Source organism: Zea mays, chromosome 4, assembly GCF_902167145.1.
Source record: "Zea mays cultivar B73 chromosome 4, Zm-B73-REFERENCE-NAM-5.0, whole genome shotgun sequence".
NCBI lineage: Eukaryota > Viridiplantae > Streptophyta > Magnoliopsida > Poales > Poaceae > Zea > Zea mays.
Window position 1 is genome coordinate 224,042,630 of NC_050099.1, and position 144,179 is coordinate 224,186,808.

The 144,179-nt window shown below is 44.8% G+C and overlaps 3 protein-coding genes across 8 annotated transcripts; all 3 read right to left on the reverse strand.

Annotated features, from left to right (window-relative positions):
* Positions 1-4,328: 4,328 nt before the first annotated feature.
* LOC100282792 (26S proteasome non-ATPase regulatory subunit 3) lies at positions 4,329-11,183 on the reverse strand. The gene is made up of 8 exons (NM_001155698.3): positions 10,878-11,183; positions 10,587-10,777; positions 6,241-6,378; positions 6,025-6,161; positions 5,855-5,909; positions 5,655-5,765; positions 5,222-5,461; positions 4,329-5,142 (listed from the first exon to the last, which is right to left on the reverse strand). The coding sequence occupies exons 1-8, from the start codon at positions 10,966-10,968 to the stop codon at positions 4,630-4,632; spliced, it is 1,476 nt and encodes a 491-aa protein (NP_001149170.2). The 5' UTR covers positions 10,969-11,183; the 3' UTR covers positions 4,329-4,629.
* A 37,617-nt stretch (positions 11,184-48,800) lies between these two features.
* LOC100502149 (uncharacterized) lies at positions 48,801-78,088 on the reverse strand. 6 transcript variants are annotated; one of them, XM_008679513.3, is made up of 7 exons: positions 77,456-78,088; positions 77,076-77,158; positions 76,875-76,975; positions 76,645-76,740; positions 69,696-69,795; positions 49,287-49,352; positions 48,801-49,108 (listed from the first exon to the last, which is right to left on the reverse strand). In XM_008679513.3, exons 2-7 carry the CDS (start codon positions 77,146-77,148, stop codon positions 49,062-49,064), a joined length of 483 nt encoding a protein of 160 aa, XP_008677735.1. In that variant the 5' UTR covers positions 77,149-77,158; positions 77,456-78,088; the 3' UTR covers positions 48,801-49,061. The 6 variants fall into 6 exon arrangements, 4 of the variants coding, with proteins under 4 accessions (XP_008677735.1, XP_008677736.1, NP_001183556.1 ...); NM_001196627.1 differs by having other exon boundaries at positions 48,866-49,111; positions 77,456-78,001; XR_004857621.1 differs by lacking the exons at positions 48,801-49,108; positions 49,287-49,352; positions 69,696-69,795 and adding exons at positions 66,516-66,849; positions 66,965-67,239; positions 67,898-68,246.
* A 148-nt stretch (positions 78,089-78,236) lies between these two features.
* LOC100501847 (putative MATE efflux family protein) lies at positions 78,237-80,559 on the reverse strand. The gene is made up of 5 exons (NM_001196495.1): positions 80,167-80,559; positions 79,397-79,938; positions 79,188-79,274; positions 79,001-79,057; positions 78,237-78,893 (listed from the first exon to the last, which is right to left on the reverse strand). Exons 1-5 carry the CDS (start codon positions 80,485-80,487, stop codon positions 78,380-78,382), a joined length of 1,521 nt encoding a protein of 506 aa, NP_001183424.1. The 5' UTR covers positions 80,488-80,559; the 3' UTR covers positions 78,237-78,379.
* Between the last annotated feature and the right edge of the window lie 63,620 nt (positions 80,560-144,179).

The following is a 144,179-nucleotide window of genomic DNA, read 5'->3' on the forward strand; positions in this document are numbered from 1 at the left end:
CCAAGAGCTATTCGGTAGCTCTCATCTTCTGCTTCCTTCTGGGCCTTTAGAGCCTTGCTTAGGATTAAGCCCTAGAAAACGAAGAGTGAGCACATAACGATAGCAAGAAAAACCATAAAAATAATTTACTTTACACAAGTCAAAGTATACACACCTTCAGACTATTGTAAGCAAGACTGTCTGCAAGCTGATCTTTTGACATTGCAGATAGGCCAAGTTCAAGCTTCGAATATCCTATATTGTCCATCATTTCCCGCCATACATGTATCTCTTTGTTGTCTGGTAGATAGTAAAGTAAGTCATTTTCGTCACTGCCACCATATACCAAGGACCCTCGAGGGTACTTCAGATCCCTGGCATAGTGTTGCACTTCGGCAACCTGCTCTTCTGATTGCTGCTTTCTCGAAGCATGTCGAACAATGAATTCCAACTCTTTAATGGGTGCATCAGGAGCAGGAGATTTGGATTTCTCAGGAACACTCTCTTTCTCCAGAGTTATCGGTTTGGTTTCCGAAGGTTTAGCTTCAGCAGGAGCTTCTAAAGGTCCAACTTCAGAAAGAGTGTGGGTCGTGATGGCGTCGCCAGTTTTCCTTGAATCTTTAGCCTGCGTGCTAAGAGATTCGGCAGAGGCAGGAGCTGATGTTTTTACGGACTCCAGAACAGCATCTAGCACGCTAGCCATTCTCTTTTTCCTTGGAGTCGCTGCGGGAATGCTTTATGGCTTCGATAGTCCCATTGCACACGATGGACTCAGCGCCTTAAATTGTTCTACCGTCTTCTCTAGTTTCGGCTCTTCGATCGGATTTGTACTAGCCTCGACTGGCATAGCATGACCTGGTTCTATGGTAGGAACAACCCCTTCACTTAGCTTCGGCACATCGGTCGTCTCAATGCGCCTGGGTCGGCGCATCAAAACTTTAACCTTCTTTGACCTCGACACACTAGAAGATGTCGAGGTAGCAGCTTTCCTTTTTCCCTTGCTTTCGTATGGGATAGCGGTAATCAGGGTAGACGAACCCGATAACATCAAAAACCCTATTCAGCCTCTTTTTTCCTCGGCGCCAAAGGTAACTGTCATAGCTTCGTCTTCAGCCCTCGAATAGGTTCCAAGCAGCTCATCACTTGTTGCCTCTATAGCATCCAACCAATCATCATTCGGCTCGTCAAACCGATCTCTAAACCGAAATATGTACTTCAGATAAACCAGACCACCCTGGCTGGAGACAGCGGCAGCCTCCTTCGGCATTTCCCATCCACTTGCAAGGGGCATATTCTGTCGGAAATATGCTCTTGGATCAAATCCATCGTGCCAATGTAGGTGCATATAGTATTGAAAGTCGTTTGGCACGCTTGCACGTCATTTCCGAGTGCGGCTGAAAGTTTTCTAATGTCGAAGCATGACCATATAGGACGTTGAATGATGCCCCTTATATCCTCCCTCTGGTTCAGATCGTTCTTCACATATAACCACTCTTGCATCCAAGAACCAGGCCACTTTTTCCGAAATGTAGGCACAGGATAACTGGCCTTTGAACGGGGCACGAAGCTGTAGCAGCCAAAATTGTTGTGGTATTGTTCTTTCCCAGTCGCCTTCGTCTAATATGATAATTCATGAATATTGCATAAACACCTGGCGTCTGGCTCTAACCCTTGGCTCCTCATGGCCCATATAAAAACCCCTACTTTGATAAAAGCTTCGGGGATAAGTTGATGAAGATAAATTTCAAAAGTTTTTAGAACTTCGACCAACATCTTGTCTAGGGGGAACCGAAGTACAGCTTTCATGAAGCTTCTGAAAATCACCACTTCATCAGCTTCGGGAAGAGAAACGGTACTCTCCCCTCTAGCCCTCACAATGGAAATATCACAAAAGTATCTCCCTTTCATCGCTTCGATTTGCCCTTTCTTAATAGTCGACTTTCCAAAAACAACATGGCTCGGCCTCCATGGCCGGTCTTCGGCATCTTCATTTCCACTTTCTACATCAAAACTCTCGCTATCACTGGAGTTTTCAGATAACCCAGCCAGCATTTCATTGGTGATTTTCTCCGTGTTGGTTTTCTCCATAGCATCGTAAAACCCGGCCAGTGCGGGGTCAATGATCTTCTTCTCCTCAGTCATTCAGACGATGGTTGCTAAAATGCCAAAGCTCAAAATTTAATCAAACTCAACGAAGCAAGGAAGGTTAAAATGGCAAACACAGTGCAAGCAGCCAGATAGCACGAAAAATACTCACGACACAGGTCTCTATATATACACCCAGAACCCCGCAGCATGGTGGGTCCCACGAGTCAGAATGATTCGCTATTCTAGCGAAGGGAATGTGTTTTTTCGGACCTTCGACAAAAGGTTTTCGTTCACATCGCAGTCTAAATTTGTTACAAAGAAACAAATCAATACTGCGAGGGGCTACTGTTGGGGGCCTTCCTCTCCCGAAGGTCCTCAAAAACATGACTGACCATATGTTTTCAGTATGACATAGATTATTACAGGGGGGCTTCGGCTTCGGGATAAAGGTCTTTTCTCGTGACAGGGTGAAGATATAACCCGAAGATGATAAGAATGGATGACAGAGCTATAGCCGAAGAGCGTCGGCTTGACGTGTGAGGACCGAAAAGGGACAAAGACTATCCGATCTTTAATGATTCGTGTTATGATTATAGATGAATGTCAAGGATATAAAAGTACTTTTACTCGGGCTGCGTCATGTGCCTATAAATAGATGAACAGTAGCACCGTACTGTTCACGTTGTATTGGTAATCATTGTTTCACATCTTCACCTTCAAGCAAGCCGAATGTATCATTGTAATGTTAATATGTTAATAGTCATACATGTTTTATGAAATACAAATATGTATGAATTAATGAGATGCAATCACTGTCTTTAATCCTTTCGCATTCCGATTCACATATAAAATAATGAAGGTATTTCCTTCTTGACCTTCGTCTGATGAACATTATACCCGTGTAGAGATAATGCTTCGGAAAACGAAGGTCCGTAATAATTAATAATTATGTTACCTTGTTCTTAATCTATAACATTTGAGAACAAGTAGACAACATCTATATTTCATACCAACCATATCTATCAAAAACAAACACAACCATATCTATCAAAAACAAACGCGTACAATATATAAGCAAAACAAAATATGCACATGCTAAGATTTGAAAGTCATAGCGTATTGACACTTAAAAAAAGATACATATTCACGTTTGTAAAATAATATATATTCACGTTTCTCTATTTCTCTTCTCTACTGTACTAAATAAAACACTAATTTTCACGATGTCACAGTCGTCGTATGTAACCCTTTCCCTTCATATTTTATGCAAAAATATTGGTTGTTGACTCTCTCCTCACGCTCATCTAACCAACAAAACAAATATATTTGTATGTTTTATTAAAATAAAGTACACTCATGTGATATATGAAATCCATAGCAATAGACACGGATCTTACTAATATATATATATATATATATATATATATATATATATATATATATATATATATATATATATATATTCAAAACGGTGTTTTTTCTATACAGGTAAAAACACAATGTTTTGAAACATATACAACATTAAGGGCTTCTTTGGATTACAGGAATTTTGAAGGAATAATGCTGGAATAGGAAAGTTTCCTATCCTATAGTTTGGATGGCATGATGCACCAATTATATTCCATAGGATTTTATCTCTTTATGTGTTGATTCCATAGGATTTCTAACATTCACTCAGAGCTCTTGGAAAAATTCCTACACGCGAAGCACGAGAAGTGGAATGCTAATGCTAGCAACTAATGGTCCATTATGGCTTGTCCTACCCAAATTTAAATAGAGAAAAACACATACAAAGCACCCATTTGATATTGTTTTTATCCAAGCTTGACATTCATGCAAAATGAACCCTTCGTTTTTTCCTTGCCCCAACCAAACAACCTTCTACTCAATATTACTACGTTTTTCAATCCTCTGATTTGCACATACAATCCTACGTTTTTCCTATTCCTATATTTTTCAATTCCTGTAATCCAAAGAAGCCTTAATTATTTTAGAGTCAAACTTCAATTAATTCTATAATTTACTTTCTATAATTTACTACTGACGCCTTAATTTTTTTAAAAAAAATAACCACTCGTTTTATTGAAAAAATCATGAGTTATCATTTAGTTTTATTATGGTTTGTTTAATCACATTAATTTTTGTTATGATTTGTTTTATCACTTTAGATTATTTGAGGTTGACTTAAAATTTTACATTTTTAAATAAGACGAGGGGTCAAAATTTAAAAAAAACAACAGCATCATATATTTGTGAGGGGGTATTAAATTAAGACACAGAAATAATAAACACAGAATACAGAATTTCAAAAGAGGCCGAACTGGGATTAAAGAAATAAACAAAGCCGTTTAATGGTGAGTAAATTCCCTGGTTCAACAATTCAGGGGGACTAAAAATCAAGTATAGAATTAATACAAAATCCTGATCGACACAACATTACAGTGGATGAACTTCAGTGTTTGCATGACTGGAGTAACTAGAGGTAGGGGAATTGCTTTGAACCAGGCGTTCACAAATCGAACAAACTCCACATTGCAAGTAGTTGCTCAAAAGGCAGCTAACTTAGAAGTCGTCGTCATCATCCTCAGCCATGTGCTTAGCCAGTTCTTCCTCCTGCTGAAGCCTCTCTCGGCGCTTCTCAGCACTCTCCTTTTCCTTGTGAGAATTAGGGGGGAATCTCATCGCCTTGACCGCCTCATTGTGCATGTTGAGGCAGAACGCAATCCTGGAGTTGAATGCAATTTGTGGCTCATTTGTTGAGTAGACATCACCAGTTTCCTTGGATACCATCCAGCCATTTGCATGATCTATGGTGGCGTCAATGGCGCCATCTCTTATGGCCTTGGCTACAATGCTCTCCGCATCAGCAATAGGGTTCTCAGAGTCTAGTCTTAGCTTCTTAGCAATGTCAGCAAGGGAGATCCTTGAGTAAGAAATGCTGATGTTGCGCAGTCCAGTTCGAATGACATTATGGCGCAGCCTCACAATCAAATTACGAGTCCTGTCTGCGCTGAATGTGCTTGCAAATTTGTCTGCAACAGCCCTGAACAGTTCAAGGTCCCCAACCCTGACAGCCTGGAGGACACAAACGTATAATTCAAGTTCAAAGTATTTCACCTATTATACCGGAGTTTCTGCATGACAAGTCACTTACATTTGTGAGCTCAAAATAAGGTATCAGAGCTTTCTTCATTCCTTTCTGCATGAAAACAGTCCTCTCAGGAATCTCTCCAAGCAGCAGCCTCACTATGATAGCCCATTTGTTGCACTGAATCCGAAAACCACAGGCTGTTATTGGTGCCTTACGAGCAGCTTGCAGGAGGCTTTCTTTAGCATCGGTGTACTCCAACTGGATTGTCCTGATTTTACCCAAGTAGAACAAGTATCGGCAGAACTACAACAAAAGGAATTTGTAGCATTTGTTTAGGAAGTTTTCCTACAAAACCAATTTTCTGAAGATATACCAACAGGCAATCACTAAAAGTTTCTTAACAGAAATGTTGCATGCATGGTTTGCATGTGCTAAATATAAAACATAGTAAATCCAAAAGCTGCATCACAACAAATGGAATAAGCAAATGAATTACTTGTTGATTGGAGTGTGCTTCAAAACGAGGTGCCTTTGATCTAAGCTTTTCTGCCTGATCATACAAATTGTAGTGGAGGTAATTGCGAAGGAGGAGATTGAGCAGTGTTTCCTGCAATCAAGAACCAAATAAATACAATCAGGTATGCAGAATTCCACAACATAAAAATAGATCAGTGGCAACCAGGAAATCAGCATTACCTGGCCAAGCTCGTCACGATGCAAAGTTGCCATTCTGTGTAGAGCAAGCAAATTCCTGAAAGAAAACAACAAAAGCAAATGTAGGAGAGATTTGAGTAAACCGAAGTGAAAACAGAAGATGCTAGGGTTGGTCCTGGGAGTGAACAGTTAGCAAGAAACATTTGACTTACCCACGGATTTCAGCAAGGCTGTTGGTAAGCTCATACACATAAGAGTAATAGAAGTACAGTCGTGATGCCAAAACATCAACAGTTCTCCGGTTTAGATTCTTCAGGCGAGCAATGCTCACACTTGCGCATGCCTTAGCCTTAATATATAAAAGCAGAATTTCGAATTATTATGTTTCACACATCAAATATAAGGAAAATCAGTGGTTCCATACGTACCTCATCATATTTCTTATGATCAATAAGGAAAATCAGTACGAGCAAGTAGCAATATATTTCAATCTCAGGGAGACCATGTTTGATTGAAATCTGAGTTGCTGGAGCTGCAGCATCAACATCCATCTCAGTATCATCTTCCTGAAAGAAATTACATGTGAATATTAGGAGTTATGAATGTGGTAAATTTTATTAAAAAAAACTCACTCGTTTATCTCATACAAAACAGAGTGATAGCACTGTAGGTTTAGATAAACTAGAACAAGAAGCAGGCGTAGCAAAATCTGCTTAACAGGGCATGAGCTTCTTCAGTTCTTCACATACAGAAGATTCAGACCAACTAAGTCTACCAGATGTGAAAATTCACAATACCATTTTCCAAAGTTTTAGTGTAGTTATCTATTACACAAACAAGGAAAACTAAGCTCTGAAGATTCAACTGTAGTAATGACTTTTTAATTCATCCTCAGCTAGCATCGCCCATCTAATTTCATTTCTCAAACCCCTAAATGTCATCTGCTAGGCCTAGTATCAAGCCATAAAAATTGTCAGATGAAAATTGGCCCACCTGGAATGTACCTCTGCAAGTATTCAATGTCTGCTGTAAAAATATTAAGATTGCTATAAAAAACATTTCACAGGCTCCAGTTTGTGATCTTTACAACAGATGTCGCAAGAAAGTAAACCGGTGGTCAAGGCATTTGGGCTGCGCGGATCTGCACGCATGTACACACAGCTCTGTTGTCAAGGGCGTCGGGACCTAGGGTAGCTGGCCCTTGGCTACAGAGTTCGTAGCCACGGTCCGTCGTCGCCGGCGAGGTTTTGCCTCTCAGCCGTCGGCATGTTGGGAGAGAGAAACAGGAGATTAGGGATAGTGATCTTGCTTAAAATTCTCAATGTCTGGTTACAGGAATATATGGCCAAGGGCCCAACTAATCTTAGGAATAAGAATAGAAACTAATCTCTCCTAGACTTAGGGAATAATAATAGAAACTAATCTCTCCTAGACTTAAGGAATAGAAACTAATCTCTTTGTTGGGAATAGTCTCACATTGTGTGGTGAGGGTAAGAAAGCATGGTTTATATGGTTGAGGGTGCAACCCCCTGATAGGCTAGCTTTTTGGGGGGAGTGTTGGCCCAAGAGACCTAAAGCCCGCTGCTATACGTGCGGGCGCGTGTGTCGCGGCCCGACAGCCTGGGTGGACGCGCCGTGTGTGCGGGCGGCCCCGACGGACACGCCATGTGTCGGCGGTCCGGTTCCAACAATTGGTATCAAAGCCAGGTTGGCCCAGTGCATTCTCAGACAAATCTCGGCACACAATGTGTGAGGGGGAGATTGTTGAGAATAGTCCCACATTGTGTGGTGAGGGTAAGAAAGCATGGTTTATATGGTTGAGGGTGCAACCCCCTGATAGGCTACCTTTTTGGGGGGAGTGTTGGCCCAAGAGACCTAAAGCCCGCTGCTATACGTGCGGGCGTGTGTGTCGCGGCCCGACAGCCTGGGTGGGCGCGCCGTGTGTGCGGGCGGCCTCGACGGACATGCCATGTGTCGGCGGTCCGGTTCCAACACTCTTTAGCCACTCGCGGTGGTTTCCTCCTGTGCGCGCGCAGCACGCTCTGTGGCGCGGCGCACGTCACGGCAGCGCTTATACGTGCGCCCCCACATGACATCTGTTGTGGTTCGAGATTCAAGCGGGGTCAGAGTCAACCCTCTGGCTATCCTTTTTGAGAATATAACTAAATTATGAACACATGTTACTGAGATGGTAGTGCTTTTGAAAGTTGAAAGAATCACAGACCAACTAAGAGTCTACCAGATGTGAAAATCCATTGTACCATTTTCAAAGTTGTAGGTGTAGTTAACTAGTTGCACAGATAAGGAAAAGCAAGCTCTGAAGATTCAACTGTAATAATGACTTTTTAATTCGTCCTCAGCTAAGTGGAATCTAGGTATATAAAGACAATGGACAAAATTATGAACACATGTAACTGAGAAGGTAGTGCTTTTGAAAGTTGAAGCCTTGAAGCACAAGAGGTTGAAAATACAAATGATTGTAGGATCTACTTACTGCATAGTAACGGAAGATCTAAGAAACTAGCAGTGCCAAACAATTACCATATTCAGGAGAAAAACTAAAGCATGAAAAAAGCACTATGGGCTAGGCCGAGAGCACATCCTGCAGCCGGTTGCCACTCAACAGGCCAAGCATCGTATCTCCTTCTATGCTGATGATGTTGTTCTGTTCTACGGCCTTCCAACCAAGATATCTCAGCATTTGTCAGCATTTTGGACATTTTTGGTCATGCTGCAGGTCTACAAACCAATATTTCCAAGAGTTCAGTTACCCGAATACAATGGGGAGGATGAGCTGGCCATCATCGCTGATCTGCTGCCTTGTGAAATAAAAAATTTTCCTTGCACTTACTTGGGAATCCCTCTATCAATCCGGAAGGTCTCTAACACTGACCTACTGCCCCTGATTGATAAAGTTGCTGACGAGCTTCCTGGATGGAAAGCAATCTCTTGAGCCAGGCTGATCATCTTGTTTTGGTTAAAGCAGTACTATCTTTTGTCCCTGACTATCTCATGCTTGCGCTGGAACTCCCTAAATGGCCCTTCAAGGCGATTGATAAGAGAAGAAGAGGTTTCTAATGGAAAGGGCAAGGTAATGCAAAAGGAGGTAACTGCCTTGTATCTTGGGAAACTGTCTAGCGGTCTTTACGGTATGGTGGTCTTGGTATTCTCAACCAGGAGTTATTTGGCTGGGACTTACGTATCCGATAGCTATGGCTGCAAAAAATCAATTCCTCGAGACCATGGTCTAGACTCCATGCCCAAGTTAACCGCAATGCAAAGGCCCTTTTTGATGTGGCTGTTGTATCCGTGGTAGGCAATGGTGAAACTGTAAAGGTCTGAACCAACTGTTGGCTTCTAGGTAACACTGTTGCTGAATGCTGACCAACTTTGATCAAATTGATATCGAAAAGGGCTTTAAAACAGAGAACAGTAGCACAAGGACTCACAGACCGCAAATGGGTTTCAGATATAAGAGGAGCTCTGTCTGTGCAGGTGCTAGTGGAATATCTGCATCTTTGGAATATGGTCGATGGGGTGGAACTTCAGCCTGACACCGCCGATCAACACATCTGGCGCCTCTCCGGCCAAGGTATTTATTCCAGCAAGTCGGCATATGATGCATTCTTTACTGGATATATCATTTTTGCTCCCTGGCGGTGTGTCTGGAAGACCTGGGCTCCCTTAAGATGCAAATCCTTTGTATGGTTGGCAATCAAAAACAGGGTATGGACAGTTGATAGATTGGCCAAAAGAGGACTGCCCCATCCAGCTGCATGCCCTCTTTGTGACCAGTCTGAGGAGAGCATTCAACATTCAACATACTCTTGTCTCATGTATTTTTGCCCGGCAAGTCTAGTCGATGATCCTCAATAAGCTAGGCCTGCTCGCCATTGCCCCTCAGCCAGGATGCAAACGGTTTTCGAACTGCTGGGGTCAAAGTATCAAAAGTGTTGAGAAGAGATTAAGGAAAGGACTTAACTCCCTAATCATTTTGGTAGCTTGGGAGATCTGGAAGCACCGAAATTCTTGTGTTTTTGAGGGTGCTACACCCTGTGTCCAACGTGTAATGTTAGATGCGGTTGAGGGTGGTGCTTGGCTTGAGCATCAGCTCTACAGGACCTCCTCCTGTGCCAGTTCCCCATAGGAAACTAGCAGGTATTTCGGCGGTAGTTTTTTGTAGTTTTGTTCCTTTGTATGTTTGGAACGCCATTCCCTAGTCTGGGTATTTGGCCTCATGGGCCTTGTAACGTGGGTTGACAAGTCTTGTCTCTCCTATCTTACTTTTCTCCTTAATGAAATGACACGCAGCACTCTTGCGTTTGTTTAAAAAAAGAAAATCCAACCGCACATGTGCAAATCATACATAATCCATAGGAATAATGCAAGTTGTCCAATTGTGACAACGGAATATACACATGATGGTAAGACTTCTTGTCTTAAAAGTTTAGGCTACATAACAAATGCACAAATAAGGATGCTAGAAGTGAAGCATGAGTGAATGACTAGCTTATTTCAGATGAGAAGTAACAGACTAACAGCAGGGGACAAACATGTATGTCAACTATAATGGACATGGAAAAATGAAATTGTGCAGTAGCAAATCAATATCCATAATAGTGAGATTAATATACAAGGCACTGTACAAGTATGTTCGATCTAGGATACAGCGAGGTCCAGACATAACAAATCTGGCGAGTACCAAAGCCTAGCTTCTCTAAACCAGTCTCCTAGTGGCAATAGCTAGCAGCAGAGGCGGGAAAGTGAATTTTACCTTGGGCACCAGGGCAGTGAGGCGTCCGTAGGCTTCGGAGGACGCGGGTAGCGCGAAGGCGAGGAAGGCGGAGACGTCCCGCGCGGCGAGGCGGCGACGGAGCGCGACGGTGAGGCGGAAGGCGCGGGAGATCCGGCGGACCTCCTTGGACAGAGAACCGGCCTCGATCACGGACGCGATCTCCTTCAGATCTGACATAAGCGCCGCTTCAGCCACACCGAATCTTCGTGGAGATGTTACATAAGAACTCTAGGGTTTTGGGGAGGGGAAGAATGGATTGAGGGAGCATACGGTGTAGTGTGGAGAGCGCCGGCGCCCCGACGGCGGGAGCTGAGGCCGCAGGCTGGGGCTCCGAGTCGTTCATCTGCACGTCTTCCGTCATCGTGGAGGCGGCGGCGAGCAGAACTGCCGGAGTAGGAGAGGATTTTGTGGCGTGGTGGCGGATCGATGAGCAGTGCCTTTTGCTTCGGGCTCAAGAAGGTCGCTTCCGGGTTCGATTACCTTGGTTCTCCTTCACCGCTTTGTGGTGTCCTCGTGTCCCGCTCCACTTGGCATCAGAAACCCAGCAGCCCTGCAGCAGACATTTCTGGGCTGCCTGATATTCGTCGTTGTTGGGCATGGAAAATATTAGGATGGCTAAATGGACAGGCCCGAAGCGTTTTAGCCCGTAGTCCGTGGGCTTTTTATCTCCTCCAAATAATCATACTTATCTTTTCTTGTGTTCCGTTTAGATATCGAGAAAACATGAAATTGAATTAAGTTTAACACCAAATCAACCCTGGCTTAAAATAAGATGTAATTTTATTTCTATTGTTTGGATGTTATTAAATTAGAGTTTAGAATTATGTGATCTAATTCCACACAATACAGAGGAGTGATACTTTTTATTGAGAGGAGTTTCTAGTTATAGTCCAATTCTATAGAATTAGGTCTCAGATTCCAAATCTTAATTCTATATGCAATCAAACAATAGAATTCTAGAAAGCTTATTCCAATTCCAATTTCTATGCTGCAATATCTACATCCTTTTGGATATTGCAGTTATTTAATATAGAGTAAATTTTATTGGCAGTTCTCGAATTGGTATCGAGTTCTCATCCAAGTTTTGATAATTTTAAATTATACAATGAGCTATATGAACTTATTTTAAGTTTTTATCTAGGTCTTGGTACTTTCAAATTACATATTTAGCTCCCTATACTTATCTAAAGTTCTCGTATAGGTTTTGAATTACGTATGTAGCTTCCCAATCTTGATAGTTTAAAAATACACTCTCAATGCACTAAAATTATATTATTGTACCATTCCCACACACTACGTTGGGTGTGCAAACATAACTTCCTAGGACTTGCTTTGACGCACCAATCTTATTGTGCTTCCACACGTCCCAGCCGAGCATTCTCTATCGTGACATCGACCCTCACCTCATGATAATCGCATTCGAGCATCATTTATCGTGACACCAACCTTCACCTCATGATAATCGCATTCAACACCACCATGGTACCCCTTTTGCTCCCTTGTCGAGTAGGAGCTCATGTTCACATTGTCACAATCGCTCTGCGCTTAGTTTCCCACACTCCCAACCCCAATCACCTCCAACCCCAATCACCTCCCTCGACAACAATTGTAGTGCAATAGAGTGAGTGGAGCACGCAACATGGTGGTGCAGCGGGCATGACATGCACAAGAATTTCTTATAGGCCAACTAAATATGTGTGGGCTTTTAAGCCAACCCAAAAAAAATGGACCAATTTTTTGTTCCATGTGGCCTAGCCAGCGGAAAATTACTAACTTCCGTAGGCTAGAACAAGGTGCCAACTAAAATTAGTGATCTTTTTGGCTCTATGCATGCTTATAGCTGACAAAAAAATACTAATTTCCATCAACTTCTCTCTTGGCCAGCAGAAGTTAGCTACTTCAACATGTCGTCCTCATGTGTGCCTATGATGGTCTCTTATCACCATCCTCACTACTCCGTAGAGATCGCAATGGAGACCGAACCTTGATTCTCCGTCGAAATTCCCCTATTACAAAATGGGCATGAAGATAATTTAGTCCTTGTGGGGATCGAAACCAGAAAAAATAGTCCCATTTCAAGAGGATGGAGATGAGGAGCCATTCACTGTCCCCATTCCTTTGTACCCACTCTCCAAACTTCTCCTGATCTAAATTAGTCCATTGACTTGTTAAAAATATAATAAAAACTCAATACATAGCCTATTATAAAATGACAAACTAAACTCTAAAGTATATGTCTTTTATAATTCAAATATTTTTGCCCAATTTATATTGATTTGATATAATCAAATTAAATTCTCTACTCTATAAATGAAAGGGAAATATGCCCTTGAGCCATTTCTATATTGTTTTGGTGATTAGATACACAACACATTATGTTTAACTAACATGATATATGAGCAAAAGTGTATGAAGCAAATTGAGCTCCGAAGAGGACATAATGAAAATCTATATGGATCAAGCAAAAAGGTATGCTCGAGACACTTAGTCAATTGTTTTGTGTGCTAATTATGTTTGTCTAAGTGCCAGGGATTCAGCTAAGTCAAGTCCAAAAGGAGAAAAAGAAGACAAAGGAAGAAACAGAGAAAAGGTGCTGGACTGTGTAGCCCCAGACAGTCTGGTGCCAACCACCTGTAACACCCAAAATCCATCACCTAAAAGCAATTTAGTCTAAGTTATTGGTTTCCAATAGAAAGGAAAATATTTATGTTTTCAAATAATGAATGGTGATATAATTAAAAAAACAATTTCTTGAATAGATAGAATTTTACCAAGTGGTTGATGCATTTATGCCGAACCATAAATTTTATTTGATTTTATTTGCAAATCCATTTTTTATTTTGTGATAAAAATCTCATTTTATAAATTAATGATGGATGATTACAATATTAATTTTGGAAGGTACGAATTTGTGAGATTTTTTGTTTCTGAAAATATATATTTATTTATATCATTAGTTAGATTTATTTGTTGGAGTGAAGTCTTTTCCTAAAATGAAATGAGTTGCTAAATAATATTTTTCTAAAAGCATGTATATTCTTTTGTATATAATATATTTGGATTTATCTATTTTTTAATATTAATATATATATACATACTTATTTTAAGTAAAAGACAAGGAAAACAAATAGTAAAAAGAAAAAAAAAACACGCACGTGGCCATCCCGTACGCTTTCCTTTTATCTCCTCTCACTCAATGCCACGTGGGCCCTCCATGTAAGAACGATCTTCTTTCTCTAGTTATATCTCTGTGTCTAGGGCTGGACGAAAAACTCGTGGCTCGTTGGCTCACTCGACTCGGATCGGATTTAAATTTTTACACGAGCTGAGCCAGCGTCCCAGCTCGGTTTCTTAATGAGCCAGCTCGAGTTGATCTCGAGCCAGCTCGCGAGCTAATCGAGCTGCCACATTGCAGCATATCGTTTCGGGCCGGCCTTTCACAGTTTCACTTAATCGCTTCTTTGGCCCATCAGCCGTAAGCCCAAGCGGCTAGGCCCAACGCTCACCGCTCAACAGGCACACCGCACACGGGCAAACGGCCACGGGCCACCGCTCAAGGCTCGGCCAACGACGTCCACGGTCCACTCATTCACTCCAGACACCAGACTCCACGTCAGCCGCTCCTGCTGAGGCCTCAGCCGCGCGCAAACCCTAGTGGCCTAGTCGGTGTCTCGGCGTCGGCGACGGCCGACAGCGACTCGGCAGACGGCGGCTCGACGCTCCACTCGTCTCCACCGACCACTGGCCAGGCGGGGCAGCAGTCCAGGCAGCGCCGCGGCGCAGCGCCAGCGGGCAGCGACCAACCGGGCACCGGCATCTTCGCGGTCGCGCGCCCAAACGGCCACCGCTCGAGGCTCCAACAGTCCACTCCAGCGTCACTGGCTCACTGCGTCTCAGCGTCTACGTCAGGCACAGCGTCGATATCCAGGCATCCAACCCTATGCCCCTATGGAGGAGGAGAACACTCCATTGCCAGCAAGTTTGGGGTCTCGATCTCGAACTCGAACCAAGCAACTCACAAAGAAGCCACCCATTTCGATGCAGAAGATGCCTGCAGCGACAACATCATCGGCGTCCGGCAATCGGTCTAATGTTTCTATATCTGTGGTGAGTATCCAAAACTTCAAATGCTAAGCTTTTGTTGTCTTCACATTCTTTGGTGTATGCTAGATTGTAATGTTGGATTGAAATGCAGGAACCAACAACTAATTCTAGAGAGGAGGAAGACAAGGAGGAGGATAATAGCCTTGACATGGAGGATGATTTCTCTCTAAGCCTATCTTCAGAGGATGGTGGGAGCCAAGGTGAAGATGAGGTTCAGGTGGCACAAGTTCATAATGCAAAGAGAGGAGTCAAAAGGGCAAAGGGTGATGTTCCATTATCTCCTTCAAAGTGTAAGGTCAATAGGGCGAAGCGAGCCGATTGCTGGAAGTATTTTAAGGTGGTCGAAGTTCAATCAAAGAAGTTTGGGGAAATGGTGACGAAGGCCAAGTGCAAGTTTTGTTACAAACTGTATGTGTATCAACGTGGGGGTCCAACATCACAGCTGAATCGACATCTGGATAAGTGCACCGCCTACCAGAACAAGTTGCCCAATGCAAAATCAAAGGTTGCTCAAGGTACTATCAGCTTCGCTCTTGATGATGGTTCTCTTGTTGTTAATCCCACTGAATATGATCATGATCACACTAGAAATTTGATTGCTAAGATGATTATTGTTCATGAGTATTCACTTCGAATGGTAGAGCACAGATGGTTTAATATCTTGATGAAATGGATGAATAACAGCTATGAAAGTATTGGTAGAAAGACTAAAAAATGAGTGCATGAAAGTGTATGAATCTGAAAAGGACCTTCTAAAGAAAACTCTTAGAGAGGCTGAATCCATAAGTTTGACTACCGATCTGTGGACATCTAACCAAAATGTCCAATACATTAGTTTGGTTGCACACTACATAGATGTAAATTGGGAATTGCAATGTCGTGTACTGAACTTTGTGGAGTTGGATCCTTCCCACACTGGTGTAGTGATAGCTCAAGCTATTTTTGAGTGCCTGGTTGAATGGAAAATTGAAGATAAAGTTATTACAATCACACTTGACAATGCTATAAATAATGATGTTGCAATCACCAATTTGACATCCAAGCTTCTTGCTAGAAGGAATACACAATTTGATCCCTTGTATTTTCATGTTCGTTGTGCTTCACACATAGTCAATTTGGCTGTAAATGATGGCTTGCAACCAATAGATGATCTCATAAGTAACCTTAGGGAAACAGTAAAATATTTCAAGAGATCACCTAGTAGAATGTACAAGTTCATGGATGTTTGCAAGGAGTATGTTGTAAAAGTTGGAAAAGGGCTCTCTCTTGATGTTAAAACAAGGTGGAGTTCAACATATAGAATGTTGGATACTTGCATTGACTATAGGGCTGCTTTTGGTTACTATGTTGAAAAAGATCATAACAATATGTGGGAGCCTTCGCAGTCACAATGGGACATGTATGAAAAGATTAGACCAATCTTAGGAACAATGGCTGGAGCAACCACTGCATTTTCAGGATCAGTTTATCCCACAGCCAATGTCTTCTACCCTTATATAGTGAAAGTAAAGATTGCATTAATTGGAGCAAAGAATTCTGGTGATCCATATCTATGGAGTATGGCTGCTGCCATGTTAGAAAAATTTGATAAATATTGGGAGAAGAGGAACAATATCATGGTTATTGCTACGATCCTTGATCCTAGGTTTAAAATGAGGTATATTAAATGGTGCTTTGGTCAGATTTATGACTCCATTAGGTGTGAAAAGGAGTTTGATGAGATCAACAAAGAGTTGGAAGGGTTGTTTAAGAAATATGAGTTGTTGTATCGCCAAAAAATGGGTGATAGTAACCAAAACACTCAAACAACCTCTTCATCAATGGGTACAAATAGTTCACTAGCAGCTGTAGTTCCAGATGAATTTCAGAATTATTTGGAGTCTAGTGCTACAGAAGGTTCAAAATCAGAGTTGCTTATCTATTTAGATGAACCAAATGTGCCTACTAGTGATAAGAATTTTAGCTTGCTCCCCTATTGGCAACAACATGCTCATAGGTTTCCAGTAGTCTCTAGTATGGCAAAGAGATTTTTGGCTGTCCCAACAAGTAGTGTATCATCAGAGTCCACTTTTAGTACTGGAGGAAGAGTGGTTGATGATTATCGGAGTTCTTTGAAGCTTTCAACAGTTCAAGCACTAGTTTGTGCATCTAGTTGGATAAGGGGCTCTCAACATGAGAAAACTGCACCTATTCTTGTGGTATGTAATCTTATTATAGGTTGTAACATAGAAACTACATCTAATGTTTCTTTTTAACTTTTGTTCTATGTAATGCTGATGTGTCATGTGTGGACTGCTCAGGAGGGGGATGATGGTGATATCGAGTTTGTGGAGTTCCCTAAGGGTGTGGTGGCAAGCAATTAGTAAGTATAATAGCTACTAACATCAATAGCGTTGTATTTATTTATAAACTATGCTGATTTATAAAGTTTTGTACAGGCCGAAGGAAGATGTGCTAATGGTGGATGTGATGAGGACATCACTTCTATACATACAATGAATGGACCAATAACACGATCACGTGCACGACAGCTAAATCTCCAGGTATGTTCTACCCTAGTCAATTGTGTTTCAGAGCTTACGCTTGGGGCCATGGATGTTTTGATGATTAGGAACCTTGGAGAGGACCAGCAAGGACTTGGGAAAGGCCTAGGTGTTGAGGAGGAGCAGCAAGGGCGCCCACAACAGGAAGGAGATCAAGTTCGACTCGGCTGCGGCTCCATCTCGGGTTCCTGGACCAGTCTGCACTAAAATGTACGCCCAAGATGCATCCAGACTCCGATTGCGACAGACTTGATATGGTTGGAAAGATAAGGAGATTATCTAACCAACCCAACTGGTTCCACCCTAAAATTCGTCTGGAGTCAACAGGAATCGTCGAAACAAGTCAGCGTTCAGATTCTATTTTGGTGCTGCGACACTGTCTGTTGGGCCGTTGGGCCGTGTATCGCGTCGGAGCCCATTAGGGGCGAGTCCAGGGGTCATGCACACCCTAATACTCTATTTATTCAGCAGCCGCCGCCATGTTAGGTTTGGGTTTTGCTTAGATACCAATTGATAGTAGACGTGGCCCGATCTTCCGTGAGATACGATAATTTGATTGAGTGGAGATCTCGACGTTGATGATCCAAGGCTCCGAGCGAATGGTTCCTCGCAATCACTACACCACGACTCTGTTGGTTATCACTCGTGACACACGAATGACCTCGCCACGAAGGCTTATCCCTGCAAGCGCAATCAAGAACACAAGCAAGAACAGGAACACATCCTCGGTCTTCTTAACACCAAAATGTCCCATCAAGCCACCTCCATGTGCTTCCTGCAAGAGTAGAAGACGAACGGAGCTAGCTAGAACACACAACTTGTTAGCACGGTAGATAAGGCCTTCACGCAGCATAAATTTTTGCCATGTTCTTCCCTCTCTGCAATTTTCAAAAGCATCTTTGAAGTCCAAATCAGCAGCATATAATTCCTTTATAGTCTCCAAACCAAATATTTTATGATTAAGTTGGGACAGCATAGTATAACGTCTAGATAAAGCATCAGCAATTACATTATCCTTTCCTTTTTTGTGCTTAATAATGTAAGGAAATGATTCTATGAATTCAATCCATTTAGCATGTCATTTGTTTAGATTAGATTGTCCCTTAAGATACTTCAAAGATTCATGATCCGAATGTATGACAAATTCTTTAGACCATAGATAATGTTTCCAAGTTTGTAAAACTCGTACTAAAGCATATAATTCTTTGTCATATGTAGAATAATTCAGAGTTGGACCATGCAATTTTTCACTAAAGAAAGCAACAGATTTACCTCCTTGAATGAGCACTCCTCCAATCCCAATGTCGCTCGCATCACACTCGAGCTCGAATGTCTTGTCAAAATCAGGAAGTTGCAGCAGTGGTGCTTGTGTGAGCTTCAACTTGAGGGCATCAAAAGCTTGTTGTTGTGATGGTCCCCAACAAAATGACACTCCATTCTTTGTCAACTCGTTGAGAGGTGCTGCAATGGTGCTGAAATCCCGCACAAATCGCCTGTAGAATCCTGCATGACCAAGAAAACTTCGAACCTGCGTGACCGTGGTTGGAAGTGGCCGACTCGTGATGGCAACAATTTTTGCCTCATCCATCTCAATGCCCTGCGATGTCACAACATATCCAAGAAAAGACACACGATCGGTGTTGAAGGTGCACTTCTCAAGGTTACCAAATAAATGTGCATCACGCAAAACATCAAAAACAACACGTAAATGTTCAATATGGTCATCATGAGACTTACTATAGATAAGAATATCATCAAAATATACCACCACAAATTTACCAATGAAAGCACGTAAAACCTCGTTCATCAATCTCATGAAAGTGTTAGGCGCATTAGTTAACCCAAAAGGCATGACTAACCACTCATAAAGACCAAACTTAGTTTTAAATGCAGTTTTCCATTCATCACCTAAAGACATACGAATCTGGTGGTATCCACTACGCAAGTCAATTTTAAAGAAAACAATAGAACCACTTAATTCATCAAGCATGTCATCCAATTTAGGAATAGGATATCTGTACCGAATTGTGATGTTATTAATGGCTCTACAATCAACACACATGCGCCAAGTGCCATCTTTCTTAGGAACCAAAAGAACAGGAACAGAACAAGGACTAAGGCTCTCACGAATGTACCTGTGGTCCAGAAGGTCCTGGACCTGGCGCTGAATCTCCTTAGTCTCCTCGGGGTTGGTCCTGTAGGCAGCACGGTTGGGCAAGCTCGCCCCTGGAATTAAATCAATCTTGTGCTCAATGCCTCGCACAAGTGGCAATCCAGGGGGTTTCTCAGAGGGAAACACGTCCATATACTCTTGCAAAAGGTTAGCAATAGCAGGCGGCAAGACAATAGATGTATCATCAATGGAATAGAAAGCATTTTTGCACACTAAGGCATAGCAAAGTCCAAGAGAGGCATGTAACTCATCAAGATCAGATTTAGTGGCTAGCAAAGTAGGAGTTTTTAACTTAATAGGTTGCTGATTTTCAAAGTTCAAAACACATTTTTGCTTAGCATTAGTCTTTTTCTCATGTTCAAAGTGGACAATCTCAGAGGGAGTCATAGGAAGCAACACAATTTTCTTTCCCTTATGCATGAAAGCATATTTATTAGATCTACCATGGTGAATAGCATCAGTATCAAACTCCCAAGGACGTCCCAGTAAAAGAGAGCAAGCATCCATAGTCACCACATCGAAATCAGCAAAGTCATGGTAAGTGCCAATAGAAAAATGCACCCTTGCTGTTTTTGTTACCTTGAACTTACCGCTGTTGTTAAACCATTGAATGTGATAAGGGTGGGGATGCTCTCATGTGGTCAAGCCAAGCTTCTTGACCACCTCAACGTTCACCAAGTTGTTGCAGCTACCACCGTCAATGATGGTATGTACACGGCAGTCCTTGACGATGAGGAACATGTTGAAAAGGTTGTAGCGCTGTCTGTTGTCGTCGTCACTAGCCATGGTACTCAAAACTCGTTGCACAATCAAGGCCTTATAGGTCTCGGACGCTGTTGTACCAAGAACCTCTTCATCACCATCATAAGTCTCTGCAATGTTAGCTCCAACAGTATCTTCATCTTCAACATCAGAAGCACTAACATACCCACCATCACCAGTAGCAATGTATGCCCGTTTGCTGGGGCAATCTCGCTGAATATGACCAAGTCCCTGGCAGCGGTGGCACTTGTGTCGGAGGAGCGACCTGTGGAAGAGGTGGTCGTAGCAGGTTTTGCTGCAACACCCGAAGGTACAACAGAAGATGTGGACATCCGTACGCCCGAAGATGATGACGCCTTGGCTGGCGTCGGTGGCTGGCGTGGAGCGAAAGTGCTGCTCCTCCGTTGTTGACGACCCTGCAATTCTTTTTTTGCCAATATAGAAAGATGGAACAAGCGTTGTATAGAATGATATTCTTTATAATCAACAATATCCTGAATCTTCCGCCTCAATCCCCCATAAAATCTAACCATTTGATCCTCCGGATCCTCAACTACCCCACATCGTAGCATACCTTTCTGAAGCTCTTGGTAGTATTCCTGTACCGACATGTCTCCCTGATCTAAGCGTTGCAATTTTTTCGAAGATCACGTCTATAAGAAGGGGGAACAAAGCGAGCTCGCATCTCCTCTTTTAACGCATTCCATGTTTGTGGTGCAGCACGTGTGTTAACAAGTTCATTCCACCAAATGATAGCAAAATCTCTAAATTCACTAGTGGCTTGTCTAACCCTATGCTGCTCAGGAACAAGATGGGAATTAAATTTTTGTTCTACCGTCATCTCCCAGTCTAAGTAAGCTTCAGCATCATAAGAACCCATGAACGGTGGAATAGAAAACTTAATCTTAGCAAATGGATCATGGTCTGGTTCAGGATTATGATGACGACGTCTACCATTACCTCCCATACCTTGTCGATTACGTGCGAGGCATTGTCGCAGCGGTGCATAAACATCGTCGTCATCATCGTCGTCGTCCACAGGAGAGTGAGCTGGGGCTGGAGTTGGTGGTGGGGGACGAGCCTCCACTACGTCCATGCGTGTAACAAGTTCAGCAACTCGTCGATCAAGCTGCTCATAGGATGTCGAGGCAGAGTCCTGGTATTTTTTAAAAGCTTCAGTCATCGCGCGCATCATCTCCTTCAATTCCATTTGAGAGACACACTCATCGTCGTTAAGTTTAGGCCCCTTGTCCTTGTCCATTTGATTCCTTGGTCCTGTCATTGTTAGCACAAAACAGAGACAAAAAGGCAAAAAACAATGTGAACCCTACAACTATCTCTCAGGGGTGGTGGTGGAGGTGGTGGAATACAAATTATGAAGCGTCTTACCCCGCTCTTACAACGTTCTTACCAGCACTGCAGGTGGCAAACGGTGACCGGTGTGACTATCCAACGAGCGTGGGTGTGATTGCAAAGGAGTACCTGTTCTGCTCGCGAGAAAATTGGAGCTATGGGAAGGCTGACTAAATATATATATGTGGCACACAAGTTAGTAACAGATAGCAATGCTGAATAAGTGTTCCTAGTACTCGTCCTAGTTGCTGGCCTAGAAAATGTAATAGAACAGTTGGACCAAAGCACAAGAAAGGAGGTACAAGTATCTAGTGGGAATGGCAGTTCTGTAAATAGGGCAGATTTTTCAGCACTAGTAGAAATCAAAGGCGCGTTTCAAAAGTAGTACCATCAAAAGAGCTCGAAACATTCTGAATTTTTTACCACTGATCCAAAAACACAAAGGATGGAAGCACACAAAATTTCACTTGAAACATAGTTGTATTGTGGCCTAGAGAAATTCACAAAGGATCTCTAAAATTCCTGAAAACACTTAAACAATTTTTTTGAATTATCACCCCAGAATGGAGTCAGGAATCTGCTGTAAAAATTTGAGCTCAAACGGAGCACCGAGCGAAAAGTTATGCCCGTTTTATGGAAGGTACCTCAAGTTATTGTTTTCAAAGGCACAAATCGGCAGGAACCGAAGCGGCGGCTATGGAGCACAGGGTCAGTTTTAGAGATAGGATTTGTTTTCTGGATATGGTCGGTTTAGATATAGGATCTGTTTTGTGGATATGGTCGGTTTTAGAGATAGGATCTGTTTTGTGGATAGGGTCGGTTGTACAGATAGGATCTATTTTGTGGATAGGATCGGTTGTAGAGATAGGATATGTTTTGTGGATAGGGTCGGTTGTAGAGATAGGATCTGTTTTGTAGATAGGGTCGGTTTTGTAGGATGGAAACGGATGGATACAATCAAACTGAACCAAAACAAATCTAATCCAGCAACCAAACTCAACTAGAACACGAACTCAGAACTGTGGACTCTAAAATTGAATTGTGCAAAGGCTAAGACGATGGTTTTAGGTCGGAATAAACTGATCGTAATTTTTTTTGGCTTTTGTGGACTATGGGACGAAACAAAACTAATCTAAAGGTAGAATTATACCTCATGGGCAACCTGGAAATCTGATACCAATTGATTTGCTACCTTTACCACCTTCTGAAATAGTGAACTTGGATGCTACACAACGTTCTGAATTCATTCTTAAGTTACATGAAACAACTAAGTTGCAAATTGAAAAGATGAATGAAAAGTATCGTATTGCTGCTAATAAAGGCAGGAAGGAAATGAAATTGGAACCTGGTGACTTGGTGTGGGTTCATTTGAGAAAGGATAGGTTTCCTAATTTGAGAAAGTCTAAACTTATGCCACGAGCTGCAGGTCCTTATAAAGTTCTTGCGAAAATCAATGATAATGCATATACACTTGAGTTGCCGCTAGATTTTGGGGTTAGTCCCACCTTTAACATTTCAGATTTGAAGCAATATATGGGTGACGAAGATGAGACCAAGTCGAGGACGACTCCAATTCAAGAGGAGGAGGATGATGAGGACATCACTTCTATACATACAATGAATGGACCGATAACACGATCACGTGCACGACAGCTAAATCTCCAGGTACGTTCTACCCTAGTCAATTGTGTTTCAGAGCTTACGCTTGGGGCCATGGATGTCTTGATGATTAGGAACCTTGGAGAGGACCAGCAAGGACTTGGGAAAGGCCTAGGTGTTGAGGAGGAGGAGCAAGGGCGCCCACAACAGGAAGGAGATCAAGTCCGACTCGGCTGCGGCTCCATCTCGGGTTCCTGGACCAGTCTGCACTAAAATGGACGCCCAAGATGCATCCGGACTCCGATTGCGATGGACTTGATATGGTTGGAAAGATAAGGAGATTATCTAACCAACCCAACTGGTTCCACCCTAAATTCGTCTGGAGTCAATGGGAATCGTCGAAACAAGTCAGCATTCAAATTCTGTTTTGGTGCTGCGACACCGTCTGTTGGGCCGTTGGGCCGTGTATCGCGTCGGAGCCCATTAGGGGCGAGTCCAGGGGTTACGCACACCCTAATACTCTATTTATTCAGCAGCCGCCGCCATGTTAGGTTTGGGTTTTGCTTAGATCAATTATGTCATCGAACAGTGTCGCCGTCATCGGCTTGTGAGACCCCATCCCGTAATCAATACAATTTTGGTTGCGTTTCTTTCCTGTTCTTGCTTGTGTTCTTGATTGCGCTTGTAGGGATAAGCCTTCATGGCGAGGTCATTCATGTGTCACGGGTGATAACCAACGGAGCCGTGGTGTAGTGATTGCGAGGAACCGTTCGCTCGGAGCCTTGGATCTTCAACATCAAGATCTCCACTCAATCAAATTATCGTATCTCACGGAAGATCAGGCCACGTCTACTATCATGATGCTAGCCTTTTGGTTTTGGTGACATGTTGCTGTCTAGTCTAGCTAACTTGCTATTGCTGTGCACTTTGTGCTGTGCATGTCCTGCACTCCTGCTAAGCTGCTAGAGTGCTAGTGCAGTAGACAGTAGTGCACTAGTGTCATCCTTTTGGTGGTTAACTGGTTAGTGGTTAGTTGGTTGTAAATTCTGGTGTGGTGGCTACTTTTGTAAATTAAGCCATGAATTGATGTTGTGATCATGTGATGCATGAAAAGCCATGGACTGATCACAATTCACAGATGCATGGTTAGTGGTTTCCTGGTTGGTTGTAAATTCTGATGCTGTGAATTGTGATGCTTGAAGTCATGAACTGATGAATGTTGTGAACTGATGAATCATGAATGTTGCAGGCTGAATGACTGATTATGAAATGTGATTTGTGTTGTCACTTTTGAACTATTTTCTGGTGTTAAATTGTTTTTGTATTTGTGCACATCAGTATATATATATGTGTGTGTGCAACAGTTTTTTTTGTTGTGGCTCGTGAGCCAAACGAGCTAGCTCGAGCTCGTTAATGAGCCGAGCCGAGCTGCTCTTCTGGCTCGATTGTTTAACGAGCCGAGCCAAGCTGGCTCGTTAGCTTAACGAGCCAGCTCAAACTCGACCGAGCCGAGCTGGCTCGATATCCAGCCCTACCTGTGTCCGTTCGCTGCCACCTGCGCCTGCTCGCATTGCACGCACTTTCTGCCTCCTGGCCACCCTGCGGACGTCGCTGGCCCACCCCGCACCCACTCCCCTTCACTCTCGTAGTCGCTGTCATGTGGGGCCCTGCTTTTAAGAGTAGGAATGGCAATGAGTATGGATATGAATAAATAACCGCGGATAATTATCCATTGAATATGGGTACGGTGGAATTTGGTATTCGCGAGTACGGTTATGGATATAATAAGGTAACCGCGGATATTTTTTCGTGGGTATGGATATCCATACTCGTTATCTAATGGATATCTAACATGTGGGCCATCCAGATTTATATATTATCATAAATTCTTATTTTTCAATTTTTATTCATAACATGTTGTTTGGTGCTGAAATTATCATTTGATGCTACTGGAATGATAATTATTTCGAAATGTGAAAAAAATTGTTGGTTTGTGTTGAATGTTAAAATTGTAGTGGACAAGCGGGTAACGGGTATCCACTGGATAGCGGGTACAAGTATGGATACTGAAAGGGAAATGGGCTTAAAACATTTCCTATAATCAATTTTGGTGTTTGACGTCCATCACAAACCACGTAGACTAATTAGTTTGCTTAGATGACATTTATCTCAGGTGCATAAGATTCAACATAAACCAAAAAACAAATTAAGTTGGGGTCTCAACCAAGTTTAGAGCAAAGACTAGAAGTGACGCACTGTAATACCCAAAAGTGTAAACAATGATAATAGAGTTGATCTTCTTGAAAGTTTTGTTCCTTATATATTAGAACATGTGAACAAACACATTCAAAGTGAGTAAGTATCTAATTACACCTCACTAACCTATGCATCATGCTGGAGTTTAGTTGATTGTGCATTTATAAATAATGATAACAACAATATCAATAAAATATATTGATGCCTAAATTTGAAATTAAGACTTGATTTACAACTTAGAGTGGGAGAAAAGGAGAAAAATACTACACCAAAATAAAGAGAATAAAATATATAATTAAATAAAAACCTCCCATACTGGAGTACTCAATTGGTATGTTTAAAATGAGTATAAATTTATAGTTAGATTCGAATACAAATTTGGATTTTAAATAAAGAGAAAAAGAAAAGAAAAAGGAAAAGAATAAAAAAAGAAACTACCTGCACTTGGCCGATTCTGGCGTGGCCGGCCCAACAAACCTTACCCTCCCCGCAGCCCGCACTGACACCGGGACCCCCACTTGTCATCCTCGCGCGTCTGGTTTTCACTTGTGTCGCTGCTCCGCGGGGCCCACCGGACAGTCCCTTAGCACCCACGCGCTACCGTCTTCCCCGCGCGACACCCACCTCCACGCATGCCGCCTACCCAACTTCAAGCTTCGGAGTCCGTTGCAGCCGCCCCGTACCCCACCTCGCCTACAAATATCGGACCCCACAACCTCGCCCGCTCGTGCTCCCATTTTCTCGCCACCGCTTCACCGCGCCATCCACTGCGTCGCCGCATTCCGTGCGGAGGTATAACATCGCTGCCATCAATCCGCATACCCCCACCGCCATTGGGACCGGAGTGATTGGCTTGGGTGCCTCACCACCGTTCGTGGAGATCTTCCCATGCAGCCTCGCGTGGGATCTTCGTCGACTGTGCCCGTAATTGCTCGCCGGACCTCATCACCGTCGCAAAATCCGCCTAACCTCGGGGAGAGAAGAAGTGGTCGCGTGACTCTCGGTAATAAGTCCCTCCATACTTTCATCTTAGCCCTAGCTTCATGCTGCAAGCATTGGATTCGTGTTCTAGGCAGGAATTGGGGAATAGGCTAGTGGTCGGCGATGGCACCGCCGTGGGGGAGCTGAACTCCGGTGACTGGTCGGGGGGGGGGGGGACGCGACCGGGAATCGCGTGTCGTAGGATTTCACGCGGGCGATGGAGATTTATGCACGTGTATCTCTTCGCCAGTAGGCCCTAGGGCGTTGGATCGTGATCTCGCGGTCCAGAACGGATCTGGGACACTTTAAATCATCACATAGATCTATTCATTAGCGGGTAGGATTGGTGTAGAGTTAAATGAATGTCGACCGTTAGATCTGGATCCAGGGGCCAACGCCGTGTTCCGTTATAATAGCGCGACGATCTAATCGTGGACATCGAATTTTGATCGGACGACGCTGGTTGTTTGATACCCCTTCGGCCGACCGGTTTTACATAAGAGACCCTAATCTTTCTGGAATCCAACCCACGGTCCAGCCTCGAGTTAGTCTGAGTCTTGGTATATTTTGCACCAAAGACCATGTCCTTTCTGGTAATTGACGCGCAGTCTAGAGAACAGGGGAATGAACTAAAGGAATATAGAAATTGATTTTTAGTGTAAGAATAATTGCTAAGAATTGTTTAATCCCTAGAAATTTCATATTAAGTCCAAATTGATCCATTCCAGTTCCTATAATTTTGTTTTAATATTGTTTATCACTCAGTAATAATGTTTTAGCATGAAACCTATATTAAATTTGACCACTTAATTAATCTTGTACCAAACACATAAAACCTTTAGAAATTCATAACTCGAAATCTGTAACTCTGAATTTAGTGATTCTTTTTCCTATGATATCATTTTAATGTGTAGATTATTAATATGCATTTTGTATACATGTTTGGCGTGATGTTAATTTTTCCCTTGTACTATGCTTGTTTGTATTGTGGCGAGTAGAAGAGCCAGTGGCAGAGGAGTCTGGTGTTCAACAGGTAGAAGTTGCTGAGCAGGAGCTCATTGAAGGTAAGTTGTGCCCTTGACCACTTTTATTACCCAATAATGTTCTTTATAACCATTTATTCATGTATAGGTTTAATTTTAATGGGACACAATAGGTCACCCTAGTCTGGTTATCTTTTTACCTTGTTCACCCCTAAATTATTTGGGTAGTTTTTGTTATTGCTCTATATGGTTTTGGGTTTAATATTACATCATGTTCATGTTCCAATTATACTATTATTTTATTTATTATTCATGTCAAGATCATTATTTTTAATTGGAACATAGAGCTTAACTTGAGAAACACGTGCCACCACAAGGGTGGAATGGGACGCCCTTCCCTGACTAACTAGGAAAGCTAGTGGAGGACTATCTTACCCGATAGGGGCAAGGGCAGTAGGGGAGTAGGCATGTAGGGAGATTCACGGGTTGATTTTGCTGTGATGGCGGTCAGACGGGGGATTCCTGCATTGCTCTTTCTAGAAACTTAGTGGGTTTTCTGAAGCTAGTGGAACTTTGTAAATGCCTCGTACTGTTACACTGCCTCGCTTCCTTGGTAGAGGTGTATGGGATTCATGACCCCTTGGCAGATGGGTAACATGACTTGTGGGTACAGGGTACAACCGCTGCATAGTGTAAAACTGGTATACTAGTCGTGCTCGCGGTCATGAGCAACTCAAGACTCTCTCATGATTAAATTATGGAACTAAATTCAGTTTGTCATTTGCATTGCATGGGATTTATTATTAATTTTGTTCTATTATTATTAAGGTTTGGTATTTACTTACATCTAGTAATTGCTAATAAAATTTGACCAACTTATTAAAAGCAATGCTCAGCTTTAACCTCTATTGTTGATCAGCCTTACACATCATATGAACTCCCACCTTTGGTGAGTTCATGCACATTATTCCCTTCAACTTGTTGAGCTATGATATTTTGTGAGCTCACACTTGCGATATATAAATCCCCCATAAGAGAAGAACAGGTTGTCCAGGAGGAGCCGTACAACGAGGAGTACGATTTGATCTAGGTGGTGTCTCCCAGTCAGCTTTATGGCACCATGGATGAACTCTTAGTTCATTTTATATTTATCATTTATTTTTGTAAGACTTCCGCTATGTAATAAATACTTTCATGATATTGCGACATTTATCTCTATACACTATGTTATTATATGTGTTGTTCTTCCTTGGCACACATATGAGACGCACCCAGCTTTATCCTTTAAATCCGGGTGTGACAGAAGTGGTATCAGAGGAAATGTTGACTGTAGGACGAAACCTAGATAGAAATGGACAAAACCCTTACCCACTTATCTTACTCTGATTCTTACTATACTTATCTTGATCCTGTCTGTCACACCCGGTTTTAGAAGGTAAACCGAATGCGAACCATGTACGTGCCAGGATCAGAACTCACGTACATAGTGATTACATAATTGGACATCATCACACAATGCTCGAAATAAATAGAGGAAAGGTACTTTATTACAACAAGGTGTCCAAGACATTCACAGAGTCTATTACATAACCATTGTCTTTAACATAACTACCAAAGTGCGAAAATACGGAACGTAGAAGCTAAGCCTACACAGGCAGCTGACTGGGGGTTTGCCACTAAGTAAACTAGAACTCGTCGTAATCCTGGAACTCCTCGAAGTCCTCCATGTTGCCAGCATCACCTCCTGAGTATTGGGTACACTGGGGACAACCTGGGGTGGGGGTGGTGTGTAAAGCAAGGGTGAGTACACATCAACGTACTCAACAAATGTCTCATTTGGCTAAAGTGGACTAGCTGTATATGGAGTTGAGGTTAAATAGTTGCTTTTAGTTGGTTAAGTATTTATTATTATTAGTAGAGCCAAGTTTTAGTAATAAACCCAGTTATTACCCAGAAGTACCTCCTCAAAAGAGGAAATACCAGAGATCAGATTTATAACATCATTATTAACCATCGTCATAAAAGTATCCAAAGTTCTTCTAATCAAAGAGGATCCCAAGGCTCCTCTTAACCGTGAGCTCAACTGATATACCAGTTTCTAACACTCTGCAGAGGTTGTACACTTTACCCACAAGTCGTGATCCTTTTCCAGCCTGGGTTGTACAGACCCGATATTCACTACCAAGGTGAATGGTCAGGGATACACTACATAGCCTTTACAAAGACCCCCCTGGTGCATAGCTGCTCGTTAGGTTTTGCCAGTCGTACAAACGCAGTACACCTCACCAAGGTGGGTGACTAACAAAACCAAATCGAAAGAACCTCTGCACCCCAACCTTGGCAGAGCGAGCACTACGCCCCAACCCCCATTGATGGCCCTCCGACAAAGCCAACTACACCCCTAGGTTCATCTAATTAATCAGCTAAGGGCGTCCCATTCCACCCTCATGGTTGTACTGTTATCCCGGGTGGTCACTCCATGAACAGGTCCTTACGGAGAGGTACTCAGGAAAAAGGCCTGAGCCCCCTAAGGTATCACAAGATCATCCACATAATCAGGATAACAATATCGTATCATAAATGTTTACATCTTGTTCGTTGATTAAGTTAAAGCAGTAGCAACATACTAACCATGATAACCCCAAAAGGTAAACAAGGATAAAGTAGATAGAAAGCTAGTCAATCCTTAGGTTTAAGTAATGTAATGCGGGACAGTGAATCATAAAGTATGTAGGACATAATGGGTCCGAGGACACTTGCCTTCACCAGGTTGCTGCTCAGGGAGGTCTCCAACAACACACTCAGGAACCTCGGACTGCTCGTTGTCTAAACAAAGCGAGCATGCATTCAATACATTTGGAAAGTACAAATGAACATCACACCACACATGTACAAACATTGGAACACATCTTAAAAGGACACAATACCTCATAAGGGATAATGAATTCAAGGTATATCATGAACTATAACATACATTTACTTTATTTGATAGATTGTTATTTCACTAAGTGTTATTTACAAGTACATAATCATAGATCAACTTATTTTATTGTGACCTAAAATTTAGAACAGAGGTAAACTTATGTAATACACATTATTAATCTCACAAGCTTACACATGTTTAAATCTCTAAGGTTCTCCTTTTATTTATTTTATTAAATAAATAAAAATACATCTACATTAGTTCATATTCAATCCAAAAAATTAGAGTGTGCAGATAGTAAGTGAAACCATTTTATGTAAACAGAGAATAATTCTATGAACATTTTGCAATTAGAATCACTAAATTTGGAGTTCATATGCAAAAGTTATGGAATAAACAAGTTTGGGAATTCAAAATATGAAATTAGGGCTAATTCTGTGAATATTTAAAAGTCCAGGGCTAAATCTGCAAGATTACAGGGGCCTGCGCGTGAAAACTAGGGACGGCGGGTTGATTTCTAATAAACCGAGGGTCTTTTTAAGAAAACTACCGCGCGAAGGGGTATCGGGTGAATCTAACCGTCAGATCTAAAATCAACGGCTGAGATTAGATCTGCGGCCGAGGGCGCGCGCGAGCGGGTAAGCACTGACAGGCGGGCCAGGGAGTGTCAGCGATAGAGGGGGAGAGTGTGCTGACCGAGCGGGCCCAGCGCCAGAGGGTTTGGGCGCTGACAGGCGGGCCAGGGAGTGTCAGCGATAGAGGGGGAGAGTGCGCTAACCGAGCGGGCCCAGCGCCAGAGGGTTTGGGCGCTGACAGGCGGGCCAGGGCGTTAGGTGCGCGTGCGCGAAGCGTTATCCGTGATCTGAGCCATGCGATCTGAATCGGACGGAGGGGATCAGACCGAGGGGGTTGAATGGCTACGGGCGGCGCCGCTCCTCTCCACGGCGGTGAGGTCGCCGGAGTTGAGGCTGGCGCAGGCTAGGGTGGCTCTGGGGTCACCGGAGTTGGGCAGAGACGGAGAGGGCGCCACGGCGAACTCAATGGTGGGGAAGAGGCCATGAATCCACGGGCGGAGAGGGGAGAACGACGGTGAGAAGGTCTCGGGCGGGTCGAAGTAACTCCGGTGAGCCATTCTGGCCACGGGGAGGGAACTTAAGGCGCGCTAAGGCCTGAGCTAGCTTCAGCAGAGGCAGTGGTGACACAGGGACCTACTCTGGTGAACTAGACCGGGCTAAATCGGTCGGCCACCGCGCGAGCACGGCGGTCCGCCGCAGCCGAGCACCGGCGAAGGTGAAATTGGCCGAACACAGGGCACAATAAAGGGAAATTGGGCACGAGGACGAGTGTCTCACCTCGAGGCGGAGCTCAAGGAGGCTTGTAGCGGTCTCCGGTGAGCTGGATGGCTGGGAACGCGGGCGCGGGTCTCCGACGGCGGCTGGCGGCGTGGGCAGAGCGCGAGAGAGGGTGAAGCTGAGCGAAATGAGGCAAGGGGTGTGCGCGGGGCACTGGCGGGGCTCTAACAAGGGAGCTGGGCGGGCGTCGTGGCCGAGAAATCTGGCGACGTGCGCGAGTGCGCACGCACCGGTCCACGGCGAGCGCGGAGGGGGCGGAACTGACAGGGCAGGCCCACGGCGGAGAGAGAGAAGAAAGGGGCATGCGGGGCAACGGCTCAGCGACTGGTTGGCCCCACTAGGCAGCGAGCGAGGGAGGGACGGCGCGCGCGAGGGAGCACGGGCGCACGGGCTGGCTGGGCCGACTTGGGCCGGCTGGGCTGCTTTATCCTTTTCTTTTTCTCTGAATTTTCTAATTCCTTTTCCATTTCTTTTTCTATAGGGTTTTCAAATCCAAATTCAAACTAGGTTTCAAATTCAAATAAATTCAAACTTGTGCAACACTTCAAAGAATATTTTAAGCTCAGCATGATGCAACATGTCATGACTCATAAGGTTTTGGCAAAAATAAATAATTAACCTCCACTAGTTTAAGCTATTTCTAATAAAAAGGAAAAAGGGAGAAAGAATCTAGAGAGAGAGAAAGCCTAGAGTGAGAAAAAGAAGAGTAACACATGATTTTGAGTGATAATTAGAAAGAAATTTTATACCCCCAAAATCAGGGTGTTACACTGTCTCACCTTTTGCTGTTCTGCTCTGATTACCCTTATCTTTTCTACTCTAAGACAAGATAGATTTCACACTTTGGAATCCTACATTGACGACCCTTTTAAAGAGATAGGAGACCTAAGACAGAAATTAAAATTATTTTCTCTATTTAAAAATGTTGGTTGATTGTTCTGATGATAAATGCCTGATTTGCTTCTTTGATTGATTGAAATAGAATAGTCGAGCATCTTAGCATGTACCACCATAAGGTAATATATTAGCTTTAGTAGGTGACACACTAATCTACTTAGCTAATAAAACCCCCAAAGTAACATGTCTCGTAATTACTCGTCTTTTCTACAGTTCTTTCTTATCATGTGTTTCTAACCAGATGGTCAATACCAGGAAGGGAGGCAAAATTGATCTACCTGCCAACCCATTCAACCGGAGGGTGCTTAGACAACAGCAACCTAAGATGAATCCTCCGAATCCTCCACCAGCTGGGACTGATCTAGAGCAGCTCAGATGCAGATGCTGCAACAACTAGCGAACACGATGCAGGATATACAGGCGCAGATGCGATAGGAGCGTCAAGAGATGCGCCAAGAAGGGCAGGAGATGAGGGAGGAGATGTGCCAAGAGCGAATGGTGCGATAACAGCAAGCACCATTGCCTCCACCACCACCACAGTTCCACCCCTGGACAAGCACCGGGAGTTCATGAGCCACAAGCCACCGATGTTCGCTAGCTGAAAGTTGCCTAGAGGGGGGTGAATAGGCAAGTGGAAACTTTTTCAATAAAAACTAGAAACGAACTGGGTAAAACCGGTTCAGCACGAGCTCAACTAAAGAATGAGATATAAACTGAATTGATCTCGAAATTCACCCAGTTAACTTTGGAAATGAGATGTTCTAGTTGATCCACATGGTTCAAAGTAGTAGATCTGAGAAGGGCACTTCTCAAAATCCACACACCAAAAAGATATAAACAAATCTTCCACGCAATGGTGAGAGAACAAAGAACACGAACAAACACAATGAGCAAGAACACAAGAGACACAAGATTTATCCCGAGGTTCGGTCACATCACCAAGGTGCCCTACTTCCTCGTTGAGGCACCCACAAAGAGTCGGGTCTCTTTCAACCCCAATCCTCCCTTTGCTGACCACAAAGGTCAAGCACACACACTAAGCTTTGCTCAAACGAGCGGGTAATACAAACTTTCTTGTGGTCTTCCACAAGATTTGGAGACTCACAAGAGACACCTAGTCGTCTAGGAGCTAGAAGCTCCAAGAGTAATGAATCCACAAAGAACTCGATGTAGTACCAAAGCTCGAATGAAGAAGAGCAAGAGGGATTTAGAGATGAAGCACAAAAACTGCAGCTCTCAAGCTCACTCAAAGATTTCTCTCCAAAGATTTGAAATGGGAGAGGCAAGAGATGTGTGAGAGAGAGTGAGAGGTGTTTCTTAGGTTAGAAATGGAGTTCAAATCGTGCTCTGCTATGGGACAGAGATGTAGGAGTGAGTATATATAGGTGGGGCTCCAAAACTAGCCGTTTTTGACTTTTTGCACAAAAACCGGTTGAGCCCCGGTTTTCAAAAAGCTGAACACAGTTTTTTGGCTGACACAACAGAGTGGCAGAAAAAGTGAACAGTGTTCAGTGCTATGACGATTTTCTATACATCTTTTCTTATGTTGAAAGACTGCAGAGTCAGATCTGATATGTGTGTGATTTCTACAGATGTCTGAGAACAGGCGCAGAGGTGCAAGGCGTGCTCAGCCAGAACAGCAAGCACCCCAGGAAGATGCAGCTCAGTAGCAGTTGCCACCGCCACCACCGATGACCATTGAGCAGATGTTCCTATTGCAGACCCAGCAGTCCAAGCAATTGGTCAGACCTTAGCAGTGATGCAGCAGGTGCAGCAGCAGCGACCCCCACCTCAACATCAGGTGCAAGTCCAGATGCCACAGGTGCCAGAGACAAGCAGACATAATCCATGAGGGGTCATCCCCCTGTCTTTGCCCATTCTGCTGATCCCATGGATGCCGAAGATTGGCTGCGTACCGTGAAACATGAGTTGCACACTGCTCAGTGCAACGATCGTGAGAAAGTGTTGTATGGTCCTCGACAGCTAAGGGGAGCAGCACAGTCTTGGTGGGAGTCTTACCTCGCCACCCATGCCAACTCTGAAGCCATCACCTAGGAGGAATTTAGGGACAACTTCCGTCGCTAACATGTGCCCGAGGGACTGATGATAGTGAGGAAGGAGGAATTTCTCGCCTTGAAGCAAGGTCCCCTATCTGTTAGTGAGTACAAGGACAAGTTTCTGCAGCTGTCACGTTACGCCCCAGAAGATGTCAACATGGATGCCAAGAGGCAGTACCGCTTCCTGAGAGGATTGGTTGATCCCCTCCACTACCAGCTGATGAACCACACTTTCCCTACCATTCAGCATTTGATCGATAGAGCTATTATGACTGAGAGGAAGCGTCGGGAGATGGAGGACATGAAACGCAAGATTGGTGGATCTCAGGTCGGGAGTAGCAGCCGTCCCCGCTACTCAGACAACCCACCTCAGCAATTCAAGCGTCACCAGCACCAGCATCAGCGTCAGAACCTGCAGCAGCAGTACCAGAGGCAGTTTCCTCAGTAGCAGCAACAGTACCATCAGAACAACCAGTAGGGAGGAAATCAATATCAGCATCAGAGCAACCAGGCACCCCGCCTTCCTGCCCCAGCAACCAACCAGAGCAACCAAGCAGCGCCAGCGCAAGGAGGAAGTCGTGCATGTTTCCACTGTGGGGAACAAGGCCATTGGGTGAATCATTACCCAAAGAAAGCAGCTCAGCAGTAGCCAGCTCCCAATGCCCCAATCAAGCAGAATGCATTGCATCATGGAGGCAACAACCGTGGGTAGCCTCGAGTCCAGTACGGAAAGGTGAACCACCTGGAGGTCAACACAGTTCAGGAGACCCCAGGAGTGGCACTAGGTACGTTCTTAGTTGAGTACCATTCTACAAATGTGTTATTTGATACTGGAGCAACGCATTCTTTTGTGACTGTATCATGGGTAGAATCACACAATATACCAATAGCACCCATGTATCCACCTATGAGGGTTAGTTCAATTGGTGGGAGAACCCAAACAGATAGATTTTACCCTAGTGCAAGAGTTCAAATAAGGGGGATAGAGTTCCACGCTGATCTAATAGTTATGGGTAACCATGATGCGACTATAGATGTCATCCTAGGGATGAATTGGCTAACCAAGTATCAAGCCAGTCTTAGCTCTGACAAGAGAACGACGAAGTTAGTGTCCTTATCAGGAGAAGAAGTGTTAGTGGAGTTGGTCTTGTCTGGACCAAGGAAAGGAAGCTATCACCAAGTCACCGCCCATATTCAGGAGATTGAACCATCAGAGGCTATCAATGTAGTCTTAGAATTCCCAGATGTGTTTCCTAAGGAGTTACCAGGTATGCCACCTGAAAGGAAGATTGAATTTGCCATTGAACTTATACTAGGTACCGCCCCTATTTCCAAGAGAGCATATCGAGTGTCCGGACCAGAATTGGTGGAACTCAAGAAGCAGATTGATGAGTTGTTAGAGAAAGGCTACATCAGACCAAGTACCTCACCTTGGGCAGCCCCAGTGCTATTTGTGGAGAACAAGGATGGTACGAAGAGGATGTGCATTGATTATAGAGCTTTGAATTAAGTCATTGTCAAGAACAAGTACCCCCTACCTGGAATCGAGGACCTATTCGATCAGTTGAGAGGAGCCAGTGTGTTCTCGAAGATAGATCTGAGGTCAGGTTACCATCAGCTCAGAATCCGACCTTCTGATATACCAAAGACAACATTTATCACCAAGTATGGACTATATGAGTTCATAGTCATGTCATTCGGGTTGACGAATGCGCATGCTTATTTCATGTACTTGATGAACAGTGTGTTCATGGAAGAGCATGAAGAGCACTTGAGAAAAGTACTGCAGAGGTTACGACATTCCCAGTTGTATGCCAAGCTTAGCAAGTGCAAGTTCTAGATCAGTGAAGTCTTGTTCTTGGGTCACATCATAAACCAAGAGGGATTGTCTATAGATCCGAAGAAGGTAGCAGCGATTCTAGATTGGAAAGCACCAAAAGATGTCCGAGGAATCAAGAGTTTCATTGGAATGGCCGGTTACTATCGGCGTCTAATTGAAGGTTTCTCCAAGATTGCCAGGCCAATGACAACACTGTTGGCAAAGAAGGTTGAGTTCAAGTGGACCCCAGCATGCCAAAAGTCCTTTGAGACATTGAAGGAGAAATTGACAACAACGCCAGTATTAATTCTGCCAGATGTCCACAAGTCATTCTCATTATATTGTGATGGTTCGTACACCGGCATGGGATGAGTGTTAATGAAGGAAGGGAGAGTAGTGGCATACTCGTCCCGACAGTTTAAGGTTCATGAAAGGAATTACCCTACTCATGACCTGGAGCTAGCAGCAGTGGTTTATGCACTAAAGACCTGGAGGCATTATTTGTATGGGCAGAAGTGTGATATCTACACGGACCACAAGAGTCTCAAGTATATATTCACTCAGTTAGAGCTAAACATGAGGCAGCGAAGATGGCTAGAGTTGATCAAAGATTATGAGCTGGAGATTCATGATCACTCAGGCAAAGCAAATGTGGTTGCAAATGCTCTAATCAGAAAGAGTCAAGTTAATATGTTGGCCGCTCACCCCATGACGTATGAGCTAGCAAAGGAATTCGACAGATTGAGTCTCGGATTTCTGAACAACACTCAAGGAGTGACAAATGAATTGGAACCCACTTTAGAGCAAGACATTAGGAAGGGCCAGAAGGATGATGAGAAGATCAACGAGATCCGACAGCTGTTCGTATATGGAAAAGGCAAGGATTTCCTTGAAGACGCAGAAGGAGTGGTATGGTTCAAGGATAGACTGTGTGTTCCTGACATCAAATCGATCTGGGAACTGATTCCCAAGGAAGCTCATGAGACAACATATTCTTTACATCCTAGTAGCGAGATGATGTACCAAGACCTGAAGAAATGATTTTGGTGCTACGGTATGAAAAGGGAGATAGTAGAGTATGTGGTTGTATGTGACAGTTGTCATAGGATTAAAGCAGAATATCAAAGACCTGCAGGTTTGTTGCAGCCATTGTAGATCTCTCAGTGGAAGTGGGATGAGATTGGGATGGATTTTATAGTCGGTTTGCCTCACACTCGTACTGGTTATGACTCCATTTGGGTAGTAGTGGATCGTTTGACAAAGGCGGCCCATTTCATACTAGTCAAGACCACCTACAACAGTGCAGTGTTGGCCGAACTATACATGTGTCAGATTGTGTGCTTACATGGCGTTCTAAAGAAGATAGTATCAGATAGAGGCACTCAGTTCACCTCTCATTTTTGGCAGCAGTTACATGAAGCCTTGGGCACACACTTGAAGTTCAGCTTAGCTTATCACCCGCAGACAGATGGTCAAATAGAGAGAACCAACTAGATCCTTGAAGACATGTTGAGGGCTTGTGCTTTGCAAGACAAGATAGGTTGGGACAAAAGGCTACCGTATGCAGAATTCTCTTACAACAACAGCTATCAGGCCAGTCTGAAGATGTCACCATTCGAAGCACTTTATGGGAGGAATTGCAGAAATCCATTGCATTGGGACCAACCTGTCGAAAGGCAGGTGTTCGGTCCAGATATTTTGCTTGAAGCCGAAGAGAACATCAGAATGGTTCGAGATAATCTGAAGAGAGCGTAGTCCAGACAGCGAAGCTATGCTGACACCCGAAGAAGAGAACTGAGTTTTGAAGTAGGAGACTATGTCTACTTAAAGGTGTCACCGATCAGAGGAATCAAAAGATTCGGAGTCAAAGGCAAGCTAGCACCTCGATACATCGGACTGTACCAGATTCAAGCAAGGCGCGGAGAAGTGGCATATCAAATCAGTTTACCAGAGAGTCTGTTAGCCGTGCATGACGTATTCCATGTGTCTCAGCTGAAGAAATGCTTGAGAGTGCCAGAAGAGCAGTTGTCAACAGAGGACCTTGAAGTTCAAGAAGATCTGACATATATTGAGAAGCCAACTCAGATTTTGGAGACAGCAGATCGGGTCACTCGGAGAAGCACCATCAGGATGTGCAAAGTCAAATGGGGTCATCACTTAGAAGAAGAAGCAACGTGGGAAAAGAGAAGATGATTTGAAAGCCAAGTACCCTGAACTCTTTGCTAGCCAGCCTTGAATCTCGAGGGTGAGATTCTTTTTAAGGGGGATAGGTCTGTAACACCCTGAATTTGGGGTATTAAATTTCTTTCTTATTATCATCCAAATTTAGGTGTTACTCTTCTCTCTCTCTAGTTTCTATCTCTCTCTAGCTTCTCTCTCTCTTTTTCCTTTTGAGTAGATTTAGCTTAATTAGGGAGGGATTAATTATTTATTTTGTCAAAACATTATGAGCCATGAAATGTGGCATCATGCTGAGCTTAAATATTCTTTGAATTGTTGCACATGTTTGAATTAGTTTGAATTTGAATTGAAAACCCTAGAGAAAAAGAAATAGAAAAGCAATTAGAAATTCCAGGAAAATAGAAAAACCAAAAGCAGCCCAAACTGGCCCAGTCCAGCCCAGCGGGACCGCACGCGCGCGCCCACGCCGCCTGATAGGTGGGCTCCACCTGTCAGCGGCGTTTCCCCTTAGCCCGCGCCTTCTCCCCTCTCCCTCTGCCTAGTGGGGCCACTCTGTCGGCGCTAGTTGCCCTCGCCCATGCGCTCCTCTCCCTCTCTGCCTCTCGGGCCCGCCTTGTCAGCGCGCTGAACCGTTTCCCCCGTGCGCCCGTTCCCTCTCACTGTGCCGTGGGATCCCCCTATCAGCTCCGCCTTCTCCGCGTCCTACCGTGGACCAGCACTCGCGCACGCACGTCGAGATCCCCAGCCACGTCGCATGCCCACGCACCCCAACTCCTTTTTTAGCACCGCCCGCACCTGCACTCGCTCCCTCGTCCTATTTTGCACATTCTCGCTCTCTCTCTCGCTCTACCCACGCCGCTCGACCTCGCCGGAGACCCACGCCCGCCGTGTCGGTTACCTTGCTCACCAGAAGCTATGCCAAGCGACTCCGAGCTTCGCCCCGAGGTGAGCCACTCGTTCCCATGCTCAGTTTCCCCAATTATGCTTTGTCGTCGGCCAATTTCGGCTTCGCCGGAGTTCGGGCGTGGCAGTCCGCCGCGCCCGTGCGGTGACCGGCCAAATTGGTTTGGTCGAGTGCCCCCTCGTCGGTCCCTGGCATTCCCCTAGCTCTGCTGAAGTTAGTCCAGGCCCTAGCACGCCTCAGACCCCCTCCCTGCGGCCGGAATTCCTCACCGGAACAACCCCGACTCGCTCGGAGTTCTCCCTCCGCTATTCTCCCCTCTCTGACCCCGGTCTCGTAGTCAAATCCCCACCAGTGAGTTCGCCGCGTCTTCCTCTTCATTTTTAGCCAACCCCGGAACCGCCGTAGCACGCACCCGCCCCAACTCCGGTGACCTCACCGTCGCGAGAAGGAGCGGCGCCGCCCGCAGCCATCAGCCCTCCAGTGTTGATCTGCACCATCCGATCTCTATCGCACGACCCAGATCACGGGATACCGCTTCGCGCACGCGCGCCCTGCGTCCGGACCCACCTGTCGGTCGCCTGTGCCCCTAGCACTGGGCCTGGCCGGTCAATCCGCCCTCCCCGCCTCGGTCGCTGACTGCCCTGGCCCACTGGTCAGTGCGCGCCTGCAACCGCGCCCACGCACTTGCCTGTGGATCTAATCTCGACCGTTGATTTTAGATCTCACGGTTGAGCGAACCGATACCCCTTCGCGCGGTAGTTTTGTTAAAGAGACCCTTGGTTTGTTGGGAATCAACCTGCCATCCCTGGTTTTTGCGCGCAGGCCCCTGTAATCTTGCAGATTGAACCCTAGGCTTTTAAGTAATTACAAAATTAGACCTATTTTCATATTTTAAACTCCCAAACTTATTTATTTCATATCTTTTGCATACGAACTCCAAATTTAGTGATTCAAATTGCAAAAAGTTCATAGAAATATTCTCTATTTAAATAAATTAGTTCCATTCACAATCTACACACTCTAATTTTTATGTCTAACTATGAATTAGTATATGTATTGATTTATTCACTTAATAAAATAAATAAAAAGGGAAACCCTAGTGGTAAATAGATGTTTAATATTGGGAAGATAATAACATGTGATGTATGAATTTATCTCTGGTGTAACTCTTATGTCTCATTAAAAGAAATAGAATTAGATTATGTCATCATGGACAACACTTAAAGAATAATCAACTACTTAATGAGATTAGTTTCCCCTATAATTTAAACTCCCTTTTGAGTTTACACTTCTCTATTTGAGATGTGTTCCCATGTTTGTACATGATTGATGTGTTGTTTATTTGTCATTAACCAAATGTATTGAATGCATGATCGCTTTATTTAGACAACGAGCAATCCGTGGTTCCTTAGTGTGTTGCTGAAGATCTTCTTGAGCAACAACCTGGTGAAGGCAAGTGTCCTCTGACCCATTATGTCCCATTCATTTTTAATTCACTGTTCCGCATTATATTATTGAAACCTAAGGATTGACTAGTCTGTATTTACCTTATCCTTGTTTACCTTTTGGGTTTATCATGGTTAGCTTATGCTATTGCTTCAACTTAATCAATGAACATGATGTGAACATTTATGATACGACGATGTTATCCTGATGATGATATTGTGATAATTTAGGGGACTCAGGCCATTTTCCTGAGTACCTCTCCATAAGGGCCTGTTCATGGAGTGACCACCCGGGATAACAGGGCAACCATGAGGGTGGATTGGGATGCCCTGGATGATTAATTAGATGAACCTGGGGTGTAGTTGGCTTTGCCTGAGGGCCGTCAATGGGGGCTGGGGCGTGGTTCTCGCTCTGCCAAGGGGGGTGCAGAGGTTCATTCGATTTGGTTTTGTTAGTCACCCACCTTGGGGAGGTGTACTGCGTTTGTACGACTGGCAAAACCTAACGAGCAGCTATGCACCAGGGGAGCCTTTGTAAAGGCTACGTAGTGTATCCCTGGCCATTCACCTCGGTAGTGAAGATCGGGTCTGTACAACCCAGGCTGGGAAGGGATCACGACTCGTGGGTAAAGTGTGCAACCTCTGCAGAGTGTTAGAATCTGGTATATCAGTCGAGCTCATGGTTAAGAGCAGCCTTGGGATCCTCTTTGATTAGAAGAACTTTGATTACTTTATGATGATGGTTAATAATAATGTTGGTTATAATTCTGATCTCAGGTATTTCCTCTTGGAGGGAGTACTTTTGGGTAATAACTGGGTTTATTACTAAAACTTGGCTCTATTAATAGTAATAAATGTTTGACCAACTAAAAGCAACTGCTTAACCTCAACCCCACATACAGCTAGTCCACTTTAGTCAAACGGGATATTTGCTGAGTACGTTGATGTGTACTCACCCTTGCTTTACAAACCACCCCACCCCAGGTTGTCCCCACTGTATTCAGTGTTGAGGAGGAGATGCTGACAACATGGAGGACTTTGAGGAGTTCCAGGACTACGACGAGTTCTAGTTTTTCTTAGTGGCAAACCCCCAGTCAGCTGCCTGTGAAGGCCTCATCTTCTACGTTTCATATTCTGCACTTTGATATTAATGTTAATGATTATGTCTATGTATTAGACTTTGTGGATGTCTCAGACATCTTATTGTAATAAAGTACCTTTCCTCTATTTACTTTGAGCATTGTGTGATGACGTCCAATTATGTAATTGCTATGTACATGAGTTTCTGATCATGGCACGTAGATGGTTCGCATTCGGTTTGCCTTCAAAAACCAGGTGTGACAGATGGTTTTTGGACGACGGATTCCTATATTGCCCTTCTCAGAAACCGTAGCGGGTTTTCTGAAGCGAGTGGAACTTTGTAAAGGCCTTGTAGTGCTACCCTGCCTCGTCTCCTCAATAGAGATGTATTGGATTCATGACCAAGTGGCAAATGGGTAACACGAATTGTGGGTAAAGATGTGCAACCTCTGTAGAGTGTAAAACCGGTATATCAGTCATGCTCACGGTCATGAGTGGCTCAAACCCTCACATGAGTAATTTATGGAACTAAACTTAATTTGTCATATGCATTGCATTGTGGGTGTTATTTTTAATTTTCATCTCTTATTTATGTGGGTTGGTATCTACTAATACTTAGTAACTGCTAATAAAAATTTTACCAACTTTAAAAGCAATGCTCAGCTTTAACCATGTCCTTTGGTAAGCCTTACACTTCACATGAACCCCCATCGTAAGTGAGCTCATGCACATTATTCCCCATAACTAGTTGAGCGATGAACGTATGTGAGCTCACCCTTGTTGTACTCACATCCTCCTAAGTCCAGAACAGGTACCACAAGATAAGGAGCATGAAGGATGCCGCGATGAGTTCACGAGACGTCTAGGTCGTTGTCTCCCAGTCAACTATGGTTGTTGGATCGTTGTCTTCATATGATGTAACTATTTAACTATTTTGTTTAGAACTCCATTATATATTAAAGATATGACATTCGTTTCTGTAGCATGAGTCATCATATGTGTGAGACTTGATCCTAGCACACATTTGATTCACGCCTGGGTTTGCCCCCTAAATTATGGTGTGACAAATGCTCTACCTAGTTCTAGATTAATGCTACTTATGATTCACACTCATGTGCGATTATGATTTATTATTGTTGGCTTTATTATTATGCATGATAAGATCATATTGTTTAATTGTATATGGAGCGACCACCCGAGACAATAGTGCAACCACAAGGACTATATGGCTCTAGTCTTGGCCAATTAATTAGGAAAGCTAGTGTCGGATAATCCTTTCCCGAAAGCGACCAGCGAGGAAGGGTCGCAACAAAGTATAATGCTGGCTGTATTTACTGCAATGGAGTTACATATCGTGGAAAAAGGCATATGCTACCTTCGTCCTAAAACTGTAGCGGGTTTTCTCATGCTAGTGGAACTTTGCAAAGGCCTCATAGCGTCCCTATGCCACCACACCTCGGTAGTGTGGTATTGTACTTGACTAGCACATGGGTGGTTGGGTGCAAAGTTCTCTAAACTTTTACACGACTTGTGGGTAAAGATGTGCCACCTCTGCAGAGTGTAAAACTAATATATCAATTGTGCTCATGGTCAAGAGTGGCTCGGACCCTCACATGAGTAATCTATGGAATTAATCTTAACCTGTCATTTGCATTGCATTGTGGGATTTATTATTAATTGTGATCAATTATTTAAATGGGTTGGTATATACTCATACTTAGTAATTGCTAATAAAATTTTGACCAACACTAAAAGTAATGCTCAGCCTTAACCATTTTTCTTGCTAAGCCTCACACTACACATGAGCCCCCAGTGTATGTGAGCTCATGTACATTATTCACCACACTTGCTGAGCCATGAACGTATGTGAGCTCACTCTTGCTAAAATCACACTAGGTCAAGAATAGGTACTGCTAGAGGAACATGAAGGATGCTACAATGACTTCAGAGAGGTCTAGGTCGTCATGTCCTAGTCAACTATGGTTGCGGAGGATCGTTGTTATCATATGATTTATTTATTTAGCTATTTTGTATAGAAATCCTATTATGTAATAATTATTTGACATTATTTTCTATACCATGAGTCATCATATGTGTGAGACTTGATCCTAGCACATATTTGAGACGCACACAGGTTTGCCCTTAAATCTGGGTGTGACAAAGTTCAAGCGCTAGCGTTTAAGCTAATCATCACATCCCAACCCATAAGGTAAATAAGGACATGGTAAATAGAAAGCTAGTGTAACACCCTGAATTTAGGGGTATAAAATTTCTTCTCTAAATGCCTACCAAATTCAAGTGTTACCTCTTGTCTCTTTCTCTCTTTTTCTTTTGATTAGAATTAGGTTACACATGTGAGGGATTAATTATTTATTTTGTCAAAACTATGTGAGTCATGAAATGTTGCATCATGCTGAGCCTAAATTATTCTTTTGTTTGATGCACATGTTTGAATTGGTTTGAATTTGAAATTCGGTTTGAGTTTGATTTGAAATCCATAGAGAAAAGAAAAGAAAAGGGATTAGAAATTCAAGAAAAAAGGGAAAGCCGCCCCGTGGTCGTCATCGCGCCCTGCTCGCTCGCTCGCCTCCTCTCTCCCTGCCCAGTGGGACCGCCCCGTCAACTCTGTTGCGCGCTTGCGCGCAAACGCTCTCGCTGGCTCGCGGGCCCTTCCCGTTAGACCTGTCCCCTTCCTCTGCAACCGCCGTGCCCATGGCGTGTTCCCGCTCTCACGTCCCCATGACCCGCCCACATCACTCGAGCGCTAGGTGAAGACCCCACACACTCCCTCAGCTTGCCCCTGCCTCACATTCGCACTCTCCCTGTGGCACACCCGGTTTTGGAAGGCAAACCGAATGCGAACCATGTACGTGCCAGGATCAGAAACTCACATACACAACGATTACATAATTGGACATCATCACACAATGCTCAAAGTAAATAGCGGAAATGTACTTTAATTACAGCAAGATGTCCAAGACATCCACAAAGTCTAATACATAGCCATAGTCTTCAACATTAATATCAAAGTGCGGAAATACGAAACGTAGAGGATAAGCCTACACAGGCAGCTGACCGGGGGTTTGCCACTAAGATAAACTAGAACTCATCGTAGTCCTGAAACTCCTCGAAGTCCTCCATGTTGCCAACATCTCCTCCTGAGCACTGAGTACAGTGTGGACAACCTGGGGTGGGGTGGTTTGTAAAGCAAGGGTGAGTACACATCAACATACTCAGCAAATGTCCCGTTTGGCTAAAGTGGACTAGTTGTATGTGGAGTTAAGGTTAAGCTGTTGCTTTTATCTAGTCAAGTTTTATTACTATTGTTGGGGGCCTTCATCTTCCAAAGGTCCTCAAAAACATGATTAACAATGTTTCCCAAGCATAATATATGTGCAGGAACCTTCGGACTCGAGATGAAGCTATACACGATATGGATAGCAGGGTCAGAACGAAGGCTGAACCAGCGCCGAAGCTATGCATAAGGGAGCTTCGGCTCAGTAGCAGAAAAAGGAACGGACTTAAGGAGGAAAAGGCTATCTAGTCCCCGACAGATTGTTCTTAAGTCAATAGTAAACATGAAGGGCATAAATGTAATTTCACACAGGCTGCGTCCTGTGCCTATAAATAGATGAACAGTACCCACATACTGTTCACGCTGACTTGTATTCGCTCGTGCGTCACGCTTGTACCTTTGCCTTCTGTCAAGCCGAAGGTAGAAATGTAACTCAATATTGTTCTTATTCATTCATGATTATATAATAAAAGATATGTTAACGATATCATATGATTATTCATGTTATTTCTCATGTTTCATACGCTTCGTCTTTCATTAATATATGCTGTGATGATGAAGGTACGTTCTTCATGACCTTCGTCCGAAGATCGTTGTATCCTTAGGGAAATAATGCTTCGAAAGACGAAGGATGATGAGGACACCACTTCTATACATACAATGAATGGACCGATAACACAATCGCGTGCACGACAGCTAATTCTCCAGGTACGTTCTGCCCTAGTCAATTATGTTTTAGAGCTTACGCTTGGGGCCATGGATGTTTTGATGATTAGGAACCTTGGCGAGGACCAGCAAGGACTTGGGAACGGCCTAGGTGTTGAGGAGGAACAGCAAGGGCGCCCACAATAGGAAGGAGATCAAGTCTGACTCGGCTGCGACTCCATCTCGGGTTCCAGGACCAGTCTGCACTAAAATGGACGCCCACGATGCATCCGGACTCTGATTGTGACAGACTTGATATGGTTGGAAAGATAAGGCGATTATCTAACCAACCCAACTGGTTCCACCCTAAAATTCGTTCGGAGTCAACGGGAATCGTCGAAACAAGTCAGCGTTCAGATTCTGTTTTGGTGCTGCGACACCGTCTGTTGGGCCGTTGGGCCGTGTATCGCGTCGGAGCCCATTAGGGGCGAGTCCAGGGGTCACGCACACCCTAATACTCTATTTATTCAGCAGCCGCCACCACATTAGGGTTGGGTTTTGCTTAAGTTTAGATCTGTCAAGAACAGTCGCCGTAGATCGGTTTGTGAGACCCCAACTTGTGAGCTTAATCTTTCATCCGCAATATTCTAGATTGTGTTCTTTCTTGTTCTTGCTTGTGTCTTTGATTCTCAGACAGGAATTAGCCCTCGTGGCGAGGTCAATCGCGCAGTGCACAGTTGATAACCAGATGAGAAGTGGTGTTGCGATTGCGGGGTTCTAATCGTGTTGATTGGAAGTCGGATCGTCTGTGTGACATCTCCACCAAATCGATAGTTACCTTCACCTGACGGAAGATCGGGCACCCCCGTTCCTATCAAGTGGTATTCAAAGACTCAGGTATTACCATCAGGCTTACCCTAGTTTAGTTTAGGTTTTTTTCATCCTATAACTCCAGATAATTGCCATACAAAAAAATTTCCGCTGTCCTAGAACCCTTGTTTAGCCTTTGCAATTTCGTTTTCAGTTTGGCTTTGTTCAGTTCGTGTCCGTGGTCGAGTCGTGTTGCTGGTTTAGGGTGTATCTTCGTCGTAGTTCAACTGCCCTCGCTAGCCGCTATCCCATCCACAATTACCCAGATCACAAGTCGATCCATCCATTAATCGACTTGCCCTCGCTAGCCGCCGCCGCGCCAGCCCTAGATAGATTGCAGATGCGCCGCTATCCCATCCACCATTACCCAGATCACAAGTCGATCCACCCCATTAATCGCTGTGATTGCAGATAGGAAATTTTTCTTTAACCGTCGCCTTCTAGTCGTGCCTCCAAAAACATAACTTGAGGTACCTTCCTTAAACCGGGCATAACTTTTCGCTCGGGTGTCCAAAAAATCTGAAATTTTTATAGGAGCTTTTTGACACCATTCTGAGGCCAGCCAAACTCGCCTTCAGCCTGTTTGGTTTCGATAAAATTGTCAAAAATTCAGGAAAATAAAGAAAAAAATTGTCAAAGATCTTGCACGCTTTTCAGAGAACTTGCTCATTTTCTGTAGACCACATCTGATCTCTGTTTTAGGTGAAACTTGGTGTAGCTCCTATTTTTTTGCTTCTTGTGCTGAGAAAAATATCAAAAAAATCATACAAAAAAGAAAAACAAAATCACCGGTGAATCCTACTAGTGCCTTTTTGGCCTCGCGAGTACAATATTCACGGTACCGCCATTCTGCTATTTCCATTGTTCTTTGTTCCAACTTGTTGTGATACGACTCGGATACATCTCTTAGCCAGCAATTGTGACTTGTGCTTTGGATATTTATTGAACTTCGCTCACATCTGCACTCGATTTTGTTCCACATTCACATACATTATGTGCCTGTCCTACAGCTCCACATACTATATCTTCTGATCAATACAGATTTGACCTTGCAATCGTGGTTTCACTACCTCTTGGTAAGTATCACGAACCAGCCTCCGATTGTACCATCCTTTGCTTGTATTTCGTCAGACACTTGTAAGAGCTTGGTAAGATACATTAGAGCGTGTTCCTGTGTTTCACCTGAGAGGAGCGTGTAGTGAAATTATTAGGGATAACCATCACTGTTTGTTTCCTGTTTTTGTGTTTCGATGGCAGGTGACGAAAAAGAAGCAAGGATCCCTACAAACTTTGATGAATGTGTTAGCCACCAAGATCTTGAGGCAAACAACAAGCTTCTGAAGGAGCAAATGGAGGAGACGGTCCACAAGTCAGTGCATGATGCCTTCATTGACATGAACCTTGGCAAGACTTACGAGAGGCTGGATCGACATTGTCCCAGATCGTCGACAGACTTGCTGTGTTGGAGACGCAACAACAAGCACCGCCACCACCACCTCCTCGTCCACGACTTCCCGATGATGCGGTGTTTGATGAAGAAGGTAATTATGATGAAGCGGCCACCAGAGATTTGCGCCTACGTCGTCGTCTTCATCAAAACACAGAAGGTATGCCACACCAACACCGCCAGCAAGGTAATAACAACCGTGCTCCTGACGACCCTTATGCTAAGATTAAATTTTCTATACCATCTTTTTTGGGTCATTATGATGCTGAGGGATATCTTGATTGGGAGATGATGATAAAACAGAAATTTGCTGCCCACCTTGTACCTGAACCACATCAAGTTAGACAAGCCACTAGTGAATTTAAAGATTTTGTTATTGTCTCGTGGACTGGTCTAGTTGGGGATGGTAGAGCACCTACGACTTGGGAAGATCTTAAGGTAGCTATGCACGATAGATTTGTTCCCCCATCTTATCATAGAGAATTGCGTAAGAAATTGATGCGTTTAGAGCAAGGGGATAAATCTGTTCAAGCTTATTATGCTGAGCTTCAGAAGGGATTGCAACATTGTGGGATAGTAGAGGGACATGAGGACGCTCTTTGCCATTTTTATTCAGGTTTGCGGCGTGACATTCAGGACATTGTGGATTACAAAGAATTTAATACTGTCAACAAGTTGTTCCAGTTTGCTATGCTTGTAGAGAAGGAATTGCAGGGACGCCAACATCGACCTAGGACTACTTTTGGCGCCTCCTCTACATCACGGACGCACACACCTGCCTCGAGTCATACACCTTCGACCACTCCAGCGTCCACGCGACCTCCCTCGACACCTGCTGCACATGTTCGTTGATTAATGTAAAGCAATAGCGTAAAGCTAACCATGATAACCCAAAAAGGTAAACAAGGATAAGGTAAATACAGACTAGTCAATCCTTAAGTTTTAAATAATGTAATGCGGGATAGTGAATTATAAAGTAAATAGGACATGATAGGTCTGAGGACACTTGCCTTCACTAGGTTGTTGCTCAGGAAGATCTTCGGCAACACACTCAGGGACCACGGGCTGCTCGTTGTCTAAATAAAGCGATCATGCATTCAATACATTTGGTAAATCACAAATGAACAACACATCAATCATGTACAAACATTGGAACACATCTCAAAAGGTAAAGTATTAATTAAAAAAGGAGATCAAACTATAAGATGAGCCAATCTCATTTAGGAGTTGATTATTCTTTAATAGGCTGTTTGGTTTGAGGAATGAGCTAGTTCATCATCTTCTCACTCCTCATTTTTTTGTTTGGTTTGTGGAATGGAATGAGTTGATTCATCATCACCTCATTCCTCATAGTTAGTTAGTTAGTACTAATATGAGGAATGGGGTCATCCCACCAAATTTGAGGAATGGACCCATGATGCACCACCATATTTTGGATGAAGTGATTCCTCAAACCAAACACCCCCTAAGTGTTGTCCATAATTACATAGTCTAATTCTATTCATTTTATTGAGACTCAAAAGTTAAACTAGAGATTAATTCATATATTGCACATTATTAATCTCATAAGATTAAATATCCATTAACCCCTAGGGTTTCTTTTTATTTATTTTATTAAGTGAATAATTCAACACATACACTAACTTATAGTCTAGGTATAAAATTAAAGTGTACAGACTGTGTATGGACACAATTTATTTTAACAGATAATATTCCTATAAACATTTTGCAATTTGAATCACTAAATTTGGAGTTCATATGAAAAAGATATGAAATAAACAAGTTTTGAAGTTTTAAATATGAAAATAAGTATACTTCTGTAATTATTTAAAAGCACAGGGGCTGTTTAAAAGAACACAGCGGTCTGCGCACGAAAACTAGGGACGACGAGTTCTATTGCTCGAAAGCTCAGGGTCTCTTTAGTTAAAATTACATGCGAAGGGGTACGGGGTGTTCTCGGCCATCGGATCAGCGATCAACGGTCAAGATTAGATCTGACCGAATAGGCGCACGCGCGCGAATGCGGGCACGACTGACCAGCGGGCCAAGGGCATCAGCGGCTTGGGGAGAGACGGTCGGACCGGCTGGTCCCAGTCACAGGGTGCGGGTGAGGGGGAGAGTGGGGAACGGTTAGATCCAGATCGGGCGGTCGGGATTAGTTCTGGCTTAATTGAAATCGGACCGTCCGATTGGATTTGGGTGGTCTAGATGCGTGCCAGGGGGTTTTTGTCTCTGTCGAGAAGCCAGGGGTGGCGCTCCCTGTGGACGCGGCGGCGCCATCGCCGGAGGCGAGGCAGACTGGGCCCCCTAGGGCGCGAAGGGTCGGTTCAGGTAGCTGGAGAGTTTGGGAAGGGTTGTGTGAACTCTATGGCAGTGTCGGTTTTGTCTGAACGGGGGTGAGGCGGCCAGACGGCAGAGGGGAGTCCTCGGCGGGCCGGAAGATACTCCAGTGAGCAATCACGGGTAGATAAATGCGAGACAAGAGAAAATAGGGGCGGGGCTAGAACGGTTACCTTGAGGGGAGTCCCTGGAACGACGGAAGGAAGCTGGGGCGCGGCGAGGACGCGGGTCGATGGCGGCGGCTCTCCGGCTGCACAAGAAGTGCTCCAGTGAGCGCGGATCGGGCACACCAGAGGAGAAAAGGGTGAATCAAAGGGTGTCCCGAGCTGTGGGTGATGCGGCGGAGCTTACCAAGGGAATGGGCGCGACGCGGGAGTAATGGTGGTTGCGGAACGGTGATGATCCCTGGTGAGCGGCGGCGGAACCCGGCTGGTCGCGTGCGCAGGGCGAGAGAGGGGGCGAAAGAGCTCAGCTGAGGGCGCAAATGAGCGGGGGGAGTGGGCGAGCGATGTGCGGGCTTCTAAAGGGGCTAGGGCGTGAGGAAGTGGCGGAGAACGCACGGTCGTGGGCGCATCCACGACGGGGGAACGTGGGCGAGAGGTTAGGGACGTGGAAGGGGCTGACGGGCGGGGTCCGCGAGGCAGAGAGAGAGAGCGCGCGTGCGGAGAAGAAACGGCGCCGACAGATCGGCCCCACAGAGCAGCGAGAGAGAAAGGGTGCGCGGGCGCGGGGCTGGGCCTAATGGGCTGACTTGGGCTGAAATTGTTTTTTTATTTTCCAGGAAATTTCAAATTGTTTTTCTATTTATTTTCTCTAGGGTTTTCAATTCAAATTCAAATCAAGTTTCAAATTCAAACCAAATCAAACATGTGCAACAATTCAAAGAATATTTGGAGTTCAACATGATGCAACATTTCATGACTCATATGTTTTGGACAAAATAAAATAAATAATCCTTCCCTTAATTAAACTAATTCTACAAAAAAGAAAAGGAGAGAGTGAAACTAGAGAGAGAGAGAGAAGTGTAACACCTGAATTTGGTTGGTAATTAGCAAGAAATTTTATACCCCCAAATTCAGGGTGTTACACCCTGCCCTCGCACTCACCGAGCCGTAGCGCCCCCGTTGTTGCTTCGCCATTCTACCGTCGCCGCTGGACTTCTGTCGGCGCTTTGGCCACGGTGAGCTTCACCTGAGCTTGGCGCACCGGGAACCCGCAGTGGTTTCCCCTTTCCTCAACTCCACTGCCAGGTCCGCGCTCAACCTCTCCCCTGCGCAGGTCGGAGCTCGCCGCCGCTGCGATTCTTCGACGTCCGGCCAACCAGAGCCCCCTCACGCCATGCCAAGGTGCCCCAAGCGCCGTCTCTGGGTAAGTGACCTTTCCCTATCTCTCTTGTGTGCCAATTCCGCTTAACCGTGGGAAATTTCGGCTCGCTAGAGTCGCCCCTCGTCGGCGCCGCGTCTTCATGGTGTCCGGCCACTTCAACCCCTCCCCGATCCTGAACTCAGGCCTAAAGCACCCCCACCCTCTCCCCGGAGCCTACGTCGGCCGAAGAGCGTCAGATTAACTCCCACCACGACGGGTATTGCTCGCCGGAGTAGCCTTGGGTTTGCCCGAGGGTCCCCCTCCGCCGTCTACCCATCCCAGTCCCGTGCTCGCCACCCAAACCTCGTCATAGTGCTTGTCGAGTTCTCCACAACCACTCCGGCTACCTAGACCAACCCCCAGTGCCCTAGAAGCTCCAGTCTGCCTCGCCTCCAGCGATGGCACAACCGTGTTCGTGGAGTGCGTCGCCCCTGGCTAACCGGAGGAGACTAAACCCCTCGCGCCCAATCCTAACCGCCTAGTCTTGATCTGACGGCCTGGATTCATGAATAATGGTTCGCGCGGCTCGTGAAACCAGAGCTGTCGATCTGCGATCCAATGGCCAGCGTGCCCCGTGTCCTCGGCATACTGCTGACATATGGGCCTGCGTGTCAGTGCCTCAAACCACCCTGAGCCCACCTATCAGGTGCTCCCGCCCGCTCGCCTGATCTAATGTTGGTCGTCGATCGTGGATCGAATGGCTGAGGGAACCTCGTACCCCTTCGCGCGGCGGTTTTGCTAAAGAGACCCTTGGTTTTCCGAAAACCAACCCGTCGTCCCTCTATTTCACGTGCAGGCCCCTGTATTCTTGCAAACATACCCATGACCTTTTAATTAATCACAAAATTAGACCTAATTTAGGGTTTTTAGTTCCAAAACTTGTTTATTTCATAACTTTTGCATATGAACTCCAAATTGAATGATTCAAATTTTAATGTTCATAAGGTTATTCTCTGTCTATGTAAATTATAAGCATTCAATGTCTCTGTAATACCAAAAAATGTAAAATGGAAACATAGTTGATTTACATACATGTTTTTGCCTCTGTTTATTATAACATGTGAATCAACACTTCAAAAGTCATTAATTAACTAATGACACCTAAAACAATATGTGCATCATGCTGATGATTTTATTTGTGTGTGCATATGTTAGTAATAAAATTTTATAGAAAGACCTTAATGTTCAAATTGGAGCCAAGACTTAAAATTGGAATTTTAGAATTTGAGAAGGAGAGCACTTGTTATCACAAAATAAATGTCAAATTTTTTTTACCATACCATGTCTAAGATGAATATTTAATGAGAAGGCAAATTACCACGAAGTTTGAATTTAAATGGGAATTTGAAATTTGAATTTGGAAATAATGGGGAAAGAAACAAAAAAGAAAAAGAACTTGTTGGGTCGCCATCTTCACTGCTCGGCCCAATTGAGAAACCCACTCACCCACGTGGCCCATCAACACTCCACCGCGCGTGCTGCCAATTGACATGTGGGCCCTGCCCGACAGCTACCTCCGCACCCTTTCTCTGGTTGGTAGGGTCCACTTGTCAGTCTGCACGTTATACGTCGCGTGCACCTAAATACCGCCGACATGAGGGACCCGCTGGTCAGCATCTCGCGCGTGCAGTCGTGGGTCTTCTTTGCGCTGGCGATCAGGACCCATTCGCCAGCCTCAGCACATTACTGTTTCTCTTCTCGGGCATGCACCAGCGCAACGACTCCTCCGAAGACCGCGCTGGCACCTCGACCACCTCCCCAGCTGCGGCCGAACTACCCGCCTGCCCTTATAACCGGGTCGTCCTTGCCACGACCGCCCTAAAACCCTACCGCAAAGCAGTTGCAGAGAGAAGCTAGGGGGAAAAGAGAGAGATCCGCCACCACCATAACTCGTCGGCGACGGCGAGGGGGCGATCTTGTGATAGCTGGGAGGTTAAGCTTGGGTGGGTGAACCGATTCACGGGGTTTCGGAGCACGGAGGTCGACTAGGGCCTATCGAATCGCTTGCCTGTGGTAGAAGACCACCGCGGCTCCGCCATTACCGAGAATTCCCATTCTTCCCGCACCTATTTCTGGTGAGTCACTACCCATATGGTTCGCGGTGTTATTTCCTTTGTGTAGCGCTACTCAGGGTGGGGAATGGGTCTTTGTAGCACCTACTGGTTGTGCTCCGTTAAGCTCACCGCCATCAGATCGAACACCATAGCCTAACTCCGGCGACTGCGGGCACGGGATAATGTGGAGTCCACGGGAGTCGTCGATTTGTTAGTCTATGGTCCAGATTAGATCCCATGTACCCCTTCGCCCGGATGGATTTGCACCGTTGGATTTCGATCTGGCGCATCTATGGTGGTGTGAAACGTTTTAAACCAGTGTCGTTGATCGTGGATCAAAGGGCTACCATAGCATATCGTTTCAGGTAGTCTTGATCTAATCTGGGTCGTCCATTGGAGATCCAGCGGTCAGGAATGTGGGATACCCCTTCCTGTGTGAATGTGCACTGTGTCCTGGATCTCTTGCGCCAGGGACCCTTCCTTTTCTGGTAATTGTTGCGCAGTCCAGAGGACAGTTAAATTAGATGAATAAATATGGAAAGTGATTTTAATGTAAAAATAATCATTAAAACTTGTTTAATCCGTAGAAAATTCATACTAATTCCAAATTGACCCATTCCAGTTTCTATAATTTTGTAATAATACTGTTTATTAATTAGTGCCACTGTTTTGACATGAAGACTGTATTAAAATTTATCTCTCAATTAATCTTGTATCAAATACGTAAAACCTTTGGAAATTCATAACTTAAAATCCATAACTCCAAAATTAATGATTCCTGTTCCTATGATCTTATTTTAATTTGTAGATTATTAATGTGTATTTTGTATACATGTTTGGTGTGATGTTAATTTCCTCTTTATACTATGGTTGTTTGTATCGTGGTGATTAGAAGAGCCAGTGGCTGAGGATCCCGGTGTTCAGCAGTTAGAAGTTGCTGAGCAGGAGCTCATTGAAGGCAAGTTGTGCCCTTGACCACTTTTTTACCAAATAATGTTCTTTATTATCACTTATCAATGTATAGATTTAATTTTGATGGGACCCAATAGGTCACCCTAGACTGGTTATCCTTTTACCTTGTTTAGCCCTGAATCATTTGGTTAGTTTTGCTATTGCTTTATATGGTTTTGGGTTAATATTACATTATGTCATGTTCCAATTATTCTGTTATTTTATTTATGTTCATGTCAAGATCATTATTTTAATTAGAACATGGAGCTTAACTTGAGAAACACGTGCCACCATAAGGGTGGAATGGGACACCCTTGGCTGACTAACTAGGAAAGCTAGTGGAGGACTACCTTACCTGATAGGGGCAAGGACAGTAGGGGAGTAGGCGTGTAGGGAGGTTCCTGGGTTGATTTTGCTGCTATGGCGGTCAGACGGGGGTGCATTGCTTTTCCTAGAAAGTAGCAGGTTTTCTGAAGCTAGTGGAACTAGGTAAAGGCCTCGTAGTGTTACCCTGCCTCGCTTCCTTGGTAGAGGTGTATGAGGCCCGCACAACCCCGTGGCAGATGGGTAACATGACTTGTGGGTACATGGTACAACCTCTGCAGAGTGTAAAACTGGTATACTAGCCGTGCTCGCGGTCATGAGCAGCTTAGGATTCTCGCATGATTAAATTATGAAACTAAATTTAATTTGTCATTTGCATTGCATGGGAATTATTATTAATTTTGTTCTATTATTCTTATTATGGTTTGGTATTCACTTACATTTAGTAACTGCTAATAAAATTTGACCAACTTATTAAAAGCAATGCTCAGCTTTGACCCTTATTGTTGATCAGCCTTACACATCACATAAACTCCCACCTTTGGTGAGTTCATGCACATTATTCCCCACGACTTGTTAAGCTATGATCTTTTGTGAGCTCACACTTGTGATATATAAACCCCCCACAGGAGAAGAACAGGTGGCCCAGGAGGAGCTATGATCATTATCCTTTAAATCCGGGTGTGACAGTCTGCACACATTAATTTTATGCCTAGACTATAGGTTAGTTTAGGTAATGGTTTATTTATTAATAAGAAAAATAAAAAGATATATTTGTATACTATTATTAGCAAGATGTCGGAGATATTTATGTGCTACATTTTTACTATAGAGGAGTGAGACGAAGAGTGCCATGTAAGTTAAAGAGTAGAAACAAATTTTACTAATGCATAAAATCATTTCCCACCCTCCACCCCATGAATTTGAGATAGGCTTATATCTGAACTTTGGAAAGTGGTGGAATGTCAAATTCCAAACTAAATAAGTTACTTTATTGAGTGAATTCCAATTCCTCTAAAATGAAGGGATCCAAACGCCCCGTAATGGTAATTAGATGTTTAACTTTGTGAGATTAACAACATGTAAAGTATGAATTTATCCCTGGTAGAATTTTTGTGTCACATTAATATAAATTCATTTAATTTATGCAATCCATGGAGATAGATAATACTTAAGAGAATCACAAACCTCTAAGTGTGCCAGTTCACCCTAGCACATAAGTTCACCTTTTGTGTTTATACTACTCTGTCAAACTTGTGTTCACTTGATTGTATATGTTTGGTGTATTGTTTATTTGTCTTTATCCAAATGTATTGAATGCATGATTGCTTTGTTTAGACAATGAGCAGCCTGTGGTTCCTGAGTGTGTTGCCGAAGACCTTCCTGAGCAACAACCTAGTGAAGGCAAGTGTCCTCTGACCTATTATGTCCTACTTACTTTATAATTCTCTGTCCTGCATTACTTTATTGAACCCTAAGGATTGACCAGTCTGTATTTACCTTATCCTTGTTTACCTTTTGGGTTATCATGGTTAGCTTTATGCTACTGCTTTACCTTAATTAACGAACATGATGTGAACATATATGATACAATGATGTTATCCTGCTGATGATCTTGTGATACTTTAGGGGACTCAAGTTGTTTCCTGAGTACCTCAACGTAAGGACCTGTTCGTTGAGTGACCACCCGAGATAACAGTACAACCATGATGGTGGAATGGGATGCCCTTAGCTGATTAATTAGAGGAACTTGAGGTGTAGTTGGCTTCGTCGTAGAGCCGTCAATGGGGTCCGGGCACAGTACTTGCTCTGCCGAGGCTAGTTGCCGAGGTTCTTTCGATTTGGTTTTGTTAGTCACCCTTCCTGTGGGGAGAAATACTGTGTTTATCAAACTGGAGAAACCTAACAGCCGACTATGACCTCCAAGAAATCTTTGTAAAGGCTACGCAGTGTATCCCTAGCCATTCACCTTGGTAGTGAAGATCGGGTCTGTGCAACCTAGGCTGGAAAGGGATCACGACTCGTGGGTAAAGTGTGCAACCTCTATAGAGTGTTAGAAACTGGTATATCAGCCATGCTCACAGTTAAGAGCAGCCTTGGGATCCTCTTTGATTAGAAGAGCTTTGGATACTTATATGATGATGATTAATATTGATGGTTATAACTCTGGTCTCTGGTATTTCCTCTTGGAGTGAGTACTTTTGGGTAATAACTGTGTTTATTACTAAAACTTGGCTATGCTAGTAATAATAAATACTTGACCAACTAAAAGCAACAGCTTAACCTTAACTCCACATACAACTAGTCCACTTTAGCCAAACTGGACATTTGCTGAATACGTTGATGTGTACTCACCCTTGCTTTAAAAATCACCCCACCCCAGGTTGTCCCCACTGTATTCAGTGCTTAGGAGGAGATGCAGGCAACATGGATGACTTTGAGGAGTTCTAGGACTACGACGAGTTCTAGTTATGTCAGTGGCAAACCCCTAGTCAGCTGCCTATCAAGGCCATATCTACTACGTTCGCTTTTCTGCACTTTGATAAAACTATTGACAATGTTAAGTAATAACTTTGTGGATGTCTTGGACATCTTGTTGTAATAAAGTATTATTTCCGCTATTTACTTTGAGCAATGTGTGATGATGTCCGATTATGTAATCGCTCTGTACGTGAGTTTCTGCTCCTAGCACGTACATGGTTCACATTCGGTTTGCCCTCTAAAACCGGATGTGATAGCTAGTCAATCCTTAGGTTGATTCCTGTTGTGTGTGAATGTAAGTTCTCATGTGAATAGGATATAATAGGTCACATTATACTTGCCTTCACAAAACAGATGCTCAGGGTCTTCAACCTTGTAGAGCTTGATGAGCTTTGTCACTTGGCCATCGTAGCTTGATCATCGATTCCACAAAGCTAGGGAGCAGATCATGTTCCATTCGTGACACGTAGTGAACACGAACAGGCACATGCAAACATACATATACATGCATACGAATATTACACCATACAAAAGAAAACATTATAAAACATGCAATACAAAATAGAGTTTGCTACTATGATGTGAAACTTAGTGCCTCATAGAGCATTTAGTTGACGCATATGCAAAGGGCTAATAGTGCTTTAGATTTGCGAAAAAATCTTTTCAAAAGTGTATTTGAAAAGGGGCTAATTTTCTGATCTGAGGACCGTCTGGGATCCCACGGAGAAGTCTATAGATTTAGTGTGTTTTGGTGTGGTTTTCAAAGTTTGTACTGCGGATCGTCCAGACCAAGTGTTCGGATCCGTTCGATAGTGTTGGCCAATAAGAGTCTCGCTTTGCAATGTCCCTGGTATGTCTTATGGACCGTTCAGCCGAAGGGCATAGACCGTCCATCATTGTGTCAATTTGGATTGAGCAGATACTATGTGTTTTTGAGGTATTGATTTACATACTGTCTGTGCCCAGGTCACAGATAGTACTAACTACCAGGTCGTAGATCGTCCACGGGTATGCAGAGCTCAAGGTATTCAAGTTCCTAGGCCACGAACTATCTGGCCAGGGTTAGTGGACCTTCCACGCCTCACTTTTTCTGACAGCTCATACACGCTTTTCAAACGGAAAGTAACTGTTAAAGTTAAGGGCGGGCCATCCGGCCCTAGGGTGCGGACTGTCCACGAGTGCGTAGAAAGGGGACAGTTTGCCCATAACAATTAGTTTTTGTGGGGGCTATAAATAGTTGAGGTGCTCGTGTGAGATAGCTCTTTTGTCCATTCTTTGCATACATTGAACACATTGAAGTCAACCGACCTCTCTCACTCGCATCTCTTGCTTGGTATAGCATTTTCAGTTAGTTGGAGAGAGCTCTAGTGTGTTGCATTATTGTGTGATATTGAGGCACTATGTGGTTCATCAAGCAAGCATTATTAGCTTGTTACTCTTGGAGGTTGCCGCCTCCTAGACAACTTGGTGAAGTCCTCGTCGAGCTCTTCAAGAAGATTGTGAAGAGGTCGTGGTGGCGCTTGCCTTACCGGAGTGGTGAAATGTGACAATAATGTCGAGGTTCGAGTGATTCCTTAACCATCCGACTCAAAGATCAAGTGGAGACTTGATAGAGGAATGAGTGAGTGCATTGAATCCACCTCAACGCGGATTAGAGGTGGTCGGTAAATCACCGAAACCATGGTAAAAATTTTGTGTCTTTCTCATTTATTACTTGATTGCATTTTATATCACTTGTGATTTGTTGTATCATTGTTCATTACTACACACATTGTTTACTTGTTCACCCTAGGTTGCTAAGCCAATTTAATACAACATAGGCTAGAGAATTTATCCCTCTTGTTGTACTAATTTAATTTGTCTAGCATCTTTGATTTTAGTTAAAAATTGTCTATTCATCCCTCTAGCCGGTGTCCTTGATCCTACACCAGGTGCTTTTGGCTCGCCAAATTCTGCCAAACAGCAAGGGCATGTGTTGAGCACCAAATTTGGCGCCTAGATGACCGGACGGTCCGACCTTATGGCCCAGACAGTCTGTACCTTGAACGGTCCAGCATGCAACCTGAGCAGTCTGTGATTAGATTAATTCATGCTAGAATTCTTATCTTTAGCGTGGTTATCTAACAACTCATGGGAAACTGTTGGGTTTCGCCTAAGGACGGGTCTAGACCTCCCATATATATATGAAGGGGTACAACTGATTGAATCAACCAACAATATCAAACCACTTTTACCTTATGCATTAGAACTAGGAGTAATTTAGTCATAGTTTAGCTTTAGTTGTAGTTCCGCAACCTCAATTTTCTCCTCTCTTCGGCTCTATGTCGTCTAGAGGAGCTTCGAGTGGCTCACCGACGCCAAAGCAACCTGAAGATCCTTCCTCACCGACGGGGTCCCTCCCGGTAGGCGAGATCTTGGTTCTTCACAGAGCTCTCTACACCATCGCGATCCGTCCACCGCCTACACACGAATGGTCCGCGCGCTTGCAGAGGAGGAGCACATCTCTCTATATAGTCGCAAACAGTCCGGCCACCTATCGCGAACGGTCCATGCTCCCACAGAGAGGACCCGGGGTCCTACACACCACGTGCAGGTCCTAGGGTTCATTTGGTGTTTGGCCCAAAAGGGTGCTAACAAGTTTAAAATAAAAGATGAGATGATTAAGGTTGTTGGAGATATCCTTAGTAGGGACAAACACAAAACGACAATTTTTTAGAATTGTTTTCAAAACTGTGCCTAAGTTTAAGGCTAAACAAAAAAATGGCTATCAAAAATACAAAAATGAAAACGATAGAAAAATTAGAACAGAACACTGTTTCCAAAAATTACAATATTTATTCAGTATTTTTACCGTTGGTAATGAATTTATTTTCCAGAAAAATAAATATAAACTAATCTTTATAAATTTATAGTAAATTTATCTTAATTTCATCATGTTTTTTAAATCAAAATCTAACGGTACATAGTTTACAATTGTTAGAAACTTTTATGGCTCTTATTTATAGTTTCTTATCTATTGTTACTTTTGATACATATATTCATAATTTGCTTGAGAACTTGAGAAGGACCAAAAGGACATCAATTATGTTAACTATTTCGAGTAGTAGGTGTATGATAAGAATGCAAGTGCCATATCACCATACACCATCTTGATTCTATAGTCATATGCTACTAGACATGCTAGTGCTTTATTATACATGATGATGGTTTTATTAGTGTATTACATTATCTTACATTGAGTGTGATCTCCTACCTTGTATTAAAATATCTTATACATTATTTCTTATATTATGATAGGTCAAGTTATATAGCTAGTTCTACGCTCTATAGTTTTATGTGTGATATTGTTTTATGGTTTCAATGGTTACCGATGAGTTTTTAACCGAATAGTTTTGTTTTGTGAGGTACTAAGTTGTCATATGCAGCACAGTGCTAGTTACTTATATTTATGAGATATTGCTTTAATGCTTTATGATATGTGTTTTAATCTTTCATGATTTTGTGAATATTTATATATTGTTATTAATATGTATGTAGATGTATGTCTTCTATGAATTTTTAAGTCAATTGAGGGTACAAGTTGCGATTTTAATTGGTCATATTTTAGATATTGATTATGATCGGTGTATTCCGATGTTTCTGAATTACCGATGTCATTTTTATTTTTTGAGTTATTATTTTTATTTTGTTTTTCAAGAAAATATGAAAATGATTCTATTGTTTATGTACCCTTTCCGTCCTTTGTCTTGAGGCCAATAAATGTCCGATCAATGGGTCCTATTACCATGGTGTACCCAGCATGCTTCATTCTTTTTTACCCGCCTCTCTACTTCTGTCAGTATACTACTTCTGTCAGTATACTACTTCTGTCAGTATAGAGGAAAGTTTTCAATCCAAATTAAACAAAGGAAAAAACAAGATACCTAGCATAGCATGACATATCAACTACGCCATGTTAGAGGAATATACATTTTCAGTTTTAATTTAATCAAGAAATCACGGTAATGTATGTGACAACATGTATGTATCACTACTCACATAAGCAGTAAACAACAATAAAACATGCATAATTACTAAGAACAGTACCCTGCGGAGGGACCGATGCTCAAGGAATCAGTGGATCCATTCACACGAGACATCTCTTGTGTATTTTTGATATAGTCATATGCAGTCGATGTAGGCAGATGTATGCAGTGCAGTCCCACGAACGGCGCCAACGACGAAGAACGGGATCAGTGCTGGTCAAGCGGACGGAGCGTGCAGTCGCAAGTACGCTCCCCAAAAACCTGATCGCCTACATACCCGTGCAAGTGTCGCTCTATGGACGGTGATTTCGGAGGCCTGCTCTCCCACACTCTCTGTGCTCACAGAAGGTGGGACGGGGATAGGCTGTACACAACGAGTCTGAGAATGTCGTACGTGTGTTCTCTTGTGACCAGAAGCAGTTTCCCCTCCTCGTATATATACAAACGTTGAGGGAGGCCAACGGACAGTAACGGTCACCATCAGAGCTACTATTACAGCCAGCCAGAAACTGACGCCATCAGTGACATCCGTTAATAGCTGACAACCATTACATCTCGTCTGTTACTAGCCATAACATAGGAAATAGCCAGTAACGTATGACAGTAATGGACGGTCATTACTCTAGGCAAAATGCACAACCTTTAGGAAGGAATATTCGGACCAAGATCCGATCTACCACGGCCACGGCCCGGCCGGCGGCGCGCGCGCGTGTTGCAGTCGTTCATCCTTTTCTCAGCTTCTCAATAGATGCACCAATGGTCCACCTATTTAAGTTGAGTGAATTGTCCCTTAAACTTTTGGTATGGTACTAAAGTACTAGTACACTATAGCATTAAAGTGGGCCTCTAGTGTTGGGGGCCTTCCTCCTCCGAAGGTCCTCAAAAACGTAACTAACCATATGTCTTCAGTGTGACACAGATTATTGCAGGAGGCTTCAGCTTCGGAATAGCGATCTTCTTCTATGACAAGAGTAGAGGTGTAACCCGAAAGTGACAAAAATGGGTGACGAAGCTACAGTCAAGGGACTTCGGCTCGGGTTGATGACGAAGACCAAATACAACAGTGACCAAAAAAGGATAAAGACTATTTAGTCCTTAATGCTTCGTATTATAATTGTAGACAGTTGTCAAGGACATAAATGTACTTTTACTCGGACTACGTCCCATGCCTATAAATAGATGAACAGTAGCACCGTACTGTTCACGCTGGATTGTACTTACTCTCTCGCATCCTCGCCTTCGAGCAAGCCAAAGGTATCAATGTAATATTGGCATTGTTGATATTCATATATGTTTTATGGAATGCAAGAATAAATGAATTATTAAGATATGATTATCATATTCATCCCTTCGCATTCCCTTCCATATATTAATATGATGAATGTATGTCCTTCTCGACCTTCGGCTGATAAGCATTATATCCTTGAGAAAATAATGCTTCAAAGGACGAAGGTCCTTAATGATTAACGACTGTGTTGCCTTGTTCTTGATTAACAACATTTGAGAATAAGTAACCAACATCTAGCGTTGACTATTATTGAATATTAATATGAGCCAGACCCACATTAATTCAATAATCCCCACCAAATGCTAAGTCACACTAAAATGCTCTCATCATCTTAAACGTTTGATATACTGGTGTTTCGATGGAGACTGTTAAGTTGAACATCCACCTAGAATCTAGACTACACTTGACCACAACTGCACAATGGACTAGGCCTTGAATTGACAGTTTTGCATGGAATAAGTTTCATCTAAACTCTTTACTAGTACTAGATTGCCGAGCGCATCCCCTCTAGTTGGAGCATATAAGTCAAACTCCATAGCCTTTCACGGGTATCTAGAGACCACCGAGATCTCATAAACTGTGACTAGCAGTTAACCCATATAGGTATGTTCCTCTAAAGATGCTCTATAGGACATCTTTTCTTTACAAAGCCACTTGGAACATATTAAGGTGTTAAAACCAACCTACCTTACAGCAAGGAAAGATGTGCATCTAAAATGAACCTTATTAAGGGTCTTTCCTCTCTGTCTACCACTAGCTTGTTTCACCATTCTAATTAACGGGATCTCCGATCACATAGAACAGGTTACCACTATGATAAACTTTAGGTGGGTCTCAGGCCCATTTCACTCGATGCACTATCTATCACACTACATGATAGCCCCTTAGTAAATTGATCTGCCAGATTTTTAGACGTATGGACATAGTCCAATGCTATTACTCCAGAGTTCCTCAATTTCCTGACAGATTTTAAACGCCTCTTTATGTGCCTTGTCAACTTCATATTATCCTTAGAACTCTTTATCTTGATTATCACAGTCTGATTATCACAGTTCATAGAAATAGTCGGCACAAGTTTTTCAACCACCAGTAAATCCATAAGAAGTTCATGAAGCCACTCAGCCTCAACTGAAGCGGTATCTAATGTTGTGAGTTATGCTTTTATAGTCGACCTCGTTAAGATGGTCTGCTTGCAAGACTTCCATGAAACAGCGCCACCTCCAAGTGAAAACACATATCCACTTGTGGCATATATCTCATCAGCATCAGATATCCAATTTACATCATAATAACCCTCCAATATTGTTGGGTAATGGATGCCTAAATGCATGGTACCTTTTAGATAGCACAGAACTCTCTCAAGAGCATGCCAGTGATCATCTCCCGGATTTGAAACAAACCGGCTCAATTTGCTCACAACAAACAAGATGTCAGGCCTCGTAGCGCTAGCTAAGTACATGAGTGAACCAATTATTTGGGAATATCTCAATTGATCCCTAGCTATCCTTTGATTTTTCTTCAATAGCTTACTAGGATCGTAAGGTGTTGGAGCAGGTTCACATTCGCTATAACCAAAGCGACTCAAAACCTTTTCCACATAATGGGATTGCACAAGTGTGACCCCACCATTGCCTTCTCTTAGTAGCTTAATGTTAAGAATAACATCAGCTTCTCCCAAATCTTTCATTTCAAAATTATTGGACAGAAAGTCTTTTGTCTCTTTAATCGCATCAAGACTCATCCCCAAGATTAGAATGTCATCAACATACAGGCATAAAATTACTCCCTCGCCTCCACCATACTGATAGTATACACATTTGTCTACTTCATTCACAACAAAGCCGGCAGATGTCAAAGTTCTATCAAACTTTTCATGCCATTGCTTAGGTGCTTGTTTTAGGCCATATAAAGATTTCTTACACACCATGCCTTCTTGACCGTTTGCTACAAACCCAACTGACTGCTCCATGTAGATTTCCTCATCTAGCTCTCCATTTAGGAATGTTGTCTTAACATCCATTTGATGGACGAGAAGACCATGAGAGGCAGCTAGAGAAAGTAGCACTCGAATTGTGGTCAATCGAGCCACAGGTGAATAAGTATCAAAGAAATCCTCAGCTTCCTTCTGTGAATAACCTTTAATTATAAGCCTCTCCTTATACCTTCCAATAGTACCATCAGGCCTAAGATTTTTGAACACCCATTTACTCCCAATGGGCTTACACTCATAATGACGCTCAACGACTTCCCAAGTTTCATTAGACATAATAGAATCCATCTCACTCCTTATTGCTTCCTTCCAAAAGTCAGCATCAGGAGAGGAATATGACTCTTCAATGGTACTTGGCGTGTCATCCACAAGATATACAATGTAATCATCACCAAAGGACTTTACAATCCTTGGTCTCTTACTCTTTCGAGTTGATACATTGTCATCTTCCACAGAATTATGTATATGGGATTCCTCAGTGTGTTCTTCCAAAATAAAATGCTCATGGGGTATCGTTGGTTCATCACTAGACGTATTATGTGTAGCTTTCATGGGAAATTCGTCCTCAAAGAACATAGCATCTCTGGACTCCATAATAGTACCTACCAACATGTCCAGTACTCCAAAGTTTATAATTAAGAACCTATATCCAATGTTGTGAAAAGCATACCCAAGGAAAACACAATCAACGGTTCTTGGCCATAATTTGCACTTCTTGTTAATTGGCACATTCACTTTAGCCAAACAACCCTAGGTGCGCAAATAGGAGATATTTAATTTCATCTTTTCTCATTCCTCGAATGGTGTGATTTCTTTGTTCATTGTGGGAACTTTATTCAGGACATGACAGGCTGTCAAGATCGCCTCACCCCACCATTCCTTAGATAGTCCCCAAGTCTCTAACATGGCGTCAACCAAATCAGTTAGAGTACGGTTCTTTCTCTCAGCAACCCCATTGGATTGTGGTGAGTATGGCGGTGTCCTCTCATGAATAATACCATGTTCTACACAAAAATCAGAAAAATCACTTGAAAAATATTCTCCACCATGATAAGACCTTAACCGTTTAATTTTCCTCTCGAGTTGATTTTCCACTTCAGTTTTGTAGGTCTTAAAATAATGCAAAGCTTCGCCTTTTGACTTTAAGAGATACACATAACAAAATCTAGTAGAATCATCGATAAAAGTAATAAAATATCATTTGCCTCCCTTAGTCAATATTCCATTCATCTCACATAAATGTGAATGTATTAAGTCTAGTGGTGCCAAGTTCCTTGCCTCCGTAGCCTTATGAGGCTTGCGAGGTTGCCTAGATTGCACGCACACCTGAAACTTAGAAGCTTTGACTAAATCAAATTTTAGGATTAAATTTAAATTTGCTAACCGCGACACACAACCAAAATTGATGTGACAAAGTCGTGAATGCCAAATATATGACTCGTTCGAAATCACATTGTTCACAGACTTATTGCAAACATCATGCAAAGATAAGCAGAACAAGCCTCCACTGTCATAGCCTTTTCCAACAAATGTCCCATACTTTGATAGTATACATTTATTGGACTCAAACACAAGTTTATAGCCATCTCGACATAGCAATGAGCCACTAACAAGATTCTTGTTGATGGAGGGGACATGCTGCACATTCTTCAATAGCACCGTCTTTCCCGAAGTAAACTTCAGAATGACTGTACCAACACTAAGAACACACGCATGTGATCCGTTCCCCATCAGCAATGTTCCAGCCCCTTTGCACTGATAAGAAGAAAACAAAGAAATATCAGCACACACATGAATGTTAGCACTAGTGTAAGCCCACCACTCAGGTGACTGAAACACTGAAAGAATAGTAGGTAAGAGATTAACATACCCTGATGTTCCTTCTGCGGTATCGCTAACAACCATGTTTGTTGTTTTCTTCTCTTGAGCTGGTTTTTTCTCTTGCTTAAATTTGCGGTCTGGACAAGCGCTTGCCCATTGATCAATACTCCCACAAACAAAGCAACCAACTCCTTTGTTCTTCTTTTTAAACAAGGTTGCCTGCTTGGGCTTCATGGTTTTATGTGACGCATTGGAGTTCTTTTGTACCATATTGGCACTAGAAGTCTCACCTCCTTTCCCACAAGTGTCTTTTGCTCTCACCCTCTCCTCAACATCAAGAGACCCAATAAGCTCAGGCACACTAAACTCTTGTCTCTTATGTTTTAGAGTGGTAGCAAAATCCATCCGAAAAGAAAGGCACACATCCATAAATCTAGACTAATTGTGAAAATATATTCAGTTCACTATCACCATTAAGAATAGATCTGGTTACAACACTTTTGTCTATGCAGCCTGGAGCCTGCAACATAAACATAAGAGAACGAAAAGAAACTACAATAGAACATTACACTACTCTTTGTTGTTCAATAAAAGTTCATAGTGGCATACACATCACAGGGGTAAGGCTTCACATAATAGATATCTGCAGCAAAATTAACAGTGCTAACCTCAACAAATTTTAGTTTTCAGAATGGTACAAACGTTAGTAGCCGTATATATTTTATATGGTCAAACGCTCAGCATTGTAGGCCAACCATTACGATAATGCACGACAGGCACAATTACGTCAGCATATGAGGAAAGACGACTATATTGCTGCAGATGGAGGGGGGGGTAGCCAGTGAGCGTAGGTCAGATGTTGCCTTAGTGTGGGTGTGTGTGTGGGGGGGGCAAAGCTGTTCTTCTCAACCAAAACCCTAACCCAAGTCCAATAGTGGGTCCCGGTGTAACAAAGCAGGACGCTGAAGGGTGGAGTGCGTACCTTGGAGAAGGTCGGGAGCGTGAGGAGCTCGAATAAGGCGAAGAGGGTCGAGTCGGATCTGGCTGCCATCTCCACAGACCCCCACTGGGTTTCGAGTTCCTACCGCAACCCCCGCGATGCCACTGCCTTCAGCTCCTCGGGGAGGGAGCAATCTCTGGGGGGTGCGAGCGTGGACCTCCAGCCGGCACGAGCCTCGGCAGCGGGGGGAGGGACAGCGGGCCTCAAGCGCCACGAGTAGCTTTGAGGTGGAAGTGGAGGCGCTGGTTAATGGCTTCCTTGTGTGCGTCGGAGTGGGAAGAGGAAGGGGACAGGGCAGGGATGACGCGATGGAGCTCAGGGAGTGTAATACCTAATTTGTAAAGGTAATAAAAGGGGAGAAAAATTATTTTCCAATATTTTATGTGTATGATTGAACCTACTTATCATCACATGTGAACACCATATTCAAAATAATAATAATAATAATTGTTCATAAAAGACTTATCACAAAAAAAATGTGCACCATGTCGGTTCTTTATTTTGTGTGCATTATGTGGCATTATAAAAGTAATGTGACAAGAAAATATTAAAGTCCAAAAAGGGAATTTAGAACCTAAAAGAAATTCTTGAATCTAGAAAAGAGAAGGAAATAAATATTGTGAGGATAAAAATAAGTAAATGAAAATATATTATTCCAACATTAGAGTGTGAATTTGTATAATGGACTCAAAGAATAAACTCACATTCAAATTCAAATTTGGATTCAAAACAATTAAAGAAAACAGAAAAAAATAAAACATAAAGAAAAAGGGAATAAGGAACCTTACTGGGCCGGATTACCCGTTTTCGGCCCAGCTCCGGACTGCTCCCGTGCAGCCCACGCTCCTCACCGCGCGCGGCGCTGTATCAAACCGGCCCCACTACTCCAATCACTGCGCGCGGGCGAAACGCTGGCGGGTGGGGCCCTTTCGTCAGGTCGTCATCTTCCCCTGAGAAATCGCGGATGGAGCGAACCTCCGCATCCCTCGCCGGTCCGCTCGGAGTTGCAACTGAGTCCTTATCCGCCGCCGGGAACCGCGGATCTAGGCCCCGCGCACGCCTGGGCTCTCCCCGCCCCTATAAACCTAGCCACCTCGCTTGCATAGCTTCCGCGCTTAGGAACCGAAGACCACCGCCGCCGTGCCCGACCGTCCATCCGCCGCCGCCGGAAGTCGTAGGGAGGTCGGGGGTCTACACCGAGCGGGCGCGTAACCATCCGTGGTGCCTGCGTGCCGAATCGTCGACCGCGCGCCCCGTAGTTGTTCGCCGGAAGGGCGGAACGCCGTCAAGCCGCCTCGTGTCGTGGTCAGCCCGCCTGTGTGCCCAATCCTCGGTAAATTCATCTCCCTACTCTCTGCGCTGTTCTCCTATGCGTGTAGCTCTGTTTACCTTGAAACGTGGGCCGGGGATTTGAGCTTTCGCGCTCACCGGCTATGGCGCCGCCGCAGTTTAGAGTGCACCGCCGTAGGGTGGCCGTCGACGGAGGGGTTTGAGCTCGTGGCCGTTGATCTTCTGCGCAACGGTCGAGATCAGACAGTCGCGCACCCGTTCGTGCAATTGAATCGTGACCATAGATCTACGATCCCTCGGCTAGGATGAGATTTGGCTTCATTAAACAAGGACCGTAGATCTCGGATCGTAGGGTCAGCAGTGCGTACCGCTTCATTCCACGACCGATCTATTCTGATCCGTGGATGTATGATCCAACGGCCCAAATCCCTCCGTACCCCTTCGGCCGTAGTATTTTGCTAAAGAGCCCCTCTGGATTTAGGATACTAACCCGCGGTCCAGTCCAGGATTTTTTGTGTCTTGGGAATCTTTCTCCGAGACCCCTGGGTCCTCTGTAAATAGTGCGCGCAGCCCAGGCAGGGAAGAAAAACCTATAAAATCATTTAGAAATTGATTTTTAGTGTAAAAATAAATGCCAGAACTTGTTTAATGTATAGAAAATGCATACTTAGTCCAAATCGACCCATTTCAGTCTCTATAATTTTGTAATAATGTTGTTTATCACTCTGTGTCTCTGTTTTAACATGAAAATGATATTAAAATTTATTTCCTAATTAATCTTATATCAAATACATAAAACCCTTGGAAATTCATAACTTCTTAATTTTAATTTCGATTCGATCCATCCAAGTTGTGTTAGCTTCGTATGAATATTTACTACGAAATAACAACCTTGGTTATATGATATCCCATACTTTTATAACTAGGTAACTAATTTGATTAATTTATGTTTTCTGGATTAGCTTTCCTAATATTAATATAGTATCCTGATCCTATGGTTATCTTTGGCCTAAAATATGACCAAGTAAGGACTTAGATTAAAGTTGAATTAATTATTTGTAAGATATTCTCTCATATGATGTGTATTGGTCAAATTATAATATAGTTTAATAGTTTAATCACACAGATCTTCCGAAAAATCATAACCCCTTAATTGTAACTCCGATCTTAGTGATTCTCGTTCCCACGATCTCCTAGCGACGCGTAGATCATTATTATGCAGTGTGTTCTTATGATTGGTGTGATGTTAATTTTGTCTATACCATGTTTGTTTGTATTGCTACGACTAGTAGTGAGGACACGTGTCGTCTGAAGGATCATCCTGGTACCTGGAATCTCAAGTCTCAGGCAAGTTGTGCCCTTGATCACTTCTTTTTACCCAGCCATGTTCTGATTAATCATAATGATCTGCATAGGTTAATTTTGATGGGACCCAATAGGTTACCCTAGTTTGTCTATCTTTATACCTTGTTTACCACTGAACTTTTTGGGTAGTACTTGCTAGTGCTTTTATGTGGTTTCAGGTATGAAGATACATCGTTCACGATTATACTTTTATTATCAGTTGTTATTTACTGTTCATGATAAGATCATTATGTTAATTGGAACATGGAGAACCACCCGGGAAAACAGTGCTACCACAAGGGTTTAATGGGACGCCCTTGGCCGATTAATTAGGAAAGCTAGTGGAAGACTACCTTACCCGAAAGGGGCAAGGGCAGTAGGGGAGTGGTCAGTGTAGGGAGGCCCTCGGGAGGATTTTGCTGCGATGGCGGTCCTGCAAGGGATTCCTGCATTGGAGCTTCCTATAAACTGTAGCGGGTTTTCTGAAGCTAGTGGAACTTTGTAAAGGCCTCGTAGTGTTACCCTGCCTCGCCTCCTCGGTAGAGGTGTATGGGAAGTCGCGATCCCTTGGCAGATGGGTAACATGACTTGTGGGTAAAGATGCGCAACCTCTGCAGAGTGTAAAACTGGTATACTAGCCGTGCTCACGGTCATGAGCGGCTCGGACCCTCACATGATTAATTTATGGAACTTAAATTCAATTTGTCCTATGCATTGCATCGCAGGTGATGTTGTTACTTCTGTTCTACTATTTAATTGGGTTGGTATTTACTTATACTTAGTAATTGCTAATAAAATTTTGACCAACTTTAAAAGCAATGCTCAGCTCTAACCATCCTCTTTGGTAAGCCTTACACTTCACGTGAGCTCCCACCTTTGGCGAGTTCATGCACATTATTCCCCACAACTTGTTGAGCGATGAACGTATGTGAGCTCACTCTTGCTGTCTCACACCCCCCCACAGGTCAAGAACAGGTACCGCAGGATGAGGCGCTTGGAGGATGCTGCGATGTGTTCGTGAGAGGTCTAGGCCGTCGTCTCCCAGTCAACTTTGGGTTGCTGGACCGTTGTCGCCTTATAATGTAATTATTTATTTTGTATAGAACTCCTGTTATATATAAAGATGTGACATTCGATCTTGTGCCACTATACATCATATGTGTGAGACTTGGTCCCAGCATATCTGGTGTTTATGTTCGCGCCCGGGTCTTGGTGCCCCTAAAACCCGGGTGTGACAGAAGTGGTATCAGAGGAATGTTGACTGTAGGACGAAACCTAGATAGAACTAGACAACCATTCTTTACTTACCTTTGCTACTCTGATTCTTTCTAAACTTCTCTTAATCTTTTCTCATCTATTTCCGCTTTACTCTGATTACTCTTACCTTTTCACTTCTAAAAGACAAAAGGTGATTTCACACTTTGAAATCCTGTGCCTAAAGTGACTTTTAGGAATAGGAGACCTAATTTTAGGAACAAAAACAAAACTATTTTTTTTGATATCTCTGAACTTGAATGCTTGTTCTTATGACACTTGTCTGATTTGGATCTTTGATTGAGTGTAATGAGTTGTGGAGTAATGTCCACAATTACATCTGTATATGCATATAGCAAAAAAATGTTGATAAAATAACTAGCCAACTTAGAATATCCCCCACAAAAATATATCAAGTCTAATAGATCCATCTCATCTTAAAAGATTCTCTCTTATCTTAATAGATTCATCTTATCTTGAAAAGATTTTATCTTATTCCAATTTAATCTAGATCCTACCTAATCTAACATGATCTAATCCAAATTGAGTTACTTAAATAAGTTAGATAATGTTGGCAACAAAAAAAGTTAGGCCATGATTCTATAAACATATCTTACCCTAAATTAATACCTTGGACTAACTCGTACGTAAACAACCACCTAACCTACATCATAGGTTGCCTAATCTAGATATCCTAAAAGCAAAGTAAAACTCTGTTTAAATCTAACTACCTCATGTACCCTAGCTATCCTAGCTATAGCCATATGTCCTCAACTCGGATGGCAACTCCAGGACTGAGGGCCACAGAAGACCAACCACGTCAAGGGAGGATAAGCACCAACTACAGTCTTCAAAGGGCAAAACGGAATCATCAGATGAGTCAAGATCCACCATCCGTAATGGAATCTTTCTTTGCCCTAATCCTTGTTACCGCAACCTTCTCTACTTCTGCCTAATAGCTAAACATAGTATACCCATGTGTTCCTAATCATTTCCTTATTTAAATGACAAAAAAAAGTATATAGAAAACATTTGTGCTTAAAACCATTTAAAAAAAACTCGAAGCTAAACTGCAACCAAATATTTGTCTTTCTATATTCCTTTTCTTACAAATCTCGAGGACGAGATTATTTTTAAGGGGGTAGAATTTGTAATACCTAATTTGTAAAGGTAATAAAAGGGGAGAAAAATTATTTTCCAATATTTTATGTGTATGATTGAACCTACTTATCATCACATGTGAACACCATATTCAAAAAAATAATAATAATAATTGTTCATAAAAGACTTATCACAAAAAAAATGTGCACCATGTCGGTTCTTTATTTTGTGTGCATTATGTGGCATTATAAAAGTAATGTGACAAGAAAATATTAAAGTCCAAAAAGGGAATTTAGAACCTAAAAGAAATTCTTGAATCTAGAAAAGAGAAGGAAATAAATATTGTGAGGATAAAAATAAGTAAATGAAAATATATTATTCCATCATTAGAGTGTGAATTTGTATAATGGACTCAAAGAATAAACTCACATTCAAATTCAAATTTGGATTCAAAACAATTAAAGAAAACAGAAAAAATAAAACATAAAGAAAAAGGGAATAAGGAACCTTACTGGGCCGGATTACCCGTTTTCGGCCCAGCTCCGGACTGCTTCCGTGCGGCCCACGCTCCTCACCGCGCGCGGCGCTCTGTCAAACCGGCCCCACTACTCCAATCACTGCGCGCGGGCGAAACGCTGGCGGGTGGGGCCCTTTCGTCAGGTCGTCATCTTCCCCTGAGAAATCGCGGATGGAGCGAACCTCCGCATCCCTCGCCGGCCCGCTCGGAGTTGCAACTGAGTCCTTATCCGCCGCCGGGAACCGCGGATCTAGGCCCCGCGCACGCCTGGGCTCTCCCCGCCCCTATAAACCTACCCGCCTCGCTTGCATAACTTCCGCGCTTAGGAACCGAAGACCACCGCCGCCGTGCCCGACCGTCCATCCGCCGCCGCCGGAAGTCGTAGGGAGGTCGGGGGTCTACACCGAGCGGGCGCGTAACCATCCGTGGTGCCTGCGTGCCGAATCGTCGACCGCGCGCCCCGTAGTTGTTCGCCGGAGAGGGCGGAACGCCGTCAAGCCGCCTCGTGTCGTGGTCAGCCCGCCTGTGTGCCCAATCCTCGGTAAATTCATCTCCCTACTCTCTGCGCTGTTCTCCTATGCGTGTAGCTCTGTTTACCTTGTAACGTGGGCCGGGGATTTGAGCTTTCGCGCTCACCGGCTATGGCGCCGCCGCGGTTTAGAGTGCACCGCCGTAGGGTGGCCGTCGACGGAGGGGTTTGAGCTGTGGCCGTTGATCTTCTGCGCAACGATCGAGATCAGACAATCGCGCACCCGTTCGTGCAATTGAATCGTGACCATAGATCTACGATCCCTCGGCTAGGATGAGATTTGGCTTCATTAAACAAGGACCGTAGATCTCGGATCGTAGGGTCAGCAGTGCGTACCGCTTCATTCCACGACCGATCTATTCTGATCCGTGGATGTATGATCCAACGGCCCAAATCCCTTCGTACCCCTTCGGCCGTAGTATTTTGCTAAAGAGCCCCTCTGGATTTAGGATACTAACCCGCGGTCCAGTCCAGGATTTTTTGTGTCTTGGGAATCTTTCCCCGAGACCCCTGGGTCCTCTGTAAATAGTGCGCGCAGCCCAGGCAGGGAAGAAAAACCTATAAAATCATTTAGAAATTGATTTTTAGTGTAAAAATAAATGCCAGAACTTGTTTAATGTATAGAAAATGCATACTTAGTCCAAATCGACCCATTTCAGTCTCTATAATTTTGTAATAATGTTGTTTATCACTCTGTGTCTCTGTTTTAACATGAAAATGATATTAAAATTTATTTCCTAATTAATCTTATATCAAATACATAAAACCCTTGGAAATTCATAACTTCTTAATTTTAATTTCGATTCGATCCATCCAAGTTGTGTTAGCTTCGTATGAATATTTACTACGAAATAACAACCTTGGTTATATGATATCCCATACTTTTATAACTAGGTAACTAATTTGATTAATTTATGTTTTCTGGATTAGCTTTCCTAATATTAATATAGTATCCTGATCCTATGGTTATCTTTGGCCTAAAATATGACCAAGTAAGGACTTAGATTAAAGTTGAATTAATTATTTGTAAGATATTCTCTCATATGATGTGTACTGGTCAAATTATAATATAGTTTAATAGTTTAATCACACAGATCTTCCGAAAAATCATAACCCCTTAATTGTAACTCCGATCTTAGTGATTCTCGTTCCCACGATCTCGTAGCGACGCGTAGATCATTATTATGCAGTGTGTTCTTATGATTGGTGTGATGTTAATTTTGTCTATACCATGTTTGTTTGTATTGCTACGACTAGTAGTGAGGACACGTGTCGTCTGAAGGATCATCCTGGTACCTGGAATCTCAAGTCTCAGGCAAGTTGTGCCCTTGATCACTTCTTTTTACCCAGCCATGTTCTGATTAATCATAATGATCTGCATAGGTTAATTTTGATGGGACCCAATAGGTTACCCTAGTTTGTCTATCTTTATACCTTGTTTACCACTGAACTTTTTGGGTAGTACTTGCTAGTGCTTTATGTGGTTTCGGGTATGAAGATACATCGTTCACGATTATACTTTTATTATCAGTTGTTATTTACTGTTCACGATAAGATCATTATGTTAATTGGAACATGGAGAACCACCCAGGAAAACAGTGCTACCACAAGGGTTTAATGGGACGCCCTTGGCCGATTAATTAGGAAAGCTAGTGGAAGACTACCTTACCCGAAAGGGGCAAGGGCAGTAGGGGAGTGGTCAGTGTAGGGAGGCCCTCGGGAGGATTTTGCTGCGATGGCGGTCCTGCAAGGGATTCCTGCATTGGAGCTTCCTATAAACTGTAGCGGGTTTTCTGAAGCTAGTGGAACTTTGTAAAGGCCTCGTAGTGTTACCCTGTCTCGCCTCCTCGGTAGAGGTGTATGGGAAGTCGCGATCCCTTGGCAGATGGGTAACATGACTTGTGGGTAAAGATGCGCAACCTCTGCAGAGTGTAAAACTGGTATACTAGCCGTGCTCACGGTCATGAGCAGCTCGGACCCTCACATGATTAATTTATGGAACTTAAATTCAATTTGTCATATGCATTGCATCGCAGGTGATGTTGTTACTTCTGTTCTACTATTTAATTAGGTTGGTATTTACTTATACTTAGTAATTGCTAATAAAATTTTGACCAACTTTAAAAGCAATGCTCAGCTCTAACCATCCTCTTTGGTAAGCCTTACACTTCACGTGAGCTCCCACCTTTGGCGAGTTCATGCACATTATTCCTCACAACTTGTTGAGCGATGAACGTATGTGAGCTCACTCTTGCTGTCTCACACCCCCCCCACAGGTCAAGAACAGGTACCGCAGGATGAGGCGCTTGGAGGATGCTGCGATGTGTTCGTGAGAGGTCTAGGCCGTCGTCTCCCAGTCAACTTTGGGTTGCTGGACCGTTGTCTCCTTATAATGTAATTATTTATTTTGTATAGAACTCCTGTTATATATAAAGATGTGACATTCGATCCTGTGCCACTATACATCATATGTGTGAGACTTGGTCTCAGCATATCTGGTGTTTATGTTCGCGCCCGGGTCTTGGTGCCCCTAAAACCCGGGTGTGACAGGGAGGGGCGCAGAGCGGGGTTTCGGGGAAAGGGCGATACCGAGGTATTTTCTGTTAAACCGACAATGATGCAGTGAGTCTGACAAAACTAAAACTATTTTCTGTTAAACCGGGAATGATAATGGACGAATTGTCGGTTCTTTACCTTTGTATAATGTGTTTCCAGGTCCACAAGGGCTCTTTCCTCTGGAGTTTTTGCCCTTAAGAAACGGAATGCAAGAGATAGCATCTGCGCGTCTACCTATAGAAGCAGAGGGAAAACTTAATTCTTGCCTCAAACCATTAAAAATTATAATTAGCGCCTCTTGTAGCATTTCACAACATTGAGCGTATTTAGTTCTGCAAACACTTGTGCAGATACCAAAATCACAGTACCTTTGGGAAGCACTGAAAGCCACCTCTGGTGACATTAAGCAATGCCAGCGAACATAGCCTGTGAGGTGCCATCACATCTAGCTTGCAAGCAATCATGGCACCTGATTGCACAGAGATAGCAGGGTCAATGCCTAGAGCTCACAAATTTGAAGAACAATGTCCCAAAATTGAGGGGAGACGCAAAAAAGAGAAGAAACTTACCCATGGAGTGGCCGAAGACGTGAGCCTTCTTCCACCCCAAATGATCCATCAAGGCCAAGGCATCCGTCGCCATGATTGCCGTCCTGCCAGATATGAGAGAGCACGTTTGAGATCAAATACTCATCAGACCCACCGCCCATTTTGACTTGTCCTACACATGAGCGTGTGAACGTGATGGAAGCGAGTGAAATGTTTTGCCGTCGAAAGCTACATGCAGCCGCTGTCGTCCACCAGATCCCCATGTACGATCGTTCTAAATCGCAGAGGGAAAGGGAGGAAGCAATCCTGTGATGTCTACCGAACGAGAATGGCCCACCGATCGCTCCAACCATCGCAACCGACGGCGAGGGACTTGGATCTATTGGAGCAGGGATACTCACGAGTAGTAGGATTTGTTGGGGAGCACGGAGCTGTGGCCGACACCGCGATTGTCGAAGCAGCAGACCTCGATGCCATCGTCCGCTTCCGCCGGCGCGGCCTCCGCCGCGTCGACGCCGGCCTCCTCATCCGGCCACAGGGCCTCGTCGTAGGAGGGCTCCAGCGACCCGGTCGGCCCCTTTATCTGCGAGCCCCAGGAGCTCGAATAAGGCGAAGAGGGTCGATCCGGATCTGGCTGCCGTCTCCGCGAACTCCCGCTCGGTGTCGAGCTCCTACCGCAGCCCCCGTGACGCCGCTGCCTTCAGCTCCTCGGGGAGGGAGCTATCTCTGGGGGGGGGGAGCGTGGACCTCTAGCCGGCGCGAGCCTCGACAGCGGGGGGAGAGACAGCGGGCCTCAAGCGCCACGAGGGACTCGGTGGAAGTGGCGGCGCTGGTTAACAGCTTCCTCGTGTGCGTCGGAGTGGGAGGAAGGGGACAAGGCAGGGATGACGCGACAGAGCTCAGGGAGGGGCGCGGGGCGGGGTTTCGAGGGAAGGGCGGGGATCCCGCGACGGTTGAGGAGATGGCTGCCACGATGGGGAAGCGGGGTGCGGCCGCGGGCGGGATGCGGGGCGCGCCAGCGGCAGAACGTGCACCATCCGAGTGTGGACGCCTACATTAGGTAATTAAGTAGTAGTAGAGATATATTATTTTCTATTTCAAACTCTGCTAAGAATCATGCAGTCTATGGCACAATACGGTGTTTTACAAGCATATATCTGCTGGAAACAAAACAACCTAAGTATGACTTTGTCTCCAACTACTTATTAAGCAGCCCAAAACGCAACCTGCACGTACAATCAAGCTTACGCACCGCAGCATGCCATTCTGCTCGCATGGCATCTGTTGTATTGTATTCTCATGGTGGCGCGCGTCATTCAGACTAGTCATGCATGTGAAACTTTGGCCGCCGCCGATCCACCCCATTTCTGTATCCTGGAATGGGCCTCGCTGGCCTCCTTGTCCCAGTTGGTGCGCAGCGTGATGGCGACCAGGATGAGGGTCTGCAGGCCGACGCCCGTGAGCATGCCGCCCCACATCCCCTGCACCCCGCCGCGCAGCGGGAAGGCGATGATGTACCCGACGGGGATGCCAACGAGGTAGTAGCAGCCGAGGTTGATGTACGCCACCAGCCACTGCCAGCCGGCCCCGACGGCAACGCCCGACAGCACCGGCTGCACGCTGTTGAGGAGCAGCGAGAAGGCGAAGACGACGCCGAGGCTGGCCACGGCGCGCACCACCTCGGGGCTTTCCGTGAAGGGCGCGCCGTACACGTCGCGGAAGGCCAGGACGAGGACGAAGAAGGCCAACCCGATGGCCACCGAAGACATGAGCACCACCAGGATCGCGAACTTGGCCGCGCGGGGCCGCCCGGCGCCCAGCTCGTTCGACACCCGCACGCTGCATCAGATTTTGTAGAATATAATAGTCATGAGAACGCGAGGCGTAGCGTACGTTCCTGCTTGCTGCACGTACGTCGATGGCATTGGCAATATGATCATTATTACCTGATGGCCGCGTTGAATCCGAAGAACACCATGATCTGCCACCCGAACAGGTTCGTGCTGTGATTCGTATACAGTGGAGAAGCAAACGGCGCGGCGACCGAGCAGGCGTTAGAACTTGCTGGAACCGCAGCAGAGCAACCATTCCATCTGAAAACACGTACGCGACACACGGGAGAGCACTACTCACCAAATGGAGACTGCAGCAACGGCGACCTGAGCGTTCTCCAGGTTGCCGACGATGACGATCAGGAACATGTAGAACCAGAACTCCAGGCTACATACGTGAGAAGGAACGTGTAAGCCAGCAGTCAAAAGCTCAAACAAGGTCATCCTTTTAAATAGAACAACAGAAAGGAAAGCAGGACAAATCCAGTAGTATGAGACGCACGCACGCACCAGAGCATGACGGCGGAGCCAAGCGACAGGCGCGCGAAGCCGGAGAGGTCGGAGAAGGCGAGCCAGTCGAATCCGTTCCAGGCGCCGGGGCAGTAGCCCATGAGAATGTAGGCGAGCTGGCCCAGCACGACGAGCCACCAGGACGCGTTGAGCGCAACGGCCAGGCCGACGATCCCCATCCCCATGGGCCCGACGAGGAGCCAGCTGATGGCGACGTGGAGCAGCAGCGCCGCCACCGACACGACCGCCATGGCCATCACCTTGCTCTGCGCCTGCAGGAACTTCTGGATGGGGAAGTTGAAGGCGTAGGCGAAGAGCTGCGGGATCATGTAGAGCGCTAGGCGGCCGGTGAGCGCGGCAATCTCGGCGTCCTGGTGGAAGAAGCGCAGGATAGGGGTGGCGAAGAGGTAGAGCGGGAGCATCAGCACGGCCATGGCGTTGAGGATGATAAGCGACCGCTGCATGTACACGCCCAGCATGTGCAGCTGCTTCGCGCCGTACGCCTGTCCGCACAGCGTCTCCAGCGCGCTGCCCATCCCCAGCTGCCAACAGCACGCAGTAATATTTTAGTCGTTGCAGTCAGTGAGTCATTTGGTGGATGTGTGGCTGGCGTACGTGTGGCATGCCCTAGGTGAGTCAACTACTGCTACTGGAGTATTTTTGACGGCTTGTGTCTGGCACACCGACGTTCGTGCCAGGCGCATATTGGATCGATGTACTCCACACCACTCTGGCATCGAGAATGTGCGATAGGTATAGTGTACACAGACCATGATGCCGAAGGCGAGGCCGGCGATGACGTTGTTCTCGGTGGAGATGGCGTCGAGCTCGAGCGTGGTGAGATGGCCGGCGAAGACCTGGGTGATGCCGCCGAGCGAGTACTGCGTGATGGACGTGATGATGGCGGGGCCCGCAAGGTACCAGAGCTTCCGGTTCTCCTCCGCCGCGTGCCGCAGGAACGACCCCACGCTCCGGATCTCCTCCAGGTCCTTCTCGCCGTCGCCGTCGCTGCCGCTACCGTTGCGGGCAGCCAACAGCGCCTCCTTCAGAGGCTCGTCTGCTCGTTCGCTGTGGCCGCTCGTCCCCGCCATCCCGCTAACTCTGGTGTGAAACCAATCGGTCAGTTTCTGGAGCTCTGTTTTGCTAGCTGTGCTCTCTACTAGAAGCCTCGAGCAGTGATGCAAGAAAGGAGAAGAGGTGGCATATATAGGCAAGCTAGGACGCTGGTGGGTCGTCTATCGAGTTGGACACTTTGGACCCGGACTGTATAGCAGGTGGCAGCTATTCATTATGCCGTCTATATATTCACCATCACACCATGTCATTTGAACTCTTGTTTTTTATTATCAATGTTGTTATTGATCATCGTTTTTTTATCCATCTCAACTTTAGAATGCGTTTGGTTGGATGTATAACGAGGATAGAAGGGACGGTCACATTTTCTATTGTTTTTGGATAAAAGTTACGCGCGGACGAGATGAACACCGGAGCAATTTTTGGTGACGACGGAGTCCCAAAAAATCAAGAGGATGGTGTCACGCTCGGCTCATCCTATTTTGACATCAAACTAAACATACGATGTTACATCATTTTTTATAGACTTTTAGTTATAACAAAATATGTTGTTTTATTAAAATGAACATATAATTAAGCAAACAAAAATTCCATTACTCATAAAAAACAATTTAAAACTGTCTTAAACATAAAAATAAAAATTACATAATTCACAAACATAACTAATAGACTACATCTACTCTCTCACATGTTCCATCGCTTCCTCGTTCTTTAATTTAAGTTGCTTTGTGAATTTTTAAAACCAATTTATGGGTATTTTTGTGCCTTCATCTATATGTGGTGGAATGATCCAATAATATGTTAAATTGTTAAAATAATTAAGTTTGAGCCATCCTCTCACTAATGGCGTAGAGCTTCTTTCACGTTCCTTTCTGGCTAGATGGAAATTTGCTGCTACTTGTTTTGGGTCTCTTCCTCTATTGAACTCTTGCCTTATCGCAAGTGTTAGGACATAGTGCGTCCACACTTTCGTATGACACTGAGCTAGGATTGTTATCGAAGTTAAGACGGTTTTTTTTTCTCTCATCACTCGAGTTATCACTCGAGTTATCGTCATCATACTTCGTGCACCACTTGGGATAATATTAAAATGTTCACCACATGTGCTCCAACTTAAACTTGGATTTTCTAAGCTTATTGTGCAAACTGTTCTTGGCCGCTTCAAGTAGCATTGTATCATCTCATCCACTTAGCTAGACCGCGTACAAGCAGTTGTAGATACCATTAAAAAGGGTGATCTTTCAGTTGCTCGTCACTTTAGCTAATTAAGGGTACGGTGACGAGGGCCTAGAAAGCATCTAGGCCCCAGGTTGGTTTTAGTGATTAATGACAACGTAAGATTATATGTGACTAACGTATGTTTTGCAGAGCAAATAGTAAGTTAGGTCGCATTACAGGAGGTTGCGCTGCAACGGTGAAAACAATACCTCAGATGAGAACTTGAAGCGATGGCTGAAAAAGGCGAATCAAAAGATGAAGATCTTCATATTCCAAGTGTCGAATGAGTTGTGGACACTTGGTATAGATTTAGGTCTTCTATTTTTATTTTAGTCGTACCATAAAGACGGGTTGTGGATGAGTAGTTTGACCAAGAGAATTCTAGTGTAGTGTTGGTGCATGTTCACACTCACAACTAGTGCTAGGTGTCACTCTATAACATACTCACGAGTTAGAACGAAATCAGGTTAGAAAACCAAAGGAAAAGAAGTTGGTCTTGCTGACTTAGGGGCACCGGATTATCCGATGCAACCTCTGACAGTGGGCCCAACAAAGCCCCGAGAGCAACCCTCTGCTCCCAGGAAAACTCGAGAATGCGTAGTTCGTTGGCTTGAATTTTAGCCGAGTACCAGACTGTTTGGTGCACATCGGACAACCACTTTTCATTGTCCGGTGCGCTGTTAGAGCAATGGCTAGCTATCAGAACTAGCCGTTGGCTGCGCACCGTTGGCGCACCGGACTGTTCGGTGCGCCCATGCACAGAAGCCACAGTAACAGATAGTTTTGGTTGGTGTGGGTATTTATACCCCTCTACCAGCCACATTTAGTGTCTTGATGCCCACATACACTTGTATTCATTGCTAGTGCATTGCAAGCCGATAAAGCATAGTGAGGTGATTAGGAAAATCATAATCCCATGTTAGGACCTCATTAGTGCGCATGAGAGCCACATAGAGCACACACCATACATTAGGCTTCTCTTGGTCAAGTGAAAGTCTATAGCTTGTTACTCTTGGTGATCGGCATCACCTAGACGTCTTGGTGGAGATTGGAGTTCGGTGATCACCTTGGAGGATTTGTTGGTCACCTGACTCGAAGATTGTACGCGGTCGTGAGGGATCCACCGCGCCGCAGAGGCAAAGGATCATCTCATAGAGAGCACTTGGTTCTTGCGAGGACCAAGGGAGAGGGATACCGTTGCGCAGGTGCTCCAACAAGGACTAGGGAAGATTGCCGACTCTTCGATATCTCCAGAAAAATTGGAGGAGTCTTCTTGCCCTTACTTTACATTCCGCATTCACTTTGAGCATTTTACTTTGTGCAAATTGCTTAGTTAGTATCTGTAGTAATGACTTAGGGTTGTTGTCTATCTAGTAATATTTACTTATTGTTAATTGTTTGGTGAAGTTGGGCTCATGCTTATGGTTTAACTTTTGTTGAAATTTTGGAAAAGCCAAATTCACCCCCTCTTGGGCATCGTGATCCTTTCAATTGGTATCGGAGCCTTGTTGCTCCTATATTAGCTTAACCGCTAGAGTACGATGTCCGGCAGGGATGGACCTCCTCCCGTTTTTAATGGTGACAATTTTCCTTATTGGAAAATTCGTATGGAAGCTTATTTAGAGGCTATAGACATTGGAGTCCATAAAGTCGCCACTCAAGGATTCTCTGAACCTAGAGATGCCACAAATCTTGTGGGTGATGGATACAACTATGAAAAATGGAATGCAAAGGCCAAAAACACTCTTTTTAGGGGTCTTTGCAAGGATGTATTCAATAGAGTTAGAAATCAAAAAAGTGCTCATGATTTGTGGTTAGATATTTGTGCTCTACATAAAGGAACCAAAAGTGAGCGTGAGGAAAGATATCATATTTCCATGAAAAAGTTAAATTCTTTTAAAATGCTTGCCAATAAGAATGCAAATGATATGTATTCACGACTTAATATTCTTGTAGAGGAAGTCAATGGTTTGGGACTCACTCAAATTTCACAACTGGATGTTGTGAGAAAAATTCTCAATGTCTTGCCAATTGAGAAGTATGTACACATTGTCACCGTGCTACACCAAATGGATCTTTCCATCACTACACTAACTCAAATATTGTAAAGATCAATGTTCATGAAATTTATATGCACATCAATGACAAGGATGGGTCTTCCTCCAAGAAGAAATATTTGGCTCTCAAAGCTAGTCAAGAAAAGAAAGGCAAGACCAAAATCCAAGCTGAGGAAGAATCCTCAAGTGATTATGATCTTGATACAAATATTGCCTTGATGGTGAGGCAGGCAACAAAGATGTTGAAGAAACTCAATCAGGAAGGCATCAAGTTTGATTCAAGGAAGAATAAATTTTTCTCTAGCAAGAGAAAACCCATCTCCAAGATGGATTGCTACAATTGTGGAGAACTTGGCCATCTGGTTCATCAATGCAACAAGCCCAAGAGAAACAAATTCAAGGGCAAGAAAGATGATGAAAGTGATGATGAGAAGAAAGAAAAGAAGTTCTTTAAGAAGAAAGAAGGCAAGCATAAGAGATTTCATAAAAAGAAGAATGGAAAATCATATATTGTTCGTGATTTGCTCATCGACATTGAATCCACAAGCGGCTCTTCTTCAAGTGAAGAAGAAGATGATGAAAAGGTTGCCACCATCGATGGGGATCTCTCTTCACCACCATCATCACCTTCATCTACTTCACACCTATGCCTCATGGCTAAAGGTGAACTGAAGGTACAAAATGAAAAATGTCATTGTTGAAGATTGTGATAGTGATAGTGATGATGAATATGCTTCTCCTACTTATGATGAATTAGCGGACTTGCTTAAAGAATATACTCAAATCATTAGAAAGTCCAAAGCTAAATGTGACAAGCTAAAAGATGAAAATAAATTCTTAACTGCTAAGTATGAAGAAATGAAGGAAGAAAACAAAACTATGTAATCCACCAAAATGAGCTTAAGACCTCCCTTAAAGATGCTAAAGAAAAATGTAAAAAATTAAGTGAAGCAAATAGGGAGCTAAAAGATAGGCTTGTCAAAATAAAGGAAGATTATACAAAAATTAAAATTGATTATGATAATCTTATTATAAATGTGCTCTTATCTTGTGACACGCATGAGGCTATTAATCCTGTTGTTAAGCTTGATGTAGCAACCTCATGTGATGATTTGAGCAACATTGATCAGTCTAGTCTCCATGATGAATTGATTGAAAAAGTTGAGTCATGACACTTGAGAATCAGAAATTGAAGAAGTACTTGACTGATGCAACCACTAAAAGAAAAATTGCCATAGAAAGCAATGATGTTAATAATGTGTTGGCAGTGGATAATGAAAGGCTTAGAGATGAAATCAAGAAACTCAAGCTTGAGAAAGAACATCTTGCCACTAGTGTGCAAAAGTTCAACAAAGGCCAATACCTTCAAAATGAGCTCCTCATGAACACTGTCATGAAAAAATAATAAGAGTGGTATTGGATACAATTCTTTTGTGCAAAAGAAAGCAACAAATCAATACAAGGCAAAACAAACTTCTAAGCCATCAAGTGCTATGAGTGTGGGAAAGAAGGACATTTTGCCCATAACTGTAAAGCCACACCACCAACTCCCTTGCCAAAGCACTCAAGACCATTTGCATTCAATGCTCACTATGTACTAAGAAAAGTTGCAAATGGAAAGGTCAAAGTAACATTATTAGGTCCACCAAGCAAGAGTAGACCTAGACAAATTTGGGTTGCAAAGGTCTTAATTGAGAAAGTTACTGGCCCTATGCAAAATAGGGCCCCCAAGAATGAAGCTTGATTTATTTGTTCATGTAGGTGAACTACAAGACCGGCGGGAGCCATTGGGTAATTGACAGTGGATGCACTCAACAAATGACTGGCAACTCACGGATGTTCACCTCACTAGATGAAGATGTTGATGAACAAGATAAAATCACTTTTGGGGATAATTCAAAAGGAAAAGTTCAAGGGCTTGGCAAGGTGGCAATTTCAAATGATCTTTCAATTTCAATTGTTCTCTTGGTTGCACCATTAAGCTTCAACTTGCTATCAGTGGGTCAACTTTGTGATCTTGGCCTTTAGTGCTTATTCACTCCTACAGAGGTTGTTGTGTCTAAAATGGATGATGAGTTAGTGATAATCAAAGGATTTAGATATAGCAACCTATACTTAATGGATTTCTCTTCCGAAGATGCCAACCTAAGGACTTGCCTCTTTACCAAAGCATCTCTTGGATGGCTATGGCATATAAGGCTTGCACATGTTGGAATGAGCACACTCAAGAAAATTCTAAAGAAAGACATGGTTAGAGGATTGAAGGATGTTGTATTTGAAAAGAACAAGCTTTGTAGTGCATGTCAAGCTGGAAAGCAAGCTGCTAACACTCATCCCATAAAAGCTTTTATGTCAACATCAAGGCCACTAGAGTTACTTCACATGGACCTATTTGGACCAACAACTTATGCCAGTGCTGGTGGCAACCTCTATTGTCTAGTTATTGTTGATGATTTTTCAAGATACACTTGGGTGTTCTTTCTTCATGACAAGTCTAAGGTTGCATCAATATTCAAGAAATTGTCTAAGAAAGCTCAAAATGAATTTGACTGCAAAATCAAGAAAATCAAAAGTGACAATGGAAAGGAATTTGACAACACCAACACCCATGAATATTGTGATAAAATTGGGATCAAGCATGAAGTTTCTACACATATACACCTCAACAAAATGGAGTTGTAGAAAGAAAGAATAGAACTTTGATCACTCTTGCAAGAACAATGATTGCTCTAAGAAAAGTTTGAGTTAACCGTCTTTTGTTTGTCGTAGTCGTCGTCCTTGTGGGAAGAAGTAGACTCGTCGCTGTCGTAGTAGACGATCTCCTTGATACGTCTTGTCTTCTTCTTCTTCCCATCTTTACGTCTGTGGCCCGAGCCAGAGTCGTTGGATTTGTCATCTTTTGGCTCGTTGACGAAGGACTCCTTTTCCTTGTCGTTGATCACGATTCCCTTCCCCTTAGGATCCATCTCTTCGGGCGGTTAGTCCCTTTCTTGAAGAGAACGGCTCTGATACCAATTGAGAGCACCTAGAGGGGGGGGGGGGTGAATAGGTGATCCTGTAAAACTTAAGCTTATAGCCACAAAGACTTGTTAAGTGTTAGCACAATAAATGCCAAGTGGCTAGAAAGGAGTCTCAACAAAACACAATACCACAAGAGATTAATCACAGAGATGACACAGTGGTTTATCCCGTGGTTCGGTCAAGACCAACGCTTGCCTACTCCACGTTGTGGCGTCCCAACGGACGAGGGTTGCAATCAACCCCTCTCAAGCGGTCCAAAGACCAACTTGAATACCACGGTGTTTTGCTTGCTTTTTCTCAATCTCGTTTGCGAGGAATCTCCACAACTTGGAGCCTCTCGCCCTTACAATTGAAGTTCACAAAGAACACAGAGCAAAGGGGGAATGAGCAACGCACACAAGACTTCAAAAGATCAGAGCAACAACACGCACACAAGTCGCAACAAGAGCTCGCAACACAACTCAAAGAGTTCGCAACTCAACAAGAGCTCTAGATGCTATCACAATGAAATGAATGCGTGAGATCGATGTCTTGGTGCTTAGAAATGTTGTAGGAATGCTTGGTGTACTCCTCCATGCGCCTAGGGGTCCCTTTTATAGCCCCAAGGCAGCTAGGAGCCGTTGAGAACAAATCCAGAAGGCCATCCTTGCCTTCTGTCGTCGGGCGCACCGGACAGTCCGGTGCACACCGGACACTGTCCGGTGCCCGATTTCCTTCCTTAAATAGCGCAGTCGACCGTTGGAGATCTGGGAGCCGTTGGCGCACCGGACATGTCCGGTGCACACCGGACAGTCCGGTGCCCCCTTCCGACCGTTGGCTAGGCCACGTGTCCCGCGCAGATCGCGCGGCCGACCGTTGGCCCGGCCGACCGTTGGCTCACCGGACAGTCCGGTGCACACCGGACAGTCCGGTGAATTTTAGCCGTACGTCGCCAGTCAACTCCCGAGAGCGGCCAGTTCGCCCGAGGCAGCCTGGCGCACCGGACACTGTCCGGTGCACCACCGGACAGTCCGGTGCCCCAGACCGAGACAGCCTTTTGGCTGTACACAACCAACTCTCCTCTTTTCTTCTTCTTCCTGTTTCTGATACTTAGACAAGTATATTAGTACACAAAACCAATGTACTAAGACTTAGAAACATACCTTTGCTCTAGGTTTGCACTTTGTTCATCCATGGGCATTGATTCACATTTAAGCACTTGTGTTGACACTCAATCACCAAAATACTTAGAAATGGCCCAAGGGCACATTTCCCTTTCAATCTCCCCCTTTTTGGTGATTTATGCCAACACAACATAAAGCAACTAGAACAAGTGCAATATCACTTCAAATAAAAAACTTAAGTTTATTTTGATTCAATTTTGGCATATATGGATCATCCTTTGCCACCACTTGGTTTGTTTTTGCAAATATAACTCAAATCTCTATCTCTAAGTCAAACACACATGTTGAAGCATAAAGAGAGTCATTCCAAAAGAGATTGATCAAAGATTTCAAAAACTCCCCCTATTTCCCATAATCAACACTTCTCCCCACAAGAGGCCAACTTTTGACAAGAGAAACAATAAAAGAGTTTTGTCAAAACAAAACGCTCTATTCTACTATTTTCAAAATCCAACAAGTGGTAGCTGATCCATTTATCGCTTTGGCCTTTATTTTCTCCCCCTTTGGCATCAAGCACCAAAACGGGATCAATCTTGGCCCTATAACCCCATTGCCTCACCAAAGTCTTCAATTAAGATCAAATGGCAATAAGAGTTCATGAGATGAACTTGGAATAAGTTACCCTCTCATCGGAGTGCAGTGGAAGTCTTTCATGGTCCAAGTCCACCTTTTCCCTTTCAATCCTTCTTTGAGACTAAATCATCAAACTCAAGCACATGGTTAGTCGCAAAGGGTCAAGTTGTAACACATCTCCCCCTAAACATGTGCATCACTTTGCAACGGACTTGTGAGGTCCAGGGAGTGTTTGTACAACTTGAGCATCATAATAAGCAACAAAATGCAAAAAGGAACATGATCAAAAGCATAAATACAAGTATGCTACAATTCAATCCAGGTTCCGCGAATCTAAGACATTTAGCTCACTACGCAACCTGCAAAAGGTCTTCTCATCTAGAGGCTTAGTGAAGATATCGGCTAGCTGGTTCTCGGTGCTAACATGAAACACTTCGATATCTCCCTTTTGCTGGTGGTCTCTCAAAAAGTGATGCCGGATGTCTATGTGCTTTGTGCGGCTGTGTTCAACAGGATTCTCCGCCATGCGGATAGCACTCTCATTATCACATAGGAGTGGGACTTTGCTCAGATTGTAGCCAAAGTCCCGGAGGGTTTGCCTCATCCAAAGCAGTTGCGCGCAACACTGTCCTGCGGCAACGTACTCGGCCTCAGCGGTGGATAGGGCAACGGAAGTTTGTTTCTTAGAGTTCCATGACACCAGGGACCTTCCTAAGAATTGGCACGTCCCCGATGTACTCTTCCTATCAACCTTACATCCAGCATAGTCGGAGTCTGAGTATCCAACTAAGTCAAAGGTAGACCCCTTTGGATACCAGAGCCCGAAGCAAGGCGTAGCAACCAAATATCTAAGAATTCGCTTCACCGCCACTAAGTGACACTCCTTAGGATCGGATTGAAATCTAGCACACATACATACGCTAAGCATAATATCCGGTCTACTAGCACATAAATAAAGTAAAGACCCTATCATTGACCGGTATGCTTTTTGATCAACGGACTTACCTCCTTTGTTGAGGTCGGTGTGTCCATCGGTCCCCATCGGAGTCTTTGCGGGCTTGGCGTCCTTCATCCCAAACCGCTTTAGCAGATCTTGCGTGTACTTCGTTTGGGAGATGAAGGTGCCGTCCTTGAGTTGCTTCACTTGGAACCCAAGGAAGTAGTTCAACTCGCCCATCATCGACATCTCGAATTTCTGAGTCATTACCCTGCTAAACTCTTCACAAGACTTTTGGTTAGTAGAACCAAATATTATGTCATCGACATAAATTTGGCACACAAACAAATCACCATCACATGTCTTAGTGAACAGAGTTGGATCGGCTTTCCCAACCTTGAAAGCATTAGCAAGTAAAAAGTCTCTAAGGCATTCATACCATGCTCTTGGGGCTTGCTTAAGTCCATAGAGCGCCTTAGAGAGCTTACACACGTGGTCGGGGTACCGTTCATCCTCGAAGCCAGGGGGTTGCTCCACGTACACCTCCTCCTTGATTGGCCCGTTGAGGAAAGCGCTCTTCACATCCATTTGGAACAACCTGAAAGAATGGTGAGCGGCATATGCTAGCAAGATACGAATTGATTCTAGCCTAGCCACAGGAGCAAACGTCTCCTCAAAGTCTAAACCTGCGACTTGGGCATAACCTTTTGCCACAAGTCGAGCCTTGTTCCTCGTCACCACCCCGTGCTCGTCCTGTTTGTTGCGGAATACCCACTTGGTTCCCACAACATTTTGCTTTGGACGAGGCACCAGTGTCCAAACTTCATTGCGCTTGAAGTTGTTGAGCTCCTCCTGCATGGCCAACACCCAGTCCGGATCTAGCAAGGCCTCCTCTACCCTGAAAGGCTCAATAGAAGAGACAAAGGAGTAATGCTCACAAAAATTAACTAATCGAGATCGAGTAGTTACTCCCTTGCTAATGTCACCCAAAATTTGGTCGACAGGATGATCCCTTTGAATCACCGCTCGGACTTGGGTTGGAGGTGCCGGTTGCGCATCTTCCTCCATCACATGATCATCTTGTGCTCCCCCTTGATCACACGCCTCCTGTTGATGAACCTATTCATCGTCTTGAGTTGGGGGTTGCACCATAGTTGAGGAAGAAGGTTGATCTTGCTCCAATTGTTCCTGTGGTCGCACATCACCAATCGCCATGGTGCGCATAGCGGCCGTTGGAACGTCTTCTTCATCTACATCATCAAGATCAACAATTTGCTCTCCTGGAGAGCCATTAGTCTCATCAAATACAACGTCGCTAGAGACTTCAACCAAACCCGATGATTTGTTGAAGACTCTATACGCCTTTGTATTTGAGTCATAACCTAACAAAAACCCTTCTACTGCTTTGGGAGCAAATTTAGAATTTCTACCCTTCTTCACTAGAATGTAGCACTTGCTCCCAAATACACGAAAGTACGATACATTGGGTTTGTTACCGGTTAGAAGCTCATATGACGTCTTCTTGAGGAGGCGGTGAAGGTAGACCCTGTTGATGGCGTGGCAAGCCGTGTTCACGGCTTCCGACCAAAAACGCTCGGGGGTCTTGAATTCTCCAAGCATAGTCCTCGCCATGTCGATTAGCGTCCTGTTCTTCCTCTCTACCACACCATTTTGCTGTGGTGTGTAGGGAGCGGAGAACTCGTGCTTGATCCCTTCCTCCTCAAGGAACTCCTCCACTTGAAGGTTCTTGAATTCCGACCCGTTGTCGCTCCTTATCTTCTTCACCTTGAGCTCAAACTCATTTTGAGCTCTCCTGAGGAAGCGCTTGAGGGTCCCTTGGGTTTCAGACTTATCCTGCAAAAAGAACACCCAAGTGAAGCGGGAAAAGTCATCAACAATAACTAGACCATACTTACTTCCTCCTATGCTCAGATAGGCGATGGGTCCGAAGAGGTCCATGTGTAGCAGCTCCAGGGGTCTTGATGTGGTCATCACATTCTTGCTGTGATGTGCTCCTCCCACTTGTTTACCTGCTTGACAAGGTGCACAAGGTCTATCTTTTTCGAATTGTACGTTAGTCAAACCTATCACGTGTTCTCCCTTTAGAAGCTTGTGAAGGTTCTTCATCCCCACATGTGCTAAGCGGCGATGCCACAGCCAGCCCATGCTAGTCTTAGCTATTAAGCATGCATCTAGACCGGCCTCCTCTTTTGCAAAATCAACTAAATAAAGTTTGTCGTCTAATACACCCTTAAATGCTAGTGAACCATCTCTTCTTCTAAAGACAGACACATCTACATTTGTAAAAAGACAGTTATACCCCATGTTGCATAATTGACTAACAGATAGCAAATTATATCCAAGAGACTCTACTAAAAACACATTAGAGATAGAGTGCTCATTAGAAATTGCAATTTTACCTAACCCTTTTTACCTTGCCTTGATTCCCATCACCGAATATAATTGAATCTTGGGAATCTTTATTCTTGACGTAGGAGGTGACCATCTTCTTCTCCCCCGTCATATGGTTTGTGCATCCGCTATCAATAATCCAGCTTGAACCCCCGGATGCATAAACCTGCAAGGTAAATTTAGGCTTGGGACTTAGGTACCCAACTCTTGTTGGGTCCTACAAGGTTAGTGCAAATATCCTTAGGGACCCAAATGCAAGTTTTGTCTCCCTTGCATTTTGCCCCTAACTTCCTAGCAACTATCTTCCTATCCTTTCTACAAATAGCAAAGGAAGCATTTAGGGCATGATAAATTGTAGAAGGTTCATGAACTTTCCTATGAGCATTAACAACATTTCTCCTAGGCATATTGTGAATAACATTTCTTCTACCAACCTTTCTATCATGCATAACATGAGAACTAGAAGCAGTCATAGTACAAGAATCAAAAGCATCATAACTTCTAAAAGCATTTCTAGAATTTTTCCTATCATGATACAAAAAGGCATGGTTCCTTTTAGCACTAGTAGCCATAGGGGCCTTCCCTTTCTCCTTAGCGGGAATGGGAGCCTTATGGCTTGTTAAGTTCTTGGCTTCCCTTTTGAAGCCAAGTCCATCCTTAATTGAGGGATGTCTACCAATCGTGTAGGCATCCCTTGCAAATTTCAGCTTATCAAATTCGCTTTTGCTAGCCTTAAGTTGAGCATTAAGACTAGCCACTTCATCATTCAATTTAGAAATTGAAACTAGATGTTTACTACTAGCATCAACATTAAGATCTTTACACCTAGTGCACGTTTCAACAATTTCTACACAAGATGTTGATTTACTAGCTACTTCTAGTTTAGCATTTAAGTCATCATTAACACTCTTTAAAGTAGCAATGTTTTCATGACAAGAAGATAATTCATTAGAAAGCACTTCATTTCTTTTAACTTCTAAAGCATAGGATTTTTGTGCCTCTACAAACTTATCATGTTCATCATACAACAAATCCTCTTGCTTTTCTAAAAGCCTATCCTTTTCATTCAAGGCATCAATCAATTCATTGATTTTATCAATTTTATTTCTATCCAATCCCTTGAACAAACTAGAGTAATCTATTTCATCATCACTAGACTCATCGTCACTAGAAGAATCATAAGTGACATCATTACGAGTGATTACCTTCTTCTCTCTTGCCATGAGGCAAGTGTGACGCTCGTTGGGGAAGAGGGATGACTTGTTGAATGCAGTGGCGGCGAGTCCCTCATTGTCGGAGTCAGACGAGGAGCAGTCCGAATCCCACTCCTTGCCAAGATGAGCCTCGCCCTTTGCCTTCTTATAATTCTTCTTCTTCTCCCTCTTGTTCCCTTGGTCCTGATCACTATCATTGTCGGGACAATTAGCAATAAAATGACCAAGCTTACCGCATTTGAAGCACGAACGCTTCCCCTTGGCTTTGGTCTTGCTTGGCTGTCCCTTGCGACCTTTAAGCGCCGTCTTGAATCTTTTGATGATGAGGGCCATCTCTTCATCATTAAGTCCGGCCGCCTCAATTTGTGCCACCCTGCTAGGTAGCGCCTCCTTGTTTCTTGTTGCCTTGAGAGCAAGGGGTTGAGGCTCGTTGATCGGTCCATTCAAGGCGTCGTCCACGTATCTTGCCTCCTTGATCATCATCCGCCCGCTTACGAATTTTCCGAGTACCTCCTCGGGCGTCATCTTCGTGTACCTGGGATTCTCACGAATATTGTTCACGAGATGAGGATCAAGAACGGTAAATGACCTTAGCATTAGGCGGACGACGTCGTGATCCGTCCATCGCGTGCTCCCGTAGCTCCTTATTTTGTTGATAAGGATCTTGAGCCGGTTGTATGTTTGCGTCGGCTCCTCGCCCCTTATCATCGCGAATCGTCCGAGCTCGCCCTCCACCAACTCCATCTTGGTGAGTAAGGTGACATCATTCCCGTCATGAGAGATCTTGAGGGTGTCCCAAATCTGCTTGGCATTGTCCAAGCCGCTCACCTTGTGATACTCGTCCCTGCACAAAGAGGCTAGCAACACAGTAGTAGCTTGTGCATTTTTATGGATCTGTTCATTAATAAACGAAGGACTATCCGAGCTATCAAATTTCATTCCACTTTCCACAATCTCCCAAATGCTTGGATGGAGAGAAAATAGGTGTGTACGCATTTTGTGACTCCAAAATCCGTAGTCCTCTCCATCAAAGTGAGGAGGCTTGCCAAGTGGAATGGGGGAGCAAATGAGCATTTGAGCTGTGCGGAATGCGCGAATAATCAAAAGAAAAGTTTGAGTAACCGTCTTTTGTTTGTCGTAGTCGTCGTCCTTGTGGGAAGAAGTAGACTCGTCGCTGTCGTAGTAGACGATCTCCTTGATACGTCTTGTCTTCTTCTTCTTCCCATCTTTACATCTGTGGCCCGAGCCAGAGTCGTTGGATTTGTCATCTTTTGGCTCGTTGACGAAGGACTCCTTTTCCTTGTCGTTGATCACGATTCCCTTCTCCTTAGGATCCATCTCTTCGGGCGGTTAGTCCCTTTCTTGAAGAGAACGGCTCTGATACCAATTGAGAGCACCTAGAGGGGGGGGGGGTGAATAGGTGATCCTGTAAAACTTAAGCTTATAGCCACAAAGACTTGTTAAGTGTTAGCACAATAAATGCCAAGTGGCTAGAAAGGAGTCTCAACAAAACACAATACCACAAGAGATTAATCACAGAGATGACACAGTGGTTTATCCCGTGGTTCGGTCAAGACCAACGCTTGCCTACTCCACGTTGTGGCGTCCCAACGGACGAGGGTTGCAATCAACCCCTCTCAAGCGGTCCAAAGACCAACTTGAATACCACGGTGTTTTGCTTGCTTTTTCTCAATCCCGTTTGCGAGGAATCTCCACAACTTGGAGCCTCTCGCCCTTACAATTGAAGTTCACAAAGAACACAGAGCAAAGGGGGAATGAGCAACGCACACAAGACTTCAAAAGATCAGAGCAACAACACGCACACAAGTCGCAACAAGAGCTCGCAACACAACTCAAAGAGTTCGCAACTCAACAAGAGCTCTAGATGCTATCACAATGAAATGAATGCGTGAGATCGATGTCTTGGTGCTTAGAAATGTTGTAGGAATGCTTGGTGTACTCCTCCATGCGCCTAGGGGTCCCTTTTATAGCCCCAAGGCAGCTAGGAGCTGTTGAGAACAAATCCAGAAGGCCATCCTTGCCTTCTGTCGTCGGGCGCACCGGACAGTCCGGTGCACACCGGACACTGTCTGGTGCCCGATTTCCTTCCTTAAACAGCGCAGTCGACCGTTGGAGATCTGGGAGCCGTTGGCGCACCGGACATGTCCGGTGCATACCGGACAGTCCGGTGCCCCCTTCCGACTGTTGGCTAGGCCACGTGTCCCGCGCAGATCGCGCGGCCGACCGTTGGCCCGGCCGACCGTTGGCTCACCGGACAGTCCGGTGCACACCGGACAGTCCGGTGAATTTTAGCCGTACGTCGCCAGTCAACTCCCGAGAGCGGCCAGTTCGCCCGAGGCAGCCTGGCACACCGGACACTGTCCGGTGCACCACTGGACAGTCCGGTGCCCCAGACCGAGACAGCCTTTTGGCTGTACACAGCCAACTCTCCTCTTTTCTTCTTCTTCCTGTTTCTGATACTTAGACAAGTATATTAGTACACAAAACCAATGTACTAAGACTTAGAAACATACCTTTGCTCTAGGTTTGCACTTTGTTCATCCATGGGCATTGATTCACATTTAAGCACTTGTGTTGACACTCAATCACCAAAATACTTAGAAATGGCCCAAGGGCACATTTCCCTTTCAGTATAACACACCGGAGAGGTTTTGGGCTGAAGCTATCAACACTGCATGCTATGCATGAAACAAACAGTTTCCTCACCGGTTACTTGAGAAGACTTCCTATGAACTGCTAAATGGGAAAAAACCAGATGTCTCCTTCTTCCGGGTGTTTGGATGCAAATGTTACATCTACAAGAAACGCCATCACCTAGGGAAGTTTCAAATCCGTTGTGATATTGGTTTCTTACTTGGTTATTCATCAAAATCCAAAGTATATCGAGTATTCAATCATGCCACTGACATGGTGGAAGAAACATATGAGAGCTTTTTCGGTTATTCCTGTCCCATGTGGATTGGATGGGATTGGAAAAAAATATGAAGGATTTTGATTTGTTTGGGATTTAAACCCACTCAATCCACATGGATTGAGAGCAAAACGAACAAGCTCTAATGTGGAATTTGATAAGACTATTGGCTCCCAAAGAGCACTTGAAAATCTTGATGATGTATGTGATGAACCACTTAGGGAAGCCATGAAGAATATGCCAATTGGAGCCATCAAACCAAAAGAAGATGAAGAAGAGGTGCAAAATATCAACATGCCTTCTTCATCAAATGTACCACAAGATGATGAAAAGATGAGAGGCATGCAAATTAAGATAAATTTGTCTCTCATGCCTTCTTCATCAAATGGTACAAGTCGAAGATGTTGATGCTCCAAGATTTTCTTCCCAAGTAGTTGACAAGAGGAACTCATCACTACTACAAGCACATCCATAAGATCTCATCATTGGGAGTCCTTCACAAGGGGTTATCACTCATTCACAAAGATATGCTTCATTTATTTGTTGTCACCAGTCATGCAGTTCTTGTTCATGGTCTTTATCTCACACTTTTGTGAACAAGATACTTATGTTGTGTATGCGCTTATACTTCCTATACTATTACATGACTTTTCTCTATCAAACTTATTGAGTATCACTAACTATCTTTAGTATTGATAGAAAAACAAACAAATCACTCTCACACTCTTGTAGGGTTGTCATTAATCACCAAAAGAGGGGAGATTGAAAGCATCTAAGCCTCTAGTTGGTTTTAGTGATTAATGAAAACATAAGATTATATGTGACTAACGTGTGTTTTGCAGAGAAAATGGTAAGTTAGGTCGCATTATAGGAGGTTGCGCTGCAACGGTGAAAACAATCCCTCAGATGAGACTTGATCGACGGCTGAAAAAGGCGAATCAAAAGATGAAGGTCTTCATATTCCAAGTGTCGAAGGAGTTGGAACACTTGGTATAGATTTTTAGGTCTTCTATTTTTATTGTAGCCATACTATAAAGAGGGGTCGTGGATGAGTAGTTTGACCAAGAGCATTCTAGTGTAGTGTTGGTGCATGTTCACACTAACAACTAGTGCTAGGTGTCACTCTATAACACACTTATGAGTTAAAACAAAATCGGGTTAGAAAAACCCAAGGAAAAGAAGTTGGTCTTGCTGACCTAGGGGCACCAGACTGTCCGATGCGACCTTTGACAGTGGGCCCAACAAAGCCCCAGGAGCAACCCTCTGCTCCTTGTTGAGGAAAACCTAAGAGCGGGTAGTTTGTTGGCTTGAATTTTAGCCGAACACCAGACAGTCACTGTTCACTGTCTGGTGCGCTGTCAGAGCAACAGCTAGCTGTCAGAACTAGCCATTGGCTACACACCGTTGGCGCACCGGTGGCGCACCGAACTGTCCGGTGCGCCCATGCGCAGAAGCCATAATAACTGCTAGTTTTGGTTGGTGTGGGTATTTATACCCCCTCTACCAGCCACATTTAGTGTTTTGCTGCCCACAAACACTTGTATTCATTGCTAGTGTATTGCAAGCACATAAAGCATAGTGAGGTGATTAGGAAAATAATAATCCCATGTTAGGACCTCATTAGTGCTCATGAGAGCCACCTAGAGCACAAACCATATGCATTAGGATTCTCTTGGTCAAGTGAAAGTCTATAGCTTGTTACTCTTGGTGATCGGCATCAACTAGATGGTTTAGTGGCGATTGGAACCCCGATGGATTTGTTGGTGACCCGACTCGAAGATTGTACGCGGTCGTTGTGACACCCTAGTGTCACCTAGGGCTTTTCTCAGTGCTAACCCAAGAACCATCATTTCATGTAGGCCAAATTGAGCATGAAGCCCCAAATCAACTTAAGAATAAAAGATCCATTAAGTTTATATCTAAAGAATCATATTCAAAACAAATGAGATTTTCAAAAGAGGGAAAAATGTTGAAACCCTAATACTAACCCTAATTAAGCTATTTAAGTAGAAATGAAGAAAAGGGATGAAAGACCATGAAAAACATAAAATCATGGCTTAGGCCAATTATAAACATTGAAATACACTAAATAAGCTACAATAAAGATTCTGAAAGCTTGGCCAAAATAGTTTATTAAGAACTCCAAACAAGCCATTAAAGTGGAGGTCTAATGGAGAAATCTGAAATTCAGATTTCTGAATTTTCGGCCCTTGAACCAAAACTGAGTGTGTTCACCTTTATCCTTAACTCTAATCCTAATGCTCCCATTGACAAAAACGTGTCTAACTAACCCCTCTGTCACATGCCAAAAGATGGCATTGGGAGGTGAGCCCTAGACATGACAAAACCAAGGATTTGCCTCGGGCTCGGGCTGGGAGACAGACCAGACTTCAGAGCTCCAAATCTTTGAAACCAGTAGGCCAAATCCTATGACCCCCACACAAGATCGGTAGCTTATAGGGAGGAGAAGAGGTTTTGTGCACTGACCAAGGCGAGAGCAGGCTCGGATGAATGACCACACGCGCCAGAACTCGGGCAGAATGAACGCGCACACGTGTTCGACCCTGGTCGGCACGCCGGCGTTCGCCCAACCCTCGCGCGCGCTCGCCCCAGCGTTCGGTCAAGTCCGCCACGCGCCCTCGACCTCGACCATGCCCCCCCGCGCCTTTAAAGCCTCCCCGGGCGCGCCTCACCTCACCCCGTGCTCACCCTCGCTGGCCAGACGGCCCTCCTTAACTCCGACGAGCTTTTCCTCCGCCCGCCACCACTGCCCAAGCCTCGGCCACCGCGGCCAGCCCACTCCAGCCACCCCCGGGCTGCGCCAGTCGCTCAGTTAGCTTCGCCAGCGGCCCATGAAGCTTTCCAAGTGCTCGGACCCGACGGAACCTCACCAGAGACCCAAGATCGTCCTCGCCGGACTTCGGTCGTCCGTCTGCGCGCGTAGACCGAGCAATCCGGTGAGCCATTCTCTGATTCCTTGCACATACACCTTCCTTGTGAAAGGGAAATGTGCCCTTGGGCCATTTCTAAGTATTTTGGTGATTAATTGTCAACACAAGTGCTTAAGTGTTAATATATGCAAGGTGGTGGACAAAGTGCAAATCAAGTCAAAAGGTATGTTTCTCAGACTTAGTACAATGTTTTAAAGACTAATGTACTGTGTCTAAGTGCTGAAAACAGGAGAAAACAAATTGGAGAGAGATAGCTTGTTTCAGCCAAAGCCAGCTCTGTCTGGTGCACCAGACTGTCTGGTGCGCCAGGCTGGCTCAGGCGAACTTGCTGCTCTCGGGAAGGAATTAATGGCATACAGCTATAATTCACCGGACTGTCCAGTGTGCATCGGACTGTCCGGTGAGCCAACGGTCGGCCGGGCCAACGGTCGGCTGCGCGATCCGCGCGAGACACGTGGCCGAGCCAACGGTCGGGAGGGGGCACCGGACTGTCCGGTGTGCACCGGACAGTGTCTGGTGCGCCAACGGCTCCGAGACGCCAACGGTCGGCTTCGCCAGATAAGGAAGGAAATCCGCACCAGACAGTGTCCGGTGGTGCACCGAACTGTCCGGTGCGCCAGGCGACAGAAGGCAAGAATTGCCTTCCTGGAATGCACTCAACGGCTCCTAGCTGCCTTGGGGCTATAAAAGGGACCCCTAGGCGCATGGAGGGCAAAACCAAGCATCCTTTGAGCATTGTTGATCACTCACACTCCATTCTTGCGCACTTGTTCGACATTCTTAGTGATTTGAGCTCCGTTCTAGTGTGAAACTTGTGATAGTCTCTTGAGCTCAAGTCTGGGTCTTGTGTGTGCGTATTTGCTATGATCTTTGTGTCTTGTGTGAATTGCTCATCCCTCCCTTACTCCGTGCTTCTTTGTGAACGTCAAAGTGTAAGGGTGAGAGGCTCCAAGTTGTGGAGATTCCTCGCGAACGGGATAAGAAAAGAAAAGCAAAACACCGTGGTATTCAAGTTGATCATTGGATCACTTGAGAGGAGTTGAGTGCAACTCTCGTCCGTTAGGACGCCACAACGTGGAGTAGGCAAGTTTTGTACTTGGCCGAACCACGGGATAAACCTCTGTGTCATCTCTGTGTTGATCTCTTTGTGGTTATCATGTTGTGCAAGTTCTCCTCTCTAGCCACTTGGCTTAACTGTGCTAACTCTAATCAAGTATTGTGGATTAAGTCTTAAGTTTTCACAGGATCACCTATTCACCCCCCTCTAGGTGCTCTCAGTTGGTATCGGAGTCGTTCTCTTCAAGAAAGGGTCTAACCGCCCGAAGAGATGGATCCTAAGAGGAAGGGAATCGTGATCAATGATAAGGAGAAGGAGTCCTTCGTCAACGAGCCGAAGGATGACAAGCCTACCGACTCGGGCTTGGGCCACAAACGAAAGGATGGGAAGAAGAAGAAGACAAGGCGCATCAAGGAGATCGTCTACTACGACGACAGCGACGAGTCCACTTCTTCCCAAAAGGACAACGACAACAACGACTACGAGAGAAGGAAACCGGTTAATTCGAACTTTTCTTTTGACTACTCTCGTATTCCGCAAAGTATAAATGCTCATTTGCTCTCCATTCCACTTGGCAAACCTCCTCACTTTGATGGAGAGGACTACGGATTTTGGAGCCACAAAATGTGTAGTCACCTGTTCTCTCTCCATCCGAGCATATGGGAGATTGTGGAGAGTGGAATGAATTTGATAGCTCGGATAGTCCTATGTTTATCAATGAACAGATTCATAGAAATGCACAAGCTACTGCTGTGTTGTTAGCCTCTTTGTGCAGGGACGAGTATCATAAGGTGAGCGGGTTGGACAATGCCAAGCAGATCTGGGACACCCTCAGGATCTCACACGAGGGGAACGACGTCACCTTGCTCACCAAAATGGAGTTGGTGGAGGGCGAGCTTGGAAGATTCGCAATGATCAGGGGAGAGGAGCCAACCCAAACATACAACCGGCTCAAGACCCTCATCAACAAGATAAGGAGCTACGGAAGCACACGATGGACAGACCACAACGTCGTTCGTCTAATGCTAAGGTCCTTCACTGTACTTGATCCACATTTAGTGAACAATATCTGTGAAAATCCTAGGTACACCAAGATGTCGCCCGAAGAAGTTCTTGGGAAATTCGTAAGCGGGCGAATGATGATCAAGGAGGCGAGATATGTCGACGATGCGTTGAACGGTCCAATCCATGAGCCTCAACCCATTGCTCTCAAAGCAACAAGGAGCAAGGAGGCGCTACCTAGCAAGGTGGCACAAGTTGAGGCGGTCGGGCTCAATGATGAAGAGATGGCCCTCATCATCAAACGCTTCAAGACGGCGCTAAAGGGTCGCAAGGGGTAGCCAAGCAAGACCAAGACAAAGCGGAAGCGCTCATGCTTCAAATGTGGTAAGGTTGGTCATTTTATTGCTAATTGTCCCGACAATGATAGTGACCAGGAACAAGGGAACAAGAGGGAGAAGAAGAAGAACTATAAGAAGGCAAAAGGCGAGGCACATCTTGGCAAGGAGTGGGACTCGGATTGTTCGTTGTCCGACTCTGACAACGAAGGACTCACCGCCACTGCCTTCAACAAGTCATCCCTCTTCCCCAACGAGCGTCACACATGCCTCATGGCGAAGGAGAAGAAGGTATGTAATCAAAACAATGCCACTTATGATTCTTCTAGTGATGATGAGTCTAGTGATGAAGAAATAGATTACTCTAGTTTGTTCAAGGGATTGGATAGAACTAAAATAGATAAGATCAATGAACTGATTGATGCCTTGAATGAAAAGGATAGACTTTTAGAGAAACAAGAGGACCTTTTATATGAAGAGCATGACAAATTTGTTGAGGCACAAAAATCTCATGCTTTAGAAGTTAAAAGAAATAAAATGCTTTCTTGTGAACTATCTTCTTGCCATGAGACAATTTCTAGCTTAAGGAGCATAAATGATGATTTGAATGCTAAGTTAGAGATAGCTAGTAAATCTAACTCTTGTGTAGAACATGTTACGATTTGCAATAGGTGTAAAGATTTTGACATTGATGCTTGTAGTGAACACCTTGTTACAATTTCCAAATTGAATGATGAATTGACTAGTCTTAATGCCCAACTTAAGACTAGCAAGAGTGATTTCAATAAGCTAAAGTTTGCAAGGGATGCCTACACGATTGGTAGACACCCCTCAATAAAGGATGGACTTGGCTTCAAAAGGGAAGCCAAGGACTTAACAAGCCATAAGGCTCCCATCTCCGCCAAGGAGAAAGGAAAGGCCCCTATGGCTAGTAGTGTTAAAAAGAACCATGCTTTTATGTATCATGATAGGAGACAGTCTTATAAGACTTGTAATGCTTATGATGCTTTTGACTCTCATGCCATGTTTGCTTCTAGTTCTTCCTATATGCATGGTAAAGATATGTCTAGGAAATATTTTGTTCATATGCCTAGGAGAAATGTTGTTAATGTTCCTAGGAAAGTTAATGAACCTTCTACAATATATCATGCTTTAAATGCTTCCTTTGCTATTTGTAGAAAGGATAGGAAGATAGTTGCTAGAAAATTAGGGGCAAAATGCAAGGGAGACAAAACTTGCATTTGGGTCCCGAAGACAATTGTGACTAACCTTGTAGGACCCAACAAGAGTTGGGTACCTAAGACCCAAGCCTAAATTTTCCTTGCAGGTTTATGCATCGTGGGGTTCAAGCTGGATTATCGACAGCGGATGCACAAACCATATGACGGGGGAGAAGAAGATGTTCACCTCCTACGTCAAAAACAAGGATTCCCAAGATTCAATAATATTCGGTGATGGGAATCAAGGCAAGGTAAAAGGGTTAGGTAAAATTGCTATCTCATCCGAGCACTCTATTTCTAATGTGTTTTTAGTTGAGTCTCTTGGATATAATTTGCTATCTGTTAGTCAATTATGCAATATGGGATATAACTGTTTATTCACTAATGTAGATGTGTCTGTCTTTAGAAGAAGTGATGGTTCATTAGCTTTTAAGGGTGTATTAGACGACAAACTTTATTTAGTTGATTTTGCAAAAGAAGAGGCCGGTCTAGATGCATGCTTAATTGCTAAGACTAGCATGGGCTGGCTGTGGCATCGCCGCTTAGCACATGTGGGGATGAAGAACCTTCACAAGCTTCTAAAGGGAGAACACGTGATAGGTCTAACCAATGTTACTTTCTAAAAAGATAGACCTTGTGCAGCTTGTCAAGCAGGTAAACAAGTGGGAGGAGCACATCACAGCAAGAATGTGATGACCACATCAAGACCTTTGGAGATGCTTCACATGGATCTCTTTGGACCTGTCGCCTATCTAAGCATAGGAGGATAAATCTGAAACCCAAGGGACCCTCAAGCGCTTCCTAAGGAGAGCTCAAAACGAGTTTGAGCTCAAGGTGAAGAAGATAAGGAGCGATAATGGGTCCGAGTTCAAGAACCTTCAAGTGGAGGAGTACCTTGAGGAGGAAGGGATCAAGCACGAGTTCTCCGCTCCCTACACACCACAGCAAAATGGTATGGTAGAGAGGAAGAACAGGACGCTTATAGACATGGCGAGGACGATGCTTGGAGAGTTCAAGACCCCCGAGCGCTTTTGGTCGGAAGCCGTAAACACGGCTTGCCACGCCATCAACAGGGTATACCTTCATCGCCTCCTCAAGAAGACGTCGTATGAGCTACTAACTGGTAACAAACCCAATGTTTCGTATTTTCGAGTTTTTGGGAGTAAATGCTACATTCTAGTGAAGAAGGGTAGGAATTCCAAATTTGCTCCCAAAGCTGTAGAAGGGTTTTTATTAGGTTATGACTCAAATACAAAGGCGTATAGAGTCTTCAACAAATCATCGGGTTTGGTTGAAGTCTCTAGCGACGTTGTATTTGATGAGACTAATGGCTCTCTAAGAGAGCAAGTTGTTGATCTTGATGATGTAGACGAATAAGATGTTCCGACGGCCGCTATACGAACCATGGCGATTGGTGATGTACGACCACAGGAACAAAAGGAGCAAGATCAACCTTCTTCCTCAACAATGGTGCATCCCCCAACTCAAGACGATGAACAGGTTCATCAAGAGGAGGCGTGTGATCAAGGGGGAGCACAAGATGATCATGTAATTGAGGAAGAAGCACAACCGGCACCTCCAACCCAAGTTCGAGCAATGATTCAAAGGGATCATCCCGTCGACCAAATTTTGGGTGATATTAGCAAGGGAGTAACTACTCGATCTCGATTAGTTAATTTTTGTGAGCATTACTCCTTTGTCTCTTCTATTGAGCCTTTCAGGGTAGAAGAGGCCTTGCTAGATCCGGACTGGGTGTTGGCCATGCAGGAGGAGCTCAACAACTTCAAAAGAAATGAAGTTTGGACACTGGTACCTCGTCCTAAGCAAAATGTTGTGGGAACCAAGTGGGTGTTCCGCAACAAACAAGACGAGCACGGGGTGGTGACAAGGAACAAGGCACGACTTGTGGCAAAAGGTTATGCCCAAGTCGCAGGTTTGGACTTTGAGGAGACTTTTGCTCCTGTGGCTAGGCTAGAGTCCATTCATATCTTGCTAGTATATGTTGCTCACCATTCCTTCAGGTTGTTCCAAATGGATGTGAAGAGCGCTTTCCTCAACGGGCCAATCAAGGAGGAGGTGTACGTGGAGCAACCCCCTGGCTTCGAGGATGAACGGTACCTCGACCACGTGTGTAAGCTCTCTAAGGCGCTCTATGGACTTAAGCAAGCCCCAAGAGCATGGTATGAATGCCTTAGAGACTTTCTAATTGCTAATGCTTTCGAGGTTGGGAAAGCCGATCCAACTCTTTTCACTAAGACTTGTGACGGTGATCTTTTTGTGTGCCAAATTTATGTCGATGACATAATATTTGGTTCTACTAATAAAAAGTCTTGTGAAGAGTTTAGCAGGGTGATGACGCAGAAATTCGAAATGTCGATGATGGGCGAGTTGAACTACTTCCTTGGGTTCCAAGTGAAGCAACTCAAGGATGGCACCTTCATCTCCCAAACGAAGTACACGCAAGAGTTGCTGAAGCGGTTTGGGATGAAGGACGCCAAGCCCGCAAAGACTACGATGGGGACCGACGGACACACCGACCTCAACAAAGGAGGTAAGTCCGTTGATCAAAAGGCATATCGGTCAATGATAGGGTCTTTACTTTATTTATGTGCTAGTAGACTGGATATTATGCTCAGCGTATGCATGTGTGCTAGATTTCAATCCGATCCTAAGGAGTGTCACTTAGTGGCGGTGAAGCGAATCCTTAGATATTTAGTTGCTACGCCTTGCTTCGGGCTCTAGTATCCAAAGGGGTCTACCTTTGACTTGATTGGATATTCAGATTCCGACTATGCTGTATGTAAGGTCGATAGGAAGAGTACATCGGGGACGTGCCAATTCTTAGGAAGGTCTCTGGTGTCATGGAATTCTAAGAAACAAACCTCCGTTGCCCTATCCACCGCTGAGGCCGAGTATGTTGCCGCAGGACAGTGTTGCGCGCAACTACTTTGGATGAGGCAAACCCTCCGGGACTTTAGCTACAATCTGAGCAAAGTCCCACTCCTATGTGATAATGAGAGTGCTATCCGCATGGCGGAAAATCCTGTTGAACACAGCCGCACAAAGCACATAGACATCCGGCATCACTTTTTGAGAGACCACCAGCAAAAGGGAGATATCGAAGTGTTTCATGTTAGCACCGAGAACCAGCTAGCCGATATCTTTACCAAGCCTCTAGATGAGAAGACCTTTTGCAGGCTGCGTAGTGAGCTAAATGTCTTAGATTCGCGGAACCTGGATTGAATTATAGCATACTTGTGTTTATGCCTTTAATCATGTTCCTTATGCATTTTGTTGCTTATTTATGGTGCTCAAGTTGTACAAACACTCCCCGGACCTCACAAGTCCGTTGCAAAGTGATGCACATATTTAGGGGGAGATGTGTTACAACTTGACCCTTTGAGACTAACCATGTGCTTGAGTTTGCTTGATTTAGTCTCGAAGGAGGATTGAAAGGGAAAAGGTGGACTTGGACCATGCAAGACTTCCACTGCACTCCGATGAGAGGGTAACTTATTCCAAGTTCATCTTTATGACCTTATTGCCTTTGTACTCTTATTTGAAGATCTTGGTAAGGCAATGGGGTTCAAAGGCCAAGATTGATTCTGTTTTGGTGCTTGATGCCAAAGGGGGAGAAAATAAGGCTAAAGCAATAAATGGATCAGCTACCACTTGTGAATTTTGAAATAGTTTTGTTTGTCAAAATACTCTTGTTTGCCTCTTATTGTCAAAAGTTGGTCTCTTGTGGGGAGAAAGCTTAATTATGGGAAAAGGGGGAGTTTTTGAAATCTTTGATCAATTTCTCTTGGAACAACTCTTGTTATGTCTCAACAAGTGTTTTTGACTTAGAGATAGGAATTTGAGGTTGATTTGCAAAAACAAACCAAGTGGTGGAAAAGAATGATCCATATATGCCAAATTTGATTCAAAGCAAATTTGAGCTCTTATTTGAATTGATTTTGTACTTGTTCTACTTGCTTTATGTTGTGTTGGCATAAATCACCAAAAAGGGGGAGATTGAAAGGGAAATGTGCCCTTGGGCCATTTCTAAGTATTTTGGTGATTAATTGTCAACACAAGTGCTTAAGTGTTAATATATGCAAGGTGGTGGACAAAGTGCAAATCAAGTCAAAAGGTATGTTTCTCGGACTTAGTACAATGTTTTAAAAACTAATGTACTATGTCTAAGTGCTGAAAACATGAGAAAACAAATTGGAGAGAGATAGCTTGTTTCAGCCAAAGCCAGCTCTATCTGGGTGCACCGGACTGTCCGGTGGTGCACCGGACAGTGTCCGGTGCGCCAGGCTGGCTCAGGCGAACTTGCTGCTCTCGGGAAGGAATTAATGGCGTACGACTATAATTCACCGGACTGTTCGGTGTGTACCGGACTGTCCGGTGAGCCAATGGTCGGCCGGGCCAACGGTCGGCTGCGCGATCCGCACGAGACACGTGACCGAGCCAACGGTCGGGAGGGGGCACCGGACTGTCCGGTGTGCACCGGACAGTGTCCGGTGCGCCAACGGCTCCGAGACGCCAACGGTCGGCTTCGCCAGATAAGGAAGGAAATCCGCACCGGACGGACTGTCCGGTGCGCCAGGCGACAGAAGGCAAGAATTGCCTTCCTGGAATGCACTCAACGGCTCCTAGCTGCCTTGGGGCTATAAAAGGGACCCCTAGGCGCATGGAGGGCAAAACCAAGCATCCTTTGAGCATTGTTGATCACTCACATTCCATTCTTGCGCACTTGTTCGACATTCTTAGTGATTTGAGCTCCGTTCTAGTGTGAAACTTGTGATAGTCTCTTGAGCTCAAGTCTGGGTCTTGTGTGTGCGTATTTGCTGTGATCTTTGTGTCTTGTGTGAGTTGCTCATCCCTCCCTTACTCCGTGCTTCTTTGTGAACGTCAAAGTGTAAGGGCGAGAGGCTCCAAGTTGTGGAGATTCCTCGCGAACGGGATAAGAAAAGAAAAGCAAAACACCGTGGTATTCAAGTTGATCATTGGGTCACTTGAGAGGAGTTGAGTGCAACTCTCGTCCGTTGGGACGCCACAACGTGGAGTAGGTAAGTTTTGTACTTGGCCGAACCACGGGATAAACCTCTATGTCATCTCTGTGTTGATCTCTTTGTGGTTATCGTGTTGTGCAAGTTCTCCTCTCTAGCCACTTGGCTTAACTGTGCTAACTCTAATCAAGTTTTGTGGATTAAGTCTTAAGTTTTCACAGGATCACCTATTCACCCCCCTCTAGGTGCTCTTAGTTGGTATCAGAGCCGTTCTCTTCAAGAAAGGGTCTAACCGCCCGAAGAGATGGATCCTAAGGGGAAGGGAATCGTGATCAATGATAAGGAGAAGGAGTCCTTCGTCAACGAGCCGAAGGATGACAAGCCTACCGACTCGGGCTCGGGCCACAAACGAAAGGATGGGAAGAAGAAGAAGACAAGGCGCATCAAGGAGATCGTCTACTACGACGACAGCGACGAGTCCACTTCTTCCCAAAAGGACAACGACGACAACGACTACGAGAGAAGGAAACCGGTTAATTCGAACTTTTCTTTTGACTACTCTCGTATTCCGCAAAGTATAAATGCTCATTTGCTCTCCATTCCACTTGGCAAACCTCCTCACTTTGATGGAGAGGACTACGGATTTTGGAGCCACAAAATGTGTAGTCACATGTTCTCTCTCCATCCGAGCATATGTGAGATTGTGGAGAGTGGAATGAATTTGATAGCTCGGATAGTCCTATGTTTATCAATGAACAGATTCATAGAAATGCACAAGCTACTGCTGTGTTGTTAGCCTCTTTGTGCAGGGACGAGTATCATAAGGTGAGCGGGTTGGACAATGCCAAGCTGATCTGGGACACCCTCAGGATCTCACACGAGGGGAACGACGTCACCTTGCTCACCAAAATGGAGTTGGTGGAGGGCGAGCTTGGAAGATTCGCAATGATCAGGGGAGAGGAGCCAACCCAAACATACAACCGGCTCAAGACCCTCATCAACAAGATAAGGAGCTACGGAAGCACACGATGGACAGACCACGACGTCGTTCGTCTAATGCTAAGGTCCTTCACTATACTTGATCCACATTTAGTGAACAATATCTGTGAAAATCCTAGGTACACCAAGATGTCGCCCGAAGAAGTTCTTGGGAAATTCGTAAGCGGGCGAATGATGATCAAGGAGGCGAGATATGTCGACGACGCGTTGAACGGTCCAATCCATGAGCCTCAACCCATTGCTCTCAAAGCAACAAGGAGCAAGGAGGCGCTACCTAGCAAGGTGGCACAAGTTGAGGCGGCCGGGCTCAATGATGAAGAGATGGCCCTCATCATCAAACGCTTCAAGACGACGCTAAAGGGTCGCAAGGGGCAGCCAAGCAAGACCAAGACAAAGCGGAAGCGCTCATGCTTCAAATGTGGTAAGGTTGGTCATTTTATTGCTAATTGTCCCGACGATGATAGTGACCAGGAACAAGGGAACAAGAGGGAGAAGAAGAAGAACTATAAGAAGGCAAAAGGCGAGGCACATCTTGGCAAGGAGTGGGACTCGGATTGTTCGTCATCCGACTCTGACAACGAAGGACTCACCGCCACTGCCTTCAACAAGTCATCCCTCTTCCCCAACGAGCGTCACACATGCCTCATGGCGAAGGAGAAGAAGGTATGTAATCGAAACAATGCCACTTATGATTCTTCTAGTGATGATGAGTCTAGTGATGAAGAAATAGATTACTCTAGTTTGTTCAAGGGATTGGATAGAACTAAAATAGATAAGATCAATGAACTGATTGATGCCTTGAATGAAAAGGATAGACTTTTAGAGAAACAAGAGGACCTTTTATATGAAGAGCATGACAAATTTGTTGAGGCACAAAAATCTCATGCTTTAGAAGTTAAAAGAAATAAAATGCTTTCTTGTGAACTATCTTCTTGCCATGAGACAATTTCTAGCTTAAGGAGCATAAATGATGATTTGAATGCTAAGTTAGAGATAGCTAGTAAATCTAACTCTTGTGTAGAACATGTTACGATTTGCAATAGGTGTAAAGATTTTGACATTGATGCTTGTAGTGAACACCTTGTTACAATTTCCAAATTGAATGATGAATTGACTAGTCTTAATGCCCAACTTAAGACTAGCAAGAGTGATTTCGATAAGCTAAAGTTTGCAAGGGATGCCTACACGATTGGTAGACACCCCTCAATAAAGGATGGACTTGGCTTCAAAAGGGAAGCCAAGGACTTAACAAGCCATAAGGCTCCCATCTCCGCCAAGGAGAAAGGAAAGGCCCCTATGGCTAGTAGTGTTAAAAAGAACCATGCTTTTATGTATCATGATAGGAGACAGTCTTATAAGACTTGTAATGCTTATGATGCTTTTGACTCTCATGCCATGTTTGCTTCTAGTTCTTCCTATATGCATGGTAAAGATATGTCTAGGAAATATTTTGTTCATATGCCTAGGAGAAATGTTGTTAATGTTCCTAGGAAAGTTAATGAACCTTCTACAATATATCATGTTTTAAATGCTTCCTTTGCTATTTGTAGAAAGGATAGGAAGATAGTTGCTAGAAAATTAGGGGCAAAATGCAAGGGAGACAAAACTTGCATTTGGGTCCCGAAGACAATTGTGACTAACCTTGTAGGACCCAACAAGAGTTGGGTACCTAAGACCCAAGCCTAAATTTTCCTTGCAGGTTTATGCATCGTGGGGTTCAAGCTGGATTATCGACAGCGGATGCACAAACCATATGACGGGGGAGAAGAAGATGTTCACCTCCTACGTCAAAAACAAGGATTCCCAAGATTCAATAATATTCGGTGATGGGAATCAAGGCAAGGTAAAAGGGTTAGGTAAAATTGCTATCTCATCCGAGCACTCTATTTCTAATGTGTTTTTAGTTGAGTCTCTTGGATATAATTTGCTATCTGTTAGTCAATTATGCAATATGGGATATAACTGTTTATTCACTAATGTAGATGTGTCTGTCTTTAGAAGAAGTGATGGTTCATTAGCTTTTAAGGGTGTATTAGACGGCAAACTTTATTTAGTTGATTTTGCAAAAGAAGAGGCCGGTCTAGATGCATGCTTAATTGCTAAGACTAGCATGGGCTGGCTGTGGCATCGCCGCTTAGCACATGTGGGGATGAAGAACCTTCACAAGCTTCTAAAGGGAGAACACGTGATAGGTCTAACCAATGTTACTTTCTAAAAAGATAGACCTTGTGCAGCTTGTCAAGCAGGTAAACAAGTGGGAGGAGCGCATCACAGCAAGAATGTGATGACCACATCAAGACCTTTGGAGATGCTTCACATGGATCTCTTTGGACCCGTCGCCTATCTAAGCATAGGAGGATAAATCTGAAACCCAAGGGACCCTCAAGCGCTTCCTAAGGAGAGCTCAAAACGAGTTTGAGCTCAAGGTGAAGAAGATAAGGAGCGATAATGGGTCCGAGTTCAAGAACCTTCAAGTGGAGGAGTACCTTGAGGAGGAAGGGATCAAGCACGAGTTCTCCGCTCCCTACACACCACAGCAAAATGGTGTGGTAGAGAGGAAGAACAGGACGCTTATAGACATGGCGAGGACGATGCTTGGAGAGTTCAAGACCCCCGAGCGCTTTTGGTCGGAAGCCGTAAACACGGCTTGCCACGCCATCAACAGGGTATACCTTCATCGCCTCCTCAAGAAGACGTCGTATGAGCTACTAACTGGTAACAAACCCAATGTTTCGTATTTTCGTGTTTTTGGGAGTAAATGCTACATTCTAGTGAAGAAGGGTAGGAATTCCAAATTTGCTCCCAAAGCTGTAGAAGGGTTTTTATTAGGTTATGACTCAAATACAAAGGCGTATAGAGTCTTCAACAAATCATCGGGTTTGGTTGAAGTCTCTAGCGACGTTGTATTTGATGAGACTAATGGCTCTCTAAGAGAGCAAGTTGTTGATCTTGATGATGTAGACGAAGAAGATGTTCCGACGGCCGCTATACGAACCATGGCGATTGGTGATGTACGACCACAGGAACAAAAGGAGCAAGATCAACCTTCTTCCTCAACAATGGTGCATCCCCCAACTCAAGACGATGAACAGGTTCATCAAGAGGAGGCGTGTGATCAAGGGGGAGCACAAGATGATCATGTAATTGAGGAAGAAGCACAACCGGCACCTCCAACCCAAGTTCGAGCAATGATTTAAAGGGATCATCCCGTCGACCAAATTTTGGGTGATATTAGCAAGGGAGTAACTACTCGATCTCGATTAGTTAATTTTTGTGAGCATTACTCCTTTGTCTCTTCTATTGAGCCTTTCAGGGTAGAAGAGGCCTTGCTAGATCCGGACTGGGTGTTGGCCATGCAGGAGGAGCTCAACAACTTCAAAAGAAATGAAGTTTGGACACTGGTACCTCGTCCCAAGCAAAATGTTGTGGGAACCAAGTGGGTGTTCCGCAACAAACAAGACGAGCACGGGGTGGTGACAAGGAACAAGGCACGACTTGTGGCAAAAGGTTATGCCCAAGTCGCAGGTTTGGACTTTGAGGAGACTTTTGCTCCTGTGGCTAGGCTAGAGTCCATTCGTATCTTGCTAGTATATGCTGCTCACCATTCCTTCAGGTTGTTCCAAATGGATGTGAAGAGCGCTTTCCTCAACGGGCCAATCAAAGAGGAGGTGTACGTGGAGCAACCCCCTGGCTTCGAGGATGAACGGTACCTCGACCACGTGTGTAAGCTCTCTAAGGCGCTCTATGGACTTAAGCAAGCCCCAAGAGCATGGTATGAATGCCTTAGAGACTTTCTAATTGCTAATGCTTTCGAGGTTGGGAAAGCCGATCCAACTCTTTTCACTAAGACTTGTGACGGTGATCTTTTTGTGTGCCAAATTTATGTCGATGACATAATATTTGGTTCTACTAATAAAAAGTCTTGTGAAGAGTTTAGCAGGGTGATGACGCAGAAATTCGAAATGTCGATGATGGGCGAGTTGAACTACTTCCTTGGGTTCCAAGTGAAGCAACTCAAGGATGGCACCTTCATCTCCCAAACGAAGTACACGCAAGAGTTACTGAAGCGGTTTGGGATGAAGGACGCCAAGCCCGCAAAGGCTCCGATGGGGACCGACGGACACACCGACCTCAACAAAGGAGGTAAGTCCATTGATCAAAAGGCATATCGGTCAATGATAGGGTCTTTACTTTATTTATGTGCTAGTAGACTGGATATTATGCTCAGCGTATGCATGTGTGCTAGATTTCAATCCGATCCTAAGGAGTGTCACTTAGTGGCGGTGAAGCGAATCCTTAGATATTTAGTTGCTACGCCTTGCTTCGGGCTCTAGTATCCAAAGGGGTCTACCTTTGACTTGATTGGATATTCAGATTCCGACTATGCTGTATGTAAGGTCGATAGGAAGAGTACATCGGGGACGTGCCAATTCTTAGGAAGGTCTCTGGTGTCATGGAATTCTAAGAAACAAACCTCCGTTGCCCTATCCACCGCTGAGGCCGAGTATGTTGCCGCAGGACAGTGTTGCGCGCAACTACTTTGGATGAGGCAAACCCTCCGGGACTTTGGCTACAATCTGAGCAAAGTCCCACTCCTATGTGATAATGAGAGTGCTATCCGCATGGCGGAAAATCTTGTTGAACACAGCCGCACAAAGCACATAGATATCCGGCATCACTTTTTGAGAGACCACCAGCAAAAGGGAGATATCGAAGTGTTTCATGTTAGCACCGAGAACCAGCTAGCAGATATCTTTACCAAGCCTCTAGATGAGAAGACCTTTTGCAGGCTGCGTAGTGAGCTAAATGTCTTAGATTCGCGGAACCTGGATTGAATTATAACATACTTGTGTTTATGCCTTTGATCATGTTCCTTATGCATTTTGTTGCTTATTTATGGTGCTCAAGTTGTACAAACACTCCCCGGACCTCACAAGTCCGTTGCAAAGTGATGCACATATTTAGGGGGAGATGTGTTACAACTTGACCCTTTGAGACTAACCATGTGCTTGAGTTTGCTTGATTTAGTCTCGAAGGAGGATTGAAAGGGAAAAGGTGGACTTGGACCATGCAAGACTTCCACTGCACTCCGATGAGAGGGTAACTTATTCCAAGTTCATCTTTATGACCTTATTGCCTTTGTACTCTTATTTGAAGATCTTGGTAAGGCAATGGGGTTCAAAGGCCAAGATTGATTCCGTTTTGGTGCTTGATGCCAAAGGGGGAGAAAATAAGGCTAAAGCAATAAATGGATCAGCTACCACTTGTGAATTTTGAAATAGTTTTGTTTGTCAAAATACTCTTGTTTGCCTCTTATTGTCAAAAGTTGGTCTCTTGTGGGGAGAAAGCTTAATTATGGGAAAAGGGGGAGTTTTTGAAATCTTTGATCAATTTCTCTTGGAACAACTCTTGTTATGTCTCAACAAGTGTTTTTGACTTAGAGATAGGAATTTGAGGTTGATTTGCAAAAACAAACCAAGTGGTGGCAAAGAATGATCCATATATGCCAAATTTGATTCAAAGCAAATTTGAGCTCTTATTTGAATTGATTTTGTACTTGTTCTACTTGCTTTATGTTGTGTTGGCATAAATCACCAAAAAGGGGGAGATTGAAAGGGAAATGTGCCCTTGGGCCATTTCTAAGTATTTTGGTGATTAATTGTCAACACAAGTGCTTAAGTGTTAATATATGCAAGGTGGTGGACAAAGTGCAAATCAAGTCAAAAGGTATGTTTCTCAGACTTAGTACAATGTTTTAAAGACTAATGTACTATGTCTAAGTGCTGAAAACATGAGAAAACAAATTGGAGAGAGATAGCTTGTTTCAGCCAAAGCCAGCTCTGTCTGGGTGCACCGGACTGTCCGGTGGTGCACCGGACAGTGTCCGGTGCGCCAGGCTGGCTCAGGCGAACTTGCTGCTCTCGGGACGGAATTAATGGCGTACGACTATAATTCACCGGACTGTCCGGTGTGCACCGGACTGTCCGGTGTGCACCGGACTGTCCGGTGAGCCAATGGTCGGCCGGGCCAACGGTCGGCTGCGCGATCCGCACGAGACACGTGGCCGAGCCAACGGTCGGGAGGGGGCACCGGACTGTCCGGTGTGCACCGGACAGTGTCCGGTGCGCCAACGGCTCCGAGACGCCAACGGTCGGCTTCGCCAGATAAGGAAGGAAATCCGCACCAGACGGACTATCCGGTGCGCCAGGCGACAGAAGGCAAGAATTGCCTTCCTGGAATGCACTCAACGGCTCCTAGCTGCCTTGGGGCTATAAAAGGGACCCCTAGGCGCATGGAGGGCAAAACCAAGCATCCTTTGAGCATTGTTGATCACTCACATTCCATTCTTGTGCACTTGTTCGACATTCTTAGTGATTTGAGCTCCGTTCTAGTGTGAAACTTGTGATAGTCTCTTGAGCTCAAGTCTGGGTCTTGTGTGTGCGTATTTGCTGTGATCTTTGTGTCTTGTGTGAGTTGCTCATCCCTCCCTTACTCCGTGCTTCTTTGTGAACGTCAAAGTGTAAGGGCGAGAGGCTCCAAGTTGTGGAGATTCCTCGCGAACGGGATAAGAAAAGAAAAGCAAAACACCGTGGTATTCAAGTTGATCATTGGGTCACTTGAGAGGAGTTGAGTGCAACTCTCGTCCGTTGGGACGCCACAACGTGGAGTAGGTAAGTTTTGTACTTGGCCGAACCACGGGATAAACCTCTGTGTCATCTCTGTGTTGATCTCTTTGTGGTTATCGTGTTGTGCAAGTTCTCCTCTCTAGCCACTTGGCTTAATTGTGCTAACTCTAATCAAGTTTTGTGGATTAAGTCTTAAGTTTTCACAGGATTACCTATTCACCCCCCTCTAGGTGCTCTCACCTTGATCTCTGGTGAAGCTCACTGACCCCTTTGATTGACCAATCGTGCCCTGGTTAGGCCGGACTCCTCGCCGCCGACGAGCTCCCCCGCCTACGCACGTGGACCGGCCGACTCCGACCATCCCCGACGGCGACCCGCACATCGTCGTGACCCTCAGGACCTCTCCTACACCCTCAGCCACCTCACCGGAGCAGTCTCGCCGCCGGTAAGTCCCTTCGCCCCTTTCTTCCTCCGCGACCACTGTTCCATTAGGGAAGGATCGCGGGTTCAATTTCCAGGAACCCTAGGGGGTTTTCTGCAGAGCCGTAGACTCATGTGAATAGTGCACCGGGGACCTGTCTGTAATTCACTTAAGATCTTTTGCCAGGGACCCTAGCGCAAAACTGCTTTTCCTTTATCCAATTCTATTTAACCTTTTTAAATTCAGCATAAAACTTAGAGAATTTATATCTTGAGTTATATTCAACCAAATTTAGCCAAACCAATTTTGCTGGATTCAAAATATTATGGACTATCAATTAAAAATACTGAACCCTGTGCTTTCTGTTTTAAAATTTAGATTTTGGAACTAATTAAGGAAACTGTCCAACCCTTATTAAAATAAAGAAAATATGATATGCTTCTATGCTGAACCTAAGAAAATTTGTAGAAGTGTAAACCCCACTTAGGCACTGTTTAAAGATAGTGAGCACCCCAGTATTAAAGATTTAAGTAAGAAATTATCTATTAAAAGCCATTTTTGCCCAAAACTTAGGAAAATCAGAAGGGCATTAGAAAATAATAAACAGTGAATGCAATTATTTTTCCTAATCTACTTAAGTAACAAAGAACCTATGAAAAATAAAGGGATCCCTAGTCCAGAACAGATTCGAAGTGAAATGTTTTATTAAGCACTAACCAAACTAGAAAAACAATTATTAGAATTACGAAAACAATTTCAAAATTGTTAATAAAAATCCACTGGACTTGTAACCACTAGAACACCACTACAAAAATGATAAACACCTCAGTCCATCATTTTAAGAAGGGTAAACAAATAGAACTTGATATTAAGCCATATTTTAATTAAATCATAAGTAAGCCCAAAAGAGTGCAATAATGGGAAAATAAATTTTTACTGGATCAATAATGAAATAGGCCACCAGGGAAAAATGCAAAACCCAATTGAAAGCTGCAAAAATATTACCCATTGCCAATACTTCATGAAAAGGTCATTTAATCCAAATAATTCCTACCACCCTTCCCTTAAGCAAAAGGTTGTCAAACTTCAGAATGATTGCTCTTGCACAAACAAAAAGATAGGAAAAATTAGAAATCTGTTGTTTGATATTTTTCAAATATAGTGGTAGTAGAAAGCACCCCTTTGACTAGAAACTTTAGAAAATCATAACAAAATAACTAATAAGTATTAATGGCTAGAAATTTGTACAAAGTTATGTTACAACATCTAAATGCCAGCAAAAATATGTATTAGAGAATAACCCACTGTTAAAAAGGAGTTGTAGTTCAAAACACCCCCTCTGCCCTAATAATTGATAATTTTATATAGAGAGAACTATTCACTTTTTAAGCCCTAAATTTTGAGACAGAGAATTATACACCAGTAAGAAGCCACTGTAATGTTTACATAATTTTTTGAAATTTAATAAGATAACTTGTAGTTCAAGCCTACCTTAAAGGCATAAGAGAAATAGAAGAAAAGAGAGGAAAGATGAACCTCGCTCCAATAAGTTCAACTGGAAATCTTGATAAATTCTCACTAAGACATTAAAAAGAATTCAGTGGAACACCAAAATAGACTTACCACTTAGTTTAACTAAGCTTGACCCTAAACTGCTAAGTATACCCCAAGAATCTTCAAGTAGCAAGATTAAGCCCTACCTTATCAAAGTGATCATTCACCATCCAAGTTTAATTGCTAAATTGCATATCATACCATGCATATATCTTACTCATTGCATTCATTAGATTGCAATCTCGCTGATGGAGAGTACGTGCTCATCCCCGAGCAAGGAGCTGTCCATGAGGAAGACCAGGAGCAAGCTCCCGAGACTGCCATCGAGGATCTCCCCACAGCCCTAGCTATTGAAGGCAAGCCCCGGTTTTATGCATAACCTTATCTATATATGCTACTTTACTACACTTAATGTTTGTAGGATTGTAATGTGCACTTAAGTGTAGGAGTTGCTTGAAACCTCTAGTTGCATGAACTTAGGATTTCTTTTTGAGATGGATACTAGCATGCTAGGTTGAGTAGCTGCTTTGCTAATCAGGATCTCGGTAGAAGTCGAGTGATTTTCCTAGCACTCGTGCGAGGTCAGGAATTGATTGTATTCATCTTGATAACGAGATCTATGTTAGTCCATGGACTTGGACCCAGGGAGGATGCCTTGTCCATGAGACAGGGAAAAAGGAATTAAGGATTAATGTGTGGATACCTGAGTCAAGCTTTTGAACGTACTAAACACATATCGGGAAATATGGTAACCGGTAAACCTAGTACCTGAGTGAAGCCGGGCACGGACTTTATCCCTCACGCGACCTGAGACTGGGTCTCCCATGCTAGCTATGGTGGGTACAAGTGCGGTCACTGCACGGCGGCAGCCGAGGTCAGTGGAGCATTGTATGCCAAGGTGGCGAGGCCTGGACACGAATGGGGGATCGATGGGGACGATTGACATGTGTGGGGACGGAGTGCCCTAACATGTCGTGTGTTTAGGTTTACCTTGCAAGGATTAAAACTTGATTCGAATCGTTTACTTCTCGCAGCTAATGAGACTGCTTGACCCCTTGTACTACATCGAGTAAGAAGTGAAATGAGGTTACATGAGATAACTTGTTGTATGTACTAAATGCTTGCTACCATGTATGCTTAGAAGGAGCAAACATAGTTAAGATAATGATGCTAGAAATTGAAAAGCTAAAATTTGATTTTAGATACAACTAGTGCTTTTGGCAAACCAAACCCCTCAGCCAAACAGCTGCATGGTCTAGAGGTAGAGGAGTTGTTTCCTCACACCGGGTAAGTCTAGCTGAGTATTAGTATAGTCAGCCTTGCTTGTGGCATAATTTTTGCAGGTACGCTTCAGGATATGGTTGATGGTGTGACTTGGCCTACCACCCTGCCACCGGATTGGACGGTCGAGTGGGATGCCGCTCCGACAGGAGAGGAGCAAGAGGAGTAGCGGGCTAGGCCTTGCCCAATTCCTCGCTACCGACGACATCGATTATCCGCTGCATCTTATTTTATGAACTTTTACCGCTACTTGAAAAACTCCGATTTATGTAATAATTCAGTACTTTAATTTGAGGTTTCCTATTTTATTGTATTTCTTCTGTGACTCACCTTCGAGTGAGTATGTGGTATTTGATCCTGGTTAAGTGGCTTCATCAGACTAGATCTGAGGGACTGACGGGTTATTCCGATTTAAGTGTGTTACGGCCCCCGAGGCGTGACTTAGGCACTTAAGCTGGAATAATTCGGGCGGTTCTGCCACAGTCGTGAGGGATCCACCGCATCGAAGACGCAAAGGATCATCTCATAGAGAGCACTTGGTTCTTGCGAGGACCAAGGGGGAGCGATACCCTTGTGCGGGTGCTCCAACGAGGACTAGGGAAGAGTGTAGACTCTTCAATGCCTCGGGAAAAATTGGAGGAGTCTTCTTGCCCTTACTTTACATTCCATATTTACTTTGAGCATTTTACTTTATGCAAATTGCTTAGTTAATATTTGTAGTAATGACTTAGGGTTGATGTTTGTCTAGTAGTATTTACTTATTGTTAGTTGTTTTGGTGAAGTTGGGCTCATGCTTAGGGTTTAACTTTTGTTGGAATTTTAAAAAAGCCCAATTCACCCCCCTAGTTGGCATCGTGATCCTTTTAGACCTTTTGTGGTGGAGTTTTACATGTTCAATATTTATCGCCAAAATGTTGATCCCTTCTTAACATTGCCATTAATGGTGTCCAGTGAGTGCAGTAGCCACACATGCATCTAAAAAATATAAACTTTTAAAACTATTCTAGAACATAAAAGTGTGGACTTTGAAAAAAATATATGTGTATTTACCATCCTTTCATCCTCCATCTTTGTCCAGCCCCTTTGCCTTTGAAATTATGAAGCACCAGTATAAGAAGACTAGTTCAAAGCACCATCACGGTCGATGCTTACACTACAGGAATCCGGCTCTTTGCTGAGTGCCAAGTGGTTTGCTAAGTGTTTTTATTCGAGCACTCGGGCTAAGAGCTTCTTTGCCGAGTGTTTTTTTGACAATCGGCAAAAAGCTTCTTTGTTGAATGCTTTTTTCTGACATTAGGCACATAGTTCTTTTGCCGAGTGCGTTTTTACACTAGAAAAAAAGTTTCTTTGCCGAGTGTTTTTTTCGACACTATGCAAAGAGCTTATTTGATGAGTGATTTTTTGACACTAGGCAAAGTTAATTTTGAAATCACTTTTTGAAGCATTAAATTAATTCAAGTGAAAAGGTTTTCAACTACAAAGTTGTATAACTCCTCAAGATGTATAATTTTTGTTTTAGTCATTTCTTCTTATGAAAAAATAAATGGAAATTTGTTCACAAATATTATACATCTCTCTTGTAGTTTATATGAAACTACAAGAGATATGTACAAGATTTGTGAGCAATGTTAGAACCACCATGTTGGATGAACAAATGACGAAATAACCAAAATAAATTGTGTAGATCTTGAGAACTTATAGACTTTTGTAGTTAGAACATTTTGATTTGAAGTCACTTCGTCAATGAAAACCATATTTGAATTCAAAAAAATTAAAATTTGATTTCTTTCAAACAATCTGGGATGAAAAAAAACCACCAAATGGTAGTCGTGGGTCTTCAAAAGTTATGAAACTTTATAGTTTACAATGCCTTGATTTGAAATCATTTTGTCATGCAAAACTATGTTTAATTTCAAAATCCGAATTTTTCAAATGATCTCGGATGGAACAACCACCAAAATAGAAGTTGTAGGTCTTAGAAAGTTATTTAACTTTGTAGTTGACAACCTTTTGATTTGAAATCAACCTATCATAGAAAATACATTTGAAGTTTTCAAATTTGAAATTCAAATTTTGTAAACGATCTCAGATGAAGAAACTACTCAAATGAAAGTTTTAGATCTAAAAAGTTGTGCAACATTGTAGTGGCAATGTTTTCATTTAAATTTATTTAGTGCCCCAAACAATTAATTGTACACTCAGTTTTGTTTGGTATAATATGTGGGGAAGAAAAACATAATATACACACACACGTGAGATAGGTGTGGAGTGGTAGAGGAGGTCACATGTGCTAGCTAATGGGTGCCTCTCCCGAATAAAAAAAGTTTTCCTATTTTTTTGGTTTTTTCAATTTTCTTTTGTTTTGAAGAGTGCTTTTCTTTACTGAGTGTTTTTTCAACACTCAGTAAAGACTTTGGCGATTGCCCAAAAAAACATTTGACAAAGAGCCCTTTGTTGGAAACTTTTTTCCATATACCCTTTGCCGAGTGTGGCACTCTACAAATGGATTGCTGAGTGTATTTTGGGCTTTGCCGAGTGTGGCACTCGACGAACGGTTTGCTGAGTGTATTTTGGGCTTTGTCGAGTGCTTGTGGCACTCAGCAAAGCGACTGATTCCAGTAGTGTTAAGGGTACTACCATGGCTCTAGGAGGATGAATAGATGATGAACATCATATGAAGGAGGAACACCATATAAGAGAGGATCACCAAAAAGGGCAGGGAATGAAGGAAGACCACCATATGATCCATATGGGGGAGGAGCACCGTATGTCCATATGTCTATATGGCAATGATCATCATATAGATATCCATATGTGTATGAAGGAGGATATATATATATAAGTGAATGGTGAGGAGGAGTGTTAGTGATAGGAGCTTTAATGAGAGCAAGAAGAGCGTCGATGGTAGGATTAACATTAGGAGGAGGAGGAGGGGCATCCATGAAAAGTTAGAATTGATGTGGAGGAGGATATGTGCATGAAAAGAGATGTTGTGGAGTAAGAATACAGAGACGAGCAGAGATATCCTCCCGACAACGACGTACTAGAGAAAGGGTATCAGAGAATATCTCACATACACTAGCAGGGGTGTCGCCAAGTTGTCAAGATTAGTTGTTGGGCAAGTCGATTAATGTTAAAGTTTGGACTCCACCTCAAATCTATATTGAAATAGAGAGTGAGAGGCTACAATACGAAAGGGAAATGAATGAAAATATAGTGTAACACCCAAAATTATGTTTTCAAGATTTAAGAAAATAATAATAATAATACTAATAATAATAATAATAAAATGTCTGCCAATAATGATTTCCTTCCTTCATAAAGTAAATCTCTCTAAAAAAATAAATAAATAATAACGGTATGGTAACTGAAATCTTAGATCCAAGTTTGGAAAGCAAAAATTTAAAGTTGAGACTTGGAACAATAAAAGAAAGTATGTTACCAAATAAAGGTTAAAAAAGAGTCTATATGTGAAACTAAATTATTCTCTTGTTAAATTATGTATTTAAAAATTTCTTTCTTTGGGATTCTATCCAAATATGAATTATTTTGTTAAATGCCTATTTTTGTATGTATGAATGGCATACTTAAAATCATTAACTTAAATATGATAATAAACAATAAATTAATAATAGAGTTTTGTTATGATTGGTAATTTTTGGATTTTTGCAAATTCGAAAATTAAATTGTAGATCAAAATTTGAAAATAAAATAAAACTAGAAATACAAAAGGGAAGAACTCACCTGTTTCTGGGCCGAGATCTCGCTGTCGGCCCACTTCGACCTGCACGGCCCAAGCACCAGCACACCAGTGATTTTACTTTCACCGCCTCGTGGGACCATCCTATCAGAGCCATCCTCTTCATCGCAACAACCCTACGTGAATTGCCTTCCCATCGTGCGCGCGCCACGGAATAGAGCCACACGAATCTAGCCGAGGCTATTAGGATCTGGCCTTGGGTGTATAAAGACCAAGCCCCGCCGTGCCCTTTTTCCGAGCCATCCAACAAAGTTGTCGAGGTCGAGAACGCCAATGGCGTGAGGTGCGTAGGAAATAAAACTTGATGACGCTGCTGTTGTTTCGCGTCTGCGCTGATGTTCTAAAGGCCGAGGGAGATCGGGGGGGGTGTGCGCTAGATTGTGTGGGCAACCTGGTCGAGACATCTGCAAGCATGAGGGAGCCCTAGAACTACACCAATTGCTTGTCGGAGAAATAATCCACCGTGGCGCGCGCTGGACATTGTGGTGCTGTTTCGTTGCCACCTTGGGACTGAAGAGAGACCTACTACTTGCTTCGTCATCATCTGGGTATCGCGTAGCACCTGTCCGTTGTTGATTCGGGGCGCCGTAGCGCCGGTCATGGATCTCGCTGGGCTCCTCTGGCGTGGGGGCTTGGCGGCACCGCCGTGGGTGCCGACGTGGGAAGAAGAAAGCACTATGACCATTGGATCCTGACCAATGGGCCAGATTAGACCTGGGATAACCCTTCGATCCATTAGATCCTGACCGTGCGATTGGGTTTGGGCGGATCAGATGGGGGTGTATGGCGTGGTTGGATCTGGGGCCGACGATCTTTAATCCGATGGTCCTTATGGCTTACAGGTTCAATGAAAGTAAAATCTAATCTGGATGGTTCGTGATCGATCGGACGGTCGAGATCCTCCGGTACCCTTTCAGCCGTGTACAAATTACTAAAGAGTCCTTGATCTCTTTTGAAAATAACCCGTAGTACACACTATGTGCAAAGGAATTTAATTTAGGTCCTCCATTTTACACACCAGACCCTGGACTTCAGTATAATCGTGGCCATGGTCCACAGTCCTAGGGTATTATAGATTAATACAAGAAAATAGGTTTTAGTATATAAATAAACATATAAGCTTCAAAAATTCATAACTTACATGTTTTAACTCTAATTTGATCCGTTCAAGTTGTATTAGCTTCGTAATAACATTTTCTACACTTCAGTAACATTATTTTATCATGCAACATGTTGTTAAAAATAAATAACTAATTTGTGTAACCCATGCTTATTAATTGACTCGTTTAATCTAAGTTGATATAGTAGTTTAATTTGGATCATCTATATATTGGCTAAAATATGATTTGGCCTAAATTAGTGGAATAAACTTAATCATATTTTATCACATGATTTATATTAAGCAACAAAGAGATATAGTTTTCATAATTAATCACCTCAAACTTCATAAAACCATATCTTTTCAACCGTAACTTCGATTCTAGTGGTTCTCGAACCCATGACCTCGTAGCATCGCGTTGAATATTCTTACGCTGTTTGTTCTCATGTTTGGTATGATGTTAATTTTGCCTATTCAATTTTTGTTTGTATTGCTACGAAAAGCGGTCAGGTCATGAGAAATCCGATGATCATCCTGGTACCTGGAATCTCGAGTCTCAGACAAGTTGTGCCCTTGATCACTCCTTTTTACCTAATAAAGTTCGTTGTTAATCACTGTGACATGCTCAGGTTAATTTGATGGAGCCAAATAGGTTTCCCTAGCATTGTTTATCCCCCACCTTGCAAACAGATGAATTATGGGGTAGATTTGCTATTGCTCTACCTGGTTTTGGGAAACTAATGTTTCATTATGATCATGTTCCAATTATGATGTTGTTTAATTATTGTTCATGATAAGATCATATTGTTAATTGGAACATGGAGAACCACCCAGGAAAACAGCGCTACCACAAGGGTGGTATGGGACGCTCCTGGCTAACTAATTAGGAAAGCTAGTGGAGGACTACCTTATCCGAAAGTGGCAAGGGAAGTAGGGGAGTGGTTGGTATAGGGAGGTTCTCGGGCTGATTTTGCTGCGATGGCGGTCAGACGGGGGATTTCTATGCTGCGCTCCCTAGAACTGTAGCGGATTTTCTGAAGCTAGTGAAACTTTATAAAGGCCTCGTAGTGATACCCTGACTCGCTTCTTTGGTAGAGGTGTATGGGGTCTGATCAACTCCATTGCAAATGAGTAACACGACTTGTGGGTAAAGATGCGCAACATCTGCAGATTATAAAACTGGTATATCAGTCGTGCTCACGGTCATGAGCAGCTCGAACACTCACATGATTAATTTATGGAACTAAACTTAATCTGTCATATGCATTGCATCGTGGGTGTTGTTATTAATCTTGATCTCTTATTTAATTGGGTTGGTATCTACTTATACCTAGTAACTGCTAATAAAATTTTGACCAACTTTAAAAGCAATGCTCAGCTTTAACCATCCTCTTTGGTAAGTCTTACACTTCACATGAGCTTCCACCTTTGGTGAGTTCATGCACATTATTCCCCACTACTTGTTGAGCGATGAACGAATGTGAGCTTACCCTTGCTGTACTTACATCCCCCAGGTCAAGAACAGGTCCCACAGGATGAGGCGCATGATAGATATTGTGATGAGTTCGTGAGTGGTCTAGATCGTCATCTCGCAGTCAACTATGGTTGCTGGATCGTTGTGTTCATATGATATAATTATTTAACTATTTTGTATAGAACTCCTATTATATAGTAAAGATGTAACATTCGTTTCTGTACCATGAGTCATCATATGTGTGAGATTTGGTTCCAACACACTTGGTGATTATTTCACGCCTAGGTCCCTAGAATCCGGGTGTTACATATAGGGTAAATGCGAATGAACTCAAACATTCCCTCTATTAATATACTAGATTCCATGTTTTTTTTTTGAATTTTTGGAATCTATTTCGAATTTTTAGACTTCAGAAAGTTCAAAATAGCTAATTGACATGATAAACACGTGGACCAATTAGAACATTTCATGCTGCTAAAACTGGTCGGTATCAGCCGAGTTGGTCAACCCGGACCGATCATATATATAACTGATCGATCATTACCGATCCGACCATCCAACGTGCATATCTATATTGACCAAAAAACACGGTCCAACACGATTATTATCTATCCGATGGATCAGGCCATCGACACCCAAACAGACTAGCGTTGAGATCGACGCAGTTGACACCAACGGTCCCCGATTATCGTCACATGTCGTTAGGGCCATGATTTTTGGCGACAAAAAACTTCTGAAAATAGACCATACGTCACCGAAAATAAGCTATTTTCGACAGCTTATTACCTGTTTTCGGTGTTTTAGGTCGCTAAAAAAATTTAGCAAAAAATAGACGGTCATTTTGGACGGCCACGGCTAGGCTGACGAAAATAAGAAAAATTCTACGGCAATTCGTGGCCGCCAAAAATGATTACTGTTGCTGTTGTGGGTGTTACCGATCAAGGTCAGAAACAGCCTTACATCTATGTATGAGTAGTACAGTGTACCATTGTATAAGTATCATATTCATGTGCCCACGAGCGCAATATAGCATTTAACTAATACTAAGGGCTATTTCTTCAAGAGAAATTACTTCAATTTTCTATGAGAAAATAGTAATCTTTTAAAAAATATAGTTGTCAAATTAGCTCTAATACTGTAAAAACATACTGTGTATATAAGATGCACCCGTGAGAGTTCAGACAGCAGAAAGCGTGCGACCCCATACCATCCCCTTGCCTGCATCTGCATGCTAGGCTGTTCGTAACGTTAGCCTTTTCTTTTGTGGAGATATGGGCGAGCATGTATGCCTAATTCCAAGCTTGCATTATTCTGTACTCCGTATATGAATCAGTGGATATGACGGAAAGGTTGGCAATTTGCTGATAGATCTATATGTGCACCGTATTTTCTGCACATGGGTCCAATGCACGCGATGGGTTTCGTGGCTCTCTCTAGCCGCCAAGATTGTAGACCAATGTCGTTTCTTCCGGCCGATATCTGAATGTCAGACGAAAATCTTGCAAAACGTTGGACTCAATAAGCAGCTGTCAAATCAGCACACGATCCTCGTGGGCCAGTAGAAAATTCCCCACCAAATTCCTTTTTTTTTCACCTGAACTTGAAATGAACCTAAAGAAAAATACTAGTACTGTATTATACTCCAGGCCTAGCTAACCAGCCGGCCGTGGTCTCCTGGATGATGCATGGTTGTTGGGCAGGCAATTTCCTACTGGTCATTCCTAGATCACATTACTTTTAATGGCTGATGGCTCGATTACACGTACGTTTGATCCGGTAGACACTCGAAGTAACAAAGCAATAATGTATTCGGAATTGACGAATTGCTATCCCTACCGAAAACATAGCCCCTGTTTGTTTCAGCTTTTTGGAGCTTCTGGCCACCAAAAGCTGCTACAGACGGCCAAACGCTCAGCTTTTAAGTCAGCTTCTATAAAATTCGTTTGGGTAAAAATCATTCAACATCAACATAAACACATAATCGGTTGAGTCGTTGCAATAGTAGGAATCCGTCACTTTCTAGATCCTGAGTCCTATGGACACTTTTATTTTCCTTCGCACGTAATCCTAATTATACTCAGATTTTCCCCACAGCTAGATTCTCAGAAAAGCTGGTCAGAAAAAAGCTGAACCAAACAGGCCCATAATCTTTGCCAAGTTTCAGACACTTTACAGAAATTAATTTATCGAGCACTCAGCAAAACAAGCTTTACCGAGTGCCACTCTCGGCGAATAAACACACTTGGCATAAACCTCCTTTGTCGAGAGCCAAACACTCGGCATACACAGACACTCGACAAAAGAACATTCGCAGAGTGTCCAGCTCTCGGCGAAAGGCGACTCTCGACATAGGGCTGTCAGCGGCTATCTACAGTTGGCGGCCGTTAATAATATCGAGTGTCAGGTGTTGACACTCGACAAATTATATTTTTTGTCGAGTGCCTCATGTAAGACACTCAGCAAATTATTTTTTATTTATGTTTATTTTTCCACCAATTTTTTGTGGTATAGGAATTGTGGTGTGTTCCTACAGTATACATACTACATGTTCAATGTTGACACAATCTTCAAAGTGTTTGCTATAACTATTAGATTTAGTTCGTTTAATTGAATTTATTCGGATAATTCAGATTTGAACTGCAAGTCACTCGAAAAATGTAAAACAGTGAATGCAAAAATAATAATCATGTTATTTTGCACAAGTTACTGTCTATTTCAGAAACATATCGAAATTGTCGAACACCATGCTCACGAAACATGACCGTGAACTTGCGATCCAATTGTTTTGAAATTGTATAAAACACAAAAAGGTCAAAAAAATTATAAAACTTGTCGAGATGTCATGATATCATACGTAGAGACTCCGATAAAAGTGGAGACTGTTTCGAGAAAGTTTTCACGCATTATGTTTAGAAACCTATCCTCCTTCATAGAAGTTTTATGATTTCATGTGAAGGACAGATAGATTTTCCTACACATAGTGTGTTACAACTTTCTCGTAACACTGTCCAATTTTTATCAGAGTTTGTACATATGATATCATGACATCTCGACAAGTTTTGTAATTGTTTGACTTTTTTGTGTTTTATACAATTTTAAAATATGGATCGCAAGTTCGCTGTCATGTTTTGTGATCATGGTGTTCGAAAATTCCAGACTGTTTTTGAAATAGACAGTAACTTGTGCAAAATAACATGATTATCATTTTTTTACATTCACTGTTTTATAGTTTTCGAGTGACCTACAGTTCAAATCTGAATTATCCAAAGAAATTTAATTAAATGAACTAAATCTAATAGATATAACAAACACTTTAATAATTGTGCCAAAATTGAACATGCAGTTCTATATACCGTAGGAATACACCACAAAAAATTTAGGGGAAAAATAAAATATACTTTGCCGAGTGCAAAAGAATACACTCAGCAAAACATTACTTTGCCGAGTGTCTTCAAGGAGGCACTCGGCAAAGAGTTTTTGTTTACAAAATTAAAATAATCCTTGTCGAGTGCCTGTTAGGTGCCACTCAGAAAAGTATTGTTGGGGACTTATTCTCAAATGCTATGAGTTAAGAACAAGGCAACATAGAGAATGTTAAACATTAAAGTCCTTCGTCCTTCGAAGCATTATATCCCTTTTGAGAAATAATGTTTTTCGGACGAAGGTTGAGAAGGACGTACCTTCGTCAAAGCAACATATGAATGAAGAAAAGAAAACATATGAGGTGTAAAAGATAATATCAACAGTCATTTATTACCATCAACTCATTTTTATTTTATTATTAAGGAAAAATAGGAATGTTAACAAGTTACAAAAGTACCTTCAGCTTGAAAGAAAGTGAAAGTACAAGCGTGACGCAAAGGCAAAGATGTCCAGTCAGCGTGAACAGTACGGGGTACTGTTCATCTATTTATAGGCACGGGTTACAGCCCATGTAAAATTACATCCAGGCCCTTTGCATTTGCTAATAACTCTATAGTAATTCATCGGGGTCTAGATAGCCTTTTCCTCTTTAAGTCGGTTTCCTTTTTCCTATCATTATGCCGAAGCTCCCTTGCGCACAGCTTCGGCTATGTTCCATCCTTCGTTTCCCTTGTGCTTCTTTATACTGTGATTTTGACTCAAGTCCGAAGGATCCAAGTCCGAAAGTACCTGCTCATGTATTATACTCCAGAAACATTGTTAAATCACGTTTTTAAGGACCTTCGGAAGCCGATGGCCCCCAACAGTAGCCCCTCGCAATATTAATTTGTTAGAATGATAAATTCAAATTGCGATATGGACGAAGGCCTTAAACCGAAGGTCCGAAAAAACACCTTCTCTTTGCTAGAATAGCAATAGTCAATGACAAGCGGGGCCCTCCCACTTGCAACGTATTGGGCGTATAAATAAGAGCGCGCCGCGAGCACATTTGGCATGCTTTCTTGCCGTCTGCTCTTGCTTTCCCAATTTTTAGTTCTTTGCACACCAATGCTTGCCTGGCTTTTTAGATTTTTTAGCTTCGGTCTTAAGAGCACGTTTTCAACATTTCCAAAGATGTCTCAAGATAACAAAGTTGTCACCGAAACAAAGCTGAGCCTTTCTGAAGAGAAGAATCTTGGGTTTCTTGAATCGATAGCAAAGACGAATACAGAGAAGATCACTAGGGAGATTTTAGAAGGTTTATCCGAGGACACTGGTGAAAGTGACATTTATGATATAGAAAGCGGAGGTGAAGACTCCGAAGATCGACCGTGGCGACCCAGTCACACAGTCTTTAGAAAATCGAGTATTAAACAGAGTCATCTTGATAACATGAGGGGAAGATATTTTCGGGACATGTCTACTGTGAGGGCTGATGACGGAGAGAGGACTGTGCCTACTCTCGAAGAGAATGAAGTTGTGATCTTCCAAAGCTTTTTTAAAGCTGGGCTTCAGTTTCCATTAAGCAAATTTGTGGTTGAGGTTTTAAATATCTATCAAGTTTACCTTCATCAAATTATGCCCGAAGCAATCATAAGAATGAGAATCTTCGTCTGGGCCGTGAGGAGCCAGGGCTTGGAGCTAAATGCAAAAAGCTTTTGCAATATGCATGAACTATTATATGAGACGAAACCCTGGGGCAAAAAGCAATATCATAACAATTTTGGCTGCTATAGCTTCGTCGCTCGCTCTGGCTCGAGCTGTCCCATGCCAACCTTCCACAAAAGATGGCCTGGGGACTAGACGAAGGAATGGTTTTACGTGAAAAACGACTTAAAGGCACGAGAAGACGTTAAAGATATTTACATGCGTCCTATCTGGCAGCGCTTCGGCCTTTAGAAACCGAAGCTGGAGATTGATGATGCAGCCGAAGAATGCCAAAAGGCCTTCGGCATTGTCTGCTCTTTCATCGAAACGAGGGATTTAGTCCAGGAGCACATAGCCTTCAGAGTGTGGCTGCTTGTAGAGCAATGGGAAATGCCAAAGGAAACTATCAGCAAGCCTGACGAAGGTGGACTGGTTAGGTTGAAATACACCTTCAAATACGAGGGTAAGTTTATTGAGCAAGATGATGATTGGCTGAAGTGCATCGAAGCTACAAGTGACGAACTGCTTGAACCATATTCAAAGACAGAAGATAACGCGCTATCTGCGACCTTCGGAGGGCGGAAAAAGAAGAGGATGAATAGAGTTTTCGATGCTATTGGGTTTATGTACCCTGATTACCGCTACCCGCTGAAAGGGCAAAAGAGAAAAAGCACAACTTCTAGAAAAGGTGATGCTTCAGTTGCTCTAAGTGAGGCCGCGCCAAAAAGGAAAAGGGTGAAGGTCCTTACTCACCGACCGTGCTTCATCGAACCGGCCTCAGTGCCCGAATTTGGTGGTGAGACCTCTACTGCTACTGAAGCCAAAGAACCTTCTCTTACTCAGAAGAATGAAGAGCTAGCTATGTTGCCGAAGGCTGATAATATTAAAGAAATAGAGACCGCGAAAACAAAGATAGTAGAAGTTACAAGCCCTCCGGCAGGAATGACAGTGTTGAAGGCGCAAAAAGACCTCACAGCGACTCCGAAGAGAAAAAGGATGGTCAATGTACTAGATGTGTTAGAGACGATAAAGTCTTCAAGCTCTACTCCAAAGAAAATTGCCGAAGTTCCAAAAGCGCAAATTGAGACGACAGCCTCTGAAGCCGAAGCTACAAAACACCAGGCTGAGACTGAAGCTGGGCCTTCGGAGCCTGCCAAGGGGAAATCCTTGGAAACCAGAGGAAAAGAAACAGAAGCGGCGGAACAAATTTTGGCTGAAGAAACTGGCACTGCCACCCCCGAAGCATTTTCCGAAGCTCCCAATTATATTTTACGACATGCTTTGGGGAAGAATTTGACTGAAAAAGAAAAGCAAGAAGCTCAGTTCTATGCCCAAAAATTGAAATATCCGAAGGGGACATTGATTTTCAACGGCAGCGGAGAAGAAGACTTCTTATATTGTCTCCCAAACAGCAAGGAGATCTCTGTCTGCCGGGAGATGGGAAGAAGCTTCAGATTCCCGACGCTAGAAAATAGGCTCTCAGTGTTATCAAAAGATGAATTGGCCGACAGCTTAGCATACAACAGCTTAAAGGTGAGAGAATAAGATTTTTGTACTTAAAATTTTTTTTGTTTGCTTATACTTAATACCACACCCCTTTTGCAGGGCCTTATTCTTAGCAACACCCTCAGGGCGCAAAAAGCGCTGAAGACGAGGGTTGTACCATGGCCTTGAATAACCTTCATTCCGAAGTAATTGAGCTAAGGAACGAAGGTCTTGAAAAAGGCAAAATATTAAACTCATTGATAAACAAGATAAAAGAAGACGAGGCTGCTTCAAAAGCCCAAGCTAATACCCAGAAAAGCGAAATTGAAGATCTTCGGAAACAGCTGGCAGAAGAAAAATTAAAATGTGCAATTGCCGAAGCTATCCGAGACGCCAGTGACTACTGGAAAAATAATTGGGGAAAACAGCTGTGGAGCTTCGTTCTTCAAAAGAAAGATGCTATGAAAAATTTGTGGCATGTGTACAAAAGATAAAAACCAGTTTTGCCAATATTGGCGCATATTCAAATGAGGACAATTTCGTACTAGGCGATCCCGAAGGTCCAATCGAATGGATCAATGGCGAAGCCGAAGCCTTTGAGGAAGTTTTGAGCGGCCGTGGAGATGTCTGCGCCTTCTCAGGTGCCAGGGGAATTGCTGCTATCTTAGAGAAGGCAGGATGCGAACATGTGAAGATTCTGGCCCAAGCCGAAGCTGCGTTCTCTATTGAAGATACAAAAGACCCCTCGGCCGAAGCAAGCTTGGTTGGCGGAAAGTTTTTCACCGACAACTGGGAAAATGGTGGCCGAGGGATGGCTCACGAAATTATAAAGAAAAGTGAAAAAGATACTCATGATGCTAGAGAAGCATCAAAGGCAGCCGAAAAACTGCAGATCTTGAAAGGCGGATAGGTATTACCTAATTGCTTTTGACTTTATGTTCTATTTCTGTAACTTCAAACTTATTCATGGTTTGTATCGCAGCTGAACTATCTCCTCCCCCGGAGCCTTTTGAGTCATTAACCGACCCCGAAGAAAAAAGGGAAGATGAAATTACAAAGATGGCCGAAGCTATTATGGATAAAGTTGTGAATCAACTACTGAACGAAGTTGCAGAAGTAATTTTAAAAGAAGAATAGCTATTGCTGTAAAAACATTCGGAATACTGATGTAATATTTGCTAAACAAAGTGTGTAATATTCTATAGTTTTGAAAGTAATGTTGTCGGCGTTTCGACCCGGGGGGTCCCTGGACCGACGAGTAAATTGTCGCCACGTGCCCCAGCCCAGATGGGTCGGCGCGAGACGGAGCGCGAAGGGGGGAGAAGCCGGAGGGAGACAGGCGTAAAAGGGGAAACCCACGGCCTTCGTGTTTGTCCCGCGCCCAGGTCGGGTGCGCTTGCAGTAGGGGGTTACAAGCGTCCGCGTGGGAGGGAGCGAGAGGCTTACGCGCGCGCCGTCCTGTCCTTCCCCGCGCGGCCAACCTTCTGTAAGAGGGCCCTGGACCTTCCTTTTATAGGCGTAAGGAGAGGGTCCATGTGTACAATGGGAGGTGTAGCAGTGTGCTAACGTGTCTAGCAGAGAAGAGCTAGTGCCCTAGGTACATGCCGTCGTGGCAGCCGGAGAGGTTTTGGCACCCTGTTCGTGTGGTGTCGTGGCCGTCGGAGGAGCGCTGGAGTCTGGCGGAAGGATAGCTGTCGGGGCTGTTGAGTCCTTGCTGACGTCTCCTTGCTTCCGTAAGGGGGCTGAGAGCCGCCGTCGTCATGGAGCATGCGAGGCGCCATCATTACTTGTTTACCGGGGCGAGCCAGATGGGACGTCGGTCTTGTTCCCCATAGCCTGAGTTAGCTTGGGGTAGGGTAATGATGGCGCCTCCTGTGACGTGGTCGGTCCGAGCCCTGGGTTGGGCGAGGTGGAGGCTCCTCCGAGGTCGAGGTCGAGTCTGTCTTCCAAGGCCGAGGTCGAGTCCGAGCCCCTGGGTCGAGCGAGGCGGAGACCGTCGGCTGAGGCCAGGGCTGAGTCCGAGCCCTGGGGTCGGGCGAGGCGGAGTTCGTCGTCTTCCGGGGCCGAGCCCGAGTCCGAGCCCTGGGGTCGGGCGAGGCGGAGTTCGTCGTCTTCCGGGGCCGAGCCCGAGTCTGAGCCCTGGGATCGGGCGAGGCGGAGTTCGTCGTCTTCCGGGGCTGAGCCCGAGTCCGAGCCCTGGGGTCGGGCGAGGCGGAGTTCGTCGTCTTTCGGGGCCGAGCCCGAGTCCGAGCCCTGGGATCGGGCGAGGCGGAGTTCGTCGTCTTCCGGGGCTGAGCCCGAGTCCAAGCCCTGGGGTCGGGCGAGGCGGAGTTCGTCGTCTTCCGGGGCTGAGCCCGAGTCCGAGCCATGGGGTCGGGCGAGGCAGAGTTTCTTATGGCGCCCGAGGCCAGACTTGGCCGCTGCCAGCCTCACTCTTTCGAGTGGCACAGCAGTCGGAGCGGCGCAGGTGGCGCTACCCTCTTGTCAGGCCGGTCAGTGATGCGGCGAAGTGACTACGGTCACTTCGGCTCAGTCGACTAAAAGGCGCACGTCAGGATAAGGTGTCAGGCCACCTTTGCATTAAATGCTCCTGCGATACGGTCGGTCGTCGTGGCGATTTGGCCAAGGTTGCTTCTCGGCGAAGACTGGGCCTCGGGCGAGCCGAAGGTGTGTCCGTTGCTTGAGGGGGCCCTCGGGCGAGACGTAAATCCTCCGGGGTCGGCTGCCCTCGCCCAAGGCTAGGCTCGGGCGAGGTGAGATCGTGTCCCTTGAGCGGACCGAGCCTCGCCCCCATCAGGCTTTTGCAGCTTTGTGCTGATGGGGGTTACCAGCTGAGATTAGGAGTCTTGGGGGTACCCCTAATTATGGTCCCCGATAGTAGCCCCCGAGCCTCGAAGGGAGTGTTAATACTCGCTTGGAGGCTTTTGTCGCACTTTTTTGCAAGGGGACCGACCTTTCTCGGTTGCGTTTTGTTCCGGTGGGTGCGCGCGAGCGCACCCGCCGGGTGTAGCCCCCGAGGCCTCGGAGGAGTGGTTTGACTCCTTCGAGGTCTTAATGCGTTTCACGATGCTTCGGCCGGTCTGGTTGTTCCCTCATGCGAGCTGGCCGTAGCCCGGGTGCATGGTCGAGTCCCAAGTTCTCGGGCTGGTATGTTGACGCTGTCAACGGTTTGGCCGAAGCCGGGTTTGCGAGAGCAGCCCCCGAGCCTCCGCACAGAGCGAGAGGGCGGTCAAGGACAGACTCGACTTTTTTACATACGCCCATGCGTCGCCTTTCCGCAAGGAGGAGGGGGGGAAAAGCGCCATGCTGCCCTTGGAGGGCGCCGAACATGGTGTCTCCAGTGAGCTGCTAACGGGTAATCCGAGTGGACGCTCGTGCCCCATTTGTTAAGGGTCGGCTAGTGGCCCAGAGACGCGCTCCAAAAGTACCTACGAGTGATTTGCCGGACCAGGTCCCCTTTTGACGGGGTCCGAGGGCTCGATGCCTCCCTCTGATGGGATTTCGTTACAAAAATCGTTCCCGTTGGTCTCAGAAATGTCCTAGGGTACCTCGGGAGCGTAGCCCGAGCCTTGGTTATGTATCGAACGTACCCAGGGTCATCCCTCGCTCTGCGTCTGAGGCGGCTGTCGAACCCTTTCAAAGGCCAGCCTACGAACCCCTGATCAGTAGTGGGCGCAGAGCCCGAGTGGCCTGAGGCGGCCGTTGAACCCTTTCGAGGGGCCGGCCTTCGAACCTCTGACCAGTAGTGGGCGCGGAGCCCGAGCGCTCTGAGGCGGCTGTTGAACCCCTCCGAGGGGCCAGCCTTCGAACCTCTGATCAGTAGGGGGGCTCGGGGCCCGTTTCCTTCGCGGAGAAGGATCCCTTTCGGGGTATCCCCTTTCCCGGTCCCTGTTGTAAGAGAGAGAAAGAGGAAGAGGAAAAGGATAAGAATCGAATGACATGGCGCACCTTTTTTTTACGCGGTCATTATGGCGGAAGTGAAGCGTCGCCTGCTTCGCCCACCAAAGGTGCCGCCCGGCCTGCCGCAGAGTTAATGCGACGGGACAAGTGGTTCGCGGGGCAGCCGTTGCGCGTGCGCGAGCTGTTCGAGGAACGGAACACGGGCGCGCCGTCTTCACGTCGTGGGAGAGGGTTCTCTCGGTGTCCCAGGAGGGGACGTGAGCTTAGCTGACGATGTGACCGCTGCTTCCGCCCGCCTGCCACCGCCATTACTGCCGGCCCATTTCTGGTCATATCGACCGTCACGCCTTCTCCCGCGGCTGACTAACCCATGATCGATGCGCCTAGCTGGCACTGTTGGGTCATACGCAGGGTTGCCTCGAGCCGCGGTACTGGTTCCACAGTCGAGGAGGCACGGTAGTGGCGCGAGTGGCGGTGCAGTATCTTGCACGTAGCAACCGGCGCGCCGGTTACATGACGTGTGGGCCTGGGCCTCCATGCTGGACGCGTCGAAGTCGAAGGGGTGTGCCCCCTTGGTGCGGTCGCATGCTGCCTGCATGGCAGTCCGCCCTTTCACCCGTTGGTCTGGGCGAAAGTGGAGGAATGCTCGTAACCGCTGGGCAGTTGCGCGCACCGCGCGCGGTGGTTTGGCTTCCTCTGCCCTGGGCCAGCTTGCATGACGCGTGGGACCCAGCCCCCGTGTTGTAGGGGGAGGACCTTGGAGCGTGTTGGAGAAGACTCAGCCCGCGATGGCTGAGGACACATGTGGGGAGAGTCGCCTTTAAAAGGAGGGTGACCCCCTTGAAAGGCAACTATGTCTTCGCGCTCCCCTTATGCATCGCATCTTTCCACCTTCCGAGCCCCCGGATGGGGAACACTCGCAGTCCTTCCACATTGTCGTTGGAGGAACGCAACTTCGCGGAAGTTGGTACCTTTCAGCCACCGTTCGGCTTCAAGGATTTTCATCAGGCAGCCCGGCCGCATCCCCTCGCCGGTGGTCACCCAAGACGGTGACCACCAGCTCCTGGGTGGGGAGAAGCAAGCCGGGCTGCGATCTTGGTCCCGCCCTCAGCTTCAAGGATCTTCATCATCCTGGCTAGGGCGGAGGCCGGGCTGAGCCGGAGCTCTACCTCCCGCGCGAGTTCGTGGGTCACCTTCTCCCTTAGCATTCAAGGGAGAGGGCGCTCACCGGCCTAGCAAGAGGGTCGGACTTCGACAACGCGGGCTGGTCGGCGGCGAGCGCCGTCAGCTTCAACGTGTTGGGCTCGCTGGCTCAGCTGGCTCTGGCTCGGCTCCCGGTGCCCCCTCCCGCCGCAAGAGCGGTTGTCGCGCCGCACGCACCGGAGGACCGCCCAAGACGTCGCGCGTTGCTAGGGTGGCGTTCGTGTTCTGGGGCTGTCCTGCCTTTGCCCCGGTACAGCGCCTCTGCACGGAGGTCGGTGCTCCGCTCGTCCGGGAGGATCCGAGTGGGGATCTGCCGGTGGGCAGATGGCTTCCGTCGTCGGTGCTGAGGTGGTGGCGGCTGAAGAAGTCCTCGTCGCCGACGGGATCACCGCCACCATCCGCGCCCCGGGCCTCCGGCTCTTTGGCTTTGATAGCTTGTCCTCGCCCCTCGAGCGGAGACGTGGGCGAGGGCATTGTTGCAGCGGCGTCCGCCCTGAGGCCATCGCTGCTGCAGTTCGGCCACCCGGAGCGGAGGTCGTTGTCGCTGCTGCTGGAGCGGGCGGCGGTGGGCGACCTGGAGCCTTATCGCCCCGTAGGCCCTCCAATGTGGGGGGGGGGGGTTGTTCGTACCCGCGGAGGTGGAACCGGAGTTCCGTTTGTAATGGCACCTTAAGTGCCAGTGTCTTGTTCATTGTGGCTGTCAGGGCCTGAACGTGTATGTATTTTCGGCACGGAGCTGTGTTTTTTCCTCATTTCAAGCACTAGGACTCGCCTGTCGGCTAACTGAACCGCTTAACCAAGTGTGAGTTGCCTATGCGAAGGTGACGAGTGAGGTATCTGTATCCCGGAGGTGTAGGAGTCCCTCGGCTCGATCGGCCTTGCCGCCCGAGGCTTCTCTTGCTTAGTTAAAGGAAACCCTCGGCCGCTCTTCGATGAGCCGAAGCCAGAGGCAGCGGTGTCAGCACGGACAGAGGCGGAGTTGGCTCGAAAAGAAGACTTCGTCGGCCGGAGCCTGGCCGGTCTGTCCACTGGCGGGACCGACGCTGGAGTCGAGTTGCCGAGGCCGCGAGCCGGGCTGATGTCCTCGGGGGATAACTGGCTGAGGCTTCGGGGTGGCCGGCCGAGCCGTTTGCTCGGGCCGGATTCCTGGAGAAGACCCTGGCGGCGATGGCCCGGGCACGGTGCTGATGTCGTCCTTCGGAGTGGAGATCCCCCGACCGTGTAGCCGTCCGAGGCTAGGTCGGACTTCGCCGAAGGTAATGTTGACGCCGAGGATGTTGCTGCTCCCCCTCCGTCGAGGTCCGAGCCTGCAGGATCGATTTATCTTGTAGTGTGCGTATGTTTTCCGCGGCCGCCGAGGCCCAAACATATTGTCGGCGTGTTGTAAAGCTGCGTTTCTTTTCCTCTTGTTTCGAGTATCTGGACTTATTTGTCGGTAACAGAATTGTTTGTCCGAGCGAGAGTTACTTTTCACGGAAGGTGATGAGTGAGGTATCTGTATCCCAGAGGCGTAGGAGTCCCTCGGCTCGGTCGGCCTTGCCGCTTACGCGTACTCTTACCGTTCGTAGGATTTTGCTATCGATATAGTCGAGAAGGCCTGAAAAATCGTTTCGGCAGAAGAGTTTTCGAGCGTGAAGACTTGTTCGGTCCGCGGAATCACCTATCCGAGCGAGAGTTACTTATCGCAGAAGGTGATGAGTGAGGTATCCGTATCCCGGAGGCATAGGAGTCCCTCGGCTCGGTCAGCCTTGGCTGCTTACGTGTACTCCGTCGTTTTTAGGATCCCACTTTCGAAGTAGTCGAAAAGCACGAAGACGTTCTGGTAGAAAAGATCTTTTCCGAGGAAAATTTTGACGCGGAGGGGGTTCCCCCCTTCTAGCCCCCGAGGGAGGGTTGGGCTTTGCCGAGGCAAGGCTGACCCTTCCTTGATGGTTAGACTTTGTGTGTGAACGAAGTGTACGAACGACTTGAAAGCATCTTAAGGGTAGAAGCGACGTAGCTGTCGGATGTTCCAAGCGTTGCTGTAGACCTCGCCTTGACTGTTGGCCAGCTTGTACGTCCCAGGCTTCAGAACCTTGGCGATGACGAACGGCCCTTCCCAGGGAGGCATGAGCTTGTGCCGCCCTCGGGCGTCTTGTCACAGCCGAAGCACCAAGTCGCCCACCTAGAGGTCTCGGGACTGAACCCCTCGGGCGTGGTAGCATCGCAGGGACTGCTGGTACCGCGCCGAGTGTAGTAAGGCCATGTCCCGAGCCTCTTCCAGCTGGTCCAGTGAGTCTTCTCGGTTTGCTCGATTGCTTTGGTCGTTGTAGGCCCTCGTCCTCGGGGAACCGTATTCTAAGTCTATGGGCAAGATGGCCTCGGCCCCATAGACTAGAAAGAACGGTGTGAAGCCCATGGCTCGGCTCGGTGTTGTCCTCAGACTCCAGACCACAGAGGGGAGCTCCTTCATCCATCGGTTGCCGAACTTGTTGAGGTCGTTGTAGATCCGCGACTTGAGCCCTTGCAGAATCATGCTGTTGGCACGCTCTACTTGCCCATTCGTCATGGGGTGAGCCACGGCGGCCCAGTCCACCCGGATGTGGTGATCCTCGCAGAAGTCCAGGAACTTTCTGCCGGTGAACTGGGTGCCGTTGTCGGTGATGATGGAGTTCGGGACCCCAAAACGATGGATGATGTTGGTGAAGAACGCCACCGCCTGTTCGGACCTGATGCTGTTTAGGGGTCGGACCTCGATCCACTTGGAGAATTTGTCGATGGCGACCAACAGGTGCGTGTAGCCCCCGGGTGCCTTCTGCAAGGGGCCGACGAGGTCCAGCCCCCACACAGCAAACGACCAGGTGATGGGTATCGTCTGCAGGGCCTGAGCGGGCAAGTGTGTCTGCCTCGCATAGAATTGACACCCTTGGCAGGTGCGGACAATTCTAGTGGCGTCGGCCACCGCTAGGGGTGTAATCGGATCGAATACGGACGGATATCAATGAAATCATATTTGTTTTCATATTTTTAGTCGGATTCGAATTCGAATACGGATAGCTTCGAATACGAATACAAATACGGATGTTCTCGAATACAAATACGAATAGTCGTGGATCGAATACGAAGCTAATCGGACACGGATAGCGTCGGTAACGAATATTTTTGTCGGATATCGTGTAAGACACCATTCCACACATATATAGTTGTAATCATTTAGCCCCTCCTTTAGTCCAAACATTTTTGAGGATTATATGTGCACATATGCTACACCTCCATAAAAATCCATGAATTTCTAAGGCTATTTTGAGTATTATTAATTTATTTATGTAGAAATCATTAAAATGCAATTAAATTCATAAAATATTGACAACTATGATATGTGGTTTCATGTGTTATTATGATATGTGGTTTCACTTATTATTATGGTGGTTTCACATGTAATCATTACGGGGTTCACAAATAAGTGAAAATGAAATGAAATAATTGATGACATCTTATGGTTTTATGGTTCAAACATTGTTGAGGATGCTATATGGATATATGTTACTCATACGCCAAATTTTGGGAATTTCTGAGACTATTTGTATATTATTATTTTCTTTTTGCAAAAAATCATCAAAATGCATTTAAATCCATAAAATATTATAGTATCGACCAAAAATTGCAAATAAGTTATCAAGACTAATAAACATTTCATAAGAAGATAACCTCAAGTCCCTACATGAAAATGAGAAAGTGAACTAAAGGTTATGTTGAAACTTGGATACTTAAGCTCATTTCACGTGTAACTCACACAAGTGTAAGAAAATGAAAAGAATCACTCGCATCTTATGGACTTTATGGCTCAAACATTTTTTAGAATTTTATGTAGACAAATGTTAACCCTTCGTCAAATTTTATGAATTTCTAAGGCTATTTGTGTATTATTAATTTCTTTCTACAAAAAATCATCAAAATGTAATTAAAATCATAAAATAATCTAGTGTCTACCAAAAATTGCAAATAAGTTACTAGGACCAATAAACACTCTATTAAAGATAATATGAAGTCCCTATGTAAAAATGATAAAGTGAAGTATTGATTATGTTAAAATTTGGATAGTTAAGGTGATATCACATGTAACTCACGCAACAAGTGAAAGTGAATTGAAAGAAATGTTGGCAATTTTTAGATTTTATGTCCCAAACATTTTTTAGGATGCTATATGGGCATATATTGCTCCTCCGTCAAATTTCATGATTTTTTGAGACTATTTGTGTATTATTATAATTTTTTCTACAGAAAATTATCAAAATGCATTTAAATTCATAAAATATTCCACTATCGACCGGAAATTGCAAATATATTACCAGGAACAATAAACATTATATAAGAACATAACCTCAAATCCCCATATGAAAATGATAAAGTGAAGTATTGATTATGTTAAAACTTGGATATTTAGGGTGATTCCACATGTAACTATCCGAATATCCGAAATCTGAAATCTGGTAAGATATCTGGGTAGATGTCCGGATATCCGAAATATGAAATCCGGACAGTTATCCGAGAAAATATCCGGATATCCGAAATCCGATGGATATCAGTCATATCATATCCGTATCCGATATCCGAACTGTACTATCCGAATTCGAATCCGAAATCCGAAAATTTTGCGGATATCCGAAAAAAATTATCCAACCGAATAATTAGCCTCTTCGGACGGTCGGATGGTCGGATAATATCCGTACCGTTTACACCCCTAGCCACCGCGATCGGCCAGTAGAAACCTTGTCGGAAGGCGTTTCCAACAAGGGCTCGAGGCGCTGCGTGATGACCGCAAGCCCCCGAGTGTATTTCTTGTAAGAGCTCCTGGCCTTCGGCGATGGATATGCATCGCAGGAGGATGCCCGAGGGGCTGCGGTGGTAAAGCTCCTTCCCGTCCCCCAGCAAGATGAACGACTTGGCGCGTCGCGCCAACCGCCGAGCTTCGGCTCGGTCGAGGGGTAGCTCTCCTCGGTGGAGATATTGCAGGTACGGGGTCTGCCAGTTTCGATTAGGCGTGACCCCGTTCCGCTCCTCCTCGACGCGCAGTGCCTCACCCTCGAGGGCCGAGGGTGCCTCGGGCCGCGAGCCGAGGGTACCTCGGGCTGAGCCGAGGGTGCCTCGGGCTGAGCCGAGGCCTTCTCGGGCTCGGGCGCGTCGTCGGTCTTGACGGAGGGTTGATGCAGGTCTCGGGAGAAGACGTCCAGGGGAACCGTTGTCCGCCCCGAGGCTATCTTAGCCAGCTCATCCACAGTCTCGTTGTATCGTCGGGCGATGTGGTTGAGCTCGAGCCCGTAGAACTTGTCTTCCAGGCGCCAAACCTCATCGGAGTAGGCTTCCATCTTCGGGTCGCGGCAGTGGGAGTTCTTCATGACTTGGTCGATGACGAGCTGCGAGTCACCGCGAGCGTCGAGGCGTCGGACCCCTAGCTCGATGGCGATGCGCAACCCGTTGACCAGAGCCCCGTACTCGGCCACATTGTTGGACACGCGGAAAGTGGAGGCGTAGCACGTAGCGTAGGTGCTACCCGAGGGGCGAGATGAAGAGCAGGCCCGCACCTGCCCCTGTCTTCATCAGCGACCCGTTGAAAAACATGGTCCAGAGTTCCGGTTGGATTGGAGCTGTTGGGAGCTGGGTATCGACCCATTCAGCCACAAAGTCCGCCAAGACTTGGGACTTGATGGCCTTCCGAGGGGCGAACGAGATTTCCTCGCCCATGATTTCCACCGCCCACTTTGCAATCCTACCCGAGGCCTCTCGGTACTGGATGATCTCCCCAAGGGGGAAGGATGACACCACAGTCACCGGATGAGACTCGAAGTAGTGCCGCAACTTCCGCCGCGTCAGGATCACCGCGTACAGCAGCTTCTAAATTTGTGGGTAGCGGATCTTGGTCTCGGACAGTACCTCACTGATGAAGTAGACTGGCCTCTGGATGGGCAATGCATGCCCCTCTTCTCGTCTCTCAACCACGATCGCGACGCTGACCACCTGAGTGGTAGCGGCGACGTAGATCAAGAGGGCTTCTCCGGCCACGGGGGGCACCAAGATGGGCGCGTTCGTGAGGAGCGCCTTCAGGTTCCCGAGGGCTTCCTCGGCCTTAGGGGTCCAAGTGAAGCACTCGGCCTTTCTTAAGAGGCGGTACAGAGGCAGGCCTCTTTCGCCGAGGCGCGAGATGAAACGGCTCAGAGCCGCAAGGCATCCCGTGACCCTCTGTACGCCTTTCAAGTCCTTGATGGGCCCCATGTTGGTGATGGCCGCGATTTTCTCCGGGTTGGCCTCGATGCCCCGCTCGGAGACGATGAACCCCAAGAGCATGCCTCGGGGGACCCCGAAGACGCACTTCTCGGGATTAAGCTTTACGCCTTTCGCCTTGAGACACCGGAATGTCGTTTCAAGGTCGGAAAGGAGGTCGGAGGCTTTCCTCGTCTTGACTACGATGTCATCGACATAGGCCTCGACCGTTCGACCAATGTGTTCGCCAAACACGTGGTTCATGCTCCTTTGGTATGTCGCACCCGCATTCCTCAAACCAAACGGCATGGTAACGTAGTAGTACATGCCAAAAGGTGTATGAAAGAAGTCGCGAGCTGGTCGGACTCTTTCATCCTGATTTGGTGATACCCTGAGTAGGCATCGAGGAAAGACAGGGTTTCGCACCCAGCAGTGGAATCCACGATTTGATCGATGCGAGGCAGAGGGTAGGGAACTTTTGGACATGCTTTGTTTAGACCAGTGTAGTCTACACACATCCGCCATTTCCCTCCTTTCTTTCTCACAAGCACAGGGTTGGCAAGCCATTCGGGATGGAATACCTCTTTGATGAACCCTGCCACCATTAGCTTGTGGATCTCCTCGCATATGGCTCTGCGCTTTTCTTCGTCGAATCGGCGCAGAGGCTGCTCCACGGGTCGGGCTCCAGCTCGGATGTCCAGCGAGTGCTCGGCGACATCCCTCGGTATGCCGGGCATGTCCGAGGGACTCCACGCGAAAACGTCGGCGTTTGCTCGGAGAAAGTCAACGAGCACTGCTTCCTATTTGGGATCGAGCTTGGAGCCGATCCGGATTTGCTTGGAGGCGTCGTTGCTGGGGTCGAGAGGGACGGATTTAACCGTCTCCACTGGCTCGAAGTTGCCGGCATGACGCTTCACGTCTGGCGCCTCCTTGGAGAGGCTCTCCAGGTCGGCGATGAGGGCCTCAGATTCGGCGAGGGCCTCGGCGTACTCCACGCACTCCACGTCGCATTCGTACGCGTGTCGGTACGTGGGGCCGACGGTGATGACCCCGTTGGGGCCCGACATCTTGAGCTTGAGGTAGGTGTAGTTGGGGACGGCCATGAACTTGGCGTAGCATGGCCTCCCCAACACTGCGTGGTAGGTTCCTCGGAACCCGACCACCTCGAACGTGAGGGTTTCCCTTCGGAAGTTGGAGGGAGTCCCAAAGCAGACGGGTAGATCAAGTTGTCCGAGGGGCTGGACGCGTTTCCCGGGGATGATCCCGTGGAAAGGCGCCGCGCCTGCCTGGATCGAGGACAGATCGATCCGCAGGAGCCCGAGGGTCTCGGCGTAGATGATGTTGAGGCTGCTGCCTCCATCCATGAGGACCTTGGTGAGCCTGACGTTGCCGACGACGGGTCGACAACGAGCGGGTACTTCCCTGGGCTCGGCACACGGTCGGGGTGGTCGCCCCGGTCGAAGGTGATGGGCTTGTCGGACCAGTCTAGGTAGACTGGCGCCGCCACCTTTACCGAGCAGACCTCCCGA

What these genes read in the sequence shown, in the direction of transcription:
- LOC100282792 (NM_001155698.3), bottom strand. Translation starts at nt 10,968, where the DNA reads ATGACGGAAGACGTGCAGATGAACGACTCGGAGCCCCAGCCTGCGGCC. An exon ending in AGCCTTGCTGAAATCCGTGG is followed by an intron (nt 5,910 to 6,024) that starts GTAAGTCAAATG and finishes GTTTTCTTTCAG; the next exon opens with GAATTTGCTTGCTCTACACA. An exon ending in ATCGTGACGAGCTTGGCCAG is followed by an intron (nt 5,766 to 5,854) that starts GTAATGCTGATT and finishes TCTTGATTGCAG; the next exon opens with GAAACACTGCTCAATCTCCT.
- LOC100502149 (XM_008679512.4), bottom strand. Translation starts at nt 77,148, where the DNA reads ATGGCGACGGATGCCTTGGCCTTGATGGATCATTTGGGGTGGAAGAAG. An exon ending in GCTTTCAGTGCTTCCCAAAG is followed by an intron (nt 76,741 to 76,874) that starts GTACTGTGATTT and finishes CTGCTTCTATAG; the next exon opens with GTAGACGCGCAGATGCTATC. An exon ending in TGGAAACACATTATACAAAG is followed by an intron (nt 67,240 to 76,644) that starts GTAAAGAACCGA and finishes GATGTTGAGGAG; the next exon opens with AGGGTGAGAGCAAAAGACAC.
- LOC100501847 (NM_001196495.1), bottom strand. Translation starts at nt 80,487, where the DNA reads ATGGCGGGGACGAGCGGCCACAGCGAACGAGCAGACGAGCCTCTGAAG. An exon ending in GGCTCCGCCGTCATGCTCTG is followed by an intron (nt 79,275 to 79,396) that starts GTGCGTGCGTGC and finishes TCACGTATGTAG; the next exon opens with CCTGGAGTTCTGGTTCTACA. An exon ending in GGATTCAACGCGGCCATCAG is followed by an intron (nt 78,894 to 79,000) that starts GTAATAATGATC and finishes AATCTGATGCAG; the next exon opens with CGTGCGGGTGTCGAACGAGC.